The following is a 139818-nucleotide window of genomic DNA, read 5'->3' as shown; positions in this document are numbered from 1 at the left end:
CTTATGAGACACCGATTTCTGAAGGTTGGCGCACACCTGCTCTGAACGTTTGATGCAACACAGGGCAGAGCGGAGCTAACGCACCTGCTCGTCTGACCCCGGCACTGAGGCCACTGCTACGAAGCCTGGGATTCCCAGCAGGAAACGGGGGCCCAGGAGTGGAAACGGCTGCCCGCGGTTACAGAGTCGCTGTGGCCAAGACCAGGCAGCCAGGCCTTCGGTGAGAGAGACGGAAAACCCAACCAACAAAGGCTGCCCGACTCCGCGTCCAGGCGTGAGCCCTGGGGCGGCTTGTGGGAGACACCAGGGACTGGGCCCAGAGGCCTCGCTGTGCAGCTGGCAAGCACCCCTAATGTCTCTGGGCCTTGATTTACCCACCTGCAAAATGGGGCAAGAAAAAAATAAGAATGCTGCTTCTCACCTCTGTCTTTGAGAAGGTGGTCAAGGAGCAAAGGGCTAAAAACCTCAGGAGGGCAGGTCCCACCTCGGTCCTGGACAGCCCTGACGGGCCTGGGACCCCAGGACAGACCCCCAGGTGTCACGCCCTCTGCACTGAAAACACGAGAAGGACTGGCCCCTTCCCCCTCCTCTCTGGGCCCGTGTTCACGGACTGGGTGAGCGGCCGGCAGACCCAGGCCTGGGGCCCTCCTGGCCAGCTGGGGACAGGCCCCTGGGCTCAGTGGACTGTCACCGCCGCCCTGGCTTCCCTCCCTGCTCCCTTTGAAGTTCAAAGAATGGGCCTCGCCCCTCCGAAGCAGGCAGTAAATCAGGCAGGAGAAAGGAAACTGTCCACCCCAGCTGAGTTATGGCGGCCACAGCGAGACAGCCCTCACCCTCTGGGCCGGCCGGCCCCACCCTTGCGTGCCCCTCCGGTCCTGCCTGCCCCCTTCATGCCCCAGCCGGCCCCTCCATCGCCCTGGAGCCTGCCACCCGGCCCCTCTGCCTCCAAGCGTCTCTGGGCTGAGGCCCTTCCTCCCCTTCTCCACTGAGGGGGCGTCCACCCTGCTTGCAAACCTCCTGTGATGGGGAGCCCACTCGCACACAGCCAGCTCGACCCAGACGGTCCCTGCCACAGGCTTGGGGCGGGCTCACCCGTCTCTGCTGCTGTGGGCCGGCCCCCGCTCGGGGTCACAGGCTGCCTGCTCCCTGCAGAGACAGATCCACAGAGTCCCCGAGGGAGGCTCTCATGGGCTCAGAGCCATTGGTGGCAGGGGTGGGGGGGGTCAAGGGAGACCTACAGGTTTGCAGGCATGAACTCAGGCACAAGGGTACTCGTGGAGATTTGGACTCGGGGCTGCGGACTTGTGGGTGGGTGCGTGGGTGGGCGGCACGCAGAGGAAAGCGTGGTGTGTGTGACCCTGAGTGGCCCTCGGCACGTGAGCGTGTGGGTCTGAGGGAGAGTGTGCAGCTAGGCAGGTGTGTGTGTGTGTGTGTGTGTGTGTGTGTGTGTGTGCCCTGCGGCTGGCAGGGCAGGACCCTGAGCATAGGGTGTGTCAAGGGGGAAGCACAGGTGTGGGAGGCTGTGTGCTCCTACGGTATGTGTGACAAGGTGAGTGTGATAGCATGTGAGAGTAATGAGTGTGTGAGTGTGCGGTGTGACAGGGAGGGGCAGGGGGCATCTGGGCACTTCCCAGGGGGCTCTGCTGATAAGGAACCCACCTGCCAGTGCAGGAGGTGAAGGAGATGCAGGTTCGATCCCTGGGTTGGGAAGATCCCCTGGAGGAGGGCACAGCAACCCACTCGTGTCCTTGCCTGGAGAACCCCATGGACAGAGGAGCCTGGCAGGCCACAGTCCACAGGGTTGCAGAGTCAGACACGACTGAGCGGCTGAGCATGCACACAGGGGCGTCCGAGGGCTGCAGTCCTCAGCCCCTGGGACAGCCCCGGGCCGGGCGACGTCACCAGGCAGGAATAGCCCTGAGCTCATCTCCTGGACGCAGAGCCCAGAAGCCCCCTCAGGAGGTGGAGTCGGGGCTGCGGGAGCCGGTGGGCTGGTCAGTGTGCTTGGCTCAGCCCAGAGGCCTCCAGGGCCTTGAGGGCAGAGGGAAGGGCCTGGCTCCTGAGCTCTGGGGTCCCGGGGCTCTCAGGCTCACAGGAGCGAGCACAGGGGTGGCGGTCATGACTCAGACCCTGAGCCTGACCGCACAGCCCCAAGTGGGCCTCAGCGCCTGTGTGCCCTGGAGGTGGGCTGCTCACCCTCCGCCCCAGGCACAGTGAGGCCTCGCTGCCTGGCCACTTCAGTCTGGCTCAGCAGACGCTCTCCCTGCGGAAGATGGACGTGGCCGGCCAGCCAAGGAGGCAGTGCAGGCGAGGCTCCCTCTAGGACCCTCACCTGTTCGTCTGTGACTCAACCCGGGACCCTGGCCAGCACCTGTCCTGCCCACCTCCCCTGGCCCCACAGCCGACCGCCGCCGAGCCCTCTGGGATGGTCTGTCTGCGATCCAGCCCCAGCTCTCAGTTGCCACGGCAACCATTGCCCTTCAAACCACCTGGACCACACCGCTGCCCCCTTCTTGGTCTCCTGCCCCCACCCTGCCCCCATGATACATGCTCCCCTAGGTGATGCGATGCCCAGTCTGCGGCAGAAGGTTGTGGGTGCTGCTGGTGCCAAGCCCGGGTCCCCCTGGACGGGGGGCACCCATCCGCTGACCACTGTGTGAGCCCCCCAGCTCACAGCCATGCCTCTACTGAGATAGCACCCCAAGGCTAGAAAGTAAGTGCCAGGAACGTGTTTGCTCATCCCCCACACCCCCCAGGAGCGATGATGGACCGGGGTCATTGACTCTCCAGGAGCGCCAGCGGACACCAAGTCAAAGGGCATTCAGTGACAACAGGGAGGAAACTCAGGGGACAGCCACCAACTCCCCGAAGAAATCCCACAGCCAGCCGGTCCCCAGGACGAGGCAGCCGTCTCTGGACTGGGGCGCTGCGGAGGACACGTGACCAAGGAGTCAGCCTTTCAGCCTCTCCTGCCCTCCCTCTTCCATCTGCCCCCCTTTCCAGACCATGTCTCTCAGCCCCTCCACCTGCCACATCCTGACAACACCAGATCTGATGCACACAGAGCAGCAGAAAAGTCTGGGGACCCTGAGGGAGGAAACGAGGACAAAGAACTCCAGAAGAGCCCAGAAGAGACAGGCGCTGAGTCAGAAGGGTTAAAAGCTTCTGGGAAGATGGAGACAAGAGGGGGAGGGACCTGGGTATGGGGGAGGGCAGGGCTCTCGTTTGGGGCGGGCAGCGTCCACTCTCCCCTAATGCCCCCAGACGTCCTCCGGAGCCTCCCCTTTCCCATTCTGGGGGTCCTCCTGGCAGAAGGGAACGCCCACCTCTCACCACCAGCTGCCCCCTCTCTTGTCCAGGGAAGCCCCACCGGCTGACAAAGTCTGAGCAAAGCCGAGCTGGCAGGCACGTGGTCAGGAAGTGACCACAGGGTCACTCTCTGCCAGCTCTCCAGAGAGTCCTCTGGATCCTCCCCCTTTTATAAACACTGTCCTCCTGTTTTACACAAATGTATCATTATAAGTATCCTTTCTGTATAGGTTTCTCAGGTGCAACATTGTATTTATCCACGTTGACATTTGTCCTTCAAGTTCATTTATTTTAACAGCTATGTGATTATTCCAAAGTTGGAAAACATCAGAATTGCCCAGGTGAGCCAGAGACTCAAGAACAACAGCTCAAGCTTATGTTTGCAGCAGCTGGGTTTGCAGTTGTTTTGTCACACAGCAACAGCTGACTGATACAATTTCACCACGGGTGGCAGAGCAGAACCAGTGTCTCACAATGCCAAGAAACGCAAGCCAGAAGTTCCCTCGGAGGGGGTGTCGCTTGGGGAGCCGAGTCTGTGCAACATCAACATTGCTACACGTTCTGGCCCACATTCCAAACCAGGTCATCCTGACTCCAGTGGTTCTGTGAGCCCCGCTAGCCCTTCCATTTAAACTCCCTTCTCTCAAGCCACCCAGCGTGGGGCTTGGTCTAGAGGGGAAGCAACCAGCTCACACAGGACAGCAAGAATAAATGGCTGTGGATTCAAGTTGCCAACTTCTGGGGTGGTTTCTTACATGGCGATCACTGACCCAGAGGCTCACCTCAGTGCGGCTCCCAACTAAAAAGCATCCATCCGGCCCCTTAGGTGCAAGTTCTCCAAGACGCAGAGAAGAAGCCCACACTTCCACAGCAGCCTCAAAGACAACCAGAGCATTCTCACACAAGCAAAGAGTGCCGTCAGGGCTCTTCACGTGACAGCTCTAAACTGGGGCTCAGCAGAACTGCTACGTGGCCCCAGCCCCGCTTCAGGATCACCGCGAGAAGTTGGGCAAGTCCCTTTCCATCTCTGAATTTCAGTGTCCCTGTCTGTAAAACAGGGCTGTGCTGTGCTAAGACACTCAGCCGTGTCCGAGTCTTTACAACCCCATGGACCGTAGCCCACCAGGCTCCTCTCTCCCTGGGATTCTCCAGGCAAGAATACTGGAGTGGGTTGCCGTGCCCTCCTCCAGGGGATCTTCCCGTCCCAGCGATCAAACTCTCAGTCTCCTATGTCTCCTGCACTGGCAGGCGGTTTTTACCTCTAGCGCCACCCAGGAAGGGCACCAACCCCTAACTCACAGACGTGTTACGAGAAGGAAGTGTAAGAACAGGACACGGCACAGCTTCTGTCTTCCAGGTCCACTGACCTGATACACTGAGTAGCCTGGGACCAGCGCCTGTCACTTTCCAGATCTTTCCACATGTAGTTTGGGGTTAATCATTACTACCTCAGGAGAATTGGTGGGGTGCATGACAAGGGATGTCAGAAGGGGCATCAGGAAGAATGCTTTCGGTGGCAAGTAACTGAAAACCCAATTTTGACTAGTCATGTACAGATGTGAGAGTTGGACCATAAAGCTGAGAGCCAAAGAATTGATGCTTTTCAACTGTGGTGCTGGAGGAGACTCTTGAGAGTCCCTTGGACTACAGGGAGATCCAACCAGTCCATCCTAAAGGAGATCCAACCCGTCCATCCTAAAGGAGATCAGCCCTGAATAGTCTTTGGAAGGACTGATGCTGAAGCTTCAATACTTAGGCCACCTGATGCGATGAGCCAATTGACTGAAAAACACCCTGATGCTGGGAAAGATTGAGGGCAGGAGGAGAAGGAGGCAACAGAGGATGAGATGGTTGGATGGTACCATTGACTCAGTGGACATGAGTGTGAGCAAACTCTGGGAGATAGTGAAGGACAAGGAAGCCTGGTGTGCTGCAGTGCACGGGGCTGCAAAGAGTCAGACGTAGCTTAGTGACTGGACAGTGACGACCTGCAAGGGGATTTACTAGGTCACATAATGGAAATTCCGAAAAGCGATGGATTCAGGCATGGTTTGATCAAGGCCCCGCCTTTGTTTCTCTGTGACTCTTTCTTCTGGACAGTCCTCCGGATGTTGACTTTGTCCTCAAGGTGACTTGTCCCCAGGCACTGGTTGGTCTAGGCACTCATTATTGGTTCATCGCTATGAGAAAAGCAGTGGGATTGTGCCTACTGGCTTGGAGTGTCCATGGCAGAGCTAAGGTGGAGACAGTGACTCCTCACTCCTCATGACCACAGTTTCGTGGGAAAAAGAAGGGATGGGTGCTGAGGAGGCTGCAGTGAGGGGCCTGGCAAGTGCCCAGCCCCATGGCAGACCTTGGGTAAGTGACCACCTCCTCTATCACTGACATACCTGTCTCTGGGCCTCGGTTTCCCTTGCAAGAATATGAGGGGCTGCCTGGATGGCATCTCTAGACCCCCACCCAGTGCTCAGAGCTCAGGTTCTGATGAACCATGCAGTGTCTTAGGTGGGAGCCTGGAGCCCATCGCCTGCCACTTGTGGGATGGACCAGACTCCAGAGGCAAATGCTCTGAGCAGAACAAATTTAGGCCTTGCTTCTCCTTGTAAATGATTTCCAGAGCTCATTAGGGCGGGTGAATGATTTCCTCACCCTGCCACCCCTTTTCAAAATTAATTGCATCTCTAGGGACAGCACCTAGCCCCTAGTGGGGGCCAGGATGTGGCTAACTCCAGCTCACACGTGGTGAGGCCATCTGTCTGTCTGCGGCCGTCTGAAGCAGTGCTGAAGGTCCAGGCCTGGCTGCAGCACCACGTGGCCATTCAAGCTCTCGGGAGCCGCGTGGCTTGTGGCTACCACAATGGCCCATACAGACGTGTAACGGCTCCATTCCTGCAGACAGCCCCTCAGCCAGCCAATTTCCAGCGGGAACTCGATGCGAGACCTCAGGCCAGCCCCTCCTCCCCTCTGACCCTCAACGCCTACCTGTCCTTCCCAACTTCCTCTTCTGTAAACTGGGGGTAATAGGGCTTAGAGAGATAGATACACGAGATAGAGCCCAGGAAATACCGACTCCAGGGGCAGGAGTCACTGGAACATGATCTGGAGTTCAGGCTCTCACCAACTCCCAGTGTGTGGGGTGGGGATGGGGGGAAGACAGGTGACGGGGAGGGGGCATCTACACTCGACTTCACGTGGCAGATTTGGTTGGCTGTCCCACCCTGCCGTCATTCCTTCTCTCTGTTTACTAACAAGACTCTCATTTTGGCTAAAATGCATTGACCCAGAGAACAAAGGATGATTGCTCCACGCTAATCATGACATTCTCATCATTATTTGCCTGTGACTGCTCAAGGAGCGGACATGAGACATCAGGAGAGGTCTGCTGGGGGCTTCTGGGGAACATTCCCTTCATGATAAGAGACTAGCACATGGAGAGAAAATATCTTGGTACCCTGATCGCTGCCTGCTTTGGATCTATTTTGTGTGGCTGGTGCTGTGGCAGCCATTTTGGGGCTGGGAGTCACAACCCTGCAGGGAAAGTGAACATGCAGAGGCATCCACGTAGGGGGGTGGAGAAAACTAGAACTCTGATGTCTGTGTCGAGCCCTTGAACACACACTGCCTCCCTCCCCTCCAGACTCTCGTAAGGTAAAAATCAGTGTCCTCGAAGGGCAGCTTTCCTGCAGTCAGAATCACCCTGAGTGACTCTCATTCACAAGTGAGTCAGAGCTTTCTGGGTCACCTGGATGCACAAGTACATTCCGAGCAGAAAGGACAGGATGTGTGTGGGCGCGGAGGTGTGGGAAAGGAAGCTGCCTCCTGGGAACTGGGAGAGTCCCCTGGGGCAGGGGTGCCCAGAGCTGATACTAGAGCTGGCAAGGCTCAGGTTGGCACCCAGGGCCACCTGCTGGAGTTTTGTCCCACCTTTGGGAAGGTCGAGGGAGGAAGCGGGAGGCAGAACATGGGAGCATTTTTTTAAGGAACAGTTGGTTTTGAGTTACAGGGTGAACTGTGGGTAGGGACGGGCTGGTGGGGAGAGGCTGGAGGCAGGGAGGCCAGGGAGGAGGCTGGACGGCAGCTGAGAGTGTGAGCCCTAGGGAGGGCCAGGGTGGCAGGAGGTGAGAGGGTGAGGAGGGAGGCAGGAAGGAGAAGACAGTAAGGACTGAGGAGACATGAGGGGAAGGAGCCGGGGCAGAGCAGAACGAAGGACAGAGCCCCTGGACTCTACCATGTGAGACGGGAAGGAAACCAGCCCAGAGGGAAGAGCAAGAGGTCAGAGGAAACGCAGGAGGTAAATGCAAAGAGGGTTGCAGGAGGAGGGTGGGCACCTGACGAAGGCTGAGTGAGGTCACACCCACCCCTGTGCCACACCGCCAAGGCTCACAGCACCTTTGAGGCTCCAAAGACCCCAGCCCGTTCCGTCTCCAGCTTCGTCTTCAACTACTCTCTCCTGAGCTTCAGCCACGCTAACTCTGTGCTGCTTCTCGAACAAGCCAAATATATTTCTACCTCCAGGCCTTTGCACTTGTGGTGCTCACTAAGGCAACAGGTTTCCTGGAGATTTCCCTGCCCTTCTTGGGTGAGGTCTTCCCTGGCTACCTTATATTATATAATCCGGCCCCTCCCGCAGCACTGCACACGCTCAGCCTGGCTGTCAGCCGTCTCTGCGGGGCTGTGAGCAGACACAGGCGTGGACTTGAGGGGCTGGTGCGCCCACCGGCTCAGTGCAGGGCGGGAAGTAGAGTCTGCTCCCTGCTCTGCAGTTGCTCCTGCGCTGCAGTGAGTGGCCAGTGAAAATCTGTTGAATGAATAAGTGAGGGTCAAGTGTGAGAGGACTGCTAAGGTCCTGAGTTTGGCCAGTAACCTAGAAAAGTCAGGGTGGAGATGGGGGCATAGAGGACTCCTGCAGGAAATACTGGGAAAGGGAGAGAAGAGACAAGCTGCCAGGGAAGGAGGTGGGTGAGGAGAGACCAGGGGTTCAAGACACAAGAGAGGGGTGACTCACAGATGCTGCCAGGGGACCATGGGGATCACATCAGCGTCAGTGCTCCCTCCTTTACTTGGCTGTTAGGAAGCTCACAGCCAGATTCTAAGGTCAGCCTCTAAAACTGCATAGAGCTCTGTGTTCCGTGCAGCCGCATTCTTACTTTCTTCCCAGACTTGATCTCATTAAGGTTTCCATTTTGCCTGAAAGTTCTTGGTCATCGCTGCTTTACTTTGTGGGGCTGTGTTTGATAGAAAATCTAAATATAACTGTGGCTTAAAACATGATGCTGATTTGTTTTTCTCTCTTATTACTAAAACTCAGGAGGTATACAGACCAGGCCCACACTATCCTCTACCTTCCTTCAGGTATGCCCTTTGTCCTCATGCTCACAAGGTAGCTGTAGAGTTCCAGCCATCACATCCAAATCCAAAGCAGATAGGAAAAGAGTTGCCAGAGGATGAGTGGCCAAATGAGTTTCCCAGAAGCCCCTCCCAACACCGCCTGCTTAGAACCCACTGGCTAGGACTGTTTCCTAGGACCACTCCTAGCTGCACGGGAAGCCCAGAAAGGAAGAGCTTTGCATTGGCCTAGTGCAGCTCTGAACAAAATCAGGTGGCGCTAGTGGTAAAGAACCCGCCTGCCGATGCAGGAGACATGAAGAGACGCAAGTTCCATCCCCGGGTCGGGAAGATCCCCTGGAGGAGGAAATGGCAACCCAATCCAGTATTCTTACCTGGAGAATCCCATGGACAGAGGAGCCTGTCGGGCTGCAGTCCATGGGGTCACAAAGAGTCAGACACGACTGAGTGACCGAACACACACACAGTCCATCTCTGAACAAAATCACAGTCCTTTTATTGAGAAAAGGGGGATATGGATATTGGTTAGGGACACAGCAGTTATCTGTCATGGTTATCCATATTTCTCTCTTTTATCCTTTATAGATTAAAAAGCATACAGAGGTTGGAATGGAGCATAAAAGCCTGCAGTTTTCAGGGTAGCGATAAGCTCTGTGTCTGTAGCTCTGTCTTCAGTCCCCTGAGGACAAACCAATGCCTCTTGCACCCAGGTGGCATTATTCTCACTTTACAGGAGAGGAAGCAGCTCTTCTCCAGAACTCAGAAACATCAAATCAAACCACACAGTCATTGGGCTTAAAGTCATTAGTCCACGGAGGAAGAGACATGGCCCAGAGATGTTAAGTGACTTGCTCAAGATCAAACAGCAAATCCAGGGCAAAGGCTAGAGCCTGTATCTTTTCAAGATTACATTTCAGAGTGAACCTGGTCTGGACAGATCTCAGCCATGAAGTTTGTCCAAAGCAGGTTCTCTCGTTCCCTGAGACACTGATATTCCATTATCCACAGAAGCCTTATGCATGGGTCCCAGTGAGGTGGTGGTCTGGAGTCACCTCTGAGCCCTGCAGCTGCTATAAGGTCAGGGGAGTGGGGAAAATAATTGACCATAACTTTCAACCAAAATCAGGTGCAACTGGCAAACAATGAACTTAAGAGCTGAGGGAAAAAAAAGAAAAAAAAATGTTTTCCACCACAAGTCCCTTTCCTCGGGTCAAAAGCTTTTCAGCAGGATGGGTTTCCAGTAGACCATGAAGACCCGAACATGCCCAAAATATGTAATCTCTTAATAAGCCCTGGAGAAACCTACGCGGGCACCCTGACAAGCCGCCACCCGAATCACAATATGGTTTCGGCCCCCAGAGAGGAATCAAAGTCCCCGTTATTAAAATGTGTTATTTATGGCTTGCAGAAAGCCTTCCAGACCCCTGACAGCACAGGAAGGAGCTCAGAAATTAACTCAGAAATTGATATTATCAGGGTCAATTCATCTCTCTGAATTCTTTACCCTATGCTCTTTTTCTTTTTTTTTCTGAAAGGCACATACAGAAGAGGAATTTCATTCAAGGCACACAGGAGTGGCAAAGCCAGCTGGGGTGCTGCCTTTCTCTCCTTGCTGATCAACCCTCTGATTCATCTGTCCTTTCGGTAAAGACAAAATCACTTCCTGCCTCGCAGAAGGTGGCCGTGAGGATGGGAGAACCCAGGAGGCAGCCAGGGAAGCAAAGCACAAGGCTAGAGAGCTCCTAGAGACCACACGACCCCACAGAGCCACAGGGAGGGCGCGGAGCCTGGCAGGCATCACACAGCAAGCCTGGATCACAGGGCTGTGGGAGGAGGCAGGTTTCCACTGGGGCTGCCCTGCCCCCAAAAGTCCCTGGCAGGGTCCTGACTCTGCCTGGAGCCTGCGTTTCCACCTGTAAAATGCCTGTGGACATGGGTATTTATCCAAAAGACATGGAAACAGGATCTCAAAGAGATACTAGCAGTTCATGTTCATTGCAGCATTATTTAGGGCAGCCAAGAGATGCAAACAATGTCAGTGTCCATTGATGGATAAACAGATAAAGAAGGTGTGGTGTATGAATGAAGAGCCGACTCACTGGAAAAGACCCTGATGCCGGGAAAGGTTGAAGGCAGGAGGAGAAGGGGACGACAGAAGATAAGATGGTTGGATGGCATCACCAACTCGATGGACATGAGTCTGAGCAAGCTCCGGTAGTTGGTGATGGACAGGGAGGTCTGGTGTGCGGCAGCCCATGGGGTCACAACTGAGTGACTGAGCTGAACTAATAGACACATACACATATATACATACGGTGGAATATTAGCCACGATAGAGAAGGAAATCCTACTTTCTGCAACAACATGGACGGACCTTGAAGGTATTATACTAAGTGAAATAAACCAGACAGAGAAAGCCGAATACTGCACGATCTCTTTTATATGGGGAATCTTAAAAAAAAAAAAAAAAAGAAGCCAAACTCATAGAAACAGAAAGCAGACAAGTGGCCTGGGATGGGCATGGGGGAATTAGGGAGAGGGTGGTCCCAGGGCACAGACTTCCAGCCATAAGATGAATAAGGGTCTATCCGTGAGGCACGCGGTGCCTGCACAGACAGCACTGTGTTTTCTAAGTGAAACCTGCTAAGACAGAAGAACTTCAACGTTCTCAGCACACACAAGGAAAAGATGCACGCGTGAGGTGGCCGTGCGTGAATCAACCAGATGGGAGGAGCCATGTACACGCTCAGCAAGTCATCGTGTACACGTTCAGCAAATCATGTACACGCTCAGCAAGTCATCACATACACGTTCAGCAAGTCATCATGCACACGCTCAGCAAGTCATCATGTACACGCTCAGCAAGTCATCAGTTGTATTTGTCAATTATGCCTCAGTAGAGCTGGGAAAATAAATGAACACTGAGAAACGGAGACGTGGCGAATACTGCCGCACGCAAACGAAAAGCTCAGTGCTGGATTCGGACTCAGGCAGGGCTGGACACTTCCCCAAAGTGTCCTCCGGGCTGTCTCTTGGCCCCCAGCAGCACCATTTTAATGTGTGGCTTGTCCTCAGGCAGGTGTCCCCTGCGGTGGCAAGATGCTGGCCACCAGCCCCAAGTCCCGGGAAGACACCGCCTCGCCCAGGAGAACCTCTGGGCTAGCACTGATGGAGCTGCCGTGTGACCTCACGCGTCTAACGTCACGGCCCACCCCTGAGGCCCAGTCGGTGTGGTCAAGACCAGCTCTTCTCTGATTGGCCAGGCCTAAGTCTCAGGCTCAAGTCTGAAGCCTGGAGTGACAATCCACTCCCCCATCAATTCGCATTATCCCCCAAAGACAATAAATCTTCCCCAGAAGGCAATGTGGGTGCTGGGAAAGACCACACCCACAGAGGACCCTAGAGAGACGTGGGGTCCAGCTCAGGGAAGCACAAAACTCTGACTTCAAACTACAGCTCAGGCAGGTGCTCAACACTCAACGTGCGGGTCACTTTGGTGGAGGTAATCGGGAGGTCCAAGCCCCATCCACGCATCACCTTACCCCGCTGCGAGCATCACAGCGGGGATGTCCAGGGACCCATGCAGATTCCTAGAAGCAATGCTTCCATGGCCTCAGGGGCTCAGCCATGCAGTCTGTTCCACCAACAAGTCCTTCCCTGCACACAGACCCCGAGGTCATCCTGCCCCACCTCCCGTGTGACAGCTAATCCCCACTCCCCAGCAAACGGTCTCTCCACCCTCCTTCACACCTCCATGGTCAGAGCGCCCACTCTCCCGACACTGACCCCTCTCGATATTGCTACCTATTCAGTTTTTACTCCAGACTGTGAGCTTTGCAAGGGCAGAAAGGGAGCCTATTTCCACTGCTGTGACCCCAGCCTACTGCAAGGAGGGTGGATAAATATCAGATGGATGGATTGGTGAGTAGGTGGACAGATGAATGGTCAGACAGACAGAAGGATGGATGGATGTGTGGATAGATGGATGAATGGATGGGTGGTGGATGGACAGACAGATGGACAGATAGATGGATGGGTGGACAGATGGATGAAAGAATGGGTGGTGGATGGACAGATGGATGGCTGCCCCCCCGGACACTCCCAGCCTACACCTGTCCTCTTCTCAAGGATCTCAGCTGCAGCACTTAAGGAATTCTGTGAAGCACAGGCTGAAGGCAGTGACCACCTTCCGCCTTCCAGGCTCTCTGCCTTAGGTCCTACGAGCCGGGGCTCGTCTGCACTGCACAGGGACTGAGCCCCTGACCACCATGGACAGCGCCAAGCCAGCTCCTCCGATCCTAGCCACATGCCATTTGCTTTGGGGATGCAAGTGCTGGAACTGACATTCATTTCTAATTTAATTCACTCTGCCCCATCCATTCCTCCCAGCAGGACAAGACCATTCCGACCCCTGAGTCTGTCCATGGCTCTGGGCCATCTGTGGCTCAGCTACAGCCAGGGCATGGTGGCATTTTCCTTGGAGAAGCGGCACAGCCCACAGGGCGCTGGGGAGCAGGGGGCAGGGGGCAGGGCAGGGTCCTTGTGGCGAGGGGCTGAGCTGAACCCCACCCTCAACACCCCCTCAAGCATTTCCTTTTCCCTCCTCTGTTTCCCCTTGTCTCACACTCAGGGCTGCAGCTTCCTGCCCCCATCTCCCAGAAGCTTCCCGAAGTCTCAGCCCTACTCCTCACCCAAGAACCACTGACACATGTGGGCGGACGGGGACACTGAGGCCTCTGGAGAACACGCTCCTCGCCCAAGGTCTCGCAGAGCGTCAAGGGCCAGACCAGATGCCACCTCTGCGGGTGGCCCCACCGCCAGACATGCAGGGCTGCAGACGTGAAAACAAAAATAAATGGGACCTAACCAGACGTACAAGCTTTTTGCATGGGAAAGGAAACCACAAAAGATGCAAAAAATTCTACAGAACGGGAGAAAATACCTGTAAATGATATGACTGACAAGGGCCTGATTTCCAAAATATACACACAGCTCATACAACAACAAAAAAACAAAGAATCCAATCCAAAAAAAAAAAAAATGGGCGGAAGATCTAAACAGGCATGTCTCCCAAGAAGACATCCAAATGGCCAAAAGGCACGTGAAAAGATGCTCAACACCGCTAATTTTTAGAGAAACGCAAACCAGAATTACAATAAGGTACCATCTCTGCGGGGAGCGAGCTCCGTCCCTAGCAAAGGTCATGAGGAAGGAGGCTTGGCATACGCAAAGGCGGGATCAAGCCTCAGGAGTCTCCCTGGAAATTCTCGAGCATCTACCCCCAAAACCAGAGTCTGCCTACTTTCTGCTTTGTGCTCTCACCTACACCTCTGACTTTACGGGGGGCTGTCCCCCACTACCTCTCTCTGAAAAAAGAGTTAGTTTACAGTCCAGTTAATAATTCCTGGGTGAGACAGTGTTTCAACCTACAAACTCCTTTGGAAGTCCTCTAGCCTGCCTGAATAGGTTTTTCCGGCCACATGTGATTGTTCAGAGCCTCCCAACTGTGAGAAGCAGGAGATGTTCTAAACTGTCTAAACACAGATTCTTTTGAGTAGTTAAAAGATTGATTAGAAATTGTATTGGTGAAGGGTTTTTCATTTATTGGGCCAATGTTTGCTGCTAAGTCTCCATACTCCTTACCTACTGTGTCCTTGGCAGTGTATTGATTGATATAATGGGTGTATGGAAATGTAAGTAGTAGCCTCAATGTTTGTAACCTTGGACGCTTGAGTTAATTCTTTTTCTTGTTATAGCCCACCACACCTTTGCCCTGTAGGAATGAAACTTTATCTAATGCTTTTGGAGGGTGGCTCCTGACCAATCACCTTTAGAGAAAAATAAGTTTTCTGAAGAAAAGGTCTTAAAATGTTAACAGGCCTCCGGGCCAGAAGATGATGCAAATCACCTAAGCTTTTGCATATGATAAGTTTGCAGGAAGAAAGCCTGGCTTGCTGCCTGACTCTACCCCTTCCCCCATTATCCTCTATGCATAACTTAAGGTATAAAAACTACTTTGGAAAATAAAGTGCGGGCCTTGTTCACCAAAACTTGGTCTCACCATGTCGTTCTTTCTCTTACCTTCTGGCTGAATTATTCAGCCTCTTTTCTCCACTGAATTTCCTCACTGAGCTATCCTCATTCTATTACTCTTTATATCCTTAATTAACGTTTAATTAAGCAGTTGTTTCCTGATCTTCGCCTATGCCGTCTCTCCTTCGAATACCCTGGATCAGCCGGGGCTGGTCCCCGGCACATCTCACACCGGTCAGAATGGCCATGATTAAAAAGTCTGTAAATAACAAAAGCTGGAGAGGGCATGGAGGAAAGGGAGCCTCCTTCGCTGCTGCCGGGGATGTAAACTGGTCCAGCCACCACGGACAGCACACGGGGGTTTCCGCAAAGCACTAAGTAGAATTACCATAAGGTTTATTCAAGGCAATCCCACTCCTGGGCGTATATCCAGACAAAACAATAACTCAAGAAGATCCACGCATCCCTCTGTGCATAGCGACACCGTTCACGATCGCCAAGACGAGAAAGCAACCTAAAGGCCTGTCAGCAGATGAGCGGCTCTTAAATACAACGGAGTACGGCTCAGGTGTGAAGAAGAACGGAATGACGCCACTGGCAGCAACACAGATGCAACGAGACATTATCATACTGAGCGGAGCAGGTCAGAAAGAGAAAGACAAATACCACATCACTTATCATAGAATCTAAAGCAAGACACGAAAGAACCTATCTATGAAACGGAAACAGAGCCATGGACACAGAGACCAGAGTTGTGGTCACCAAGGGGAAACAGGCTGGGGGGATGGAACGGGAGGCTGGGGTCTGCAGATGTAAGCTTTTACACACAGAATGAATAAACAACAAGGCCCTACTGTATAGCACGGGAACATGTTCAGTATCTTTTGATAAACCACAATGGAAAAGAATATTTAAAAAGAATGAATGTATTAACATATGTATAACTGAATTTCTTTGCCGTACAGCAGAAATTCACACATTGCAAATCAACTATATGTCAACAAAAATTTTAAATAAAATATAAATAAAAGTAAAACAATGAATAAAATGAAAGTAAAAAACAGAACAGGCAGGGCTGTGTAGTGGGCAGACAAAGGGGCTGCTTCCCACAGTGGGATACCAGCTCCAGCCTCTGTGACCTTGGCCAGTGATCTCTCTGGGCTCAGTCTACCTGGCTGTAAAATGGGGATATTTGTTACAGGACTAACCGCGTACTACACAGGTGTTCTGAGGATGAAATGAGGTATCCCATAGCAGGTGCAGAGAACAGCACCCCAGACGTGGAAACGGCCAAGAGCCCTGCATGTTTCCACCCCTGAGGGCCAGACCCGGCACCAGGCATGTGACATACGTTGCCTCCCCTCTTCCTCATGAAACCAGTAGTTAGAAGGACTCTCCCCATCTTACAGCGGGGGAAACAGACTCGGGAAAAGAGCCAGGCTTGCAGCCCTCCGCGTCCCTCAAACTGCCCGGGGTGTCCTGTTGAACAACAGGCCAGAGTGTCCACTCTCTGGGCACTGCCCACCTGCCTCCCGTCTCGTGGTCATCCTCATTCTCACTTCCAGGCACTGGGCTCTTGGGAGACCCCAGGGAAGGGCACGAGGGAGGCCCTGCTCTGTCTGTCTTGGGGAGACCTGGGCTGACCTCCAGCCACTGCTACCTTCCTTTACTGCCCCCTGTGCAAGGAAAAAGACTACCTAACAAAGTCGAGAAGCGAACACGCTATGATGAGGAAAAACAGGATAATAAAGAGGTGAGGGCGGGCACGTATTTATTAGTTAGGACAGCCAAGGAAGACCTCGCAGAAAATACAATCCGAGTTGTTGAGGAGGAGATGGATCATGGCTGTCTGAGGAAAGGAATCCAGAAAGAAAAAAAAAAGCAGGTGCAAAGGCCCTGAGGCGGGCATGTGCTTGGAGGAACATCAAGGCAGCCAGTCCAGCTAGAAGGGGCCAGAAGGGGCAGAGAGTGTGAGGCCCGGAGGATCCCCGGAATGAAGTCTGCCTCCCGGGCAGCGTCAATCCTCCCAGAGCAGGGGAGATCGTGTTTGAAGGAGGAGACGAAAGGAACGCAGTTGCTTTTGATCCCAGGACATTGTGGGGTAAGAGAGAACACGCAGCTGCTGGGAATATGAACTGGTATCAAGATTCAAACATTAATAATGCACATCTTCTGACCAGGCAATTTTAGCTGCAAGAGTGATCAGACACATTTAACTACAGCCGGGGCAGAGGGGAAGGGGTCTGGTAAACACTCTATGTCCGTGGATGGGTTGGCTGTGTGGATCACGACACGGGATCAAGGCTTTGTGAAATGATGCTTCGGAGAAATGGTTCCCAACACAGAAAGACAGGCACTCTATTTCATTAAAAGGAAAAACGGAGGGTGGGGAGTCCCTTTTTTCTAAATACAGATACACACAGGCACAGCAGAAGAGACTGGAAACGCCATCGGCCATCTCTGGGGGAGGAAACTGCAGGCAAGTTTTCCTGCCTTCCTTTTGTTTATCTGGGGTTTTCCCCCTGGGGGTTCCTTCAATTCCCCTGAGTAAGAATGGGAGCTGCAAAGAGTAGCAGAGCTTTGTGGTTCTACACCCGGTGGGAGCTGGAAGACGCAACCGACATGGTGGTCACCTCCACAGCCGAGTCCACCATCCACAGCCCTGGCCGGTGACCCCCAGGTGAGTTCCCAAACAGGACCCTCTTGGGGAGCCCCCAGCAGACCCGAGGGGAGGGGAGGGGTGCAGGCAGGGCGGGGCCTGCCGGGCAGCCAGGACATCAGTGGTCAGCACCCACGGGGCGGTGCCCTAGGTCAGAGCTCACCCCACACAGCCTTCCCCTGTGTCCCCAGCAACCCAATCTGGGGGATACTGTGGTCCTGACCTTACAGATGAGGAAACTGGAGTTCTGAGAAAGGCACCAACCTAGCCTGGGTCTCACAGCTGAGCAGCACCAAAGCCAGGATGCAAATTCAAGCTGCGAGAACATGTGACAGGCCGAGAGGGTCAGTTTACAGCGAGGTGTCCATTCAACGCCCCTCAGCTCTTCCACGGCCTCCTGATGGGGCTCGAGGCACAGAGACGTTAAGCAACTCCTCAGAGACCACACAGCCCGGAGGAGGCAGGGCCGGGGGCTCCAACCCCCAGGCACACTCCAGCTTCCAGCACAGGAACAGGCCAGAGGGCACTAGGATGACAGTCACCTCGTGCCCCGAGGACTGTGTACAAGTGGAGGCAGCCGTGGGTGGGTGCTGGGAGCCGCCGATCACCCGCTTCTGGGCACCCCGGCCTCCCTGCCTGACCCTGCAGAGCCTGGGGATCTCGAGTGGGAACTGGTCAAACTGTCCACGGGAGGTGCTTGCAGAGCCCTGGGTCCCAGCAGGAAGCCCAGAGAGGGCGGCTGACTAGTCACACAGCACGGCAGCAAGGCAGGGTCCCCGGGCCGGCCCTCTCCGGCGGCGCCGCAGGCTGGAGTCCGGGGCTTGTCAAGGAGAAGGAAGGAGCGGGCCTGCGTCTTCCAGGCAGAGAGAGCTCCCTCACGTCCGGCGATCACGTCATCGGCGGGGACGCCGGCCCGGAGTCACCGTGCTGTCCTGCATGACCTCATCGCTTGGCTCAGCCCCAGCGCAGTGCTGGTGCCTGGAATCAACGCCTCTTGGCAGGGCCCGAGGCCCTGTGTCTTCCTGTCGGCCCCTCCCGGACGGCCCTCCCCAGGAGCACACGGACCCACCACCCGCCTCACGCTCCCAGGCAGGGAGTCAGGGTCGGAGCCGGGCTGCAGGTGACCCGAGACCCTCAAGGGGCTCAGACTGGTTCTCCTGCCCAGCGCCCCCCAGGACTGCACTCTCTGCTGGTGGGAGGAGGCGGTCTCTGTGCAAATCCAGACCCCGCCCCCATCTCCTGCCCACTGGGCAGCACACACGGCCGCCTTAGGGCTCAGGGTCCCTGGATGTCAATGCGGGTGATGGGTCCAGCTTGCAGAGTGGCCATGGGGTTCCCCCGCCGAACACGGCACCTGGCAAACAGCAGCGCTCAATAAACGCTCCCTTCGGCCTGTGGTCGTTCAGTCACTAAGTCCGACTCCCTACAATTTCGTGGACTACAGCCCACCAGGTCGCCCTGTCCTCCACTATCTCCTGGAGTTTGGTCAAACTCACGTCCATTGAGTCAGCCTGGAATTTAATGAAGCAAGTTCAAGGACATTGTCCGTTATCACTGAGCAGCAACAATGTGAAGGAGTGGTGTGGGGACCAAGGACTTCACTCTACAGACGGGACCATGGAGGTTCAGGGAGGGATATATGCAGAGCTCAAGACTGCATTTCAGGGCCCGGGCTGGAGACCCTCTGAACGAACATGTCACCTGCCCTCTCTTGTTCATGGGTGGGGAAACCCCCCAAAGGCCCAGCAAGGTCAAGGGAACGCCGAAGGTCACACGGCAAGTCAGACTGGAGCCTGGATGCTCTGCTGTGAACGGGGGAAGCAGCTAAGGCAACCTTCCCATCCTGGGTCCTGTGCCTTTTGTTCGGGGTACACCCCTTGCCATGTACCTCACTCACACCAGCCCAGACTCCCCTGAGAACCACAGCTGGCGGTGGGCAGGGGCCACACGTTGGCCTTGAGAGGACACGGTCATCAGCAGGCAAATCATGCTTCCTATCCCGAGATGTCCACATCCCAACCCTGGAGCCCCCATACGTGTTACCGCATGCAGCAAAAGAGACTGCAAACACGGTTACGTTACGGATGGTGAGAGGGGGAGGTGATCCAGGTTATCCAAGTGGGCACAGCATAATCACAGGGGTCCTTTAAACAGGTAGAAGGAGGAGGAGGACCAGTGTGGATGGGACTTGCCTCAACAACTGACCCAGGTCCCAGAGGACAACTAGAGCAAGGCATCCTCCTGCCCAGGGAATCAGCACAGAAGTGGCCCAATCCCTGCTGAGGCCAGAACCTCTGACGACTCTGCTAGAGATCCCACCTGTGAGGCCTGGAGCCTCTGCAGCCACTTTGCCATCGTGAGGGGGGTGCCACACGAAGGCAGCAGGAGCAAGAGAATCACAGTGAGAGAAGCTGAGGCCTGAGCTGGAACAGTGGCTGCGGAGAAGGCAGAGGGCCCAGGAGGAGGAAGACTCAGGAGACGACAGGATGGGAAAACGGAGCTCAGTGCTGTGGGGGGAGTGGGCACAGCCTGCAGAAAACCTGCCGCCAGCACCTCAGCGACATGCTCCCCACGGCAGCAGGGGGCGCCCCATGAAGACCTAGATCACATAGTGACCCTCCCCTGCTCAGACCTCCCATGGCTCCTGCCTCATGTCCAGCAAGAGCCAAAGTCCTTATCTTGGCTCCCAGGGCCCCCTGACCTGGCTCCTGCCTCAGGGCCTTTGGTCAGGCTGTGCCTTCTGACCCGCAAGCTTCTGGGTGCTTGCTGGGCTCACTCCCTCCTCCATTTCAGGTCTTTGCAAAAGTGCCGCCCTCCCACCTTCCCTGACCGCCTAGACCCAAACCTGCAGTCCCTACGGTCACCAACCCTCCCCCTCCCTGTTCCTCGGTTGGTTTGGCTCCCATTTATTCATTGTATGTTTTGTCAAGTGACTGCAGCTCCTCCCTGGGGCAGGCAGCTTCTCTGCCGAGTGCCGGTGCTTAAGACAGAACCTTACTTGGAGCAGCTGCAAAGCACACCCGAGTCAGCCCCGCTCTGACCCCACCCCCGCTCCACCGGCGCCTGGAGCTTGCTCTCGGGCGCCCCCCAGCGCCGGAGCCCGCCACGGCGCCAGATCGACGAAGTCTGCCCGGACAGCTCGGCCTTCAAAAGAGCAAGCATTCCTGGGCGCCCCCCTCCCGCCGCCCCTGCCCCGGGCCTCCGGCGCGCACGAGGCGCGTGTGCAGACAGGCCGGCACGAGTGGATTCCAGGAGCCGAGGGAGCAGCCTGCTGGGCGCAGAGAGGCTGCCCACCGTGGGGCACCTCCAGCCCCGGCCCCAAGCGTCCAAATCTGTTACCTGAGCCCTGCTCCTGGGCACCTGGGCGGCACGCCCGGACACACACACACATACACACACACAGGCGCTCCATTTGGAAATGCCAGAGTCTCAAAATTCTAAAAACTTATTATAAGTCCATGTCCTTTTCTTGGAAGTCCGAGACATGGCAGATTGCACATTTCCAGACCCACAGACCCCTCCAGAGTCAAAGCAGGAAGGCTACACCACATCACCTTATGGCAGAATCAGCTGGTGGCCCCCAGCACCAGCCTCCCCTGCTCTCTCTGATTTTCAGCGGGGTTCCCAAAACAAAGATTCCATTCCCAGCCTCTGCACATCTAGGCTCCGACCTGTGGAATATAAGAGTGTCTAGCATCAACTCCCAGGAGCCTTTCTTAAAAGATAACTGACACCCACACTGGGCCTCCTTTTCCTCTTTCCTCCTTCTTCCTACTTAGAAGTCAGGTGTGATGGCTGGAATTCTGGCAGCCCTCTTGGGCCCTAAGGACCAGATTTCTGCCTTGGTTTGGTGCATCCCGGAGCTAGAAGTAGGCTGGCTCCTGTATCACATACTCCGAGGCTTAAATATGAAAGAGAGAAACTTCTCTTATTTAAGCCATTGCTCTTTGGGATTTTCATTTACAGTCCAACCCTCTCATTGCCTAGATGGGGCGAGTGGACTAGAGTCAGGCATGGACCTGTGCAAGGCCAGGTGATGAGTCAGGGCAGGGCCTGAACTGAAGCCCTGGCCTTGTCTTCCTATGAGCCCCAAGCCAGCTCTTCTGGTTTCTGCTCTAATGGGTCCCAAGAGCTTTTCCCTCAAGGTTGCCCAGGCCAGCCTCCCGCCTCACTCTCACCCACGGTGAGCCCAAGGTCCCTAGAGGCAGCCCTGGGTGGAGGCACAGGGCACCCGGGGCTCTGCCAGGGCACCTATGTGAACCTGGGCAAGGCCGCCCGTGTGCTTGGTCAGTCCTGGCCGCTACCCTCCACGCCTCCTTTCTTTAGTCTCCCTGAGGACCCAGGGTTCCTGGGCTCTGGTTTGCCTTGAAATCTGAAGACCAGAGGATCTGCTGAAGATCAGGGGACCTCCAGCCCAAGCCCTGTTGCTCCCTGGCCGCCCCGGCAGATGGTCACTCGGGTCCTGCTGGGACACCCCAGGTGATAGAGAGAACATTCCTCCCCGATAGCCCAGCTCAGGCCAGCCCTGCTGAGCTCCAACTGGGCCACGCGGGTGACCTTCTGGGCTCACCTGGGCACAGGGACCAGGACTCTCTGAGGCTGCTCCTTTCCGAGCTCCTGAGCGTCTGCTTCCCGAAGGACAGTGGAGGAAGGCAAAGCCAGCTCAACGGGGCTTCTCAAGGACAGGGTGCTACCTCCGTGGGCAAGGGAGCTGCAGGAGCGGCCCCAGGCCTCCCGCAACACAAGGAGAGACCCGGCCCACGTGAGAGGGCTGCTTCGTCACTGTCCTCGAAGGCACCCGAGTACTAACCCCGTTTCACAGGTAAGGAAGGGCTTCCCAGGTGGCACTAGAGGTAAAGAACCCGCCTGCCAGTGCAGGAGACGTAAGAGATGAGGGCTTGATCCCTGGGTCAGGAAGATCCCCTGGAGGAGGGCATGGAAACCCACTCCAGTGTTCTTGCCTGGAGAATCCCATGGACAGAGGAGCCTGGCAGGCTATAGTCCATGGGGTCACAAAGAGTTGGACATGACGGAAGCGACTTAACGCAGATAGGGAAGCTGACGCTCGGAGGAACCTGTCCACAGTCACTCCCCCGACAAATCCAGCTGCAACCCGGGGGTCCTGCCCCTTGCGCTGGAGCAGGCCCCAGTGGGGGGCAGGGGGAGAGGGCCTGAGCGCTGGCCCACAGCCTCCCAGGGCCCCTCCCTCAGCCCGCGTCGGGACAAGACTCTGACTTGCAGGAGAAATTATGAATAAGGGGAAGAAAGTTGTCCTGGCCCTGTGCATGCCTTAAGTGTTTAAATTCTTTTTCATAATTATCTCAAACAGTAATTACTGCAGGAGCAGATGCGCTTATCACAGACAAGAAACCACCCGCCTTCCCATTTTTGTCAAAAGTGGAAACACTGACATTATTTTCCCGATTCGCTTCAATAGCTGTTTTCACTGTAAATACCACCTTAACCACAAGAAAAATACCCTGGGAGACGCTGCAGGTATTCGAGGTTTCAGAGGAATTACTCTGCGAGGGCTGCGGTGGTTCACGAGGAGGTGGAGAGAAGGGGGCTCGGAAGACCTCTCCCCACCTCTGCACCACGGGGAAAGGTGTGCCCCCCGGGAGGAGGGTTTACCCCACGGGGGTCCACACGGTGCTCCCACATCCCCTCCTGTGCTTGCCCAACTCCCACCCCTACCTCCAGCTGCCCCCTCTCTGATGGCCCAGCCTCCGGAAACACCTCGTTCACCCCAAATGACATCAAAATCAAGGAGCGGCCCCCCACAAGCTCCATGAGAAATGAAGGGCCCCACCCCTAAGAGGAAGCTCGAAGAATTCCCAGGCTGGAAGGGCCCGGGTTTCCAAGAATGTGGCATTCCAAGATTTCCCGGTCTCTAGGCCCCCACAGTCTGGCACAGGGGAAGCTGGGGAGACCAGGAATCCAGGGGTCACAGCCTGAAAGGTGCCCCCTCCCCCACCAGCTCCTCCCTGGAGTTCTACAGTGGCCCCCGCACCGGCTGCCAGGGCGGGCGGTGAGCTCCCCGGGTGCGCAAGCAGGGTCGGACGGGCACCGTGGGAAGCAGTGTCCAGGGCTGAGCCAGAGGCTGGGGACAGGGACCTTGTGGGCGGAGGCTCCCGGACAGAGCGGGACAAACTGAGGCCACAAAGCAGGCGGCCCAGGTTCCAGTCCTGGGTCGGCCCAGGATGGTCTGGACAGGCTGATGGGCAGTCCTAGGGGTTCTCGGCCTCGCTCCTGGTGCGTTAAGTCGGGTAAACCCTTCTTGACAAGCTCCAGCTTCTGATCTAAACAGACGGTCTCTGGGGTCTTCTCCACCCCACCCCCACCCCGCCCCCAGTCATGAATGCCCTGGTCATGACGGACTATCACCATGGAGCATGTTTACTGAGAGCCGGGCTGAGTAGAGTCCCCGGGGTGCGTGACGCATTTTGTCAGTTTCCCTGCGCAAGATTCCTACACCAGAGGCCATCATCCCCATTTCACAGAAGGGGAAACAGGCTCAAAGAGGGTAAGCGGGTTGCCCAAGGCCACCCAGCTCATCGCCCGCGGCACATGTGACGCCAAACACATCGTCACTGCGACCGCCGCGCCGCTGTAGGTGGGACTCTGTTCCCGTCTCAGAGATGCGGGTTCCAGGCTCCAGGGGGACCCCCTGCCCCGCACCGGAAGTGCTGAAGCCCAGCTGTAGCACGTGTCCTGCAGGTCAGAAGTGGGGAGCGTGGGAAGAGATTAGCAGGATGGGAGCACAGAAGTGGGTTGGGGTGGGCGGCTGTCCAGGATCCGGCCCTGGTTCCCAAAGCGGGTTCCGAGAGCCCGCAGGGCGCTCAGCGGCAGCCCAGCCGCCCGGGTCTTTCCCAGTGGTGTTCTCTGCTGCCCTCGTGTGGCCGAAGGAGTCAACGCAGCCTCCTGGAGGCAGTTTCGGGGTCCCAGAGCCCGCCGGGGCGTGGAAGGGGTGGGGCTGGGCAGACGACAAGCGGACCCAGGGGCGTCGGGCACAGCCCTTCTCTGGAGCCTCACCCACCCCCGCCCAGCCACACCAGCACGTTCGTACTCCCCGGCTTTCGCCCTCGTGGGGGCCTCTGCCTGAGACCCTTCCGGCCTTTCACAGGGCAGCACCTTCTCACCCTCTAGGCGTCTGGCCCTGTGAATCCTGCGCCGGGTAACCCAGGCCCCCGCGTTCTCTCTGCCCCAACTCCACTCTGCGGCTCACCTTCATCCTTGTCACCACCCACATCACATCCTGGTTATCTGCCGACTGTGCGTTCCTCCAGCAAATTCACGTCAGCGCCAGAGCCTGGCACAGAGTAGGTGCTCAATAATGGCTTTTGAACCAACATGCTCACCCCGATTACGGGGCAGCGGTGACTAACATCGGGGCACTCCCTCACCGCTTTGGGCCCTATCTTCCCAAGGGCCCCAGCCCAAGGGTGTGGCAAAGTTAGGGCAGGCAGCCACCCACATTTACTGATGCCCTCCTGCGGGCCACACCGCACCCCGGACGCACCTCCTCCACCCCACACAAGAGCTGTCTGCACCCCATTTACCGGCACGGAGATGGGCTCGGGGTTCCTCAAAGGTGCCCACAGCACCCAGCTGGCCGGCGTCTTGCATGCCATGGTCTGGGTCCCACACAGACTTCACCCTCTCTGTCTCCACCTGCTGGGGCCTCTCACTGCCCTTTTCTTCCCAGAAAGGGAAAAGTCTGGGCCAAACGTCTCGTGGGCAGCCCCCGCTGTCAGCGTTCACACATCTCTGTCTCAACTCCCCGAGTCTCTGCACCTCCAGTTGTGTCTCTGGGTTTCTGAGCCCATGAGTCAAGCACGCTGTAATGAGTGACAGTAACCCTGCTCGACAGAGGTGGGGAAACTGAGGCACCAAGAAGTTAAGGGCTTGCCCATCATCACTGGGTATCTGTTAGCCACTCAGTCTCGTCCGGCTCTTTAAGGCGACCCCATGGACTCCTCTGTCCATGGAATTCTCCAGGCCAGAATCCTGGAGTGAGTAGCCTTTCCGTTCTCCAGGGGCTCTTCCCAACCCAGGGATCGTACCTGTGTCCCTTACGTCTCCTGCATTGGCAAGCGGGTTCTCTTTACCCTCCTCCAGGGGATTTTCCCGACCCAGGAATCGAGCCAGGGTCGCCTGCATTGCAGGCAGGTTCTTTACCAGCTTAGCCAGCAGGGAAGCCCTTAAGAGATTTCCTTTGTGGGGTGTTCTTCACACCTCAGCCTTCAGCTCTCTGGGACAACGTCGGCGCCCAGAGACCTCAGTTAAGGGCACACGTGCCCTTCAGAGAAGCCCACGACGCCATGAGGTCCCTCCCAGCCCCGGGGCTACTTCCTCTGAAGGCGCCCCTTCACTAGGGCGGGAGCCGAGGTCGTGCTGGCTTCTGAGCCGCCGGCCGGTCCCTCCCCGCGGGCAGCGACGAGCGGCCAGACCCTGGGGTGAGAGCGCCCCCTGGCGGCGTCTGGCCTATCGGCTCCGACCTTCCTTCAGTACAGGGTCGGGGGGAGGGGAGAGGCCAGGGGGAACCGGGGTGCCAGGCAGCAGGGAGCCCCGAGGGCAGAGCAGGGATGGGGCTCCAGGCAACAGTGGGAGGGGATGACTCCGAGTGCCGGCTCCGCCAGCTGCAGGGGGACCCCTTCCGGGGGGCCCAGGCTTCCCGTCCCCCCAGACCGGGCAGCGGCAGGACCGGAAGACCTTCAATCACACCCCACACTAGCCCCGGAGGGTCAGGGACCTTCTGGCCATGCGTGCTCGGCCAGGAGGCAGGACCGGGTTTCCTGAGGGCTCAGGGTGCATCGTCACCTAAGTGCAGCCAGCTGATGGAAATGCCCGAGCTGGGGGTGCAGAGAAAGGCAGGGGACTTGCCTAAACACACGGGTGGGTCCAAATGCCTTGGGCCCCCGCGCCCCCCACCCTCCACCCACCCGGGGACGGCTGCCTTTTCATCAGGTGTCACCACCTGGTGGAGCGAGCGACTGGCAGGAGGGTCGGTCAGGAGGGTGGCCGGCCTGGCCCTCAACAAGCACAGACCTCAGGCGGCATTCTTCCCCGAAACCAGGCAGTGGGCCGCCCCCAGAAGTCAGCCCGCTCCGCGTCTAACAAAGGGCGGTGGAGGCTCCCTCCCGCTGGAGCCTCAGCCTCTGTTTCCATGGCAACCCTTCTTCCAGGACAAAGCGGAGACTCAGAATTACCCACAGCCACCCCCTGGCAGCCGGCGCCACCAGAGGGAGGGCCCAGGCCATCGGGCGCAGAGGGGAAACTGAGGCCTGGAGAGGGCCCGCACCCTGCTCCGTGTCCCCCCGACTCACCCACGCGTGGCCCCCCACACAGCACTCATCACTCCATAGGGTCTGCAGGCGTGGACCTCGGACGGTGACCACACAACTAAATCTGTAGGATAGCATGAGTGGAAGTGGTTTGATGAAAATATAAAAGGCTGGGAGGAGGAGTAATGCCAGCTGGGGGGTCGGGGGCCGGGGCCAGGACTCCGAGGGTCTTAGAGGCCACAGTTAAGGAACTGCCGTTTGTCCTGGGAGTGATGGCAAACCCACGGGGGGAGGTAGGGACGGAAGGAACACAGAACAGGCATGTTATTTAGAGTGAGGAGAAGGTGCTGGGCAGACGGGCGGGGCAGGGCTCAGGAGGAGGAGGCAGGCGAGAGGGGCCGCAGAAGAGGAGGAGGTGGGGTTCTGGAATGTTCCGAGGGTTCGCAGGCAGGACTCTGACAGCGCGGATGCCGGGGCTCACAGAGAAGTCCGGCTACTCCGGATTCCTAACTCGACACCCGGGGGACTGGGGACACCACTGCCCGTGTACCCCGTGATCCACCTCCGGCTCACTGGGCCCTTCCCTCCGTCCGCTGTGACTTCTGCAGCCAGCAGCCCCCCACCAAACCCCCTCCCCTTCTTGAACACCTGATCCACCGTCAGTGTCTGAGGACCCCTGCTGACAAAGTTTCCGCATCAGCTCCCCTCGTCTGGAGGGATGGACACGAAGGTGGTCAGTGAAGACCCCTGGAGGAATACGGGGTAGGGGGGAAGGGGCTCCCCAGGCAGACACAGACAGCTGGCGCCCCCGCAATGGCCAGTGGACACGTACTGTCCGAGGGGGCTGAGGAGTGCCTACGGAGACTCACGCCCAGTCACGGTTGAGGAAACAGGCCCAGGGAGGCAGGATGCCCCGGCCAAGGTCTCAGCTGGCCCAGGCTGGGCCGGCCACTGCCGGGACGGGGACACTGCATCTACTCTGGGCCCAGCATGCCGGGCGCCTGGGGTCTCAGAACCCCTCTGCTGCTGCTGCGTCCTCCGGGCCAAGTCCCGGCGCCCAGGCCTGACCAGGCTCTCTGCAGGGATGGCCCAGGGTTGGCCCAGTGGAGTCAACCCGCTGCCCAGCTCTCAGGCATAAATCCTCATGCGGCTGACAGTGTCCTGGGGCCGGTGCAGAGACCCGCTGTCCCCTTCCTGCCCCCGCCCTTCCTGCCAAGTTCCCCAGGGTCAGGGCGGCTGGGTGCGGAGGACAAGCACATAACCTTGGGCGCAGCTGGACCGGACCAGCCTTGAGCTTCCGATCTGATAAATGGACCGAGGAGCGGATGAGGTGGGGCGTGGCGCTGACCTTTTAGGGCTGACACGGAGAAAACCGCTGAGGTCCAAGCCCTTGGGGGACCCTCAGGGGGAACCCCCTCTCAAGATCAGGCTGATGGGAACCTGGAGCTGATGTTTCAGGTTCTAGGGGGGCCGTGAAGCTCGCAGATGGACCCCAGCCTGGGACCCCGCCCCAACGGTCCCTGCTCCTCCTGCAGCTCTGACTCAGCCTGGACAGTTGGGCAAACTCTGATCACCACCCGAACAGACGGAAAGGACCCCGCCTTTCTTTCCTGGGTGGGTGGGTGGGGGCGCGCAAAGATGTTTGTTTCTTCACTCAGCAAACATTTTTTAGAGCCTGCTTTGTGCCTGCCTGCTGCTGAGAGCTAGGGAAACGGAGATGGTGTCTGTGTGGGTTTCTCCTGAGAGGGGCTGTGCGGAGGCCATGGGGTACAGAGCAGGACGCACCCCTCTGTGTGCCGTGGAGCGGGTCCACCGGGCACTCCCGGCACAGGGGACAGAGGGGCACACGCCTGGAGGTGTGGGGGCGCTTGAGGGAGCCAGGGAGGGCTGGGGCTGGGGTGGCGGGAGCACCAGGGTGGGCTGAGAGCGATGGCAGGCGTGGAGCTTGGACGTGAAGCCAGGGAGGCAAGGACGAGGAGTTGGGTGGGGGTGCGCACGGGACAGGGGTCGGTGCAGAGCGCCCCCTTCCAGCCCAGCCTCACACCCCCCCTCTCCTGAAGTGACAGGCAGGGATTCGGAGGCTCAGAAAGACCCGCCCCTCGTCCGTGGCTGCACTTTCTGTGTGGCCTGTGCAAAAATACTCAACCTCCCTGGACCTCAGTTTCCACATCTGTAAAATGGGGATGATCATGGAGGGGCTTCCCTCATAGCTCAGTTGGTAAAGAATCTGCCTGCAATGCAGGAGACCTGGGTTCTATTCCTGGGTTGTGAAGATCCGCTGGAGAAGGGATAGGCTACCCACTGTAGTACTCTTGCCTGGAAAATCCCATGGACAGAGGAGCCTGGCGGGCTACAGTCCATGGGGTCGCAAGAGTTGGACACAACTGAGCGACTTTCACTGTCACGGGAGGAAGGATGAGCTTGGTGATGCAAGAAGCTGACACACCCAGTCCATCCGTGTCTCTCAGAGGAGGCGGGGCAGAGCCCCTCCCAATTCCACATGGAGACGGCCGGGCAGGGCAATGAGAACGGCTGCAGGTGAGGCGGCTGCCGGAGCCCAGGCATCAGAACAGACCCCCTACACACACACACACAGACACACACAGACACACATATGCACAGACACACACAACACACACAGACACACAGACACACACAAAGACAGACACAGAAACACACACACACACAGACACCCACATACACACAGAGACACAGACACACACACAAACACACACAGACACACACAGAGACACACACACACACAGACACACACACAGACACCCACATATACAGAGACACCGACACACACACACATATGTACACACACAGACAGACACACAGACACACATGTACACACAGACACACACACAGAGACACACAGACACACGCACAGACACACACAGAGACACGCATAGACACACATGTACACACACAGACACAGAGACACACAGACGCACACACACACACAGATAAAGCACATGCACACACACACACAGACACAGACACATACACACACACACGCACACAGACATACACAGACACAGATACACACACAGACACACACAAAGACACACAGAGACACACACACATACACACACACACACACACACACACTGCACCCACCCTCACATGCTCGCTGCTGCTTCCACCCTCAGGCTCAATCACCTAGAGACGCAACCACTGACGCCCCTTAAGGCCTCCATGCGAGGGGGAGGCCGTGCACCCACCCCCTGCTCCGTTTCCCTGGAGAGTGCAGATCCGGACGATCATTACACAGCCAGTGCCTCGCACGGAGGTGTCGTTCTTCCTCCTGGGAAGCGGGTCTCAAACGCTGTGTGTGCGTGTCTGCGTGTGCACGTGTGTTTGTGTGTGCATATTTGTGTGTGCACGTGTGTCCCAGAGACACCTCTGGCAGCCTGGAGGAGCCTGTCGGTTTTTAAAACGCTAATTTAGATTGAAATTATAGTTCTCAAAACACTAAAAAGAAGTCTGTAATACGGCACAACGTGGGCCTGCTTCCTAGCGCCGTGACTAACACGATCGGCGGCAGGTGGTGATTTGCAAAGCACTGATGAGCCCCGGTGCTCTTCTGAGACACCTGAGAGAGACGGGAACACAGCTAACGCAACTGAGCGTTCCTGCCTGCGCTCGTACCGACAGCAAACGCTCCACTTCCACTCGAGGTTAGTGACAAACAAACCATGTCATCTTTGCACGTCTGTATTCGCAGATGCCCCTGATTCCTGCTCCACGACCGCGCCGGGTGCTCTGCCCAGGCCTGCCCGCCCAGGTAGGCACAGGCTGTCCGCGGTCTGCGCCTGCGCGGCCTCCCGCAATTTCCTGAGCCGCCGCCAGGTGTCGCCGCGCACACGTCTTGGCTCAGAGAAGCCCGAGCGAACCCAGAGACCTCACCTCCAGGCTGGGGGCGCCTCCTGAGACTCAACTCCGCACACGCTATGCACCCCCAAACTTCCGCTGTGCCCACAACACCTCGCACCCTCGTGCCTTCCTGCGTGCTGCTTCCTCCGTCCCTAAGGCCGGCCCTGCCATTCCAGCTGGGCTGTCGAAGCTCACTGGCCACTTCCTCCAGGAAGCCTTCCATGATGCTGCCTGCCATTCCAGCTGGGCTGTCGAAGCTCACTGGCCACTTCCTCCAGGAAGCCTTCCATGATGCTGGTGTAACAGCTCCGCTGAGTATTCACAGCCCCCTCGCCCCCTGCGGCTTCCTCAGCACTGCAGTGACTGTAGGAATGGTCGTACCTATTTCTGTGTCCAATTCCCACCAGACTGGGAGCTTCCAGGAGCTGGTTAGGGTAATGCGGTGGTTTTTTTTTTTTTTTAATAGACTACTTTTTCATAAGTTTTAGGTTCACGGCAACATTGTCTGGGAAATGCAGCGTGCCCACATCCACCCTCCCTCCACACAGGTGCAGTCTCCCCAGCCATCAGCATGCCCCACCACCGAGGTGTGTTGTAACCGCCGATGAGCCCATTTCACTGCACTGTTAGTAACTACAGTCCAGTTTATACTTAGTGGTGCACGTCCTCTGGGATTAGAAAAATGTACAATTACACGTGTCCACCGTTATAATACCATAAAGAATAGCTTCACTCCCTTAAACATCCTCCAGAATGCACCGGTTCGCCCCTCCCTCCCTGCTAACTCTTAGCAACTCCTCGTCTTTTCACCGTCTTCACAGTTCTGCTTTTTCCAGAATGTCACAGAGTGGGAATCACACTCTGCAGCCTTTTCAGATTGGCTTTTTCACTGAGTCATAAGCACTGAAGGTTCCTCCCTGCCTGTCTTTTCATGACTTGATAGCTCATTTCTTTACACTGCTGAACAATCTCCCATTGCCTGGGGGCACCAGCTTATTTATGCACTCACCTGCGGGAGGACATCTTGGTTGCTTCCTAGTTTTGCAGTATGAATAAAGCTGCTATAAATATCCATCTTTGCATTTTATATGTGCACACAAGCTTTCAGCTCAGCTGGGTAAATCAAGGATGGTGACAGCTGACTAAAGAGTATTTTTAATTTTATAAGAAACTGCCTGGTATCTTGAGGAGTAGCTGTACAATTTTGTGTTCTCACAAGCAGTGAATGAGAAAGCCTGCTCATCCACAAGCTCACCAGAATGGGGCGTCACCCGCATTCAATATCTTAGCCATTCTAACAGGTGTGTGATGATACTTCCTCGTTTTAATCTGTAATTCCCTGACAACATACAATGCGGGGAATTTTTGCACCTGCTTCCTTGCCATCTGCAGGTCTTCTCTGGTGAAGTGTGTGTTCAAACCTTTCGCCCATTTTTAAGTTAGGTTATTCATTTTCTTACTGTTGATTTCTGAGTTCTCTGTATTTTTAGAGAACTGTCCTTCTTTTGCGTATGTCTTTTGCCAGTGTTTGGTCCCTTGTCTTCTAGTTCTATTGAGCCATGAGCTTTTGCAGTCAGGCACACCTGGGCCGGAATCTATGACCTTCAGCCAGTCCCACGCTCTCTCTGAGCCTCAGTCTTCGCTTCTGTGGAATGGGAACAGCAGCCCTCACTCACAGGTCACAGCGGGATGAAAAGCAATCTTAGCAACGCAGAGCCCCAAGCACAGAGCTGAACCCCTGCGGTGCCTCCAGGCAGATGCTGGTGGAGCCCAGGCATGTCAGTTCTCGGGGCTGGGGGGGCACCCTTTGCCCCCAGTTCCACCATTAACGCACCCGGCTGTCAACAGCGGTCCCATCCATGGCAGGGCAGGGCAGGGCAGCAAATCCGTCTGCCAGGAAGATTCCTGTGGGGGGGAATTCTCGGTCCCACAGATACAGTAGAGGAGCAGACCCCAGGAGACCTCAGCGTTGGGCCTGGGGACACACTGCTGTTGAAGCAACGGGTGATCACTTTGCTGGGCATCACCCAGGCCCACGTCCCTCGAGGACCACCCCTCACTCTGCATCCGGTGCCCCCCCACCTGACCTCCCCCAGACCTCCAGCCTCCAATGCCACTACACACTCCCCTCCAGCCACACAGGCCCGTGGTCAGGGTCTCTCGTGTGTCCCCATGAGCCAGCATGGACCCCCCTGCCACCAGAAACACCTTCCCCCACCCCACCTGTCCAAATCCATCTCTCTCCACAGGTTGTGGGCAGAGCTGCCGGGCTGGGCTGCAACCACGAGGGGGCACCATTGCCCAGCTCACGTGCCTGGGATGTCGGGCCTGCTGGAAGGAGCCGCCTCCATCCCACTGGCTTGCAGAGCAGCAGGACGGAGAACACTTGCCTCACAAAATCCTGGAACGTCCAGGGCCCCATCCCATGCCCAGCGGACCTTCTGGGCCCAACCTGCACATCTCCTGTGACGGGGAGCTTACCACCTCCAGCCAGGCTGTCACGGCCTTGCTGTGGCCTGCTCTGCAGGAGCTATGAGGTTATATGAGGTTAGATGAGGAGCCATCACTTCATGGCAAGTAGATGGGGAACCAATGCAAACAGTGAGAGACTTTGTTCTCTTGGGCTCCAAAGCACTGCCAGTGGTGACTGCAGCCATGAAATTAACAGACACTTGCTCCTTGGAGGAAAAGCTATGACCAGCCTAGACAGCATATTAAAAAGCAGAGACATTACTTTGCCAACAAAGGTCCATCTAGTCAAAGCTATGGTTTTTCCAGTGGTCATGTATGGATGTGAGAGTTGGACCATAAAGAAAGCTGAGCGCCAAAGAGTTGATGCTTTTGAACTGCTGTGTTGGAGAAGGTTCTTGAGAGTCCCTTGGACTGCAAAGAAATCCAACCAGTCCATCCTAAAGGAGATCAGTCCTGAATGTTCATTGGAAGGACTGATGCTGAAGCTGAAACTCCAATACTTTGGCCACCGGATGCGAAGAAGTGACTCACTGGAAAAGAGCCTAACGCTGGCAAAGATTGAAGGCAGGAGGAGAACGGGATGACAGAGGATGAGATGGCTGGATGGCATCACCGACTCAATGGACATGAGTTTGAGTAAGCTCCAGGAGTTGGTGATGGATAGGGAGGCCTGGCGTGCTGCAGTCCATGGGTCACAGAGTCGGACAGGGCTGAGAGACTGAAATGAATTGAATGAGGTCATAAGGGGCCACTGCTAAGTCGCTTCAGTCGTGTCCGACTCTGTTCGACCCCAGAGATGGCAGCCCACCAGGCTCCCCCGTCCCTGGGATTCTCCAGGCAAGAACACTGGAGTGGGTTGCCATTTCCTTCTCCAATGCACGAAAGTGAAAAGTCAAAGTGAAGTCGCTCAGTCGTGTCCGACTCTTAGCGACCTCATGGACTGCAGTCTACCAGGTTCCTCCGTCCACAGGATTTTCCAGGCAAGAGTACTGGAGTGGGGTGCCATTGCCTTGCCACAGGGGTTACCAAATCAGCATTTTAGAACAGCTTTACCTTGGGAAATTACGAGGAGGAGGAAGCCTGGGGTTTCCAAAAAAGCTGAAAACCTACAAGTTCGGGTAAAAACTCAACATTTACATGTTGCTGCAAAGCTTTTCTAAAGATGGTGTCAGTCGTGCCACGGAGCACGTGGGCCCTTGGCTCGCCGGGAGGGGCCCCAGTGTGGGGGGAGCTGAGTGAGGAAGCAAGCCTGGGCCACCCACGCGGGGCGCTCAGACACACCGCCTGCACAGCCCAACGGCCCTGGACCCTGGACACTCAAGCTTCCCCGCTGGGCGACACTCCCGCATCGAGGCTGGGAGGAGGTTATCACACACCTGGGACTTCACGGGGAAGGCGTGACCAGAACCTGTGTGCAGACGCCCCCGCGCCCTGCCCTGCGTGTCTCCTTCCTCGGCTGACTTTCGCTTGTGTCCTCTCGCTATCATCTGTTCCGTGGATTCTGCCAGCACGCATGTGCGTGCGCTTGGCCAGTTGTGTGCAGCTCTTTGCGACCCCCTGGACTGTAGCCCGCCAGGCTCCTCTGTCCATGGGATTTCCCAGGTAAGAACACTGGAGTGGGGTGCCGTTGCCTTCTCCAATGCATGAAAGTGAAAAGTGAAAGTGAAGTCGCTCAGTCGTGTCCAACTCCTAGCGACCCCATGGACTGCAGCCCACCGGGCTCCTCAGTCCATGGGATTTTCCAGGCAACAGTACTGGAGTGGGGTGCCACTGCCTTCTCCAGGGGATCTTCTCAGGGACTCAGGGATCGAACTCACACCTATGCGTCTCCTGCACTGCAGGCGGATGCTTTACCACTGAGCCATCGGACACATCCCTTTGCTGTGAACAAAGCTGTAAAGCCCAGCGCGTTTCTGAGTTCCGTGGGTCATTACAGCGAATTACGGAGCCGGAAGGGAACACAGATTGAGCTGGCAGCTGCTCTGAAGTGAGTGTGGTCCTTGGATATCGTAGCTGGCGTCTGAGGATGTGATGGCTACTTTATGTAGCAACCTGACTGGATATTTGGCTAAACATTTTTTTTCCCAAGTGTAAATGGGAGGGAGTTTCTGGAGGAAATGAGCATTTGAACAGGAAGGTGCAGGAAAGTCGCCTGCCCTCCTCACTGTGGATGGGCTTCGTGCAGTCCGTTGAGGGTCTGAGCAGAACAATACGGCAGAGGAAGGGAGAAGCCCGCGCCCCCTGCCGGACTGTCTGAGCTGAGACGCCGACCTTCTGCCCCTCACATGCTGGGCCCTCAGGCCTTCCACTCACACCGCACCACCCACCAGCTTTCCTGGGCCGCTAGCGTGCAGGCGGCAGGTCATAGGACTTGTTGGCTTCCCTAACTGTGCGAGCAATTCCTTATTTTATCTATACACACACATGTGCACACACACACACATATACATAAGTTCTATTTCTCTAGACAACTCTGACCGGCACACAAGGGCAGTTGTGAGGGGATTACTTCCTCACTGTGCCATGTGCCAGACGTGGATTTGGGACCAGAAGCTCTCCACTTGAGAGATGATTACCGGCTGGATACTTTGAGACACTCAGTTGGCCCCATGTTGGGCCAAACGCTGACTCACGGGTGGTGGCCAGTGGCCTGCCGTAAGTCGGGCAGAGGGCAATGGACACCCGGTCTACAATGCTGTCCAGTCGCTCAGCCCTGTCCAACTCTGTGACCCCATGGACTGCAGCACGCCAGGATCCCTGTCCATCACCATCTCTCGAAGTTTACTCACACTCATGTCCATTGAGTCGGTGATGCCATCCAACCGTCTCATCCTCTGCCGTCCCCTTCTCCTCCTGCCTTCAATCTTTCCCAGCATCAGGGTCTTTTCAAATGAGTCAGCTCTTCGCATCAGGTGGCCAGAGTATTGGAATTTCAGCTTCAGCATCAGTCCTTCTGATGAATATTCAGGATTGATTTCCTTTAGGACTGACTGGATTGATCTCCTTGCAGTCAAAGGGACTCTCAAGAGTCTTCTCCAGCACCACAGTTCAAAAGCATCAATTCTTTGGTGCTCAGCTTTCTTTATGGTCCAACTCTCACATCCATACATGACCCCTGGAAAAACCAGAGCTTTGACTAAGCGGCCCTTTGCCGGCAAAGTAACGCCTCCTACTCTCGAGACGGCCATACGGGCACCTATGAAAGTCACTATGAGGACTGGAGACTGCGTGCTCAGTCGCTCTGTCGTGACTCTTTGTGACCTCCTGGACTGCAGCCTGCCAGGCTCCCCTGTCCCCGGGATTTCCCAGACGAGAGTACTGGAGTGGGTTGCCATTTCCTTCTCCAGGGGATCTTCCCGACCCAGGGATCAAACCCGTGTGTCCTGCACCGCAGGCAGCTTCTTTACCACTGGACCTGGGAAGCCCCACGAGGGGTGCCTAACACTTGTTGCTGTTCAGTCACTAAGTCCTGTCCGACTCTCTGTGACCCCATGGACTACAGCACGCCATGCTTCCCTGGCCTTCACCATTTGCCAGTTTGCTCAAACTCGTGGCCATTGAGTCGATTCAGCCCAGTGGTGGACACAAATGTTCAAGAACCTGTAAGAGCCTGGGCACAGGAGACAGTGTGCCAACTTGAACCAGCCAATCACGTTTCTTCAGACCAAGGATCACACATCACAGCCATAGTGCCAATGACAGGCAGAGACCTTCTCCTTGGAATGCTGCTTAGACAGAGTTAGACTGGCATCCGAAATGCTGGCTGTCTAACATGGCGTGGGGAGATAAAGCCATGACGTGCCGGCTTTCAAGGTTTCCTGGGTATTCGTTCAACACCAGGGGGACGAGGGAGGTCCCTGCTAGACGGATTCCTCGGTGTTTCTAGGTGGTCTGCAGTGACAGAGGGAGAGGCAGGGAATGCTATTACGAATACGCAATTCTTCCCACGGCGGGAGGACACTGCCATACTGTTATCTCAACCTTCTTTTTCTGTATCTAACGCCAGGAACAAGGCTGCAACAGTGGCCTGATTCCTAAACAAGAAACTAAGACCTTAAAACCCCGGTGGCAGAATTCCAAAGGGCCTTGCCCTCAACCCCTCTGGCAAGACCAAGGCGGATGGTGGCTGCAGCCGTGTCGCCCGCTGGTAGGGATGAGCCCTGGCTCTGTGTCTGCAACCCTACCCGGGGGGCAGAGTGGACTGGGGGAAGCACTTGCTGGACGGGCACTGCTGCCTTTGGTCTAGACCAGCACCACGGCCAAATGCGATGTCCACTGTAGAGGTGAAGAATCAGGGTACAAACAGAAAGGGAGTCGCAGCCAAGGGGAAAGGAAGAATCGTTATACGAGAGGGAAAGGCGGTATTACGTTTGCCCAGCACCACATGACCATCTCGGGACTTGGAGAAAGAGACGACGTCATCTCTCAGCTCCATCACGCCAGACGTCTGAGAGCTCACGCCTGCCTCTGGAGTCTGACAAGGTGGAATGGAGGCTGGGGACCCCGGCGGACACGTGGTCACACGAGAGACGATGCAGTGGACGAATCGCTAATGACAGCTGGGACCCCAGCCTCAGTCTCATTCTGCAGGCGACTCCTGCCATGTGTCCACATAGCCCTGGCGCCGCCGGTGAGGCTATAAAGCCAGTGATAACAGCCAGATACGTGCGGACACTGAGCTACAGCTTCTGAAGGATGGAAGACACCAATGGAAAGTGGCTGGCCCGAGAGAGAAACTGGACTTGCCTAATCATTAGCTAATTTCTCTGCTCAACAGTCCCACACACATTCATTGTAAGGTGCGAACAGTGGCAGGTTGAGAGGTCAAACAGGTAACACGTCCATGCGTGCATGGACGCGAAGTCATGCCCAACTCTGGGCGACCCCATGGACTGCAGCCTGCCAGGCTCCTCTGTCCATGGCATTCTCCAGGCAAAAATACTGGAGTGGGCTGCCATGCCCTCCTCCAGGGGATCTTCCTGAACCAGGGGTCAAACCCACATCTCTTACATCTCCTGCACAGGCAGGCAGGCTCTTTACCACCATCACCACCGGGGAAGTCCCAATACTATACACAGATGTCCGGTTCCTGGGTGATGTCCAAGGTGACAAGCCAGGTGAGGGCCACACTGGGAGAAGGAAAGGGGGGACCAGGCAACGGGGCAGGAAGAGAAGCAGAGGCAGGAGTGGGCGTGTTCCCGCTGCCATCCTTCCAACGAGAGGCGAGGGCAGGCTGGGGACCGCAGACACTGGGGAACACCATCCCAAGCACTTCACAAAAGGAAGCAGGTTTTCTTTTTTCACTTTTTTACTTTATAACCTTTTGGAACTATTTGAATATATATATATTTGCAATATACATGTGCTACTTTTATAATTAAACAAAAACACAAAAATGATCTTAAAAAAAAAGTAAAGAGCTAATCACAGTGTAACATGAAACAGAGTATCATCGTTGAGTCCAAAGCTCCGACTGGTCGCTCTTTCCGGTCTTGGTCGCCATGTCCAGCCTCCGATCCTCCGACCCCTTCCACGGGGCACCAGCGATGGCCTGTAACTGCCCTCACAGCTCCGTCCCCGGCCCAGGAGAGGCCAGAACGCGAGGAAGGAAGTCAGCAAAATTAAGTTAATTTACAGGGTCGGAGGAAACCGGCCACAGCGCCAGTCCCCCACGCGGCCGGCGGGAGCGTGGAGGCGGGTGCGCGGCCAGGGCGCCGGACCAGCGGGGGAACCCGGGCTCCACGCGCTGTCCACGGTGGGCGCCGCCTCACAGGGCAAAGGCGGTGAAGAAAATGTGCATCTTGGCCAGGAAGGTGGTGACGGAGCCCTGCCGCCAGAGCTTCATCTCCACGTCCAGCGCGAAGTCGCGCGGCTCGCGCACGGCGCGCTGCAGGAAGACCACGCCCGTGTAGGCGTTCAGGCGGCGCGTGCCGAAGTAGCCCTCCTCGTTGCCCCTGGTGATGGTCAGCGCGATGGTGTCGCCGGCGAAGGCGGGCACCGGGCTGATGCGGAAGATGTGCGCGGGCACCAGCAGCCCGGTCTGGAAGTTGAGCCGGTAGTGCGTGATGCGCGCGGGCGCGTTCTGGCACTCCAGGAAGTCGTGGCACAGGGCGCGCTCGCATTTCCTGCGGGGCGCACGCGGGGGCGTCAACCGAGGGAGGCTCCTGCTCGCAGCTCCCACCCAGCCTCCACCCGCAGCTCCGCCCTCGGCAGCCCCCAGCAGCCTGAGCTGGGTCACCTGACCCCCGTCGGACCTCAGCTTTCCCGTCTGCAGGATGGGTTAACAGCCACACGGTGTCATTGGTGAAGTTATAACCCAGGCAGCGCGCGGCACAGTGCCCACAGCGTCTGGTCCCCGCGCTCCTTCCTGTCTGCCTTCATTCTTACCTCCCTACCCCTAGTTTTTTTCCTTCCCACACTATTTGCATGGATTCCCTGGCCATGGTGTTTCTATTACTCTAATCGTTTCTCAGATTCCCTTTTCTCCCGTAATTGACTCTCCTTCTGAGCCGTTTCCCCCACTGATGGCCTGCCCTTGTCCCTCTCCGAGTATCAGAGAGCTCTGAGTCACGCCTGCCCCAGAGGAGGCCGGGGAGCCCAGCCACACTACAGGGTGACCACCAAACCCCATGGGACCCCTGACTCGATTTCCAAGCTCAGCAATAATCTGGTCTCTTCCTGGCGCAATGAGACTCTATCTCCTCCATCACTAAACCCCCGTCTTGAAGCTCAGTGCTTCCACCAGGGGCACCAGGGCTCCGCAGTTCTAGAGGATGCTCTGAGCAGAGTTCCCAAACGGGGAGATCACAGCAGGCAGGACCAGGCCACGTCACGCCCTGTGTAAACTCATGACCTGTTCTCGCTCATCACGTGTTCTCACCCTCCCTGGGGTTGGCGCTACCATCACCCGTGTGGCAGGCAGAGCAGCTGAGACCCAGGGAAGGGAGGCCACTGGCCACTCGACACACTCATGTAAACACCCCACCACACTTGCACACTGAGCCGCCCAGCACTGTGTATTAGAGAGCACGGCACAGGGTCAGTAGGGCAGCCAGGAGTAAACCGCGCACTGCGGGCGCGTACGTGCCAGGAAGGGCCGCCCGAGGTGGGCCGTGCGCGCAGAGGCAAAAGAGGCTGCAAAGCAGAGAAAGCAAGCTCGGAACACCCGAGCACGTCCGCGTGGCAGCACCGTGCAGAGGACGGATGCCGGACACTCTGGCAAGCACTTATGGAAACGTGTGTTTAGTAAAAAAAGTGAAAGTGAAGTCGCTTAGTCATGTCCAACTCTTTGTGACCCCATGGGTTGTAACCTATCAGGCTCCTCTGACCATGGGATTCTCCAGGCAAGAATGCTGGAGTGGGTGGCCATTTCCTTCTCCAGGGGATCTTCCTGACCCAGGGATCGAACCTGGGTCTCCTGCATTGCAGGCAGACGCTTTACCATCTGAGCCACCAAGGAAGCCCTGTCTTCTTTAGTAAGAAGACAGGAAAAACGGCAAAATGCCAAGAAGCATCACGAGAGAATGTGGTCACCAGCCTGTGAGACAGCCCCCACGCCCCTTCCCGCAGTCACAGAGTGTGGGTCACCTCCCAGGTGACCCCTGCCCACCCTCACCACAGCGCTGGACTGTGCGGCCAGTGGTAGAAGTGACGATACGGCGGTTTTAAGAGTAGCCTGGGTCACAAAGGACCGTCTGCTCCGAGACCCAGGCCCCCAGGGCGGGCTGGGGGGGCTCGGACGAGGGTCTCCATCACTGTGACCCATCACTGAGGTCACTGCCTTCTCAGTGACCCGGGCTGGGGAGCTCCGGCCCCACCGAGAGGCCGAGGTGGTGAGGCGCTGGGGCCTCCCTCCCAGAGCCATGAGTGGGCAGCGGGATCCTGAAGCCCAGGCAAGCCTTCAGTGGACGTGGCCCCACGGGGCCCGGAGCAGAACCACCCAGCTCAGCTGCTCCTTGGTCATGACCCTCCAAACACCGGGGAGGACGGTAACTACTTGTCATATTTGTTAAGATGCTACGTGTTGGGAAAAACTCGTTACACAACAGAAAATGAGCGTGTGCATGTTTGAGAGAGAGATGGAGGTTTTTTTTTATGTGTGTGTGAGAGTCTTCTTTCTTTCATTCTCTCTGCTCCAAACTTCCTGCAAGGTGCTTTTTTTTGCACCATTTATGGTCAGTCAGACCACACCCCGGACAGGGGGCCCGGGAAGACCAGGAGGTGGCGAAGGCAGGCGCACTGGCCACCTGGCCTCTGCCCTGGGCAGCGCGGGACTGGTGCAGGGTGCCCGGGCCCAAGGCTGGGGCAGGGGGACGACTCACGTTTCAGAGACTCGGACGTAGTTCGGAGGGCAGTCGAAGCGCAGGCAGCGGAAGCCACCCTGGATGTTATGGCAGGTCTCAGCCTCGGAGCAGTTGTGGGTGCCCAGCGCGCACTCGTCCAGGTCTGTGGGGAACAGAGGGTGATGGACGGGTTTACGGGGGCCCCGGTCTGGACACCCTCGTCCCAGCACCCCCAGCCCGCCCTGGGGGCCTGGGTCTCGGAGCAGCTGGTCCTGTGGGTGCACAGCTCACACGTCCCCACCTCATCCACTCTGGACAGCAGTCAGGGCCCGGAGCCTCTGCTGTGGGGCTGGCACCGGGGAGGAAGGCTCAGGGGGAGACAATCTGAACGGACACAGGTGTCCAGCCTAAAGCACCTTCAAGAGCCAAAGTCACTGCAGCGTCTGAGCTTTGAGACGCCCCTCTGGGTTCCGCCATCAGGCAGACACGGCCTCAGCCTCCAGAGTGAAACCACGCTCTAGGCACATGAAGTCATCATTCCCACCTGGCTGTTTAGAGCGGGTGGGATCCTCGCCTTTTACAGAATCTAGACTGGTTATTTTTTTTTAATTAAAATTAGTAATAAACTGTGGAAAATTCTGAAAGAGATGGGAATACCAGACCACCTGACCTGCCTCTTGAGAAACCTGTATGCAGGTCAGGAAGCAACAGTTAGAACTGGACATGGAACAACAGACTGGTTCCAAATAGGAAAAGGAGTATGTCAAGGCTGTATATTGTCACCCTGCTTATTTAACTTCTATGCAGAGTACATCATGAGAAACGCTGGGCTGGAAGAGGCACAAGCTGGAATCAAGGTTGCTGGGAGAAATATCAATAACCTCAGATACAGAGATGACCCCACCCTTATGGCAGAAAGTGAAGAAGAACTAAAGAGACTCTTGATGAAAGTGAAAAAGGAGAGTGAAAAAGCTGGCTTAAAGATCAACATGCAGAAAACTAACATCATGGCATCTGGTCCCATCACTTCATGGCAAATAGATGGGAAAACAGTGGAAACAGTGGCTGACTTTTTTTGCGGGGGCAGGGGGGGGGCTCCAAAAATCACTGCAGATGGTGATTGCAGCCATGAAATTAAAAGACGCTTACTCTTTGGAAGGAAAGTTATGACCAACCTAGACAGCATATTGAAAAGAGACATTACTTTGTCAGCAAAGGTCCGTCTAGTCAAGGCTATGGTTTTTCCAGTGGTCACATATGAATGTGAGATTTGGACTCTAAAGAAAGCTGAGCGCTAAAGCATTGATGGTTTTGAACTGTGGTGTTGGAAAAGACTCTTGAGAGTCCCTTGGACTGCAAGGAGATCCAACCAGTCCATCCTAAAGGAGATCAGTCCTAGGGGTTCATTGGAAGGACTGATGTTGAAACTGAAACTCCAGTACTTTGGCCACCTGATGCGAAGAGCTGACTCATTGGAAAAGACCCTGATGCTGGGGAAGATTGCGGGCAGGAAGAGAAGGGGATGACAGAGGACGAGATGGTTGGATGGCATCACCAACTCGATGGAAATGGGTTTGGGTGGACTTTAGGAGTTGGTGATGGTCAGGGAGGCCTGGCATGTTGCGGTTCATGGGGTCACAAAGAGTCAGACACGACTGAGCGACTGAACTGAACTGAATATTAAAACAGTAGTATCAGTAAGAACTCTGCAGCCAGGAAGCCCTGGCCAGCCCTGGGGTTCCTCTTCTGTGGGATCCTCTCTGGGGAGGTCTCCCACCTTCGGGACCGCTCCCCAGGATCCCTGTCCCACTCACAGGACAGGGCCCAGAGTGGAGTCCAAGCCTCCAAGACTCTAAGCTGGGTCAAGCAGCAGAAAAACCGCCACGTTCCTCATCCCAGGCGTGGGTCCCCGGTGAACCTGGCCACCAGCGGCATTGGCCGTTCTGGGCTCACGTGCTCGGTGTCATGGCTCCGGGCACACGGCAGGCTGTGAAAGGCTTCCTGCGCCTGCTCGGGGGCTGCCCAAGGCCCCGCCGGCGCGGACTCCGCACTCACCCTTGCAGGACCTGCCGTTGGCCGTCATGGTGTAGCCGCGCTCCGGGCACGTGCACTGGTAGCTCCCCGGCACATTGATGCAGCGGAAGGTACAGAGGATGCTAGCACCCTGGGCGCACTCGTCAATGTCTGCCAGAGAGAGGGTCAGCCCTCAGGAACCCCCGGTCACCCCGTCCCTGCCCCGGCCAGGGAGCCTGGGGGCCCTTCTCACAGATGAGGACAACGGGACTGAGAGAGGACAGAGCCGCCCGTGGCCACACCGGGCCCACATGCCCGGGCCGCTCCGGGCTTGCTGCGGCCGGCTGAGGGCCCATCAGGTACCAGACGTGGCCTGGATGAGGCACAGCTGACCCCTGACGACACGGGTTTGGACTGCGTGCATCCACATGCATAGGGACCTTTTTCAATAATTACTGTGGGATCCACCCTCGGGCCAGTAACACATGTGGAACCACGGATACAGAGGGCGAGCTGTAAAGTTACACGTGACTCCAGGGGCGGGGAGGCCCTGAGCCCTGCAGGGTTCAAGGTCAACTATGTAACTTAAACCTTCACCCCGCTGAGGTCACGACCATCATCTCTGCTTTGCAGGGAAGGCGCCTGAAGTCAGACTTGGGGAGCCCCTGTCCAGGTGCCAGGAATCCGCACGGCAGGGATGGGACCGCCGCTCCGACGCTGAGGCCTCTGTGTGTCCGGAGCATCCCCTCACCGCGGCGGGGGCTCTCGAGCCTGGCACACGGGGCAGTGCCTCCGGGTGGGGGCCCCGGGCGGGCCAGGGGAGATAGGTACCTGTGCAGGTGTGCCCGTCCTCGGCCAGCTGGTAGCCCTGCCGGCAGTAGCACTGGTAGGAGCCGTAGATGTTGGCGCACTCCTGGCTGCAGCGCTGGGCCTCACACTCGTTCACATCTGCGCACAGACCGGCCGAAGGTCACGGAGGAGCCCGCCCAGACCAGAGCCGGGACCGAGGTCTCGCTCATGTGGAGCCTTCTCTCGAGAGACCATCGGGTCCAGCCTCCGCCTGGGGCTGATGGGGAACCCGAGGTCCAGAAAAAGGCAAGGGGTCAGCCGGGGACATGTGGCGAGGCAGAGGCGGGAGTGGTGGAATGCTGGCCTGCTGCCTGGAGGAGGCACCACAGTGGTGCGTAGATCCCCCGTGGGGAACTAGATGCTGGTCCAATGCAGGTCCATGGCAGCTTGGGCAGGTGGCTCTGAGAATGTCACCTGAGGTGCTGACAGGGACCTGCCCTCAACCCCCTTCACGGGGCTGGGGGAGAAGCAAGAGCCGGTCTGCGGCGGACGGGGAGGGAGCGAGTGGAGGACAGTGAGGGGAGCACTGGCTGGACCCCGAGCTCTGTGCAGGAAGGGACTTGTCTCTCGTTCATCCAGCCGAGACCTGCTGAGCTCTGACAAGCGCCGGGTCTGTGCCCAGCTTGTAGACACGGCCCCAAACAAGACAGACAAACACCCCCACCCTCTGGAGCTGATGAGGTACAGAGCAGCTGAGGGTGGCCCTGTGCATGAGCATGGGGTGCTGGGGTATGAGCAGGGTGAGCCGCCGTGGGGTGGGGCTGACATCGCACACGCCCTTGGGGCCGCCGCCTGACCCGTGACGCTCACGGCCTCTCCGCACACACCGCTTTCACACGGAATGACTAAAGGCACTAACGAATGCATAAGTGCCTGGTCTCCTCTACCAGGCTCCGAGGCCACGCTGGTTCCTACCTCGCGTCTACCGTGCAGCCCGAGAAGTGGGCGAGGTAGGGACGAGGGGTGGGTGAAGGCAGAATGGCCCGGCCCCAGAGCTCTGTGCCCACCTGGCCCGGCGGAGGGGCTCAATGGTGACGGGAGCACCAGTGACTGAACGGCAGCCACAGGGTCTGTCTGGGGAGCCCATCCGAGTGCCGTGCGACGGAGCCAAGCCTGGCGACGCTCCGCTGCCCCTGGGCTGGACTTGTCCCAGGGAGGCCGGCTCTTTAGCCAGGCCAGGCAATCAGACGGAGGGGCCTGGCCTGCCTGCGGGTCTCAGCAAACTCACCTCCCCAGTAGGGAAGGAAGGAGGACACCTCTGGGGAAGGTGCCGGGAGAGACGGCGCCAGCTAGGGGAGGCTGGAGACCCCACAACCCCTTCACCCCCTCGACCCCTCCCCCTGCACTGAGCAGCCTGGGACCTCCGCCTCCCCTACCCCAGTCCCAGCAGACCTGGGACAGCCCCTCACAGGTCCTCTCTGTCAGCCCCGGGGCACCCCGTAGCGTGTTCTTTTAAGTTTAAACCTACCAGGAACATGTAAAACCCAGCAGGATTTATGCGTGATAAATATCTGGGATGCTGGGATCTGGAAAACCGTGACTGGTCCGCTTGCACAGCACATGGCCGGGTGGCATCAGTGGGGTGCTGCGGGGCCGCGGGCCTGTCTCCTGTCTCGCTCACTTGGCTCCCTCCCCAGACCCCAGGGCACCGCAGTGGTGACCGGGACCAGAGCCTACCAAGGGGCAGAAGCTGGGCTGCCAGCCCTGCACACGGGGAAACTCCCACCTCTGGGCGTGCAGACAGCACAGCCGGCCCCCGCTCTGAGACGGGGGTTCCTGCAGGAAGCGGCGGGCAGCCGAGGGTGGGTGGGGGGCCGCCATACCTTCACAGTGCTTGCCGTCGGCCGCCAGCAGGAAGCCGGAGGCGCAGGAACAGCGGTAGGAGCCCAGCGTGTTCTCGCACGTGTGCTGGCAGAGACGTGTGGGTGACGTCCAGCACTCGTTCACATCTGCAGGCGGCAGGTGCGGGGGCTCAGGAGGGCAGAGGGGCCTGGATGCCAGCCCCCACCCCAACCCCGGGCAGAGGAGGGACCCAGGGACCCAAAGGAGCGAGGGGGAGGAAGGATCAGAGCAGGAAGCAGCCGGGGCACTGTAGGGAGACGGAGGGACGCACGGACAGACACAGCCGAAAAGCAAGAAACGAGGGCAACAGGAACCGTGAGGGGAGCCTCAGCTGGGCAGACACGCCCAGAGAGGGCCAGGCAGGTGGTCAGAGCAAGGCTGGCTGGGGCCTGGGGCAGGCGGGCACTGCTGGGGGCACGTCCCAGCCACCAGCCCCACCTACCAATGCAGGTGCGGCCGAAGGCGTCCCGCTGGAAGCCAGGCTTGCAGTCGCAGCGGTAGGAGCCGGGGAGGTTGTGGCACACCTGGCCCTCGCCGCAGCGGTGCACACCCGTCTCACACTCGTTCACGTCTGCAGGGGGAGGCCAGCAGGGCACGCTGAGGCCCGAGCTCTACCCCCTGCAGAAGCTGCCACGCCCAGGGCCCCCAGGAGGGCGGAGGCTGTGGGGGGAGCGGCAGGCCTCACCCACACACTTGGTCCCGTCCTGGCTGGCGTGGTAGCCGCGCCCACAGATCACCGGATTCCGCTGGCACGTGTAGGAGCCCACCGTGTTGATGCAGCTGAAGCCGGGCCGACACGGCTCGGAGAGAGATGTGCACTCATTGATGTCTGTGGAGGGGGTGCAGGTGACAGGGAGCCGGGTGCAGCCCCTCCTGGGGCCCCAGGCCAGCCCAGGTCAGGGCCGGAAGGTCAGACCCCCCCAGTGCCTGTGTCCCAGGACCCAAGGGTGTTCCCTCCCAGAAGCTGGGCACTGTTGACCAGGTCAAAACAGATGTGATGCACCTTCATCCAGCCCAGTCCCACAGATGGGGGAAACAGACTAGAGAAGAAGCAACTCAGCCATGATCAGACAGCTCAGGGTAATGGGAGCTTCTGTCTGCAAAGGCCTCCGGGGCCCAGGCACTGACATTGACAGGGAACACGGAGGCTGGGGGAGGGAAGGGCAGCCACCCAGGCCGCCCCGATCTCTAAAGCCCTCAGAGCCCATTCCCCCAAGCACCCTCCCTGAAGACCACACCCCCCCCACCCCGGGCCACAGACACAGCCGGGCAGACCCCGCTCACCCACGCAGTTGCCCTCGGGGTCCTGCAGGAAGCCTTCCAGGCAGCGCTGCCGAGCCTGGCAGTAAAAGGAGCCCTTGGTGTTGTGGCACACGGCGCCCGCCTGGCAGTTGTGCGTGCCCAGCTCACACTCGTCCACATCTGCCACAGAGACAGGGCCGGGGGTCAGCGGCTGGCGGGCACGCACCCGCACACCCCTGCCACAACCTTGATGTTACAAAGGTCTCCTGCATTGTGGGGCACCGCCGTGGCCCGTGCAGCAGTGATGGTGATGTCACCCCTCTCACTGCCGCGCACTCTGAGATGTACGTCTTTACTCAGTGCGCGTGGGAACCCAGGGCCGGGGCCAAGACGAGCCCCCTCCCGCATGGGGGAAGCTGAGGCACAGGCACAGTTCAGCGCTGCTCCTGGGCCACTGGGCTTGGAGCTTCCAAGGATGGAGCCGCCAGACCTGCGTGTCTCCACTGTCCCCACCTGCCATGCGGCCCCAGCGGGTCACGGCCCACCCCCGCCCCGCCCCATCCCGCCCCCGCTGCCAGACCCACAGTTTACAAAGTGCCGGCCTGTGTCCCCCCAACCCCGCAACAGGCACGTCGGGCTCTTTCCCCAGATGAGGAAGCCGAGGACAGAGTCAAAAGGCGACACGCGGGGCTCGTGGGACGGCCGAGACTTCATCAGCCTCCTGACGGCCAGGCCCACCTCGTGTGTCTGTCTGTTGTCCATCCGTCCACCCCCTCTGGTTTCCACAGCAGTCCTGTCTCTAGGGGGCCCATGCTGGGTTCGAGGACCCCCTCCAACGACCCCCAGAAGCCTGAGGACACAGCCTCTGCCTGGCCACTCTGGTCTAAGGAGGATGCCCTGGGAGCAGACGGCCAGGGGTGCTGGGTGTCCAGGGAGCCAGGACCGCTCCCCAGGGGTCAGGGTTCTCTAAAGGGGGCTCGCCATTGGTGTGCGTGTGCCCTGGGCGTGCGTGGGTGTACACAGGTGTGCAATAAGGGGTCTGGGCTCCTCTCCTCTCAGCTCATTTCACCCCTGCTCTGAGCCCAGCTCAGGGCCTGGCACAGAGTGTGTTCAGCCACTTCCCTGAGCTGATGCCCAACCTCAGAGTTGGTTCCCATCAAAATTTTCTGAGCTTGCAACAATGGAGCACTGCTCTGGGTCTCACCTCCTGGGTGACATTCTTCTGGACATTTAAATAAACTGTCACCGATCATGCGTGAAACAGACTCCCAAGCCCTTGCCTGCCTGGGCCTGCCAACCCAGCAGCCTCCTTGCACTGGCAGTGTGCCGCCAGCCAAGACTGCCCTCTGCTCCTTGCACCAAGGCCCCCTCCTCCCCTCTCCCCTAAGGGCTGGCACCCTTCCCAGGGGCTCTACATTCTGTAGGTCCCTGCCTCGGCATCACCCCCACAGGGGGCTGGCCTCTTTGAACCCCCAACTAAAGCAAAACCCAGCCTTAGCCCTGCCATCCTGGTGTGCCTGTGAGCCCCTGCCTCCCTGGTCAACAGACCAGACAGAGAAACACGCCCCCGCAGCACCCCCACCACCCAGAACCCTGCCGGGCCCATAAACGAAGCCGGGGAAGCAGCTGTTGAAATGGCTCAGCAGAACTTCTCTCTTCTGAGGTTAGAATCTTCTGGTTAAAAAGGACAGAAACGACCCTTCTGTGGGAACGGAGGCATGAAAAGACTAACATGACCCAGACACGTTTACCTCGCCCCTCCCCCCCGCCACCAGTTTGGAGGCCACCTCTGCCCCCAAACACCATCGTCTGTGGGGTCTCTTAACGGGCCAGAAACCCTGGAGCTTGGAACTTTCTTGAGGGAGCAAGCTCTGAGCGGCCCGTGGGGGAGCCGGGGGGGGGGGGGGCGGCGAGAAGGGTGAGGGGGTGGAGCGGAGCTTGGCGAGGGGCTGGGCGGAGCAGGGTGAGGGGGCGGGGGCAGGGTGAGGGGTGGGGCAGAGCAGGGTAAGGGGTGAGGGCAGGGTGAGGGGGCGGGGCGCGAGGCGAAGGGGCGGGACAGGGTGAAGGGTGGGGCGGAGCATGGTGAGGGGCGGGGCAGAGCAGGGTAAGGGGCGGGGCAGAGCAAGCTAAGGGGTTGGGGCAGGGCAGGGTAAGTGGGCGGGGCTGGACGTGTGAGGGGCGGGGTGAGGGGAGGGGCGGGGCAGGGTGAGGGGGCGGGGCGGCGGGGCAGGGTGAGGGGCGGGGCAGGGCCTGCAGCCAGCCCTCCTCACCTGTACACTCGCCATCCTCGAGCCTGTAGCCCGGCTCGCAGGTCAGAGCCTTGTAGCAGTGGAAGGAGCCCACCGTGTTCACGCAGTGCTCGCGGCGGCTGCACGTGTGCAGGTCTGTCACGCACTCGTTGATGTCTGCGGGGAGGGCCAGGCCGTCAGGGGCTGCGGGGTGGTCCTGGGGACGGCAGCAGCCAACCAGTCCCGCCCTCAAGGTGCTCGCCTGCCAGACAGCAGCAGGCTCTGTGCCACCACCCATTCAACAAAGATTTATGGAGCACTTGCCTGGTGCCAGCAGCACTGTGCTTGGCCCCAGGGCACCGGTGAACTAGACAGACAGGAGCCCTGCCATGGGGCACACTCAGAAGAGGATGCCCCACAGACAGACCTAAGAGGGAGGGTGGTCTGGAGTCTTATGGAAGAAACAGTGGGATGGAGGAGACCAGGAGTATGGGGCACGAAGGGTCATCAGGGCAGAGGGCACTTGAGCAATCATCTGAAGAGACCCAGGACGAGCCAAACACACATCCCAGGCAGAGGGGGCAGGTTCAGGGTAGGGTCCAGATGGTGTGGTGTGGGAAGAGGTGATCAGGAGACGCGGGGGGAGGCGGGAGCCATCGAGGGTTCCAGCAGAGGAGGAGAGTGGACTGACTTGTTTGTAACAGGGGCCCCTGGTGGAGAGTGAACACTCCAGGAATGAGAGGTTCATAGAATAGGAGATGAAGGGGCTGAGGCTGCCATCCACGGAGGTGAGGAGACGCAGTCACGTTCTGAAAACAATGTGAAAGTCAAAGCAACAGATCTATGATGAATGAGATGAAGGAGAGAAGAAAAAAGAAGCCAAGGGGTCTTGCCAAAGCTTCTTGGCCAAGCAGCTGGGCAGCTGAGGATGGGGCCAGCTGAGGGGAGCAGGCTCACAGAGGAAGGCTGGGAGCCCTGGAGGTGACACTGAGTTTGAGGGTCAAGGGCCAGCCGGGGTCCTGCCTTGGAGTTCACAGAACGGGTCTTAGTGAAGCTGGGACTGGTGGATGCTAAGGTCAGCTCGGGGACAGGACAGGCACAGAAGAGGCCTAGGACGGACGCCTGGTGGGAGCAGGCAGTGGGGAGACGCCCGTAAAGGAGGGAGAAGCAGCCCCGGGGGGGGCGGCCGAGGGGACTCAGAGCGGTGATCAACGCAGACGTCCCACAGGCGGGAGCTAAGCACGCGCGGAGGACAGCGCCTGCCGACCCCACCCGGCCGCGGAGACGCAGCAGTCCTTGCTGATTCCTTCATTCCCTGGACACACCTCAACCAGCACCTATTCTGTGCTGAGCCCAGGTGGCCTAGCCGCGTGGGGGCCCCCCGAGCTGGCAGGGGAGAGGGGACAGGCGGGTGGAGACACTGGGGAGGAAGGCGGCACGGTCTCAGAAGCACCACCTGCTCGGGGGCTGGAATGTCAGGGTTGCTCTGGGGGACACTGAGATCAGAGCTGATCCTACAAGCAGGACGGGGACAAGGTGGAGAGGAGGGGTACCGGGCTGTGGGGCATGTGTGTGTTAGTCACTCGGCCGTGTCTGACTCTGCGACCCCATAGACTGTAGCCCACCAGGCTCCTCGGTCCATGGGATTGTCCAGGCCAGAATACTGCAGTGGGTAGCCTTTCCCGTCTCCAGGGGATCTTCCTGACTCAGGGATCGAAACCATGTCTCCTGCATCGCCGGTGGATTCTTTATTTTCTGAGCCACCAGAAAAAAAATGCTCCCAAAGTCCCAGGTGAGCCGACTGGTGTATAAGCCGAGCCAAGCCTGGTTGGTGGGGATGAGGGAGAAGAAAAGGGGATTCTGGACCCACAGTTTCCAAGAAAGGCTTGGCTCTGCGAGATAGAGACTTCTGATTTACAGGCTGGACTGACACTTTCTCAGGACCCCAGAAATGTCGTGGGTCAGGAGCTCCCCCGTCCCAAGTCCCCACCCTGCTCCGGAGCCTGGGAGGAAGCATGCTGAGGGACGACAGCAGACGCCACTGACTGCACGGCTCACTAGGGATCCGGTGATTTAGAGAAGGGGCCCCCAACCACACTGGTCTGCGGGCTGTTAGAAGCCAGGCCACGCAGCAGAAGGTGCGCCATAGGCAAGCGGGCACCACTCCGCTGCCGTTCCCCATCACTCGCGTTACCGCCCGAGCCGTCCCCCTCCTCCCCGTGGAAACCCTGTCTCCACAAAGCCAGTCCCTGGTGCGGAAAAGGGTGCAGACCGCTGGCTTAGAGGAAATGCCCTTCCATGACCCTGAACACTCCTTCCCAGCTAAGGAAGTAGGTCTCACTGAGGGGATGTGACCGGACCAAAGTCCCACGGCCTGCACGTGGCAACAAGAACAGAGCCTGGAGTGCCCAGCCCTCTCCTCACCCCCGCAGAGTGGGCCGCAGAGCCAAGACTCCCATCTTCCCAAAGCCCGGCCCACCTGGAACACTCTTCCCCAGGGCCCGCGCCAGTCCTCAAAGGACAGGGCACAACAGGCCAACAGAAAAGCACAGGGGTGCCCCCACAGAGGTCACCAGCCTGTCTAAAGTCCTCTGGACTCGGCACCACTCAGTCCTGTCCCACTCTGGCTTACATACCTCCAGTGATGGGGAGCTCACTACCTATACAGGCTGCCTCAGTATAACACATTTGTTGAATCATTAGTATGACATCAAACTCTAGCAAGTTGTTTACACAGACTCATCTAAGCAGCACAGTGACCCTTGGAGGTGGATGCTGTTTCTCTTTTCACAGGTGAAGAAACTTGAGTCTTAGAGAGATTAAACGACTGGTCCTGGATCCTACAAGTAGAAAGTGGCAGAGCCAGGGCTTGAACCCTGGCCGTCTGGCCGCAGAGACCACACTCCTCACCCAGGCACCCATCTCCCGTCTCACCAGCCGAGGTTAACAGAACACGCCTGGAGCTTACAAACGCACCACAGAAGACACGTTTGTGGACAGACAAGTGATGCAAAGAATGAGTGAGTGCTCATGGACGAGATGAACATGTGCGTGGAACAAGGATGAAGAGGAGACCGGGGTCCAGGCAGGATGACATGGAGGGAAAGACTGAACGAACGACCATAAACCTTGCTGAATGGAGGCACCTCTGTTCTTTAATCCCAAAACCCGTTTTCCAGCCCCCCGGCAACCCCTTTGAGAACAAAGTCATCTGTCCAGACCACCAGGAAAACGTGCATACCACATCCTGGGAGGGCGCTGGCAGGCCCCGCGGACCATCCTCCCAGACACACACACAGACACGACCCAGACGGGAGGAGCTGCCGACAAGCAGGCTCCGCAGGGCTCATGTTGTGCCCACGACCGGGGACCGGGGGGCAAACATGTCTGCAGTGGCCACACAGCTGCCCAGCGGTGGTGGGTGAGGCAAAGGACATGCCCAAGGTGGGCATGGTCCTCAAGCACAGAGACAACAGGCGGGGGCGTCTGGGCGCAAGCCGTTCCCACCTCCATGTGCTTCCTGCCGCGGCTCTTCCTCCCCGCGTGCCCTCCTCATCTCCGGCGTCCCTGCCGTCCCTGGAGACCCGTGCCAATGCCGCCTTCTCCAGGGAGGGTGTCCAGACGCCGCCGGCTGGAACGGCCTCCCCCTCGGCCTGTGCCCCTGCCATAGCATTTCCCAGTCTGCCCCATGCCCCGCTACCCTGGGTCCCTCTCTGGTCAGGTCCATGATGTTTCCTCCGAGAAAACCTCAGATGCCCCCCTCCAGCCATGGAAGACCAGCTGCCCAGGCAGCCATGGCTCAGGGTCACACAGCAAATGAACACCCAGCTGGGGTATACAACCCTGGACCATCCGGACCCCAGCTCCATCCATTTGCCTTGGAAGGGACTTTGGCCCCACTGAAGTACAACCTCAGCAGCTGAGGTCACATGCTCACTGTGCCTGGCATTCTGGGTATGCCACGCACATGTCACATAATCACCAAAGGGGGAGCAGTGCTCTGAGCACCCCCTTCTCACAGATGAAACAGAGGCCCAAGAGGAAGCTCAAGACCTGGCGGTCCTGCTCTGAAGCCCGGCCTCCCTGCCCCCAAGCCCCACACATCCTGTCCTGCTGCCCACGCGTCTCAATGCCCCCTCTTCAGTGAGCAGCCAGGTCACGCCTCGGTTCCAGCTCTGACTCAGGCCCATCCCTGGGGAGAGCGGCTTCCCCGGGGGTCAGTGGAGAAGCAGGGCAGGACATGGAGCGTGGTGGCCGTGCTGAGGGCTCACATGCAAAGGTCGGGCCCTTTGGCACGTGGCTGCGGCAGCGTGGAGCAGAGCGGGGGGCGTGGCGGTGGGCGGGGCTCAGGCTTACCCACGCATTTCCTGTGCATGTTGAGGATAAAGCCCTCAGCACAGAGCACTGTGTGGTTGACACAGTAGAAGGATCCCAAGGTGTTCACACAGAACTGTCGCCGGTTACAATCGTGAGTGCCAAGCAGGCACTCGTCTTGGTCTAGTGATAAGTCGCAGGAGGAGAAACAGAAGGGCCGTTAGAGAGGTGTGGCCTCCAGTGACAGATGGGAAACTGAGGCCCAGAGGGGCAGGGAGCTGCCCGGGGCCTCTCGGCCCATCCATCAGCGGTCCCTCTGGGCTTTGGGCCCAAGTCTGAGTTTGTGCGGTCAAAAGATGAGGGAGCAGAAGCTCTGGTAAGGACAGGTGGCCAGGTGAAGCTCAGAGAGGGCAGACAGCCTGCCTGGGGTAACACAGCGGGCGGGACGAGAGGCTGTCCCCCACCCATGCTCCGGAGACACTCCAGCTCCACAGGCGGCCAGGGGAGGCACAGATGCTGGGGGCTGTAAATCTGAGCGCGTAGGGGGCCAGGCTGGGGACACCCACAGGAGCAGGGGCCAAGGGGGCTCCGTGGGCACTGCTGAGCCTGTGCTCTGTCCAAAGGGGAAGCGGGGCTGCAGGCTCGGATATTATAACGATCCGAGAAAAACCTGAAATCTGGACACTTGAAAATGATTCTTGAGCCGTCACTGTTGGTCACCTGGTGGATGATTTTAAACAGGATGGAGCCCAGCAGGACTCCCCTGCAGGGCAGACTGCACCCACGGAACACCCTCGCATGCACCCCCTGACCTGGACACCACAGCCTTCACCGCTGGGGGCCCTGCAGAGAGAAGCGGGGGCCTGGAGGAGCAGGGACATGGGCCCAGGAAAGACACAGGTCCCGGAAGACGGGGAGCAGAGCCAGTTTGGTCCCCACCATCTGAGAGAAAGGCTTTCCAGGCACCGCCGTGCTGTGCACCCTGGGCAAGTCTCCTGCCCTTGCTGAGCATAAGGATGGTTTCCGCCTACACCAGAACGGTCTCGGGCAAGCGGCCGGAGGCAGGTTTTGGCTGCTGACAGGGATGGGGGTCTTTCCCAGACAGACGTAACCCCCCAGGACCCCCACCAGCGTCATGGCTCCTGAACGTGAACTAAAGCATCTCCGACACCATTGGCTCGCTCTGCGCCCACACCACCTCCAGACACGGAGGGGCTCCAGGTGATGCTCGCTGTGGGCACCATGCCCTGATGACCCCGCCTCACAGAGGGCGGGCCCGGCCCGCAGGGCAGACCCCTCCCCTGGGACGAGACCCAGACTGAGCGGGCTCACAGGTGAGAAAGGGACGCGCTTCCAGACCCTTTCCAGCCCCTTTGTGAAGGCAGCGTCACCGACACCCACACCCCTCCGTGGTTTCTGAGAGCAGGCCCCCAACCTGGGCCACCCCCGCCCCGGCCTGGCTCCCCAAGGCAGCCAGCGGAGGGCACTGCCTGCTGTCCTGGCTTCACCCATGGCTGGAACAGGGGCTGTGAGCGAGAGGAGGCGTGTTAGGCGCTCAGTCGTGTCCAACTCTTTGCGACCCCAGGGACTGTAGCCGGCCAGGCGCCTCTGCCCATGGGGATTCTCCAGGCAAGAATACTGGAGTGGGTTGCCGTGCTTTCTACAGGGGATCTTTCCGACCCAGCGATCAAACCCAAGTCTCTTGCGTTGCAGGCAGTTTCTTTACCGTCTGAGCCACCAGCAGGGCTAACAGAAAGGTCCCACCGAGATACGAACTCGGATTGCTGGATTCAGAGTCTGGAGTGCTCACCATTACAGGGCAAGGCGGTCACAAGCCAAGACAGGCCACTCACGCGGGGTGACCCTCAGGGACAGAGGCGGTCAGAGCGGGGCCCAGGGGGGCCTCGGGCCCCTCCCCACACCTACTGGGTCGGATCTCTGGGGCCAGGTGGCAATCATAGGATCGGCGTGTTCCCAGGCCCCCAGGGCACCGGCTGCACACTCAGGTTTGGGAAGGCCCGCTCCAGGGGGTGCCGGGGCTACACGCACCCCTGGCATGTGGTGAGGCAGCGGTCTCAGCCGCTCCCCGTGCCACCAGCGGTCGCGGCAGCCGCGCCTGCTCCCCGCTCTCTGCACAGCGGGGCCCAGCCCTGGACCGCCTCCCCCGTGCCGGCCCGCTCAGGTAGGCGGCGGGGACTCACCTTCACATGAGACGCCGTCCGCCATGATGGCGTAGCCGGGGAAGCAGGAGCACATGGCCGTGTCCCCGACGACCCTACAGACTTGCTTGCAGGGCCCGTTGTCTGCCAGGAGAGTGGGCGCGTTAGCCGCTCAGTCGGGTCTGACTCTTCGCGACCCCACGGACTGCGGCCCCACCAGGCTCCTCTGTCCCTGGGATTCTCCAGGCAAGGCTACCGGAGTGCGTTGCCGTGCCCTCCTCCAGGGGATCTTCCCGACCCAGGGACTGAGCCCGGCTCTCCTGTGCTGCAGAGACTCCTTACTGTCTTCCAGGAGACCAGCCGGCCCAGCACCCCCGGCTCCAGCCTACATGCGGAGGGGCCGGGAGCCGGGGAACCCCAGTCCCGACCCTTTCCACAAGGTCTCCCTCCCTGCTCAATCCCTGCTGGGGTCTGGGCTCTGCCACCATCACCCACCCCTCCCTCAAGTACCAGGGATGCCGGGGAGAAGGAGATGGGGAGGGAGGAGGGGAGGATGCAGAGAACTTCCCGTGTGTCGCTGAATCCAGGCTGTACGGTGCCTGGGCAGGCGGGGATTCTACACCCTCGGTTTTACAGAAACTGAGCCTAAAGGCAGCTGACGGGCCGTCCAGGGGCCACACACGCTCGTCCCAGGCCACGTCCCCCAGCTCACCTCTCACAGCGCAGACAGAGAGTTCAGCCAACCTCCCCGAGCAGAAGCACCCCTTGGCAGGGCCACCTTGCTCATGCCCAGCCCCGGAGGGCTCCCCGCCTGCCCGCGCCCGGGTTTACCTTGGCAGGTGTTGGGCTGCGGCACGGGCAGCGCGATGGTGTTGGGGGCCACCTGGGCAGACTCGGGCCTCTGTGCAGACTCTTCGGCGGCCTCTGGCTTGGGGGGGGCGCCTTCTGTCACAGACAGGGCAGACAAGCGAGGGGGTCTCAGTCTGCAGTCAACCTCAGGCCCTTACAGGTGTCACTCGGGGCACTCAAGTGGGGATGGGTCATTTCACACACACCCCCTGCACCCCCAATCCCAAGGCAGAGGAAACGGAGGCTCAGGGAGGAACACATTTCAGGCAAGATCCATCTCGCAGCTAATCAGAGTTGGGGGCAGGGAGGGGAAAGGGTCTCTAGACTCAGATGACTCTACCCTGGAAGCTGGCAGGGAGAAAGTCCTCCTGGACAGGGTGCTGGGGCCTGACCTCCACGGGCCCAGGGCTGGGGACATAGTTTGGGGACATGGAGGCCTCCTCTATGGACCAGGTCCTGGCCCTGAGCTTGAATCCAGCTCGGGGTGCTGGGGCTCCCCTGTAGATGGAGCTCCAGGAGGGAGCCATCTGCCTGGGCTCACAAACCGATCGCTCGGGACCCCTGGCAACTGTGGGTTCCTACCTGTGCATGGCGGAAGGGGCAGGACTAACCCCCATCCCAGGACCACCACGCCCTGCTGGCAGGGCCAGCCCCGCCCCCACCACCGGCCTCACCTGGGCGGCAGGTGCGGCCGTCATCCTGCAGCGAGAAGCCGGGGAAGCAGGCGCAGCGGTAGGAGCCCACGGTGTTGATGCACAGGTGCTGGCACAGCTCCCCCGGCAGGAGCAGGCACTCGTCCTGGTCGTCGCCCGGCAGGCTGTTGGGCAGCTCAGTCTCCGTGCCCAGCGACAGGGCCTCCCGGCTCGCTAACTCTGCCTCTGAAACTGGGGCGGGGGTCCATGCTCGTGATGAGAGCCAGGCTGGCCCCAACGAGTGGCTGAGACCACACCACAGGCCCTCAGGAAATCTGATCAGGTCCTCCCCAGAACATTCAATGTGCTCAGCTGAGACAGCATGATGTAGGATGGAGGGGCGGGTGGACGGAGGGGTGGATGGATGGAGGGGTGGGTGGACGGATGGATGGATGAATGGATGGAGGGGTGGGTGGGTGGATGTGATGGATGGAGGGGTGGGTGGGTGGGCAGATGGATGGGTAGGTGGATGAGCAGGTAGATGAACAGGCTGATGGCGAGGTCAGTGTTTGGCTCAGTGGATGGATGGAGGGGTGGGTGGATGAGAGGATGAGGGAATGAGTGGTAGAAAGATGGACCAGGATTGGCGGGGGCTGGTTGAAACGGATGAGTGGATGGGGAGGAAGAAGTATGGATGTATAGGTGAAAAAGCAAATTGGAGGGTGGGTGGGCAGAGAGCAGAGGGAGATGAGTGGTTCGCAGTTGTGCAGAATGGATGGTTACATAGAAAAGCAAATGAGACCACCATCTTGAAAATAATAGGAGTCTATCATCGGAAGCCGCAGAACTCTGTCCAGACCGGACCTTGGGAAGGTGACCAAGGTCCCCACAGAAGGCCAGAGGGCACCAGCCCTGTCTAGAAGCCACAGCAGCTGTCCCCTGTCACCCACTAGCCCCCACGCCTGGCTTGGGGAGCAGCACCCACCTCTCCGTGGTACGGCCTCAGGCTCTGGAGGCCGGCGGACCTCAGGCACAATGAGGGGGTCTTCGCCCTCACAGCAGGAGAGCATGACGTGGTTGCAGGGGTAGCCAAGGTTGGGGTTGGACTCGCACGACTGGCCCTCAGCCCGCACGCGGAGCCCCAGGCCGCAGCAGTCACAGCATTGCTGGAGAGAAACGGATGGTCGCTGCCCAGCCCACAGGCCTTCCCCACCTGCCTTCCACACGGCCTGAGGGCCCATGGGGCTCACTCCAGGCCCCCAGGCTCAGAGGAGGGGCTGATTTCACCCTTCTCTTGTTTCTTCTGCCCAGGACGTGCTATCCAGGGACAGACGTGCCACCTGTCCCCACGTCCTGTGTCTGGCTCAGCTAGTGCAAGTGTTTTTGAATAATTCATAAATGACTTCTTATGAAAAGAACTACAAGTTAACCCCTGTCCACGCCCATTAACTGCCCCCATATTTGCCAGAAGACTCCAATTCTATTCTGGCTGCCTGAAAGACAGCACTTCCCGTGGCCCCTTGAAGTTAGAGATAGGAGTCGCTGGGTAAAGCTTTCAGGAGAGCTCCTAACTGGGGTTAACTCAACTTGAAAACACATCTTTTTACATTCCTACTTCCTCCTTTCTGGAACAGATGTGATGGCTGGAGCTCTAGCAGCTATCCTGTGTCATGAGGTGACCTTAAAGTTGGAAACTACAAGCTAAAAAAGATCAAGCAGAAATACAGAAGCTTAGGTGCTCAAAGATATTTTTAGATTCACTGTGCCAGCCTGCCTGCCTCCAAAATCAAAGCCTTTAATTTGTTTAAACTACTGTGGCAGACGGATTGCAATAAAAGCCCCGGTTGTTCACTCTTCACTGTCTCCTGTCTTCGCAGTGTGATAGTGCTGATTCTCCATTGAAAGAGAGGGTTCGTTTCCCAGTCTCTTGATTGTGCCTCATGACTCGCTTCAGCCAACAGGAGGAGACAGAATTGATGGGGTGGTCTTCTGGCCACAAAAGGCCTCGCACACCTCTGCTTCCTGTGTTGGAGACCTGCCCAGCCACTACCTGAACAAGCCCAAGCTAGCCCGCTGGACAGTGGGACCACACAGAGCAGAGAAACATTGTCCCAAGTGACGGCCATCCTAGATCTAGCCAGCAAAGCCACTGGCTTAGAGCAGCCACACACGGACCAGAGAAGAAAAAGAAAGCCCTGTGAGGGCAGGGGGTCTCGTGTGAGCCATTTCTGTGTTGTTAACACACGACACAGGGCCCGACACACACTGGTGTTCCGTCCATATTCCCGAATGAATGGGTCCAAGTGTAACTGGCGTGTCTCCTATGTAGGTGCAGGGCCGCCCCCAGGAGTGAGCCCCACAGCCTGCCCGCTCCCTCTGCCCTCAAGGACTTGCAGGCTCGGGCCGCGCGCCCCCGGGCAGCTTGCCTTGTACAGGGAGACGCCGCAGGTGTCGCTGTCCTCGTCCCCGCAGGCCTCGCCCTCCTTGGCGCCCAACACGCCGGCCATGCAGCTCTTCTCCTTCAAGTAGGACACACAGCACTGCTTCTGGGCCGTCCTGCAACAGAGCCGCGCCTCAGCCCCACCGAGCACCCCGTCCTCCAGGGACCCCGCTTTCCCAGCGGAGGACGCTCGGCTCAGGGAAGGAAAGCCCCGCCGAGCTCCACCGCGGGCGGGGTCCCTGCTGGCACCGGGGCAGCAGCCAGACGGCACGTCCCCACCGAGCGAGATGAGCTCTGTTCTCAGCCTAACCAGGATGACTCAGGCCTGGGCCCCACAGGGCTCCGGGCTCGGCGTCCCTGACCAGTGGGGGTCAGGGTCCCTGGTCCTGCCTCTAGTAACCATAGGCGTGAGAGAGCCGACAGACCAGAACCCAAGACGGGGGGGTGAAAAGTCAGGCTTCAGCCTCACTAGAGGAAGGCCGTGTCCCAGCAAGGGCCACCCGGTGACAGAAATGGCTACCTATGAAGTAGTGAGGTTCCCATCACAGGAGGGATACAAGCAAGCACTAGACTGCTAGGTTCACGACTCATGAATACTGCACGCCCTAACTCCTAGGCAGCCCGAAAGCCAAGGGATGAGGCTAGAATTTGCATATTTCTAACAGAGGGCTTTCCAGGTGGCTCAGTGGTTAAAGTACCCGCCTGCCAATGCAAGAGAGGTAAGAGACCCGGGTTCGACCCCTGGGTCGGGGAAATCCCCTGGAGGAGGGCATGGCAACCCACTCCAGTATTCTTGCCTGGAGAATCCCATGGACAGAGAAGCGAGATGGGCTACTATAGTCCGTGGGGTCACACACAGTGGGACACGACTGAGCGGCTCAGCACGCAGCAGAGGCATGGTGGGTGGACAGCAGGGAAGTGCGTGTGTTAGAAGAGTAGGCAGATTCTTTACCATCTGAGCCACTGGGACAGTAGGAAGCACGGGATCTAACACAGCCCAATGTCCAACGAGCTGTGTGGCTTGGGGTGAACCATACGCCCTCTCTGAACCTTATGTAGAAAGAGGAGCAGGCTGGATGAGATGGTGCGTCCCAGGAATAGAGGGGGTGTATGTCTGAGAGGACGTCCCCTGGGCCTGGCACAGGGAGGGCGTGGGTAAAAAGCTTCCTTTGCTGAGAACAGCGTCAGAAGGAGCGATCAAGGCTCAGAGCCGAGCAGGGCCCAGAGCAGCACCTGGTCAGAGAAGCAGCCAGCTGTTCCCGGCTGCCGGCGCGTCCGTCACCCGCTCCCAGCTGCCCACTTCTGACTGGTCAGCCGCTTAGTCTGCACGCTGGGCTGGCTGTCAGGGCCAGTCGGGAGCTCCCATACCTGGAGAGCACCCGCGGGCACCTGACGTGTGCATCGGGCTCCCGGGGCAGCGCAGGGTCCGGGGCTGGGGACACGGGGTGGGCACCTGACGTGTGCAGCGGGCTCCCGGGGCAGCGCGGGGTCCGGGGCTGGGGACACGGGACGCGGAGCCGGCTCCGCCTACCTGCATGCGTCACCCTCGGCGCCGCTCTCGGGGATGTCCAGACACTCGTCGCTGTCGATGGCCCACTGCTGCCCGGCCGCGCAGCACGTCTCGATCAGGTCCTTCGTGGACACTGTGGGCAGCAACGCAGGCAGAGTCAGTGCCTGGAGGGGGTCCGCGGTGCCCAGGCGTGCAGGCCCGGCAGGTACGGAGGCTGCCGGCGCCTGGCCAGATCCCCGTCCATCGCTGGGCAGCGGCCTCGCCCACCTGCTGCCGACCACGCGGGCTGCTAGCCCGCAGCTCGCAGGCACGACCGTCTCTGCAGAGCTGCCTGGGCGGGCAAGTCCAGCCGGGGGGAGCCAGCCAGGCGGGGTTCACGGACCCACTCCATCTCCAAGGGGACAGCCCAGTGGGACCGGAGTATCATCAGCTCCTTCCCCGGTCCCCTCCCTGGGCAGTTTCACCGAACGAACCACAAAGTGCCCAAGAACCTCCGACCCAGACTCTGCCTCTGAGGGACCAGATAAGACACCAACACATGAGCAGTGGCATCATCATCGGGGAAAGTTCTTGGGAAGGACGGGTGTGATGACTGGAGGGCGGGAGGAGCTGGGGCTTGGGAGAAGGTCTTAAAGGCACGGACCACAGGTTAAAACATGGATGCCTTTTCCTACCTCAGAATTAACATTCTCTGAATAACCAAGAACTCCGTGGACAAATACAGCAGACTGTTGACAGGTTAGGAGGTGTTTTTGGAGCATCTATACTGACAAAGAGTTGTTACTGAGAAATACAGTAACCTCCTAGAAATAAACATGAAAAAAATCAACCCCCAAAATAGAGTATCTGTGAAACCAGAAAAATGGGAAACAGTGATGAATGCCAGGCACAGGCGGGAGCCCTGGTGCCCTGGGCGCGGGAGAGGTGACCGCAGCAGCCAGTCCGGGTGGAGACCTGGCCCCTCGGACACAGGCGCATTGGCGTCCCGGGCCCAGCGGTCCTGCTCCCGGTGTCTACGGCAGGACAGTCATCATCGCACGGACCCACATTCCAGCAGCTCAAGGACGTTCACTTCAGTGAGGCTTATGCCAGTGGTGAGGAGGCAGCCGGAGTGCTCATCACTGCGGGAGTCGTGGACGGAACGTGGGGACGTCCTCCACGGAGGGCCCCACGGCCGTCAGAAGCAGCAGGCGAGATGTCTGCACAACACTGAACCTGGACACAAACACGCACGGCAACCAGCAGCAGCAGGGATCAGAGCACTGGGTGGGAACGGCACTGAGAAGGCTGCGTGCAAATCACAAGTGTACACGTGCAGGAACCCAGAAAAGCAAAAAAGCAATCCAGACAGACTGAGGAAAACCACTGCCTAGGCTGAGACGGAGGGAGAGGTGGCCCTGGGGAAAGAGGATCAGTTCAGTTCAGGCGCTCAGTCGTGTCCAACGCTTTGCGACCCCGTGGACTGCAGCACGCCAGGCCTCCCTGTCCATCCCCAACTCCCAGAGCTTGCTCAAACTCATCTTCATCGAGTCGGTAATAAACAGGAATAAATAAATAAAACGAGAGAGTCCTGCTAAGATGATAAGGAACCAGGAAATGAGGGAGGTAATTGATGCAACCATTTGCCTCCGCAGTCTGAAAACAAATGACATTCAAAGACGAAGCCTAACTTGGACGCCTATGTACGTGCTGAGGGGCAGCAAAGCTTCACAGAATAACGTCGTACCTGGGTCCACAACTCGGGGCTGCCGTGCACAGTCATCTCTCTTCCCTGAAGACTCAGAGCCCTGCTCTGTTATGCAGACCCACAGCTGCACAGCTGCCAAAGCCTATGAGGACCTCTAAATGTCCTTGAGCAGTTCACAGAACCCAGCAGCGCTGAGGAAGAAAGGCATCAGGACACATCAGCAGCCTGCAAGGTTCTGGCAACGGAGAGCTCACCAAGAACCATCTGCGTCATTGGCGTAGTGTGCATTTCAAGTCACCGAGCTTTCCTGAGTTTCAATTTCCCTTCTGAAAGCAGGGGCAGTAGGCTTTGACATCAACCTGAAGGCTGTTCTGAGGCACCAGGAGGCGTGCAAAACATTCCTGAAAATCAGTGTCTACCAAAACGAGTAACAAACATCACGCCCAGTGGTGAAACAGCAGACAGTGCCCCACTGCAGGCAGAAAAGTATCCACTCATCCTCCTGTTTAACGCTGTCTGAGAGATGCCAGCAGACACAATAAAGCAAGAAAAAGAAAAGAGGCGGCAGAAACATTAGAAAAGAAGACATGACTGTCGTTCCCTGCAGATGTTATGGTTTCATTTCTCTACAAAGTCCAAAGGAATCAATGTTGACACAGTACGAAAACGAATGCTAATTATTATTATTTGGTAGAAAAATTCAACACATACAAAGTAGTGGCTTTACCATACACCAGCAACAATTAAATAGAAAAGGTAAAAGAAAAGAAGTTCCATACTAAAAAGAAACCTGGAAATAAATCTATGGTAAATACACTAAATCTATGTGAAGAAAAAAATCGGCTAATAGGTAAGAGCCAGCTCATTGGAAAAGACCTTGATTGAAGGCCAAAGGAGAAGGGGGGCAGCAGAGGATGAGACGGCTGGATAGCATCACCAACTCAACGGACATGAATTTGAGAAAATTCCAGGAGACAGTGGGGGACAGAGGAGCCTGGCGTGCTATAGTCCAGGGGGTCGCAAAGAGTCGGACACGACTTAGTGACTGAACAACCACCATAGATATAACCATACACTTTGTTAGAAATGTACAATATGTATTTAGATGAGAAGGTTAAATACCTTAAAGATGTCCATTTTCCTTTACTTAATCTACAGCTTCAGTGGAATCCCCGAGGTCCAAAACAGCTCGTCATGAAATTTATCAAGTTGATTCTAAAATTCACCGCAAAGAGGATATGTCTTAAGAATACCCAAGAAAATCCATGAAAAGAAATAAAGAGGAGCACACCTTAAAGTTTTAATAATTAAAAAGACAAAGAGATGAATGCAACAAAATAAAATTCAGAAACAGAACTACGTGTACGTGGGTATTTAGTATACGATAAAGGTGGCATTCATACCCAGTGGGGAAAGGACTGAATATCTGGTGTTGGTATCTACCCCACATCACACACAAAAATAAATTCCACATCTATAAGGGCAGTATTAGAAGAAAACCTAAGGAAATAACTTTAGGATAAAGAGAGGCTTCTTCAGAAATAAAATCCACTGAATTAAACTGGACTCTCACCTCACACCATATACCAAAATCAACTCAAAACGATTTACTCAAACCATACAACTCCTAGAAGAAACCACAGAGGGAAAAGATCCTTAACAGTGGTCTTCGCAACAAATTTTTGGTAATGATGCCTGAAGTGCAGGCAACAGCAGCAAACGTCAACAGACGGTACTACGTCAAACTGAAAAGACTCTTTGCAGCCAAAGAAGCAGTCAAGAAAATGAAGACAATCTATGAAGTGGGAGAACACAGCTGAAAACCAGGTATGTGATAAGAGGGTTAACAAGAATATATAAGGAACCCATACAAGTCAACAGCAAACCAAAAATTATTTTCACGGTAGGCAAAGGACTAAAAGAGACGTTTTTCTAGAGACATGTGAGTGGCCAGAGGTGTGACAAGGCGCTAACATCACTCGTCATCAGAGAAACGGAGTCAAACCACGACGCGCTACCGCCTCACAACGGGCAGGACGGCTGTCACGTCACCCAGACGACAAGAGACAGCAGGTGTTGCTGAAGCTGCGGAGAAAAGGGAGAACCCTCCTACGCTGCTGGTGCGGATGCAAGCTGGGGCAGCCACTGTGGGCAGTGTGGGGGCTCCTCAGAACATTAAGGGCAGAACTCGCATCTACCCCACTTCTGGGCATTTATCTGAAGGAAACAAGAGCACAAACTCAAAAACATGCGTGCGTCCCTATGTGCACAGCAGCACTGTTTATAGAAGCCAAGACGCAGCAGCAACCTGAGTGTCCATCGACAGTGAATAAAGCACCACACACATGCCACACACACACACACACACACACGAGTATTACTCAGCCATAAACAAGAAGGGAATCCTACCATCTGCAACAACGGGGTGCACCTTGAGAGCATTACGCTAAGTGAAATACGTCCGATGGAGAAAGAGAAATACTGTAATATTACTTACATATGGAATCTAAAAGAGCCAAGCTCACAGAAAGAGTAGAATGGTCGCCGAGAACTGGGGTGGGTGGCGAGGCGAGGTGAGCAGTTAGAGGAACGGAGAGGTGTTGGTCAAAGGACGCAAGCTTCCGGTTACACGACGAGTAGGTCCCAGGACCTAATGCGGAGCACGGTGCCTACAGTTACCTGCGCTGTGCTACGCACTTGAACACCCCATGAGAGATCTGAAACGTTCTCAGCACAAACAAGAACAAAAACGAGACCTATACGAGCCGACGGATGTGTTAACCAACCTAGCTGTAATCATCACTTCACTGTTTATGTGTATATCAAAGCATCATATCGTACACCTTAAATCTACACAATATTATACAGCAGTTATATCTCAATAATCAAACCAGTCAATCCTAAAGGAAGTCAATCCTGAATATTCACTGGAAGGACTAACGCTGAAGCTCCAATACTTTGGCCACCTGATGCAAAGGGCCGACTCACTTGAAAAGACCCTGATGCTGGGAAAGATTGGAGGCAGGGGGAGAAGGGGATGACAGAGGATGAGATGGCTGGATGGCATCACCGACTCAATGGACATGGGTTTGGGTGAACTCAGGGAGATAGTGAAGGACAGGGAAGCCTGGCATGCTGCGGTTCGTGTGGTCACAAAGAGTTGGACACGACTCACAGACTGAACAACAGTTAAACATCTCAATAGAGCTAGGGGAGAAAAGAAAATACAATTCACAAGCAAAAAGGAAAACCTTAATCCAAGCAACTGGATAAAAGCTGAAAACACCCGATGGTAAAACACGGCCCCAATCTTATCACGTCACTCACTTTCCAGTCTCCGCACAGCGCGTATCACTATGTGAGACCCTCCTGTTATTTATGAGCTTACTTTTTCACTTGTCTGTTTCGTCCCCTCAGGGTAGGGGCCTGAGTCTCTGTGGCCCCTGAGAGTGACGCCACCACCCACACTTAATCCTCTCCCATCCCACTCCAGGCACGTGGGAGTCTCGCCTTGCTTGAACACCTCTGGTGGTGGGGAGCTCACTCTATCCAGGCAGCTTGTCCCTTTCCGCTCAGCTCAGCACACAACGTCCTTTCTTTCACTGGACTGAATTCTTTCTTCCTAAGCCTTCTCCAAGACGGCCTTAAAGATTAGCAGATTGCAACAGACCCCTGGGGCTCAGCCAGATGGCAGGAGATGGGTGCCGTATCAGGGTAACACCATCGGCTGGAATGCGCTGAGTGCCGGCCAGGAGCCAGGTGGGAGCCAGGCGCTTTGATCTCCACAGGCATTTATGAGGGGTGGGAACCGCTGTCAGGCCCACTCGAGATCAGGCGGGGAGCTGGACGTCCCACACCTCAACTTCCCATCTCCAGCCTCAGCTTCTCCACTTGGGCGCCGGGGCGGCTTGATGCAGCCGATCCTGGAGGCCCTGTCTGAGAATCTCAGCGCCAGCCCGGGAGGAGGCTCTCTGCCCTGTGGACGGAGCAGGCTCCCTTCCTGCCCCCGCCCCCCCAGCAGACGCCAGGTCCCAGCCTGCACTTGGCAGCCTTCCCACCATTCTGTCCTAGTCTTCCCCACGCTGGCTTCCCCCCTTTCTCAGACAAAGGAACTCAGGGGCATGACCCCTGAGCCTGGGAGGGCCACCCACTTGGAGCGGGTGGGGAATCAGCTCAGGACCAAGCCTAGCACTGCCCGGTACCGTCCGCAGCGCGGGAGCGGGAGGCAGGGCCAGCAAAGACCAGCAGGTGTGGACCCCGGCTCCTTGTCCAGACCCAGCACCCCCAGGACCCCCGCCCCACCCATCACCCCCTCTGTGGTCGCAAGCTTCACCTCTCGGGCTCTTTTTAAGCTCCTGGGCACCAAGCCCACAGAGTTCTGGCCCCAGGGCTCTTCCGTGCGTCCACACCCTGGTTGGCAGAGCTTGTCTGGGCTTGCTCCTGCACATGTGTTTGAGTGACCAGCCCGGGGCACCCTCTGGCGCTCCCACGGCCAAGGTCTGTCCAGTAACTGACTTTCCCCAGACCACGTCTCCCCGGGTCGTCCCTGCGCTAACCTCAGGACCCTCCTGGACTCCCCAGCCCCTGCCCCCTACCCTCAGTGACCTCTGTTCTGCTTCCTGTCTCTGAATTTGTGGCCAAGAGAAAGTGGACACGCGGGCAGGTCCATGTGGTGCAAAGGGGCACACGGCACACCATGCCCCACGAAGACACGGCAAACCGCAGAGACACAGCCTTGAGGGAGCAGCCGTCATGGCCAGACACTGAGCTTCCTCTCAGGGGAAGCTCCAACCCACAGAAGGGCAGAGCGCCTTCTGAGGCGATGATGCTGTCACGAACACGAGGCGCTCATGCCTGCAGAAGTGAGGATGGTGGTGACCGGGCAGGCGGCCGCAGCCTCTGCCCCCACGGCTGGTGCTGTGGTAGGTGGTACCCACCTCGAGCCCTTCCGCCACCGTCCAGCAAGTGCCCCATGCTCCTCTACTCACAAATACCCCATAACAAAGGCATTACTGGAAAAGATCATCTGGCTAGAAAATTCTCAGACTGAAGATGCAAAGAGTCCTGAACAACTTTGTCCCTAAAAGTGCCACAAGCAAGACACCAAAGGCCAAGTGTGATAGGATTCTACTTACAGAGGATTCTACTTACAGAGGATTCTACTTACAGAGGATTCTACTTACAGAGGATTCTACTTACAGAGGATTCTACTTACAGAGGATTCTAGTGACAGAGAGAGAAAGCAGAGGAGAGGTTACTGAGGGCAGCGGGCAGGGACGGGGGGCTTAGTGTTTCACGGGGACAGAGGTTCCGTTTGGGAAGAAGAGAATACGCTCGGGAGCTGGACGGTGGGGAGGGCGGTGATGGTTACATAACAGGGTGGGCGTACCTAGCGCCACGGATGTGTACGTTTAAAACCAGTTACAACTCCGAGTGCTACGCTACGTGCTGTTAACCACAACAGGGAGAAAATAACGCACACAGCGCAGAAACAGAGGGGTGATGTAGCGCCTCCCCTCTGAGAAATCTAACAGCTCACAGGTCACAGCGGGCACTCACATGCAAGTCCTGGATACCAGCTGCCCCGGAACGTGAGACAGCGAAGATGCAGGCCCAGCCAGCCCCGCCGACAGGGCAGCGATGAAACAGCTGGTGTCATGACCGCCGCATTGCACACGAGTGTCAAAAAGGACGCGCTCGGTGTGAGATCTTCATGCAACTCCGTGCAACAATTTCCCAACAGACGACAAAGAGCAAAGAAGACAGGCTTCACGCTGAGCAGCGTCTAGTAAGCCACTGCCGACCTCTTCAAACCTGGAGGAGGAAATAGCACCCTACTCCAACATTCCTGCCTGTCAAAATCCCATGGACAGAGGAGCCTGGTGGGCTACAGTCCGTGGGGTCGCCGAGAGTCAGGCACGACTCAGCAGGACCTTTCCAAAGGGACACAGGCACATACACGGAGGGTTTCAGGAGGGGGTAGCAGTGCGTGCCCAGCGAGGGCCCGGCCCTGGCGGGGAGGCAGCACCCCGTCATTCACTGTTGGCCTCCTTTGTACTTTTTATGTCTTTTCCTTATCGCAGGCAGGTATCGCCTATTGAAGAAAAGTACTGTTATAAAAAAGACCCTGAGCTTCTGGGGACTCTAACCTCCTTTGATCACAGGAAACGGGGGGGCCCAGAACAATCCAGCCCGGAGGCCGTGACCCCTCCAGAGGGTGCCCTCTCCCAGACATCAGAGCCCTAGAGAATGGCGGCTTTGGAAATGCTGCAGAAAAATGTCCACCTGCAGGGTGATGGGCGGCCACCGCCACCAGCGCCCTGTTTGGACAGGATGTTTGCGGGGCCTGAGCAAACAGCCCGGGGAACGCTGAGGCGCCAGTGCTCCGTGCTCTTGGGGGGAGGGGTCACCTGCAGGCCCTGGCTGTGCCTGGACGCCTTTCACAGTGACTGGAAGATGGGCAGACAAGCGAGACTCTGAGCGCTGTCTTCCCGCCCCAGGATCCCGGACACGATGGCTGAGCCCAGCTGCCAGGCCCAGGCCATCCAGCCCCTCAGAGAGGCCTCCATCCCTCCCCCAGGGCAGGAGGCCCCCAGCACCGCCGCCCCTCACAGCCCCTCTCACCGCCTAGCTTCCCTGTGGGGGGTGCCCACTGACTCCCTCCCCCGACCTGAGTCAGCACCCCGCTCACCTGCCGACTACCCCAGCATGACCTGGGAGGTGCCTGGCCACCCTGGCTCACTGGCTAGATCGCCGCCTACCCCAGCCTGACCTGGGAGGTGCCCGGCCACCCTGGCTCACTGGTAGATCTCTGGCCTGGTGGGCGCCAGCTTGCAGCCACAGCACCGTCCCTCCAGGTACAGGACAAGGTCCCATCCCCAGCCCCGTTTTAGAGGTGAGCAGACAGCAGCCCCAACCACACGCCCAGCCAGGGGTAGTCAGGCAGCCAGACGGCAAAAGTTCCCAAGGGACTCCAGTAACTCAGGGCAGTGTGCAAAGACAGCCTGACCATGGAACAGAAAAGAGAGATCAGAAAAAACCTACTCACACGCACCAGATCCTGACTAAGGAGACTGCAGTGGGTAGGGTTGGGGGCTGGCGGGGAGACGGGCTTCTCAACACCTAGACTGGGGGCAACTGAATATCCATTTGAATCAAGACAGTATGGTACTGGCACAAAACCAGAGATACACACAAGATAGAAAGCCCAGAGATAAGCCCACACACCTGCGGGCACCTTATCTTTGACAAAGGAACCAAGAAGAGACAATGAGGGAATAGCCTCTTCAGTCAGTTGGTGCCGGGAAACTGGGCAGCTACGTGTAAGAGAATGAAATGAGAACGCTCCAACACCACACACAAAGATAAACTCAAAATGGATTAAAGACCTAAATGTAAGACCAGAAACTATAAAACTCTTAGCGGAAAACATAGGCAGAACACTCTGACGTAAATCACAGCAGGATCCTGTGTGACCCACCTCCTAGAGTAATGGAAATAAAAACAAAAATAAACAAGTGGGACCTGATTAAACCTAAAAGCTTTTGTACAGAAAAAGGAAGGAATTTTGACTCCTACTCACTTCACCCAGAGAAACAAACGAGATCTGATGTGGAAGGTGAAATAAGTTAAAAGACCTAGAATGTCACAAAGGAAAATATTTTCATGACTCCAGGGTAGACAAAGATTTCTTGAAAAGGGCAAAAAATACATTACCATAAAAATAAAGGTCAATAAAGTGCATTTCACGAAACTGAGAAGTCTTCATTCCTCAGAAGACAGCGTCTGCAATGTGCCGATCAGAAAAAGTCATCATGAGAGTGGAAAGAAAAGTCAGAGAATGAGATGAGGCATTTGTGACCCAGCTGAAGATGTATCCCCAGAACATCTCAAGAATTCCTAGGCCCTGGCAAGACAAAGAAACCTAATTTAGAAACGGGCAAAGAACAACAAACTGTTCAACAGTAATATGAAAATGTGCTCAACGTCATCAGATGCGAGGGAATGCAAATTAAAGCCACCGTGAGATCCGGCTACACGGCCACCAGGTTGGCGATGATGAAACAGACAGACCACATCCAGTGTCGGCAGAGACGGGGACAGCTGGAGTCTTGCTCACGGCTGGTGGGGACAGAAATCGGTGACACTCTGGAAGACTGGCAGGGCTGGCCACAGCTCCGATGCAGCAATTCCTCTGCTGGGTGGACGCCCTTCGGAAACACACAGAATGTCCACAGCCATGGCATTCACTCACCAGAAACAGCCTGAACCTCCATCCACACCACGACAGATCAATGAACTATGATTTATCCCTACGACAGAGCAATAAAGAGCAGCATTTTAAAATGAATTACTGCTACACGCAGCAGTCTGGATGACTCTCAAACACATGGTCCTGAACTCAAGAAGTTAAACGCAAGCGAAACCGTATCATATGGTTCCCATTACACAGAATAAATTCAAGAATAGGCAGGAGTCATTGATAGCGATAAGTCAGCCTTGTGGCTCCATGGTGGGGGTGGGGCGGGGGGAGGGAGAGCAGAACCGGCCGAGAAAGGGACACCAGGAAGAGTCTGGCCCACTCGAGATGTTCTGTGTCTTGATCCGGGTGGAGATGCCTGGAACCTACTAAGCTTTTTTTATGAAGATCCCTGTGCTTTACAGACATGATACTTTATAGAACTATATAGTAAGACATAAGAAAGTTTTAACGGAGTACTATTAAATTAATCTAGATGAAAAGATGCTCCAGAGCCTCCATGGTATTCTTTAATAAAAGCTTTCAGAAAGAAGGAAATTCAAGAAATAAAACAACACGAACCAGAAAAGAGCTCATCGTCCCTGATTAGATACTCCTTTACAAAAGCGACTGGAGGCAGCTCTCTGGGGACTGGCGGAGAAGTATGCACGCAGCAGGAGGGCGCTGCGACTGTTAGGTGGAGGACCACAGCATGTAGCAATGTACCCAGAGATGTCTTTATTTCTGTTGCAACATACTGTGCCAGACTCAACCGGGTCCATCACACACGCATGTGCACGCGGTAACTGAAACCAGAGAGAAAGAACAAGCCATGGACGGTTACGGGTCTGAGATTTCTTTCCCGAGCCCAAGCCGCTTAGAGGGTCTGTCCCAACCTGGTGGGGGCTGGCATAGCAGGTGGTACTTGAGATGCTGGTTGCTGTGGCTGGCAGAGCCGCAGTTACTTGCAGGCTCTACGGTGGGCTTTGTTGATGTGGACGGGCTGTGCCAGGCTTCCAGCCAGTCCTGGGAAGCTCTGGAAGGCGGTAGGGGGTGGTCGCATGACCAGCACAAGTCCTACCCTCCCGGCCTCCCAGGGAGTAGGGGTGTGGGTCTGTCGTGGGCATTTGAAAGAGCTAGGGCTGTTGGTACCCTATCAATGAGAAGCCAACACCACAGGAAAAGAGAAAAGCCGCTTGTAGGAAAGCAGGCTGCCCTGATCAGGGCCATGCAGAGACTCCTGACAGGCTCTGCTCTGTTCAAGAGGTGTGTGGGGCCCGGGCACCGTGGTTAGCGGATGCCACCCCAGAAAGAGCCACTGGGCACATGGAACCTGCAGGCAAACGCTGACAAACTGAACGGGACCAGCCTTGTTCTCTGAGAAGATAACTTTCCCAGAAACAAGGAAGGAACAACGAGACCCAAGCACTTGGATGTTGCAGTGGACAGCTCACGCCCTAAGAATGAACGAGTCACTGGGAGAGGAGTCTAGAAGCAGACCACTGCAAGCATCTTCCTGACGCAGGGCACGTGACCGAGGCTGGACGCCCATGAGAGTGGCCTTCGTCTGGAAGGAGACCTGTCCCTCCCTCCACCCAGGCTCACCTCGGCCACCGGCCAGCCCAGCCCCTGCCGAAGCTCCTGGTGGCCCCAGATGTGGGGGCACTCCCTTGCTGTGCTTCTAGAGGCTTCTGCAGACCCCCGTACCCCAGCACAGGCTTGCAGTGTAACTCACACTGCAGAAAAACCAAGACATCTGACATGGATTCTGTTCTCCTTAGAAAGAACTATGAACTCGCTCTTGTTCATTATGAGCTTCAGAAACGGCTGCTACCCCAGACGATGCTTTGGCTCAAACTAGAGTCTGATGGCATTCCAGTTCTTGGGATAGCTTTTCGTTTTATAGACGAATCTTGTAAACGACATCATTCTATTTTCCTGTTCTTTCCAGATAGTTTAATTACCAGTTCATTGTACATGCACACAGTTTAATAAGAGAAGATGTTTATCTGTAAGGCAATTTGGGTTTTCCAGAGCCAGTATTTACTCTAAGAGAAATGTAAATATAACTTCAATTTCCATCTTAATAAAACTGACTCATCAAAAACATTGTTCGATGCACGATGCTGGATGCTTGGGGCTGGTGCACTGGGACGGCCCAGAGGGATGGTATGGGGAGGGAGGAGGGAGGAGGGTTCGGGATGGGGAACACATGTATACCTGTGGCGGATTCATTTTGATATTTGGCAAAACTAATACAATTATGTAAAGTTTAAAAATAAAATAAAATTAGAAAAAAAAAAAAGAAAAAAAAATCACATAAAAAAACTGGACAAGTTTTTTTTCTGTTCTGAGATGAGACGCAAACAGGAAGCAGAGCATCAGCAGAGGGGACATGAAGAATCCTGGCTGGGGAAGGGGCAGCGGGCACCCTGGAGTCCGTCATCAGATGAGGCAGTGGGGTGGGGTGGTGGGGGGGTGCATACTGGGCAAGGGTCAGGGGTTGCAAGGTTTCCAGTGTTCCCAAGTGGGAGGCCACTGGGCCAGGCTGGGGTCCTTCTGGAACCAAATTCCCAGCGACCCCGCCCAGCGACTTTCCGTTTCTCATAACCCACACACGTGGCCTACCCAACCTAGATCTTGGCCAGATCTCTTCCCCACCCCACCCGCAAATATCTCCATCCTTTGTCCCCATCCCCCGCAGTCTGCAGTGTCTGGAGAATATTCAAAGTGAAGGGACCGTGAAGAGATGGGTAACACACCCAGCCCCACTGAGGACCCTAAACTGGATGTCACTGGGAGCAGAGCCCTGTTCTGCCTCCCCCGGGCTGGGCCACCACAGACAATACCCTCAGCCTCTCTGTTCCGGGATCCAGGATTTGGGGGCCAGGTGGTGATGGGCGAGGAATCACGAGACCTTCCCTGAGCGACCAGCCCCCACCCCCGAGGCCACCCACCTGACCAGGTGGGGCCAACTTGGCGGGAAAGAAACAGGCTGGCCTCTCCCCTCTCTGAGCAGGTCTCCATGGCCCAGCCTCCACTCTGACTCCCACAGCTCCTCCACCCGGCAGTCGGCGTCTGCCCCTCATGCCTCCCTCCAGCATGGGCCCGCGAGCCACCCTGGCGCACTGAGCTGGGGCCGCCTGTCTCAGGAAGCACACGCCGCTCCCCGGCTGCAAGGTGGCGTCCAGCTGACCCTGATCCACCGCCTGGCCTGCTCACCGTGGACGGAGCTGGGTCCCCGCTTGGGCACAGCTGCCTAGGCCTAAGGTCACAGCCCCCCTCCAGGCCGGGGGTGACCGCCCCCATTGCAGTGCGCTCATTCTGCAGCCCCCTCGGTCACCCTCTCCAGGAGCCTAGAGTCTATTTTCTGGACTTGGATTCCGCTGGGCCAGGAGTTGGAGCTTTGGAGACCCCACCCTCTGAGCTCGCTGTGAAGTCTGCCAGCCCCCCCATCGGCCTCTGTGTCCCAGACGTATAATTAGGGGCAGTTGGCGCTCTGTGAGTCTAAACCATGGCAGCAAGCTGGTGCCCACTGCACACTTTGCTGGGGCCTTGATATACATTTACAGATCTGCAGACTTGATTCAAAATTCCAGATCCGAGGCATCTTTTGGAAAATCTAAAGTGACAGGTCATGCCGCCTCGTCCCCTCTCATTCTGCAGTGATGCTGGAGCTGGGCACCTGGAGCCTCGATTTTCTGACCACAGGGAAAACCAGCCCCTCCCCGGGCCAGGCAGCTGGACGAACCCCAGGAGGTGCCACTGGCGGTCGGTCGGCAAACATCTGCTTCACCGCCCTCAGTGACCCTGCACGTGGACATCACCTCTCTGTCCCTCAGGCACCTCGGCCGTGAGGTGGGGATGACGGACCCCCACGCTATGGGTGTCCCGGGCGGTAACACCCCAACCGATACGTGTCCAGGGAGGACCACAGCGCCTGCCACGGGATGCGTACGCAGCCCGACCGAGGCTGAAGGAGGAGACACTCCCCATTTCTGGGATGTCAGCCCATGGCCAGGCTGTGCCGCCCAAGGCGGGACCCCCCAGGATGGGGGCTGAGTCCGTGGGCAGGTGCCAGAATGAAGGTGCAGGGCAGGGGCCAGCCTGGCGGGGAGTGGGGGGAAATCTCTACACATCTGGGGGTGCTGGAGGAGCAGGCAGGGGTGGGGGCAGGCAGTAAGCTGCTGAACGCCCCCAGCCAACCCTACGAGGCCCGGCCCCTTTGCCTCTTCACCAGAGGGACAACTCTTGGCCCCAGAAAAGGCCACATCTGTTTACTTAAGCAGAAACAAACCCGCAGCCCACCACCCAGAGTCCTGGGCCCCGGGGCAGGGATAGAATGGAGCTCAGGCCACAGCAGCTGCTCTGAGCAGGCGGTCGTCCCCTCTCCGCTGGTCAGTAATCCTTGGCGGGGAGAGCTTACCCTTCCATCTCACCAATGCTGACACTGAGGCTCAGAGAGGGTGCGTTCATCGCCTGACGTCACACAGCCAGAGACTCAGAGGCAGGGCTCTCGCCCAGGGACTCACCCTCGGAGGACCAAGCTGGCTCATGACCAGTACAACTCAGTCCCACGCCCAACTTCCCTGCATGGAGATCCCGGAGCAGGCAGGGAGGGCCCGGTAGACACCCGGTCCATGCACAGCTGACCTCGGCCGGACAGAAGCTCCTCCTGGAGGCCCCAGACGCTGGACGACCAAGGGCCCGAGGCTGTACAACCCCGGCCCCGCCTGCAGGAGGCGCTGGAGGACGATGGGGCTGACACTCCCCCGGGGGAGCCCACTGCCCCCACCTCTGAGCTGCAGGTCACGAGGCACCCAGGCTCTGGAAGGTTCACAGCGCAGGAGGTCCAGGGGGCTTGGCTGGGCCTCAGGAGAGCCAGTTGGGGGATGAATGGGAAGCAGCCTGGAGCTCAGAGGGGCTGCCCTCCAGTGGAGCGCCCGGGACACCAGCGTGAGGGCAACCTTGCTACGCGGCAGACCCCAGCACGTGGCGCCAGCTTCCTGCCAGCTGAGAACGCACCCTAGCAGGGAGCCCTCAGGAAGCCCACTGTACAGACGAGAAAACCGAGGCCCGGGGCAGTGAAGCGATGTGCCTGAGGTCACACAGCCAGCGTGGGGAAGGGCAGCTTCAGCCTTGGGGACCAGGCCAGGGACCCCCAAGGGTCAGAAGGACCTGGATCCGCAGCTGGCCTACCACTGCTCGCTGCTGGGCCACGGGCTGTGTCCCCTGGTGGGAGGGGACTCACTGGAAGGCTGTTTGGGGGCTGAGATGAGGTTCCCAGAGCACCGGCCTGGGGTAGATTCACTGCAATGACCACCCAGTGTGCTTCCTTTCTTTCCCAAACCCTCTGTAGCGTCCATCAAGAGGGACCCTCGACCCCAGGCCGGCGTCCTGCCCGGCGGGCAGCAGACGTGGAGAAAGCAGTGGCTGAGGCGGTTCCGAGCCCGGTCCGAGAGTCCCCATGTGCATCTCACCTTTCCCTGGGAGCCCTGTTTCCACGATGGAAACAAGCGTGTGGGGCGGAGGCAGCTGCCCTGGTGGGGGCCATCCTGAAACAACCACTCCCAAAGCAGCCCCTCCCAGTGGCCACTCCCAGCCTGGGGCAGTGAGCCTGGCCGCCCCGTGGTCTTGGAATCGGGAAGAAATGCATACAGTGCACCACAGAGGTTCCGCGGCCGCAGCAGACCTCGCGTTCATTCATGCCGTGACTGAGGCGTGTGCCCCGCAGGAAGGACTGTCACCGGTTTGGCGAGACGGCAGAGAGATCACCCCGCACCCCACACAGGGCTGGCAGACCTCCCGGGGGGCCCTCGGCCAAAGCAGGGGAGAGAGGAGTGCATGCCAACACCAACAGTCCTGGGGGACACGTCCCTCCGGCCGAGGTGCGAGCATCTCGCAGCCATGCTCAGCGCTCTCCTTGGTCTCTTCAGCATCTGAAACAGATCTGACGTGTTCTCACGGCTGGCTGTGGGCACCCCCTCCCACAGGGTGGAAGGCCCGTGAGGGGTGCCAACTTCATTCAGTTTTGATCTCAGCTGTCTCTCTGGCACCTAGAATCGTGCAGGAGGCTCTCATAAATATTTGCTGACTCAGTAACCTAGGGAAACAGGCATTCCTGTACACGGCAGGTGTGAGTACTGTCTGGTACCATCAGTGCAGGGGAGCTGGCAGGCACCGGTTAGAAGGACACACCCCGTGGTCGCCAGCAGAGCCCATGGCAGCCGGCTGGCGCCTCCCTGGAGAAAAGCGTGTAGGCAGTCATCAAAACATGGAGTGGCGTGAGCACAGCAGCCCTCCTCCAAAGGGTCCAAACTGGAAAAAAGCCCACAGCCCTTCAGGAGAAGGAACCACCAACCAGGGTCTGTCCTCACCATGGACCAGCTCTCAACCACAAAAAGGACCCACCACGGCACCCACAACATGTGGACATGAAGTGCTGTGCTGAGCGCAAGTCGCCACCCCAGAGAGCAGGCTGCTGCTGCTGCTGCTGCTAAGGACTACACGGCCCCGTTCACAAAACGCCCAGAGCTGTTTGCGGTCAGGGCAGCATCTGGGGATGGGCACAGACGAGGGGAGCCTGCTCATCTCGGGATGCTGCCTCATGATCTGGGTGCTGGGCACACGGGCGTTCACTTCTGAGATGTCTCACTGAGCTGCAAGCTTCTGAGGCTGCCCAGGGGGCGCGGTGGGAAGAACATGCCTGCCAAGGCAGGGGACACAGGGACACAGGGGACAGAGTTTCAATCCCTGGGTCAGGAGGATGCCCTGGAGCAGCGGTGGCAGAGTGGGGCACAGCTGGTGACTGGGAGCGCGCACACACGCACGCTTCTGAGAGGGCCTCCTGATCATATCGGCTAAACGTCTCACCAAGAGAAAAGAGAGAAACCCAGGTGGACACGGACCCGACAACTTCCTGCCATGACGGGAAGACGCTCACTGAGGCAATGGAGACAACCGAGCGTCCGCCAGCAGGGACAGTGAGCGACTGCGGGGGCGTGCAGGGAGCAGAGCTCCTCCCCACGTGCCGACAGGGAGAGCCCCAGGGTGGGCTGTGCACAGAGGAACGCAGAGGACAGAAAGGTGCACGCACGACGCTGGATCTGTGAAAGCGAGTGCACACCCCCAACACACGTGGGAACCTGTGGTTCCCGGGCGTGCTCCCACGTCCTGCGGTCCCTGAGACTGAGCCAGGGACCCACGGGGTCAAGGTACTTTCCAAACAACACTGGCGGCCCCCTTCCTGCCTGCCCCTTCTCCTACAAGTAGGCGGTGGAACCTTCTAGAAACCACGTGTCGGTGATGATGGCACCGCTCTGATGGCTAACGGAACGCGGATGTGCGTATTCAGGGCTGTCTAAACTTGAGAAAAGGAGCTCAGCGTCACTAGCCTTGAGGGAACCGCCAGTGAAACCCGCAGTGAGGTATCACCTAACACTTCAACACATCACATTCAAAAAGGCAGACAGGGACTGCCTGCCTGGTGGTCCAGTGGTTAAGACTCTGGGCTCCCAACGCAGGGGGCTGGGGTTCAATTCCCGGTTGGGGAACCAGGTCCCATAGGCTACAACTAAAACCCAGCAGAGCCAAAAACTGAAAAACTAAATACACATTTTTAAAAAAATACAAACAATAACAAGTGCTGGTGAAGATAGTGGGGCAGCCGCTGTGGGTTAACAGTTCGGTGTTTCATCTGACAGTTACAAAGAGTTACCAGACGACCCAGCAATACTACGTTCCTGGGTACGTTCCCCAAAGATAGGAATACACGTCCACTCAAAGATAGGTAGTGAACGCAAGAGCAGTGGCACTCACAGTAGCTGAAAGGTGCCAACTTCATCACCTGGCACATGAACAAACAAAGACGTGGCCCATCCACACGCGGGAATGCCCGCCACGAGAAGGAATGCAGCCCCGATTCATGCTGCAACACAAGGAAACTCCACAGTCACTCTGAGTAACTAACCGGGGACGTGGCCCATCCACGCGCTGGAATGCCCGCCACGAGAAGGAATGCAGCCCTGATTCATGCTGCAACAGAAGGAAACTCCACAGAGTCACGCTGAGTAACTAACCAGGGATAGTCCCCAAAGGCCACGTACTCTGTGATTGCACGTCCAGGAACGTCCAGCACATGCAATCCATGCGGATGGCGACTAAACCCGAGCCTGCTGGGGGCTGGGAAGAGGAAGCCGGAGGTGGCTGCTACTGACATGGGGCTTCTTTCTGGGGTGATCAGAGTGTTCTAGAATTCGATTCTGATGATGTTTTCATGACCCTGACAAAACCTACTGAATTGTACGCTTTAAATGGGAGGATTTACTGGTGCACGAACAATGTCTCATAAAGCTGTCTAGGAAGGAAGGGAGGGAGGGAGGCAGGAAGGAAGGAAACTGTTTTTCTAAAGCCAAGAAACCCCCCTCAGGCCAGACCTTCACTATGGGGAGCGGCTGTGAAATGCGCCCTTTTCCTCCAAGTGCCATAGGCTCTGCGGGCAGCCAAAGCCGGGGACCCCTTCCTGCCCTGGTGCCCCATGGGAGCTGTGAGCCCACCCCGCGCCTGGAAGACGAGGGCCCCCTGCTCAGCTCTACTACGACCTCTAGAAAAGCACTGCCATCCCCTCCACTCTCAGAATCCCAGTTCCTCTTCCATGGAATAGAAGGACCACACAGACCCTCCCAAGGTCACCACACAGGACATCTCAGTGCCCTGACAGGCACCCCCTGCAGAGGACCCATCCACCACCCAGCTGCCAACTGGGGCCGAGCCAGTGACGAAAGCAAGGGGAACCAGCCCAGGACAGTCCAGCTGCCCCCCTGCACCCCGACGGGCAGGCAGCCCCTCCTCAGGTCCCCCGGCAGCTGCCCCAGGACTCATGCGCCTGGCAGGCCCACAGCTGCCGATTTCACAAAAGCCAGGAAGCTCGTGTTCACGTTACGTCTTCTAAACGTTGCAGCAAAACTCGAGGGCTTACGAAGGTGCTTTCCAGAAAGACACTAACCCGTGACACGGGCGTGCACCCTCAGCCCAACAGCAGACAGAGCGTGAGACAGCTGGCGGTGTCGTCGACTCGACAGACAGGAGTTTGAGCAAACTCCGGGAGGTGGTGAAGGACAGGGAAGCCTGGCGTGCTGCAGTCCAAGGGATCACAAAGGGTCGGACACGACCGAGTGACTGAACAAAACAAGACAGAGCAGGGCCGGCCCAGCTGTGCGGGGTCAGTGAGGAGCCTGGGGCTCAGAAAGGTGGCATCCCAGGCCTCAGGTCACACGAGGAGCGAGGCCGAGCTTTGCCCGAGGACTCAGCGTGGACGGGCAGGGGCCGGGGGAGGCCTGGGTCCCTGGTCTGCTCCCAGCAGCCGTGGGCTGGGGCAGGGCTACCTGGCCTGCCTGTGAGCTCGGCGTGGGGGGCGGGGGGACACCCCCTCTCCAGGCCACTCCAGGAGCCAGGCGCTCTCGCACAGGACGTGGGCTCAGCTGTCCGGGTTTCCAGCCCGGCTCCCTCGGGTCCCCTGGCCGTGCTCGGGGACCTCTCAGACCCGGCGCGAGTTTAAATCTCCCACATGCCTGGACTGGAGAGGACAGCAGAGAGGACGGTCTGCGGCAATCGTCCAGGGACCAGGCAGAGGTTGGGCGGGTCTCTCTGCTGCCTGGACCCACAACCCGGGGACTCTGGGGGACCCTGGAGAACCCCAGACGCTGAAGGCCCCACGTTCTGCCCCCTGCACCCGGAGGAAGCATTCCATGACCCAAGTAAGACTGTACCAGCTCCTGCCTCACACCAGCAGGGGCGCCCCCTGCCCCTGGGGAAAGGCCCCAGTCTTCGTGCTGAGGGTAACGCTGCTGCCCTGGGCCCAGTTCCTGCCCCTCCCAGGCCTCTTCTCACCCCAGCCACACAGCCTCATTCCAACCCAACCTCCTCTCCACCTGCAGGGCCTCTGTACCTGCTGTGGCCTCTGCCAGACGCACTCTCTGATCCCCACTGCCACCCGGTCAAAAGCTCCTCCTGCTCAAACAGCCCTTCCTCCAGGGAGCCCTCCCTCCAGGGAGCCCTCCCTGATCTCCAGGGATGTCAGCTCCCCTGGACAGGCCCGCAGAGCACATCCGCTGCACTCCCACGACGCAGGGGTTTTCTCTTCTGCTGAACTATACGGTCCCGGCGACAAGGCCACACTGGGTGTGGGGGACATCTGGCATGCATCACAGCCCTCAGGCAGGCTGGGCACCGGAAGTGATTGTTGGGGTGAAGACGTGGAGAAATGGGGGGTGAGGTGGGCTCACCACTTCCTGCACGTGTGTCTGTGGGGAAGCAGCCCCAATTCCTCCACCGTGTACCGAGGGGGCGGCTGTGACGATTGAAAGGGCCTCTGATCTCAGAGAGCTTACGACGGTGCAAAAATAGGCCTCGAGCGTGATACGGGGTCTGCAGTTTGCATCCAGCTATCTCAACGTCAAAGCTTCTCTATTAACTGGACGTCGAGCCACTCAAACACCCCTGCCCAGCAGAATCCAGGGATGTAAAGTCCCGACGGGGGCGGGGGTGCTCCTCCTCCCACAGGGTCCCGGGGCCTGCAGGTTTCACTGGGGTCCTTTTCTGGGGAGGGGGCTGCCTCTAGCTGGGCCACCCTGACCCCAGGTTCCCGCCCTTGTGCTCAGGGGGGCGGGGTGGGGTGGTCCCCGGGTCCCTCCATCCTGCCAGCCCAGCGGTAGAAGCCCCCGAGTGACAGGAGACGTCAGAGCCCCTCTCCCCGCGGGGGAGTCAGGCATGTGACTTCCGTCAGGTTCCATCTGGACACGCCCAGAGGCAGCCGGGAACCCTGGCAAGACTCGGAACCCTGCCCGAGTGGGGCCTGGGGCGATGGCTGGCAACCACCTTCTCCAGGCCCGGGCTGCCACGGCAGCGTGGCCAAGGGGCATTTCCGCCCTGTGACCCACCTCTCAGCAGGTCCCATGGGCAAGCAGGACCAAGCTACCAGCTCCCCAGTTTCACCCAAGGGCCCTCCTTCCCTCGGGATCCCCCAGCCACCCCCTGCAAAAGCAGCCAGAGGGCACCGAGGCCCTGGCTGCCCCAGCGACGCGCCATCAGACCCCTGACCCCCACCCACCAGGCCTCCCCCACCGCCCCCCACGCCAGAGGGCACCGAGGCCCTGGCTGCCCCAGCGACGCGCCATCAGACCCCTGACCCCCACCCACCAGGCCTCCCCCACCGCCCCCCACGCTGTGTGCATGGTGGCGACCACAAATAATTCCGTGTGCCCATCCACGCATGCCCTCTGCCCCCACCAGACCACGAAGGGCAGAGGCTGTGCCCACTCAGTTTCACCAGCACGACCCCCGGTGCAGAGAGGCTGTTCTGTACTTGTCTGTTGTAGAAACTGAGTGGGCAGACCAAGTAACAGAGGGTGAATAATCAAAGCGAGCGTTTTTAGTTACTCAGCAGTGCTGAGCCCCTCCCCGAGCTTGAATGAGTTAGTTCATTTAATGCTCAGAACCCTCCCCGCCCCCGACGCAGGGCCTTCCCTGCGCTTATAGATGGAGAGAGTGAGGCACAAAGTGGTGCCCGCCTGAGTTACAGGTGGAGAGCTGGTAGGGGTCAGGGGTCAGGGAGAGGGGTCAGGGTGAGGAGGAGGCGGCGGCGAGATGATGGGGTGATGGGCGGCCATCAGTCCTTGTTCAGGCGGCCAGGGCCAAACTCCTGGGTCCCACTGACCCTCACCCCACCCGCCCCCCACCATCCACACCTCCCTCCCCAGAGGAGCACCGAGAAACCCAGCCCGTCCTGTCTGCGCCCTCCGCTGGGCCCCTGCCAGGACAACCCTCGGATGGGATGAGGGGCACTGAGTCAGGGGCCCCTACTCCCCGGCCAACTGCAGCGGCAGCCACACCCCAAAGACCATCTGAGAAAGCCCAGGCAGAGGAAAAAACCTGGGGCGCCCGAGAACAAAGCAAGCCTCCAGGATTCCAAGGCCCACAGCCACAGAGGCCTCTGGCAGCAAGCAGAGGGGGCGGGGGGCCGTGTCTGTTTTGGAAACCCCGGAGGCTGCAGGCACAGACTCGGGAGGCAGGCCTGCGAGCCCGCCCGCTCGGGCACACGTGGCCTTCATTACGCTCCCCGCCTCCTGCAGGCCCAGGGGCCTGGGTGAGGAGGAGCCCCCGGAAGCCCGCTGCCCTGGTGGCAGCCCGCCACCTCCCGCCATGCGACCCGCTTCCACGAACCACGCCTTTCCACTCTCGACCTGGTGAGCTGAAAATCAGGAGCCCAGCTTGTGGGGGTCGAGCCACAGGTGGGGCAGGCACTCGGTGAGGGCGAGTTCTGTGCCGCCCACTGGGAGCAGGATGCAGGGAAGGAGCCGCCGGGCCAGGGGCCTGCAGTCTCAGTCTCAGCACACTGTGGACACCCGCCAAGGGCCACAGCTCTGGACAGACGGGCCCCCCGTCCCCAGGAAACCCTCCTGGACCCCGCCCAGGGGTGGCCCGCTCATAGCCCATGGACCAGGGCCAGCCGGGCCCACGCTGCCTCCCTAGGGTCCTGCAGGGCCTGCCCACAGCTGATGCCCATTGAAGGTTTTCAGAGCGAACGACCCAGGACTGGACAGGACGTGGACTCCCTGCCGTGGAGAGAGGTCTCCAGACAACAGGTTCCCAGGGCTCCCTCAGAGGGGTGGGGCTCGGCCACAGACCCCCCAACCCCCCTCCAGCTGAGCACAGACCTGGGCCAGCACCAAGACCCAAGGACGCCCTCCACTGGTCGAGCATCCCGGGAGGAACCAGGGAAGAGTCTTACCTTCGAGGCCAGCTCTCGGGACAGAGTGCACGGAGTTGGGGTCCTCCTCCTCCTCCAGCCGGGACCGGGGCCCAGCCGGCTGCTGGGGCACCTCCTGGGTAGGCGGAGCACGGGCCGTCTCCTGCTGAAGTGTGGTCAGGGCGGCATGGGCACTGGGCTCGGTGGGGGCCTCGGGGGGGCCCTGCGTGGTCTCAGTCAGGAGGATGTTGGGCATGCTGAACGTGGGAGGGGGCCCAGCGCTGCGGTGCGTGGCCTGCACGTCAGGGATGAGGTTCTCTTCCACCCCAGCCCTGGCCTCGGCCCCCTCCTCCCGGACAGGGTGGGCCGGCATCGGGCCTGCCGTGGGCCGTCCGTCCAGCCCCTGGGGGCCGCCTGCGGCCAGCTGCTCCTGGACGGCTGGCACCTCCCTGTCTTCCTGACCATCGTCCGTCACTCTCCTGGCTTTGGCCTGCACAGGGGCCGGGGGACCCAGGGCGGCGGCTGCCGTGGGCCTGGGGAGGGCTGCCGGCCAGAGAGTGGCCTGGAGGGCCGAAGGTGGCTGACCCCCGCCTCCCAGAGCGGCTGGGCCCCCAGCGCCCGCCTGGAGCTCGCCCGCCAGGGCCTCCGCTTCGGCCACCTCCTGGTCGTAGCTGTAGGGGTCCTCATAGTGCCGCTCGGGGTCCCCATCCTCGGCATCCGAGGTGTTCCCGGGGGCGGCGTCTCCGTGGCAGTCGGGCAGCGGGTAGCAGATGAGCTCACCGCCTGCGTCCGGGCAATGGCAGGCCCGGCAGGGCGCCAGGCGGACGGTGTGGCCGGCGGCATACTTGCGGCCGGAGTGGACGCAGCCCACCTGGCCGCACTGTGGGCAGCTGTCGGCCGCCACCACGGCCTCGATGCAGTTGGGTGGCAGCTCTGGGCAGGGCATGAACTGGCAGCTGATCTTGCCGCCGCCCGGCGGGCAGGAGCACTCGGTGCTGCCGAAGTCCACGAAGTAGGACTGGCCGGCGGGCACGCGGCCGCGCACGAAGCCGCCCTGCAGGCAGTCGTAGTACTGGTAGCCCTCGCAGGCACAGCCCCGCTGCACGCACGTGGCGCAGCAGGCCCCCGGCTCCAGCGCGTCCTCGATGCAGTTCTCCAGCGGCGGGCACTCAACGCCCGTGCAGTCCTGCCCCGGGGCTGCCGCACCGCCGGGACTCAGGGCCAGGGCCAGGGCCAGGGCCAGCCAGGCTCCCATGGGCTCCCCGAGCCGTGCCATGCCCCGCAGCCGGTCACGTGCAGCCTCCAGACGGACCGTCCTCGCCCGCAAAGCCCTGGGGGAATCGGAAAGGACAGGGGTCAGCACTGCATGGTGGGGGTGGGGGGACTCGCGTGCACGCCCGGCACACATGCCAGCACATGGGGGCACGTCTGGACAGCCTCACCGTCTCCGTTCACACACGGAACTCGCCCCACATCCCCGCACACACACTCCCACCTGCTCGGACGCTGCACAGACAGGTCACCTCGACTCTCACCTGGGTGATGTACAGGGTCGCCAGCACCCAGCTCAGGGCCACGGCCCCCGCCCTCACCCGCCTCCTGACACGTCCCCGAGTGGGACCCTCTGCCCCTAGTCCCGCAGGCACACACACACACACACACACACGTCACACGCGTTCACTGGGCACACGGCCACAGGCACGCGGGTGACGGCCAGGCAGAGGCCCCACCACAGTCCTCCAGGCAGTTATAAGCACCGTGTCACCAAGCCTCACCCGTGTGCCGGGACACGACGGGTGGTCTTGCACACAGGGTCCCAGGCACGTGCACACGGCAGCACCCAGTTTATCTCCCCCCTCGAAATCCAGGTTGAGCCCCAGTCACGCGCCCACAGGCCCGGGGCGGCCAGCCGAAGGACACGGCCAGGTAGGTGGACGCGGGGCAGGAACCAGGCCCTCCCAGGTCTCACGCAGCAAACAAGCCCCCCACCACTGCGGCCCTCAGGTCCCAGGGCTCAGGAACAACCCCCAACAGACCCCCCACGACTGCAAGCTTAGCTGCAGGGCAGCCTTCTGCCAACCTCCTCAGCAAACGTTACTGTCGTTTGCAGAATCAGCCTTGCACGTTCACTGTCCTGCACACACGCACACACACGTGCGCACACATGTACACACGCCAACGCCATGCATTCATGGGGCCCTGTGAAGAGCTCCCCGCCTCTGCCCGCCCCCTCCACCCACCTCTGCCCACCCCCTGCATCCACCCTGCCCGCCCCCCTCCATCCACTCGCCTCTGCCCGCCCCCCTCCATCCACCCTGCCCGCCCCCCTCCACCCACCCCTGCCCAACCCCTCCATCTAGCCGCACACTCCCCTCCCCCTACCAGTAGCCTGGAAGCCGCCTGCCGCCTCCCTCCCCCGATCCCTTTCTCTGCAAAGCCAGTGTGCTCTGAGAGCAGCTGACCCCACAGCTTCCCGGCCAGCAAGGAGCAGCCTGGATTCCCTGTGGGAGCTGCCCCGACCTGCCCTCCAGGGCCCTCACGTGACCCCCGCAGCCCCTCCTCAGCCTCCTCTACATGCTCCTCGAATGTCACCTTCTCACAGGGCCTCACTCGTCCCCTCACCTCCATCCTCACAAAGGTCACTGGTCCCACGGCCCTGGGACCTGCCGTGACTCGGGGACAGGCCTGCCCTGCCCGGGGCCGCATGCTCCTGGTCAGAGACAAGGGGTCCCCCTCCACCCGCTCCCCGCCCCAGAGCTGTGCTGTCAGTCACTGCTAAAGTTCTCTGACCTAGAAACGAACACATTGAAGCCACATCGCTAGTACTTTAAGTTTGTAAATTTCACACCCAAGAAATATAAGGATAGGGACTTCACTTTACTACGTTTATAACAGAGATAAAGAGGTAACAGCCTTTAAGCTGCCCACCTCCTGGCTGAGCTGGGGAGAACACAATGAAAGAATGTGGGAGAACATGAAAGAACACAGGAGAACACGATGAGAACACGGGAGAAACGATGAGAGAACACGGAAGAAACGAGAGAACATGGGAGAACACCATGAAAGAACACAGGAGAAACGATGAGAGAACACGGGAGAACACCATGAGAGAACACAAAAGGACACAGGAGAACACGGGAGAACAACATGAGAGAACACGATGAGCGAACATGGGAGAAACGATGGGAGAAGAAGGGAGAAACGATGGGAGAACACCATGAGAGAACATGAAAGGACACAGAAGAACGCCATGAGAGAACACGGGAGACACGATGAGAGAACACTATGAGAGAAACGATGAGAGAACACGAGAGAACACGATGAAGAACACTGTGAGAGAACACGAAAGGACACAGGAGAACACCATGAGAGAACACGAGAGAACACAGGAGAACACCATGAGAGAACACGGGAGACACGATGAGCGAACACTGGAGAAACGATGAGAGAACACGGGAGAACACCGTGAGAGAACACGAGAGAACATCATGAGAACATAAGAGAACACAGGAGAACACCATGAGAGAACACGGAAGAACACAGGAGAACACCATGAGAGAACACGAGAGAACACAGGAGAACACCATGAGAGAACAGGAGAGAACATCATGAGAACATAAGAGAACACAGGAGAACACCATGAGAGAACACGAGAGAACACAGGAGAACATCATGAGAGAACACGGGAGACACGATGAGAGAACACTATGAGAGAAACGATGAGAGAACACGAGAGAACACTATGAAGAACACCGTGAGAGAACACGAAAGGACACAGGAGAACACCATGAGAGAACACGAGAGAACACAGGAGAACACCATGAGAGAACACGTGAGACACGATGAGCAAACACTGGAGAAACGATGAGAGAACACGGGAGAACACCGTGAGAGAACACAGGAGAACATCATGAGAACATAAGAGAACACAGGAGAACACCATAAGAGAGCACGAGAGAACATGGGAGAAACGATGTGAGAACACGGGAGACATGATGAGAGAACATGGGAGAACACCATGAGAGAACACAAGAGAACAACATGAGAGAACACGATGAGTGAACACGGGAGAAACAATGAGCGAACACGGGAGAAACAATGAGAGAACACGGGAGAACACCGTGAGAGAACACGAAAAAACACAGGAAAACACCATGAGAGAACACAAGAGAACACCATGAGAGAACACGGGAGACACGATGAGAGAACATGGGAGAACACCGTGAGAGAACATGAGAGAACATCACGAGAGAACACGGGAGAAACGATGAGTGAACACGGGAAAAATGATGAGAGAACACGGGAGGACACCATGAGAGAACACGAGATAACACAGGAGAACACCATGAGAGAACATGATGAGTGAACACGGGAGAAACAATGAACGAACATGGGAGAAATGATGAGAGAACATGGGAGAACACCCTGAGAGAACACGAAAAAACACACACCACCATGAGAGAACACGGGAGAACACAAGAGAACACCGTGAGCGAACACGGGAGACACGATGAGCGAACATGGGAGACATGATGAGAGAACATGGGAGAACACTGTGAGAGAACATGAGAGAACATCATGAGAGGACACGGGAGAAACGATGAGTGAACACAGGAGAAATGATGAGAGAACATGGGAGAACACAGGAGGACACCAAGATAGAACACGGGAGAACGCCATGAGAGAACACGATGAGCGAACAGGGGAGAAACAATGAACGAACATGGGAGAAATGATGAGAGAACATGGGAGAACACCGTGAGAGAACACGAAAAAACACAGGACGCCATGAGAGAACACGAGATAACACAGGAGAACACCATGAGAGAACACGGGAGAACACAGGAGAACACCATGAGAGAACACGGGAGAAACGATGAGTGAACACGGGAAAAATGATGAGAGAACACGGGAGGACACCAAGATAGAACACGAGATAACACAGGAGAACACCAGGAGAGAACACGGGAGAAACGTGAGAGAACACGATGAGAGAACACGGGAGAACACGATGAGAGAACACGAGAGAACACGATGAGAGAACACGATGAGAGAACACGGGAGAAGCGTGGGACAATGCGGGAGGACACGACGGTGGCACAAGGGCCTGGCCGGCAGGGCGGTGATGGCGCGGCGGCCACAGAGCAGCAGGAGCAGCCAGCACCCGCAGCCCATCAGCCAGGGGCTGAGGGCACAGCCCCCCAAGCCGGCGCCCTGCAGAACGCGGCTTGTTCCGCCAACGCTGTGGCCCCAGTGTGGGGAGGCGGGTGCCAGCCCACAGGGACTCCGGAGATTACTGAACGCCAGGCGGCCGTGAGGACAATGGAGACGTAAATGAATGAAAGCCAGGAAATGGGACAGGAAGAGGCCGGGGCAGGGGAGAGGCTGTGTCAGCCAGGGGAGTCGGGCAAGGCTTCTCTGAGGAAGCGACATGTGAGCGGAGGCCTGAGCCCCGGCCCTCTCGGGAGGCAAAGCACAGCAGACGCAGAGACGGCGAGTGCAAGGGGCCGGAGGCAGGACCGGGGAAGGGGAGAGGGGCTCCCCACCACCCGCAGGGTCTACCCACCATGGTGGAGCCCAGCGAGCAAGGGCCAGGGTGCTAATGGCCAATGAGCCCCAGAGCCTGGAACGATCCGACAGGATCCTCGACTTAAAGGGCTTCTCTGCTGCCGTGTTGAGAGCAGGAAGCTGGGCAAATGATGGGTGGTGGGAGAGGATGGGGGGTAAGGAGTCCAGGAGAAGCGGAGGTCTGGGCCCGAAAGTCGAAGGATGGATGGAGCTGGGGCTTCCATGGAGGAGGGTCACGACGTGCTGGGGAGACTGGGCCAGGCTGAGTTTGAGAAGCCCGGGGACGGTCCAGGTGAGGACGGTAAGGATGCAGGTGAGGACAGGAGCAAGTGCGCAGTGGGGCCAGAAGCCAGGGCGTCCCTGGGCGAGGGCTGACCCCCACGGCCCACCTCAGGCGGGTAGAAGACCCCCCAGCAAGGAGGCCCAAGATCCACATGACAAACCACAGAGATGGGGGAACAAAGGCAGCCCCTCTGGGTCAGAGACAGACCAGGCTGCAGGGAGCAGAGGGAGCTCCCCGCCCCCGGAGACAAGCAAGCCGACTGGGAACCTGCACTCGAGACAGGACTGGGAGGGCACGATCTCTACACGGCTGGTTCTCGGATCCAAACACCCTGTTCCAGGGGGTGCCCACTGCTGTTCTCCCAGGGCCCCTGCCGGACAGAGCCCCCCAAATGTTTCTTCTATAGGCTTCTACAGAGGGCCCCCCCTTCCGATCTAAAAAGAGGAATCACGAGGGGAGGGGCTGAGAAAGGGTTCTTGACCTCCTGCAGCCAGAGAGTTGGGGGACACACGGAGACCCTGTGGCGGACTGCCCAGGGCCTGTGGCTGGGCCTAGGTTGGGGGGTGCCGGGCCCGAGGTAGGGGCTCATTGGGGACCACGGAGATGCAGAGGCTCCCCCAGGCTCTCCCGACACCCACAGATGAGCCAAGCTGGGTAAGGAAGGCATGCACGCTGATGATAATAAGACTACGACTGTCACAGTGCCAGCAGCCTACGTGAGCCCTGGAGCGGACACCGAGAAAGGGGCATTCGTGCGTGCAGGGCGGGCGCCAGGCTCTCCTGATCCACGGGGTCCTCCCAAGGGATCTGCAGCCCGCGGCGATGGCCAGTGATGGGCATCCTCTCGGGGCCTCATGCTCCATCACCAAGAGGCAAAAACAAGAGGCCTTTAGACAGGAAGGAAGATGGGAGATGCCTTCGGCTGGGGGCGTCCCGCCCTGTGGACCCAGGGCAGGCTCGGGGCAGCAGTGGAGAGGTGGGTTGGCCTGGGCTGACCACAGCTCTGCCAGGGAGGGGTTCTGATGCAGCCCCGGGGCCAGGGTCTCACAAGTGGGGTGTGGGCAGGGCAGGGCCGGGGCTCGCTCAGCAAGGCTGTCTTCCGAGGGTGCCCAGGGAGACATGCCTACTGTCCCACAGCCCCACATCCACAGGGCACCCAGGGAACGGGGGGCTGATGACGCTGACCACACCTCCACTGCCCTCCCTGCCCGGCTGCGAGCTCCCCCCCAAACACAGACACATGTTCCTCCATTCAGATGACCCCCACCCCCATAAACGGACTACAGCACACCCGTCCACAGAAGCCCCGGGTTCATACTCTCTGAGCTGGCAAAGCCACCCTGGTGCCCCCCACATGGGGCACCGACTCATCGCCACTACCAAGCCTCCACTCCTGAGCGTGGGGTCTGGCCTCATGTGACAGACAGAAACTCACAAGATAAGGGAATTCTTCCTTTCTCCAGCTCGCTGAGCCTTCTGATTCTGACAAGAACAGGCTTGCCAGAGCTGGCCAATAAAAATACAAGACAGGCAGTTACAGAGGAATTTCAGATAAACAAGGCATGATTGTTTGGTACTAAGTCAGTCCTGTGCGATATTTGGGAGATACTTATTCCATCCTTTCTCTGAAATTCCAACGTAACTGGGCATCCTACATCTTTACTGGGCAACCCCAGACGAGAACAAAGTCTCAGGTTGACGCTGGTGTGGCTTCAAAACTTTAAAAATATCTGTGAGGCATCTTTCTTTTAAACCCAAGGCAGACACAGCCAAACGCTGAGGCTCTCAAGCAGCTGGGGATGACAGAAGGGAAATAAACACTCAGGACCCTTGTAGACACACCAGTTACAAGCACGCGAGCAATCGGGACCACCTGGCCTGCTGGCCGCCACCTCACAGAGCAGCGCTGGCCCCAGCATCTCCCAGAAGCCTGTCCAGACCGCTGCCCGCTGCCCCCAAGTCCAAGCAGAGGGTGAGTGCCGACCAGCCACCCCACCGTCTGTCCAAGGGGTGTGTTTAGAACCCACACGGTGCTTCTGAAATTAGTTGCTGTTATTAACGTTGCACTGTTACTAATTTATAGAATCGATTTAATGTTATGACACAGAAAATCAGAACATTTTACAGTCAACCTGGATTTCCAATTTCTCTAGGAAAATCTGAAGCTGGGCCTGACGGCAGGGCCTCAGTGGTCCACGGCGGGGCCACGCTCGCTGTCCATCGGCATCACGGGGCTCCCCCCGGCACCCCGTTTCTGTCTCCTGGAACCCTCCCAGGCCTCTCCTGTCTAAACACAGGCGAGAGAGTCCCGGGGGGCGGGCGGGGGGCGGGGGGGGGGGGCGGTCCCTGCTTCTTCCCGCCTAGAGTTCTGAACCACCTAGTGTTCTGGGCTAGGAACTGTCTCTTCTCTAAGTGGAAGCTGGGGAATCGTGCCCACTCCAAGAAGTCCACTCCAAGGAGCCTCGAAACCTAGAGAACATATTAAAAACCAGAGATGTCACTTTGCCAACAAAGGTCTGTATAGTCAAAGTTGTGGTTTTTCCAGCAGTCAGGTACAGACGTGAGAGGTGGACCACAAAGAAGGCTGAGTGCTGAAGAAATGATGCTTTCAAACTGTGGTGTTGGAGGAGACTCTTGAGAGTCCCTTGGACTGCAAGGAGATCCAACCAGTCATTCCCAAAGGAAATTAACCATGAATATACATTGGAATTCCAGGACTGATGCTGAAGCTGAAGCTCTAATACTTTGGCCACCTGATGCAAAGAGCGACTCACTGAAAGAGACCCTGATGCTGGGAAAGATTGAGGGCATGAGGAGAAGGGGCAACAGAGGATGAGATGGCTGGATGGCATCACCGACTCGAGGGACATGAGTTTGAGCAAGCTCCAGGAGACAGTGAAGGACAGGGAAGCCTGGCGTGCTGCAGTCCATGCGGTTGCAAAGAGTCAGACACCACTGAGAGACTGAACAACAACCAAGGAGCCCGCTCCTACCCGGGCGGCCTGGAAGGTCAACGGTTTGAGAATCCGACATCATCCGCGCAGCCACACGAGACACACAAGCAAGGGAGGGAAAGCGGGAGTGGCACGCTGGTGCCTCCCAGAAGCAGAGCCTGAGATGGGTTCTGAGCACGCTGGTGCCTCCCAGAAGCAGAGCCTGAGATGGGTTCTGAGCACGGGAAGAAGGGTGGTTCTCCCTGGAAGAACCCTTGGGAGAAGAGAAAAGGGGACACGACGGCAACGGTGCCGTCTCGGCCGAAGTCTGACACCTGCCTGACCCCACGGGGAGCGCCCAGGGCTCACCCCCATCAGGCACGTCTGAGGGCCACCTGCTGACGATGGCGGAGGGACGCCAGCGGGAGATCACCTCCTGGGCCTGAGGCGGGGGCGGGGCGGGGTGGGGAGCAACACCGGTTGGCCAAGGGTGAGTGTCTGGAGAGGGTGCCGGCGTGAGCCAGGAGGAGCAGCAGCCTGGGCGCCAGCGGGGACCACAGGCTCTGCCACACACAGACGCACACACGTGTGCGTGTGCACAGGAGCAGGTCAGGGAGCCTAATCCAAGAAACTCCCCCAAACCCAGCTTTACTTTCTATATAATTTGGGCTGGGATCACCCCAGGCTCAGAAAGGTAAGAAGTAATGTCCTAAAATGTCGACTCAACGGACATGAGTTTGAACAAACCCCGAAAGATGGTGAAGGACAGAGAAGCCTGGTGTGCTGCAGTCCATGGCGTCAGAAAGAGTCGGGCACGACTGAGCGACTGAACCACCACAACACGTGTCCTGAAAATAGTCTTTGCACACAGATGTTCACAACAGCATCATTCACGCCAGCCAAAAGGGAAAAGTAACCCAGGCGTCCATCAACAGACAGATGGATCAACATTATACGGTTCCCTACACACAACGGAATATTATCCAGCCGTAAAAGGGAAGTGCTGACACTCGTGACCACATGGATGAACCTGGAGAACACAGCCCGGTGAAAGAGGTCAGATACACGAGCGAGGACTGAACGACCCACTTACGCGCGGTCCTTGGAGAAGTCAGCTCCACGGAGACGGAGAGCACGATGGTGCGTGCGGTGGGTGGGAGGGGCGCGGGTCTAACGGAGAGCAAGATGGTGCGTGCGGTGGGTGGGAGGGGCGCGGGTCTAATGGGGAAGAGGGTCGGCTTGGGAAGAGGAAGGTTTTGGAGAGGATGGTGGGGACCTTTACACAACAGTGGGAATGGACTTAGCGGTACTGAGGTGTCCATTCAAAAATGGCTCAGCGGGTCAGTTTTATATGTATCTTCTACAGCCAAAAGTAATAAAATGTGTGCTATGAGCCTAAAGTCAACAGTCAAGGAGCAGAGGGCAGAAGTGCTGTGCTGAAGACCTAACAGGAAGCCAGGGCCGCCCCCGAGACCTCCCCGTTGTAGGAAGCTTCCTGGCAGCCAAGGCTAAAAGGGAAATTGGAGGATGACCCAGTGCTCCTTGTCTGATCAGAGGAAGTCATCTAATTCTCTGGGAAAAATAAACGTGCTCTTGGCACAAAGAGTCAGGAGGGATTTTAGCTGTTGATCAGGTTCGTATTAACCTTTGCTTCCTCAGCACCGACAGAACGCCCAGCACCGGCCTGAGAACTTCCAGCGTGTTGATTTTATTTAACCACGCTCGACAGATAAGGAAACGCAGGCCCACACAGGCCCACAGTGACACCAACGGTAAAAGGTGGTTCAGATATCGGAAGGCAGATCCGCCAGGCCAGGGAGCACAGCCTGGGTCCTCCACGTTGCAGACATTCATTGCCCACGTGCTACTTGCCAGTCTCCACGACAGGTATTGGGATGCGGCCACGAACAAGACCCCTGGTGGCCAAGACCTCGTGTGGCCAACATCCTGGTGGATGGAAGAGACAAATACCACATAAGAAGGGAACAAGGAGCTTCTGAGGGATTACCCTGGCAAGATGGGGCCGCACAGGCCTCCCCAAGAAGGCGACACTTGGGCTGAGAGTCTCCTGGCACAAGTGCAGTGGCCGCGCTAAGATGTGGGAGAAGCCAGCCAGGAGGCGGTAACAGCACGTGCAAAGGCCCTGTGGCATGAACCGGCTACACTCCCTGTGGCCGGCACGCAGGGAGACAAAGAACAAAGGGAGAAGAGCTGACGGGGACAGCAAGATGGAAAAGAGGCGGGGGTGTGAAAATTAAGGAAGAAGAGAAGGTCAGAAGGAGACCAGTCAGTCACCCATGCCCAGGGCCCCAGGGAACGTGGCAAAGTGTCTTGGTGGACACTATTCCAACAGGGTGGCGGGAGGCATCACCGGGTCCCAGCACGTTAGGAAGTCGTCAGGAAGCCGGAGGAAGATTCCAGCCACGGGAAGCAGGGAGCCGGCTCAAACTCTGTCATCGTCAAAGAGGGAGAGCAGGCACAGGGGGCAGGGCTGGACAGCCACGCCACTGAGCTGGTGGGTACCTGGGTGCGGTGGGGGCGGGGATGGGCGAAGGACCATGGAAGGAAGGGGCGTCCTCCGGGGTCAGAGGCCGTGGTGGTCACAGGGGCGTCTCTTCATTGGTATGCTGACTTTCATGGACTTTCGGGTATGTTTTGGTATGTGTGTTTTTTCACAAGGGAAGAGAGTTTTAAAAGAAAAGAGCCTATTATAATAGTCCAGAAAAAGGAAACAAGAGAGCTGTTGGCAGAAAAAATGGACAGGAGTGGACAGATATGAAAAATCGTCACAGACCACCCAAAGAAAAGTGATTAGGCCTGGCTTCCACCTTCAAAGGCCGATATTCCTTCCCTTTCTCATGGAAAGACATCTCAGTAATCGATGCCGTCATCTGCAAAAAGACAGGGCTGGCCAGGGGACAGTGGGCACGGCTGAGGGCACAGGGGACTAGCCTGGGACCCCCAAGGCAGACGGGGACTGGAGGGAGAGTGCAGGGGACCCCGGGTCTCGGGCCAACCTGAGGTGCAAAGTACTGACCGCAGTGGGGCCCAGGTGGAAGGCACAGAGGGTGTTGGGGCCCATGTGCTCACACTCATGGCCCTGGAGACCCTCCACGGGCGAGCTTGTGAAAACCGGGAAGACCATCCTTCCAGTTTAACAGCCAGACTTCTTCCCCTCCCTTCCCTCTCTTTGCTCATAAAGAGAAACAAACAAACAAAAAAAAGTAAGTAAAATGATTAAAATCTCCTTAAATCCAGAGTGAGAGTTGAGCCTTCATATATAATCACTAATCTCATTACCAACATAAGCAGGTGAAAAATTACAAAGATGAACACCCAAGACTCACAGTCAACCCTCGAGAAAAGAAAATGCTGCTTCTGGCACAGGACGGAGCTGATATTTTCCTTCCCCAGGAGTCAAGACTCTGGAGAGAGGAAACACACTGGGCGGAGCGGTGAGCAATGGCCCTACCCGGGCCAAGGCTGAGCTCATCACCCTCCCCACCTGCGTCCCCACACCCTCCACCCGGTCCCAGGCAGACAGACAGGCATCCAGCTTGCCCGCGGTCCTACCCGCCGAGGACCTCTCGCCCGACTGCCTCCCAGTTGCTAGAAATTCTGATGGTTCTCTACCACCCGCAATCTCTCGGTTAATGCACCCATCTCCACCACAGAAGGAAAATGTGAGCGTTCCCTGGACATGGCACGGCTTCTCATTCGCCCATCGCACACTCACCCTCCTTCCAAGAAGGGCCCCTGCATTTCATTCTGGGGTCCACACCACTCAATCGCCATGCCATCCGTGCTTCTCATTCCTCTCGCAACAGTGCCTAGCCCAGCGATGGACACCAGGCCGACCTGAGCCCGTGAGGCCCAATTCAGGGCCTGTTGCCCTGTTTGCCCTGGGCAAACAGCCTCTCTTCTTCCCACTGTATTAGATGTGAGCTGATTTAACAATGAGGGTCCCTGAAGCCATCGTGTTGTCAGGTGGAGACTGTCTGAGGCTGGAGTCAACTCAAAAACAAACAAAAAAACAAAGGCAAAGCCAAGATATAGGAAAAGTGCAATGGAGTCACAGCGACAGCTGTCGAGTACCTGGATCCAGCCAGACCTGAAGCTAACAGATAAGCTAAGCTCTGCCAGTCATGAACCCATCTTGCTTATGCTTTCCATCACTTGCAACCCAAAGTCTTAACAGATATATGGGCTTATATAAAAAAAAACTGATGCCTATCATTTTAGGGGTCTCAGAGACTCTCTGGGATTCATGGAACCAGGGTTGAATACCCCTGGCCCAAGGATAAAGTGAAAACTCCTAGGGTTAGCTTTCAAAGTCCTTCACCATCCAACTCCCACCTATCTTTCCTACTCCATTTCTCTGAGTTGCCCTCCACATACGTAATTCCTGCTAAATTCTAAGGCTCTGGTTTACAGCCGCTCATTTTGGCTAATATCGTTATCCCAAACAAGAGTGCCCTCCCTCCTGATTCTCTGCACACCCAAATCTAAGGCCAAGACCCAAGGGCCGGTGGACGGATGAATGGATGGGTGGATCAAGGCACAGATGAAAGCATGAATCAGTGGACGGATGAGTGGGTGGGCACCAGAGGGAAGGTGGATGAGAAGGTGGACTAGCAGATGGGTACATGAATTGGCACGTGGATGGACAATGATGAAGAGATGGATGGGTGTCTGACGGATGGCGGTCCGATCAGGGATGATGGGTGAATGAATGGCAGATGGAAGACAGATGGATGTGAAGATGGATTGGTGAATGGAGGAGTAACCAGCCCGTGGATAAATGTCTGGTGGATGGGCAGGCGGGTGGGTGGAAAGATGGGTGAGGAGATGCAGGCAGCGTGGACGGGAGGGTGGGTTAGCAGCGGGGGCAGAAGCACGGGGCTGAAGGGCTGAAGGACAACGGGCTGGCTGGGCAGGAAGTGGGTCAGCAGACAAGCGGATGCTCGGATGGCGGGTGGGCCAGCAGACCGTGAGCAAGTGAGGGGAGCTCTCGCTCCACCAGTGCTCCTCCCAGCCTCCCTGGAAAACCCAGAACAAGGCCCGCAGCTCCCCCACAGGCCAGCGTCTCAGGGGAGTCCTGCATTGCGGTGAACAGCGTGCAAAGCGCGGGGCGGGTGTCAGACTGGCTCACGTTCACAGCCCAGCGGAGCCCCCTCCTGCCGTCTGAGAGGCTCCACCTCTGAGCTTCCTTTTCCCCATCTCCATCCAGCGAGGAGAACACGCTGCCCTCGCAGGGCGCCGTGGGATGAAATCGAAACGTAGCTGCAGCGGCCAGCCCGAGACCTGGTCCAATCGAGCTGACGATAGTTCCCACTCTATTAAAAATTGTTCCAGCGCCTAGAATAAGAACGGGGCCTCCTCCTCCCGTTTTACGAGACTAGGGAAAGTCCTGATACCAAAAGCAGACGTGGACACGACAAGAGTGAGGTACCAGCCGGCCTCACTTATGAATCGAGCTGCCAAGCCCTAAGTAAAATATCAGAAAGTTGAATCGAGCAGCACATTACAGGGGTAATAATACATCGTGTCCAAACAGGGCTTACCTCAGGAATGCAAGCGCCGTACAACACTGAAAAATCAAGGCAATTCCCTAAAAGACAAATTCGATGTGAGCCTTTCAATAGATGCTACTCAGTAAGCTTCAACATTTTGTGATTAAAAGCCCTGAGAGAAGTCAGTTGCTCCTGGTACAGTGGATCATCCACTCGGTCCTTATTGGAGGGGCTCCCTCCCTGACAGACATAGAGAATGGGTTCACCCATCACCCACCCCCCCACCACCACACATAGGCAGAATAAACTGGCCTTTACAGGGATTTAATTCCTCTCCTGCGTGTGTGCATGCTGTTATATGTGACTCTATGTGACCGCATGGACTGTAGCCCTCCAGGCTCCTCCATCCATGGGATTCTCCAGGCAAGAATACTGGAGGGGGTCACCATGCCCTCCTCCAGGGGATCTTCCCAACCCAGGGACTGAACCCACGTCTCCTGTGTCTCCTGCATTGCAGGTGGGCTCTTTAGCCACTGAGCCACCTGGGAAGCCCAACGTCTCTCCCCTGAAAGGGACACAAAGGTAGGACATCACCTCTGGGGTCCACCGTTCCTTCAGAGCCTCCCAAACCAGGCACGTGCCCTTCTCCAGCCCCTGGACTCCAGGGGTCCATGCACACCGAGAAACTGCTGGAGGAGGAGAGGGCAGTCCCCGAGCGGGGCCGGGACCTGGTTCTCTCCCTACCTCTCTACCTACCACGCAGACCGCCTCTGGCTTCCTGTTTTCCTTCTCCATCGGAAGCAACATGCGTTTTCAAGGGAAGCTGAAAGACCAAGGGTCCCTCCACAAGAGACGCATGTCCATTACCTGCGGGTCCGTGTGAGCAGGAGTGCTGGGGCAGAGGGGGGTGAGGTCAGTGCATCTGTGTGCACGTGAAGTCTAAGTGAGTATGCATGTGGGCAGGTGTGTGCCCCGAGGCACGTTTAAGCATGTAGGAGTACGTGTGCGTGAGTGTGAGCCTGTGCACGCCTGCCCCACTGGGTTCCCAGCTGCGCTGATGTGACCAGGTGTCAGCGCCCATCACACCCCGCGTCCTGTCCGAGCTCAGCGCGGGCAGCTCTGCCCACATCCCTGCGCTCCGGGCTCCTGTGGTGCCCTGGGCAGGCTGGTTCTGCTACCACCTCCCCTCTGCCAGACAGGCCAGATGCCCACGGGGCCAAGGCGGGCAGGTCGCCTCCCCGTGCTGGGAGCTGACATCTGGCGCACATGGGCTGGAGGCGAGGACCCAGCTCTCCTGCTCAGCCCTGATGCTTCTGGTGGGTGGGAGAGTGGGGATGGGTGGCTGGATTCACTCGCCTGGCCCCAGCACAAGACCGGCACAGGATACAAGATGCGTCCTCAACGTGACTGTCGGCTGCGCTCATCCCAGAAGGGCCTTCAGCAATGGGGAAAAACTCACGTGACGTCACCCGGCAAGTCGCTGGCCAAGCTGGAGGTGGTGGTCCCACCGTAACCACCGCTGGCGTGTGTCCACCCTTCATACAGAAGCCCCGTCTCCTGGGTCCTCCTTTGAGCCTCACGGAGGCCAGGGAGGGACTCTGGGATCGGGGATGGGGGCAGGGAGACAGACAGAGACATGGAGACACAGAGGGAAGCAGCAGCAGGCAGACAGACAAACAGACAGACAGATAAGGATGGGCAGGAGGTGTGATGAAGCGGATGGGCAGGGGGCTGGTCCCGCAGACCAGGGCTCCTGGACCACCCTCCGAAGCATCAGCGTCCGGAAGGCGGTGCAGCCAGGGAGGCTCTGTGACCATCTGGGGCCTCTGCCAGGCCAGCACCCCCATTTATTTGCATGGCCCTGAAATTTAGAAACTTCTTACGGCTGTCCCCAAAGGGCCCCCAAGGCCGTCAGTCAACTCTGCTGGAGCAGAGATGGGCAACAAGTGGGATCAAGCCCTGGACCCTGGAGGTCAGGGTTCAAATGTGAGCCCAGCTACCCCCAGGCTGTGGGCGGCTCAGAGGATGTGACCCCAGAGCAGACCCGCTCCTGTCTGCTCGTGAGCCCAATCACAACAGCCTCCGGGCGACACGGGCAGACTCCAGAGGAGATGTAAAGACCGCAGCACGGCACCAGGCAAACCAGGCATTCAATAAAGGACCTGCCTCAGCTCCTCTCAATCTCACGGCCCCTCAGGTCTGCCCAGTGCCCTGGGCCCTCTGCCAGGCACACCCATGGCCTGAGCAAACTCCTATTCATCCCTAAAGACCCAGCTCAGTATGCCCCCTGCCAGTCAATCTTTCCTGGGCGTTCACAGCTGCCTTTTTTGCCCTCCCTGTGCCCTGTGTGTGGAGTCCCAACCATTTGGAGTAAGGAAGGCCGGGCTGGAGGTCAGGACTCCACAGCCTCACTCTGAATCTCCAACTCCCCATTTTCCAGGCCCAGGCAGGTGCACGGGCGCCCTGGCCTGGCGGGGTCCTCACCCCACCATCACCCAGCACCCTGGACCCCTCTTCTCACACTTCAGGCCATTCCTGGGCTCCAAGTGACAGCAGAGCCAGGAGGGCTGGCCCCAGTTTGCAGATGAGGAAGAAACTGAGGCCCTAGGAGGTGAGATGGCCTGAGGCCAGCAGAGTCTGCTCGAAGGCAAAAGCCTCCAGGGCCGCAGGAGGTCGCCCACTCCTGGGCACACGGGGGCTGGTGGCCCCACCCTCTTGGCCACACAGAGGCTCTTGATGCTCCCCGCCAACTACGCCCCCCTGGCAGACAGGCACAGCACTTCCTCACCGCCGCTGACCCAGGCAGGGCTGCCCTGGCCGCCCATATTACAGCACACGTACCCCCCACCGAAAAGCCAGGCTCCCCACCCTGGAGGAAGGAAATGACCTTTCTCCAAACCAGCACTTTCTTTGCTATAATCTCCATATATGAGAAGACGGGCATTTTTGCAATGCTTCCAGATTCCAACAACCCTGAGGACAATGGTGCGAAATGACGAACGACTTGACCCACAGGGGCCCCGGGAAGGGACCAGCCCGAAGGGAAGGGAGTAGTGGCTCCTGCGTGCCACGGTACCCCGAACCCAGGGCAGGACCCGAGGTGGACAGACCTGGCCCCCGCGCAGCCCTGGTCCTCACATGCTGTGTGACTGCAGCCAGCCTCCCACCTACGCTGAGCCTGGTTCCCTGCCCTGTCACCTGCCCAGGCCTCCCGCTGGCCGGCGGACCCTCGCCCCTCCGCTCAGAAACGCCCGAGGCTGCCCACCCGCTACCCTCTGAGCAGGACTTAAGGTCCTCCCTGTCTGGTCCAGGACGTGAGGCCAGCCTCACAGCCCGCCTCCCCTCCCACTCACCCGAGAGGAACCAGTGTTCTGCTCACCCCTCAACGTTCACATTACAGAGAAAGTATCGCCCCCCCCAGGAAGCCCTCCCTGACCACGCCCAAACTCCCAGAGGCTCCGTGCTCTCCCCCAGAACCACTCTGACAGAAGCATTTCAGAACTGCCTAAATGGGTCCCTGGGGCCCTCAGGATGGCTACTGGAGGGACCCTGGGTTGGCCCACACCAGAGGCTGTCCTGAGTGCTGGGTGTGAGGGGGGGACTCAAGGTCCCTCACACGGAAGGAACCCCAAGGCCAGCCAGCCTCTCCCGGCTGCTCCCACACAATCCCCACCCTGGATTCCCAACCTTCCCGGAGGCAGGCTGTAACCCCACTCCCAGAAGCCAGGGGTCCCTGAAAATCCCAATCAGATCGGCCTGCGCTCATCTGATTTCTCATCACACCCAGGGTAAAACTGCAAGTCCCCCTGTATCCCCAGATCTGACCACCCCCTTGCTCACGGGGGTCCTTCCTCCAGCTGTTCTGGGTTATAGTCCCTGCTGTGCCCCCTTCCCCGAACTCCACTGGCCTCCGCTGACGTCCCCCCTACAGCAGCCCCACCCCCACCCCGGTTCCCGGCCAGCTTCACCTGCTCTGCAGCCCAGGTGCACCCGGCCGCCTCGGGACTTCACAGTGAGCATCCGTCTGTCTCCCTGAGACAGCGAGCTCTCTGGGGGGCAGAGGAGCTGGTCCTGGCACTGCTTTCCCCAAGGACAGCGACCAGCACCCACTGGGCATCACTCCCTTCCTCCTTCCAACAACCCTAAGAGATGGGTTGTGACGCCATTTGACAGAGGGGGTCCTGTCCCAAAGAAAGCATGGCCTGCGACCAGCAGAGGTGGGATCTGAGCCTTGAGGGTCGCCAAGGCGGGGACTTCCTTGCGCCCAGCAGGCCCCCGTGGTCTGGACCTGTCGCTAAGCTCTAGCCCACTGGCAGGCGGACTGCGGAGGCAGGCTGAGGATGGGCGCCAGTGCCATGGTGCCCACCCCAGGAAGAGCCAGCAGTCAAACTTGGAGAAGGAAACTCCCACAGGAAAAGGGGCAGAGAAAAGGGCAGCATTTTTTCTTTCGTCCAGTTGCCAAACTTTGCAAAACGTGACTTTGCTCGCATCTAATTTTCATCACAGTGGAAACCTTTGTATACCGTGCCAGGAAGAAGTCAGTCTGTTCGGTAGAGCAAGGAACTTAGAAACCGTCCTTAAACACTGCACTTAAAACTCACAAATGAATACTCACCCACCAACCGCTCAGCTGCGTCTGACTCTAATGTAATGCTTAAACAGCGAACACAGTGGTGTGGCTCAAAATCCAAAAATATAAGGCTGGCAGTGGCAGTGCCACCTGATCTCACACCCTGGCCCCCACCTGCACCCACCCTCCAGGCAAAGCACAGGTAACCACTGCAACTCACCCCAGGGCTTCCTCCCAGCGCTTGCCTACGAGCATATAAGCAAATGCGGGTTCACAGCTCTCACTTGGCACGAGACACACTGTATTTTACACACCGTTCAGCACCTTCTTCTCTTCTCTCGACGGACCTCGAGGATCAGCGCCTCCTTTCTACAGCTGCATAGTACTCCGTTGGAGGTTGCACCAACGCCTATTTCTCTAGCATGCATCACCCTGGATCTCAAAGGTCTGTTGATGGCCCTGTCTCCTCACCTCCCCTGTAGGTTCTCAAGGGGGATACCTGCCCTCGGGCCCAGGCCCAGAGAGGGCCTCCCTACTCCTGCCAGCACCCTCTTGGTGGGGGCACACAGCCCTCAGGTTGCACCGCCAGGGAGGCTGTCTTAAAATGGCAATTAGAGCTCGTGGCTCCCTGGATAAACACTTCTCCGCAGCTTTCCAACTCCCTGCCCTGCCCCTCCTCCCCTCCCCTACCAGCTCCAGCCTCCTCCCTTTCAGTCCCTCATCCCTCGAACACGCCAAGGCTCACACACAGCACGCCAGGGTCCCACCAAAAGCCATTTGCACCAGCTGCGCCCTCAGCCAGCACGCTCCCATAGCAGCTCAGAGATCCCCTCCTCCGAGGACCCTGTCCTCCCAGCTGGGTTGGGCTGCCCTGTTGGCTTCAGTGCCTTTACAGCAACTACACCTGCCTGAAGTCAACCTAATTCAATTCTCTGTTGCTTCAGTCACCCTACCTGGCAGGCTGGAACTACATCCCAGGACCAGGCCTTCAGTTTAGGGGGGGCAGGTGGTGAGAGGTGGGACATCAGGGTTCAAGAAGCCAGAGGGGAGAGATAGCCAGACACTTCCTGGGCAGCGGGCCCCAGGCTCCCCTCCTCAACACCCCATTTCAGGACCGTGAGCCCTGGAAAGCCATCAGACAGAACCCACTTTACAGAAGAGAAGACACAGGGTCACGGAAGGGCGGAACAGGCCCTTGGCACCCTCTTCCATAGCAGGAACGAAAGCCTCAGGAGGTACAGGGACGAGGCCAGGGGCTGAGTCCACCCCCCAAGTCCCGCGTGCCGCCCACAGGGCCAGTCCTCAGTCAGTCAGTCAGCAAACTTCCAGGGAGCCACCCACCACAGGCACAGTCAGCTGGCATGAGTTCGGCCACATCCATGCGGCAGAAAGAGAGCAGAGAGTCACAGCAACCAGGCCTTAAGGCAGCCACCGCCCCGCCCCACGCCACCCAGCGAGAGGCCGCCAAGAAGTGGGAGCTGGGAGCCTGTCCCCCGGCCTGAGCCCCGCCCTGCAGAGAGCACCTCCTCCTCCAAGGCCGGCCAGGGGTGGGGAAGGGAAGTGCTCCCTGCTCCCCCCCACGGCAGACACAGAATTCTGATGCCCAACAGGACAACCAAGGTCCTCCGGAGGCCCTGCAGCCTTGGGGAACTCGGAGTCTGCAGCCTGGTGGTCCTGGAGTCAGAGTGACTGCAAGGCCATGGCAGGAAGAGTGTCCACCAGCCCAGGCCCACTTGGGGTGGCCGCTGCTGCTGCAAGAACATCCCAGTTTATACAGCAGGTCTGGAGGGAGCCGCAAATGTGAAAGCGGCCAGCTGGGGACTACAGCCAAGTGGGCCCCGGCCCCGACCCCAGGGGCGGCAGGCAAGCCAAACTACTCAAGGGCACCAACCCCCGGCGACATGGGTCCCAAGCCGCCAGAACCCTGCGATTTCTCACAAGACAGAAATCCGGACTTTTCTGTGAAGCTCACCGATCTGTAAATGCTGACAGCTAATTAAATTTTTAAAAAGAATACTAACTTGCTGAGAGCCAAACCAAACAGGCAGGGCCAGGCTCGGTGGGGGCTGGCAAGTCCGCGCCTCCCAAGTAAGAGCCTCTGACTCCATCCACGCCCTGCCCACTGCCCTTCCCAAGGCTCTGGATCTGGTCGGGGGTCGGGGCGGTGGGCAGTCGATCCAGCAGTAGTTCCCAGGTCCTCCCTTCCTCCTGGGGGGGGCGGCGGGGAGGGGGATCTTCAGCCCTGTTTGCACGTGGGGATGGGGACACTCAGAGTCCCAACCACTCAGCCACAGACTCAGGCCAGGCCCAGGCACCAGGTGACCCCAGAAGGGCCCTGCAGCCGCACCGTGATCCGAGGGGCTCGGGGTGATGGCCAGCACCCAAACGTTCTTTCCATTTTTCCATTTCTGGCCGGTCACGGTGACACCTGCTGGCTCAGGCCAGCTTTGGACCAGCCCAAGTGGTGGGCACACACTGAGGTGGGAATGAGACCCTGTGACCGCAAAGGGCAAGAGGGCACCCCTGCCTGGAGAGTGGGCAGGAGAGGATACAGGGAGGGGGTGTGTGGGGGTGGGAGTGAAGGGGGGGGGTTGGCAGGGCCAGTCACCCCGGCCTGTGCTCCCAGGAGCCACCCAGGCTCCCCAACAAGGGACAAAGCCTCTGGGGGCTTGCCTGGGCCCCCACCGGGGTCAGGAGGGCATGAAGCGGGGTGCCCACTGGGGTGGGGGGCCGGGGTCCCCCAAAGAGGAAGCTATTGGCCTCTGCAGGCATTCATGGTGTGTGTGTGGGAGGGGGGTCTGCTCACCACCGCAGGTATGCGTGTGACACACGGGAGAGGCGTGTGGGACAGACACGTGTGTGGCACACCCGCGTGCACGGCGGCGAGGCACACGCGCTTCACAGGCAGCGGGGTGGAGGCTGGCGTGCGTGTCTGGGGCCGCCCGTGTGCAAGGCACGTGTGGGTGAAACCTGTGCGCGCACAAGAGACGTGAGAGAGCGGAGTGTGAGGGGCCGGGCGTGCGCAGGGGGTCCGGGGTGGGCGTGCGCGGGAGCAGGAGAACTTGGGCCGCCCGCGGTAGGGGGACGCGCGGGGGAGGAGAGCGGTACCAACCGACCAGGGCCCGGTTCCCTCCGGGGCCGGGGGCCGGGGGCCGGACTAGGCGGGGGAGCGCCGCAGAGGGGGAGCCGGGGGGCCCGGGGGCGCGGGCCGGGGTCCGCGTGCACTCACCGCGCTGCGCTCCGTTCGCCCGGCCGCCGGCGCGTCCACCCGTCCGTCCGTCCAGCCGTCGGCGCGTCGAGAGCTCGGGGAGCCCGGCGGCGGCGCGGGGCGGGCCGGGGGGCGGGCCGGGGGCGGGCCGAGCGGGCGCCGGGCCCCCGGGCCGCCCTGCCCCCTCCGCCTCCGGGGCGGGGTCTCGGCCGCGGCCGGGGAGGGGGCCGAGCGCGCGCCGCCGCTCCCCGCCCCGCCGCGCCCCCGGGGCCGGACGTGGCCGCGCCGCGCGTGCGCCTCGAGCCCCGAGCGCCCTGGGCGCGCCCCTTCGCCGACCCGTTTTGGCGCAGAGTCCTCGCCCTGGCCCTGCCGCCCACAGGGGCTTTGGCCCGGCCGCCTCGGCCAGCTGGGCCTCAGTGTCCCCGCCGGGAAGATGGGCGGGCCTCCCCGAGCATGTTGAGAGGGCCCGAGGGGCCTGGCCGCCTCTCACCCGCTCGCTCCCCGTCTGGGGGTCTCCCACACCACCCCGGCCTGCTGGCACCAGGTCCCAGCCCCCAGCCTCGGCTTGTCCTTTTCCCCAGCCCACACAGCTGCCTGTGGCCACTGTGTGACCTCAGCCAAGGCCCTTGACCTCTCTGAGCCCAGGCTCCTCATCTCTTGAGCAGCCATATCCTGGGCTGTTGGTGGGGAGCCATGGAGAACCCCGTATTATGCCCTCCTGGCTAGGTGCGACAGGCAGTGAACACCCCAAGCTGTCAGCTCAGAAGGTTGAGTGCCCTGACGCCGACCCCCACAGCCGGGGCGGGGGGCCTCGTCCGGCCCCCACTCACTGGGTTTGGCAGCCTTGGAGCTGGCGACAGGACCTACAGGGACAGGCTGCCTTCCCCAGACCTCCCAGGCCCTGTCTCCTGGCCAAGGGCTCAGAACCCGTCCCAAAGCCCACATAAGCAAAACCGGCCACTGCCAGACCGGGGCAGCCCGGTGAAAGGGGGACTGGCCCCCAGACCCCTGGGCCCTGGAGGCCTGGACTCTGCACAGGGACCCAGCCCCGGTCCCTTCCCCACCACCGCTTAGGGCCCCAGAGAGTCAGGATCCCAGAAGTCTGTCCTTCCATCGCTGTCTCTCTTTTTGCTGTAAAATTTACACAGCGTGAAATTCATCACGGCAAGTACCATTCAGTGGCGTCCGGACAGTCAGCTTTCTCTGCTAGCGTCTCCGTCCCCATCTCTCTGCTGCTGCGGGTCAACGTCTCCCTGTGTCTCTGGGTGTCTCCTTCAGATGGCCCGTGTCTCCCAGGCTCTCTGGGGGCGTCTCCCCCTCCCCACCGACCCTGTCTCTCCGTCTCTGCGTCTCCGCCTGTGTCTCTCTCTCTTCCTCTATTCTTCTCGGTCCCCGCATCTCCCTCTGACTCTGTCCTCCGTCTCTGTGTGTGTCTCAGCCCAGCGACCTCTGGGAGCACCTTCCATCCCTGCCAGGAGACATGTGGTAGCAGTCGCTGCCTCACATCTGAGCAGCAGCCATGGGCCCTGCCCCCACCCTAGGGGCCTCCAGAGCCCAGACTGGGATGAGGCAGCCAAGGGCAAAGGCAGAGAGAAGGGAAGCCGCCTGCCCAGGGTCACCCATCTGGGAGGAGGTGAAGCCAGAGAGTGCCGAGGGGCTCAGACTGGCTGCAGACGAGCCAGAACCGGATGGAGGGGCCAGCTCTGTACTGAAAGCCTGGGGCCAGGCCAGCGGCTTCCCCATAACCCCGCCAGGCCCTTTCTCTGCGGGCCCTTTTCCCCTGGAGCTTGTTCTTGCCTGGGGCCTCTGCACTAGCCGTTCCCTCCGCCTGGAATGCCCTTCCCCCAGATCCCCATACAGTGGGATGTCATTCCCCACCCCACCCCCAGGGAGCCCTCCCTGAGACCCCAGCAGAGATAGCAACTGCCCCTCCCTCCATCCCTCTCTACCCGCTTTGTTCCTGAGAGTTCTTGTCCCTAGATGCCTTTTTAAAGTCCATTTATAAGTAACTCTAAGTAAGCTATGATGACAGCTATGTTTATCAGATATGCAGAGTTTATCAGATATGCAGATGACACCACCCTTATGGCAGAAAGTGAAGAGGAACTAAAAAGCCTCTTGATGAAAGTGAAAGTGGAGAGTGAAAAAGTTGGCTTAAAGCTCAACATTCAGAAAACGAAGATCATGGCATCCGGTCCCATCACTTCATGGGAAATAGATGGGGAAACAGTGGAAACAGTGTCAGACTTTATTTTTTTGAGCTCCAAAATCACTGCAGATGGTGACTGCAGCCATAAAATTAAAAGACGCTTACTCCTTGGAAGGAAAGTTATGACCAACCTAGACAGCATATTCAAAAGCAGAGACATTACTTTGTCAACAAAGGTCCGTCTAGTCAAGGCTATGGTTTTTCCAGTGGTCATGTATGGATGTGAGAGTTGGACTGTGAAGAAAGCTGAGCGCCGAAGAATTGATGCTTTTGAACTGTGGTGTTAGAGAAGACTCTTGAGAGTGCCTTGGACTGCAAGGAGATCCAACCAGTCCATTCTGAAGGAGATCAGTCCTGGGATTTCTTTGGAAGGAATGATGCTAAAGCTGAAACTCCAGTACTTTGGCCACCTCATGCAAAGAGTTGACTCATTGGAAAAGACTCTGATGCTGGGAGGGATTGGGGGCAGGAGGAGAAGGGGACGACAGAGGGTGAGATGGCTGGATGGCATCACTGACTCGATGGATGTGAGTCTGAGTGAACTCCGGGAGTTGGTGATGGACAGAGAGGCCTGGCGTGCTGCAATTCATGGGGTCACAAAGAGCCGGACACGACTGAGCGACTGAACTGAACTGAAGTAAGCTAACCTGGTAAGGACTCCACCACCCACCAGCTGTGTGACCTTGGGCGAGTTGCTTGACCTCCCTGGGCCTTGATTGTCTCAACTGTCAAATGAGCCGAATAACATCAGGGCCAATCCCGTGGGATTTGTGGGGAGGATTAAATGAGTTGAAGTCCCAGAGCACTTTGAACAGGGCTTGGCCCCGGGAGCGAGCTCAGTAAATATCTGGTGATGCTGTGGGCAGCTGTGGAAGGCTCTGGGCAGCCCTCCGCTCTCAGATGCACTCCCTTTCCGCCCCAGGTGTCCAGGCCGGGAGGGGCGGCAGTGAGGTTGGGCCTCACCTTCCAACCCGCCCCCAAGGCCTGGCCAGCTTTCCAGAAGATAAAGCGGAGATACCTCCCTGTTATCTGAGCTGGAGATGAGCCAAGGCAGCCGGCCCCTCAGAGTCCTGCCAGGGCCGTTATCGCAAGCAGCGTGCACATCACCCACCAGGAATTTGGGGCCCGGGGCCCAGCCAAGACACGATTGGAGGAAGTTCCGGGCCGATAAGGCTGAGACAGAACGCTCAGAGTGGGCAGAGGGGTTACATCGGTGACGATCTCCCAGGCATCGAGGCGCCGGGGCTGGCGGGTGTGGGGGCTCACCTGAATCCCTCTGCCAGCACCGGTGGGGCAGAGAAGGCCTACTGAGCTGGCTGGGACTATATCCTTGCTGCGTAGGCAGGAGGAGGTCCCGTGCCTCTCCTGGTGCGTGAGAGACGAGAGTGACCCCAGACAGTGATAACCCCAGACAACAATCATGTAGGTTTGGACGCACGGGCTCTGCAGCCAAAGGGTTGGTTTAAAGCCACATCTGCCTGCGTGACGTTCGTGGGGGGCTTTAGCCCTCTGCCCTCAGTGGACTTGTCTGGAAAATAGTTCCTGCCCCGTGGGATTGTTTTGAAGATGCTTACGGCGAGTCTGGCACGTGATGAGCCTTCAATTAAATGTCCGCTGTCGCTAGCTCCACGCAGCCGGCACCAGCTTGAGCCGGCCGCCTTCTCCCTGCAGCCCTGTGTGCCGGCAGTGTGGGGGCTGCTCACTCCCCCAGGATCCGCCTGCTGCTGCCTCTGGGGGTCACGGGGAACCCCCTCCTTTTCCCAAGACTGAGCTCTGCGCTGGGCCAGCTTTCCCATCGCTCTGACCTCACATTCACAGAAACTGGGGGGCACAGAAAGTGAAGCGTCCGGGCCCAGCCAGAATGTCTCCCACATACGGGAAAGACATTCAGAGAGGATGGACAGTGACTTTCAGACAGGCCCTCCTCCCCAGAGCAGCGCTGCCTGCCAGGCTTCTGTCCGACAGACCCGGGGTTGCCCCGCCCCTGGGAACTCAGCTCTAGGACAAAGCTGCTGTCTAGAATCACCCTACTCCAGAACGATTAAATCTGAGTCTCTGGAGGGTGCAGCCAGGTGTTGGAATTTTTTTTTTTTTAAGTCCCAGTTGCCTGGAGGTGCTGCCAAGTGGGGAAAACTCAGGCTCCCTGTAGCCTTCTGGCAGAGCTGTGTCCCTGCTGCCTGGAGCCCACCATGCCTCACGCCAGGCCCTGGAATCCCCTGCTCAAACGGCCCCCGAGTCCCACGATCTGCCCCTAGGAGTGGCCGCAGTGGACACACGCCAGTCCCAAGGGGTGGCCGAGGGCAGCTGCTGGCAGGTAGCATGGAGGGAGCTCAGATCCGGGCACAGAGTCAGGCCTGGAGCCCCGCGCAAGCCCCTCTGCTCTGGACTCCACCCGTCCCTGCAGCCCCTTTGCCCGTCTGCACTCCTTTCTGATCCCCAGCATCCTACTTGTCAACCTGATGAAAGCTGATTGTACCCAGTCTCTGCGTGGCCCCACTCTCTGGCTGCAGGAGGTCAAGAACCCTTTCCCCTTCCTGCTGGCTAAAGTGAGGGCCTGGGGTGGGCACAGAGCTGGAGCAGCCCCCTGTCTACCAGGGGGAAGTCAGGCTGGGGTGGAACCATCCCTGAGGCTCGTGGAGTCACTGAACCTGGCCTGGCCATTCACCTGCAAGAGAAATGAGCCGTCAGGTGTGCTGAGCCCTGGGTCTGTAGGCCTGAAGCCAGCCCACCCCCCTGTTCCAGGGCGTACTAAATTCCCTTTGGGGCTTCAGCCAATCTGAACTGGGGTTTTATCACTTGCACCCAAGAGCTTCAGCTGATAGCCTGAGTTTCACTGTGGCGACGTTACCTCCCGGCAGTTCCCAGGCCCACTTAGGACACCAGGTTAGTTAGCCATCAGGAATCTGTTTTTCATGATCTCCAAGGATGCTCTGCCTTAAATAAAGGTGACACTGATTGGAATGAAAAATAAACTCATATCTGTTAATCATATACTTTAATAGTTCAAACTGTGGTGCTGGCGAAGACTCTTGAGAGTCTCTTGGACTGCAAGGAGATCCAACCAGTCCATCCTAAAGGAAATCAACCCTGAATATTCACTGGAAGGACTGATGCTGAAGTTCCAATACTTTGGCCACCTGATGTGAAGAGCTGACTCATTGGAAAAGACCCTGATGCTGGGAAAGACTGAAGGCGGGAGGAGAAGGGGACGGCAGAGGATGCGATGGTTGGATGGCATCACTGACTCAATGGACATGAGTCTGAGCAAACTCTGGGAGACAGGGAAGGACAGGGAAGCCTGGTGTGCTCCAGTCCATGGGGTCACAACGAGCCGGACGCAACTTAGTGACTGAACAACAACGACAGTACTTGAATGGGAACCCTACACTGATTAATTCATTTGATCTTAAAAGTAGTCTTTGAGAAACTAGGTATTATCACCCCCATCTCACAGACAAAGAAACCACAGCTTGTTGGCAAAGCTAAGGCCCCAGCCCAGAGCAGTCTGAGCGCAGAGTCCGCTCACTCTCCCTGCCCTCCCAGAGGCAGGAGGGGAGCACCCTGCAGCCAGGCAGGAGGTTCCCCATCCACGGGGCGTGAGCAGGGGCGGGGGACCCCTTGGCAGAGTGGTTGGAGTGGGCTGTGTGGAGAGAGGAGCTGGAGGAGCTGGAGGAAGCCTTCACAGTCTCTCACTCTAGGATTTCTCTCCACTTTCCCAAGCCATCTGCTGATTCCAGGAAAGCCTGACGCCTCCCAGCTGGGAATGGCCAGACCCTACCTCCTGTGGCCTAGCTCATTCGTGACTCACCACCGCCCATCCCTCTGCCTGGTGTGATGAAATTTCTGGCACTTCTGAAAAGTTCTGGTCACCCTAGACAAGACTTGGCCCAGTCTCACCACCAGGCCAGCTTTCCTGGGAGGGGGAAAGGTGGGGAGGGGGCTAGGGGCACTCTGCTCAGGGGGCCAGGACCTCCCTGGAGGGCTGGAAAACTAGGTCTCAGTGCCCCTTCCCTACTGGGGCAGCCCAGAGACAGGAGGCCTGATCCCAGCAAGTCTCTTGTCTGCTCTGAGCCTCAGTTTTCCCATCTGTGAAACGGGAGAGGCTGGTTCTGATTTTACTAAATAAGTTAGGAAATGCATAATAAAACACTCAACACTAGCAAATCTACCTTCACAAGAGAAACTCTCCCAGCCCCTTTTGTTTTATAAAAACGAGTAGTTGCGTGAATGAATGTATGTGCGTACACATACGTGCCTGCTAAGTCGCTTCAGTCGTGTCTGACTCTGTGACCCTGTGGACTGTAGCCCCCCAGGCTCCTCTGTCCCGGGGATTCTCCAGGCAAGAATACCGGAGTGGGGTGCCATTTCCTCCTCCAGGGGATCTTCCCTACCCAGGGATCGAACTCAAGTTTCCTGTGTCTCCTGCATTGGCAGGCAGCTTCTTTACCACTAGCGCCCTTGGAAGCCCTTCCGTGTGCATGCTCACAATCAAATTCTAACACACTTTCTGCTCCATTTTTATGTGATACACTGTGGCCATTTCCTACATCAACACGCGTGTCTACATAACTACAGTCGAGAGCTGCCCCGTGTTCCGCTGTCTGCTGTAACCGCGCTTGATCTGATCCTCCTTTCATCATTTCCAATGTTTTTATCATGAAAAATAATTTGAAGACTAACCTCCAACCTATATTTTTGGGGACTTGTCCACCATCCAGAAGTTGCAAGGGTGTGCAGGTGTGTAAATGCTTGTGATATATCCTGCCAAAGGACCCCGGAAAGTCACACAGATTTCCTCCCCACAGCTGTGTGAGGGCGCTTGCTTCTTACCCAGTCACCATGTCTGGGGACCACCTGTCTTCTGAGGTCTTAGTCCATCTGCCAGGCGAAGGCGTTCTCCCACCGCCTGAAGTTGATTGCCTTTGTAAATGATTATGTGTCTTCTGAGAACTCCATGAACCTGTTCTTCATTCGCTGTCACCATTGAGGAGTTCATCTGAAAAATTTTTGAGAGTTCTTTGTATAGTGGGAGCGCCGACCCTTTGTCTGCCAAGTACCTGCTGCAGACACCTTTGTTTTAAGATTATTTGTTTGTTTCCTTTTTTTTTTTTTTTAACATGTAGAGCTTGTAAAGTTTTTTTTTTTAACTTGTAAAGTTTGATGTAGAAAAACTGTCTAGCAGTTTCCTCTGTGCGTAGGATTTCTCCATTCTAAAACGGACTAGTAAGCGACCTGTGTTTTCTTCCAGCTCTTTTTCATTCATCCAGCCTTCATCCACTGTTACTCTCATATTTAAGCCCTAGGTCTCTGGCCACCCTAGCCCACACCCCTGGTGGCTGGGCCCTCAGCACCATGACTTGTTGAGGGACAGGAATTTCCAGTAATTCCTTGAAGCCTCCCCTTCTGGGAACGTGGGACGGAAAACACATCTCTATTTAAATCATGAAGTTTGGCCTCTGAGGCTCCAAATAACTTCCAGGTACCCGACAGGGCTCCACCCGACCAGTCCGCGGGTACCGAGGAGTTTCGGGTGCTGATGCTCTCAGTGGCCCTGGGAATGCCTCACTCAGACCTCCCGCTCCAAGGAGCCTGGTCGACCCCCACTCCCACCGTGTGAGCTGCCCCCCAGCCAGCAACTGAGCGCAGTGGCTGCTGATGCAGGATCACTCCAGCAGGACCCAGGGTTCCCCCAGAAGAAAGTGGCTGAGGGCTCCCTCGTCCTGGCTGAAGCTTTCGGGAATAATGGTAAAGATAGTAATTAAGATAGTCACGGGCTTCCCTGGTGGCTCAGCAATAAAGAATCCACCTACAAAGCAGGAGACGTGGATTCGATCCCTGGGTCAGGACGATTCCCTGGAGAAGGAAATGGCAACCCACGCCAGTATTCCTGCCTGGGAAATTTCACAGACAGAGGAGCCTGGTGGGCTACAGTCTACAGGGTTGCAAAGAGTCAAACATGTTGTTTGACTCTTTGTTTAGTGAGTAAACAACAAAACACATAATCCACAGCTTCATTTAGCTTATGAACCTCTGATACAACCACCTCTCTCGTGTCCTTCTCCACCACACAGCTGAGACTCAGACCTGAGCTTGGATGCAAACCCAGCCTGTCTCCTTCCCACCAGGAAGCTCACGTGAGCCCTGTGCCCACCCTACCCACACCCCGGAGTCCCACGTCCTTACGTCCAGGTGTCCCAGTCCAGAGACACACCCACCAGGCTCCAGGTTTCCTCTTCCAGCTCTGAGACCCCTGGACCCCAGCTGGTTATAGTGATGCTGGGGGAAAGGGCCCAGAATGCCCTTCCCTGAGTAGAGGAGCCCAGATCCTCCTGTCCCAGCTGAATCCGAAAGAAGGAGCCAGAAACTGGGCTGTTAGGTGTGAAGAGAAAAGTCTTCCTCACACAGGAAGGCGACTCCTTTTTGGGCTCTGGCCCTGCCCTCTGGTACCTGCAGACCTCTCTGCTACTCCTCAGTCAGAGCTCCAGGGTGCCGGTTTTCCAAGCTGACAGACCCCCAACTCCTCCAGTACCCTATGATGAACTAAGCCCATCCCTCTCCCAGGGCTGGGCCCGAGGCTGTCTACACCGTCCAAAGAGAATTTTCACCTTCCACATTCCAACCTTTAGACCTCATGTGATGTGACCCATGCTGGAGGTGGTTATTTAGGGTGGCCATATTGAAGCACCTGCACACTGACCGCAGTGCCCTTAGCTGCCCGGCTGCCCACACGAAGCTGAGGAGTCCTTCGAAGGGACGGTGGTGAGGAGAGGACTTGGCCAGGCCCGGTGGGCTGTCAGAAGAGTTTGGTGTTTATTCGGAGAGCTATGAGGAACTGCTAGAGGATTTTAAAGAGAGAGACTGAGAAGGCTGGGGCTTCCCTGGTGGCTCAGCAGTTACAAGAATCCTCTTGCAATTCAGGGGATGCAGGAGGCGTGGGCTTGATCCCTGGGTCGGGAAGATCCCCTGGAGGAGGGCATGGCAGCCCACTCCAGTATTCTTGCCTGGAGAATCCCATGGACAGAGGAGTCTGGGAGGCTGCAGTCCATGGGGTCCGCAGAGTCAGACATGACTGAGCGACTGAGCGGCACGCACACACTGAGAAGCTGGGTGCTAGAGTTCAGGTGAGAGATGACACAGTTCAGATGAGGGTCGTGGCGTGAGGATGTGGCAGGACTGGAGAGACACTGAGGAGCAAGACCACCCGGGCTAGTGTGACACTGGGAGCTGGGGAGAGGGAGGGGTGGGGCGACTCCCAGGCTTCTGGCTCCAGAGGTGTCACTGATGAGCTGGGAGGGGTGCTGGAGTGCACTTTCTGCTGCAAGTCACAGAACACTTGACTCACAGAGGCCTAGAGCCAAAAAAAAAGAGGGGTGGGGGAGGTAGTTAATTCCATAATGGAACAATATAGAGAGGAGGACTTCAGGCATAGCTGGATCCAGGTGCCCAAATGTCTCCAGGAACAAGTTTCTCCCCCTCGGCTTTCAGCTCTTCTCTCCTCTCTCCGCTTTCCACCCATAGCATCTCTCCTGGTGACCAAAATTCCCAAAAGTTCCAGCCCACAACCCTTCATGTCTAGACGAAATGAAGCAATACTCCACTGGCCTTAAGGTTCTCTCCTGATGGAGGGGCTTAAGTCAGATGCTCAGCCCTGGACCAATCACTGCAGCCAGAGGAACAGGCTGTGTTGATTGGCTTAGCCCCGATCGTACGCTCTCCCAAAAGCCTGGGTGTGGGAGTGAGCCTCTCAATGGAAACTGGGGGCTGTTGCCAGATCCTGGAGAGGAATCCGTGAATGACCCTCACAGGGTGACTGCATTTGCGTTCTTGGGTTTGAACTTGATTTCTTCTGCATTCGATTCAGATGCTGTCAGATAATAGCAAACATTTCTGAAGCGTGTTCTCTGTAAAATCCCCCACAACACACATTTCTGAAGTGTGTTCTCTGTAAAATCCCCAACAGACACTTAGGGGACTTCATCGAGCTCATCAGTGATTGGCTGTCAGCCAACGAAGCCCTGAGCCACCAGCCAATGAGAGCCCAGAGATTCCTGCATCTCACATGGTCGCTGACTGCGGCTGGACTGGGTACCAGGAACCCCGGCAGCACCGGGGAAGCAACGTGGGCCTGATAGGAATGCCGTCGCCTGCGGCTGGTGACTAATAACAAAACAAGCAGGCTACACCCATTGCAAAAATGTGAAGCCAGCAGGAGGGAATGTGACACGAGCCCAGTGGCTGATTCCCACTTTGTGAAAATACCAGAAGCGGGGGATTGTGGACGACGGGGTCTACCAGATCCAGAAAGCCTCTCCTAGGCCCCTCCCCAGTTGCAGCATCTCCCCTTAAAAGCAGTGGCCAGCTCTGGGTACATCCGTAAATCGTTATGTTGTTTGGGTTGGTTTTGAAGTGGACCTTAGCAGACCCCCTGTAAACGTTCCTCTCTGCATCAGTGAGCACGCGCACGTCGGTCTGGGTTTCCTTTCAGTGCTGCATAATATTCCACCAGGGTGAGCACAGCGGGTGAATCTGCTGTCTGGATGTTCCAGGCTGTGGTCTGGTTCCCCTGTTACGCGTGACACCGCTCTGGCTGCTCCAGTGACATGGGTTCTAGTCCTCCAGGGCCAGCGTCCGGCCGGGTCACGGCTGTGCACGTTTTCAAGTCCACCGGCTCAAGCCAAACTGCTCTTTCCAAGTGTTTGCACCCACACGGGCTCCCGCCAACTGCTGCTGGCGGCGGGGGGCCGCGCCTCCTCGCCAACCCTTGTTAACGTTGGCCTGTGCAGTAGGTGTGAAATGGTGTCTCGGCGTGGTTCTAATTTACATGTCCCTGGTCACTAATGGGGATGAGGATTCTGACATGTTTGCCAGGGGTCTGCAGCTGCTCTTCAGTGAAGTTTCCGCTCAGGCCTTTCGCGCCTGAAAATATTGTTTTCTTCTCGGCAATCACTGATTTGTAAAGCACAGTCTGCCCATGTGACTCCCTGCCTTTAAGCCCTTCCATGGCTCCCTGGGGGCCCTGGAGCAAAGCCCACGCCTGAGGCCAGGCCGGCAAGGCCCTCGAGTGGTTGGGCTCTGATCGGCATCTACCCTCAGTAGGAGCCGAGCGTTTCTCTCTCTCCTCTCACAGTCTCCCCTCCTCTCTGCGCCTGTGGGGCTGTATCCACTTACTTGTCCACACCCTGCTCTCTGCAACCTCCCAGCTCCTGCTTGTGCTGTGACACCTGCCAGAAACAGCCTCCCTCTCCCCACCAGCCCCACGTCCTTGCCTGCTCGCTCCGTTCTCAGCCTTTGCGTCTCAGCTGAAACATCACTTCCTCCAGGGAGCCCTCCTGGCTTCTGTCCACCCCTATCCAGACTGTGGGGCCACAGGGCCTGTCTCCAGGCTCTGTTCTGTGTGCCATAACTGTCAACCGGCTCATGAGCCTTTGCCACTAAACAGCAGACTCCCTGAGGGTCAAGAGCATGACTGTTTTGCTCCCAAGTATATGCCTCGTAAGTGGGAACATAGCTGCACAGAAGCAGATCAGCAAAACTCCGTGGAAGACACAGATGGACAGAGGCAGCTAGGGGATGTTTGAGAAAAGCGGCTGCACTGATGGAGACCCTGGGAGAGCCCCAGGGGCCACAGGGTGGAGGAGGGGCAGGCACTGGACTGGGAGCCCTGGAGGCGGGTTCCAGTCCTGCCAGACTGAGTTCTCAGGCACCTCTCGTGTCTTCTGAGTCTCCCCGTCTCGCAGAGGGGTATCCTGGCTCTCCTCTCATCACAGGTCATGCTGTGGGTGGCCAGCCCGAGGTCGGGCCCACAACTTCAGTCTCGGGGAGCAGACAGACCTGGGATCAAACAAAGAGGCCGTGTTCTGGGATCTTTCAGCAGCTTGGCTGCAGCTGAACAAAGCCACGTGCCAACACGTGGCGGGAGGGGCTGGGGGCGGGCAGCACCCCAGCCCCGTCTCGGCCTCCAGGCCCCGCTGCTGAGTCTCCCGTGGACCCAAGGGCGCTGGAGGAAGCGTGCTCGCCACCCTGGCTCTTGCAGGGCTCATGCCCATGGCCTGTTGAGCAGATGGGGAACTAGAGAGGCTTGGAGGTCGTGGTCAGAGGTCCTGGGACGCTGCTAGGAGGGGCAGAGACTGGACTGCACTCCGCTGCACTGCCCGGAGGCTCCTTGCTGGGGTCTCAGCAGCCAGGGCGGGCGAGTTGTCCACTCAACCTCCCCTGGTCCTGCCCTGGGAAGATGGGGCATGGTACCCTCCTGTTGGCTGATCAGAGGACGGGCAGGGGCAGCTGTCATCACCCGGCCAGCTGCATGGCTTCCAGGGGAGGAGCGGGCCTCAGTCCCGATCACCACCTCGCATCCGGAAATCTGCCGAGTATCCACCCACGTCCCCTCCACCCACGTCCCCTCCACTTGCCTCCTGCCAGCTGGCAGAAGGCCTCCCACAGAGAGCCTGGCTCAAGCCCCGGCCAGCTGCCCGCATGCTGTGTGACGTGGGGCCAGGGACTCCCTCTCTGGGCCTCTGTTCTGTCTCGTCTCTGAAGCGTGGAGGAGGCTGGCAGGGGTCAGAAGGGCGTGGTGCCTGTGGACAAGCCCCATGGCCGCTAGGTTTGTAGAAGGAAGAGGACGCAAGTCTGCAGTGTGGGCGGGAGGAGCCGCAGCTGGAATCCCTGTCCGCCGCGGGTGGGAGCTTCACGCCTTACGCTCATCTCAGAAACCATTTGGTAGAATTGGCTACAGCTGAGCACTTGAACTTGGATGACCCGAAACTCCCCTGCAGAGGAGGCGAGCGTGTGTCCGCCAGCGGCCGGGCAAGTCGGTCCTCACCAGCTCTGCCCTTAGTCCCCCAAACTGGAAGTCACTCGCATGCCCAACGCAGAGGGATGGATACGGGGGTCAGGGTGCGTCCACACAGCTGCAGCTGGCATCACGGTGAAAACAAACAGTTCCCAGCCACATGGGACAACCTGCACATCGCTCAGCAGCGCAGCCCAAGAAGTCAGGCGCAAACAGCAAGCAGAGGAAGTTCGGGAACACACAAAACTGATCTGTGCGGCCAGAAGTTGGGAGCAGGGACCCTCAGGGTAGTTAGAACTGGGAGGTGGCACGGAGGGGACTTTTGAAGGGTTCTTGGGTTGCGGTTATTTTTTTTTTGGTCACGTGCATGGCATGTGGGATCTTAGTTCCCCGACCAGGAATCGAACCCGTGTCCCTGTTGGAGGTGCAGAGTCACAGCCCCTGGACCGCCAGTGAAGTCCCTGGGTTCTGAATCTTAACCTGGGGGCCAGTTTCATGAGTCTGTGTGATTCATGAAGATCCAGTATGCACACCTGATGCTGGGGGCGTGAGAAGTTACCCCAAGACAGGATCACGTGGGAACTGGGATATCCCCCCAGCTCTGTTTATGTGAGTTTTGATGAGGTCTCAGGAGGGTAGCAGAGTGGCCCAAAGGCAGGCAACACCCTGCCTGCTGCCCTCAGCCCATGCAGGAGGTCACTGCAGCCCCCGTGGTCAGCCTTGCACACACGTGTGGCTTCTGGCTTCAGGGGCACAGCTGGCCCGTGTGTGTGTGCAGAGCCACCCCAGTGCTGTGGAGTTAACCTCAGCCAGCAAGGGGCAGGGTTGCTGGGCAAACACCCAGCTTCCTCGGCCCCCATGGGAGCAGTTCTCAAGCGTGCCCTGCGCAGTCCCTGCGGGGACCCTGGCTGGCTGCGCCCCAGTTACCCCAGGGCTGACGCAACCCCTGCTGGTGACTTTCCCCCTCGCCTCCCTCCCTCCCTCACTGAGCTTTCCGGGTTACCCCTTGTGCCTGAATCCTTGCTCCAAGTCACCTTTTGTGTCCTTAGATGTGGAACAAAAGGGCAGCCGGAGGGATTACCCCTATCTGGGAATCTGGAGGCAGGCGGCCGCCTCAGATCTAATCAGGAGACTGCGGGTGCCCGGCGCTGAGTCACCGACTTATCTGAGCCGCTCAGCATCTTGACGGCGGCTTTTGCTTTTGCAAAAACTAGTAACCAGGACCCAGAGCAAAGGACAAAGAAGCCCACCGAAGCCCACGTTCTGTGATAGACTCAGATTGTGAATTTCTTGCATATTTTTCTTTCTTTTTATACTGGCTGCGCTACTTGGCGTGTGGGGTCTTTGTTCCCCGACCGGGGATTGAACTCAAGCCCTCGGCTGAGTGAGCGCAGAATCCTAGCCACCAGACCCCCAGGGAAGTCCCAAACCCCACCTTCTAAAGACAGCCAGAGAGCCGCAGCTCCATCACCCCCACAGGAGCACCCACCACACACCTGAATCCGCAGTGGAGCGCGGGAGGATGTGGTGGCTGGGGGCTCAACAACCAGGGAGGGCTCTACACTGTTAGGACATGAGCCGCATTTCCCCTCCCCCAGAAGCCAAGGTAACCCCCAAACCCGCACCCCCCAAAGCCGGATCTCCAGACCGTGTGGATCTGCAAGGAGGCAGGCCTGTCGCTCCCGGTTGGATCCCAGCCGCCCTGAGTCCAGGGCCCAGGTGTGCAGGGGAGAGGAGGGCAGAGGGCAGTCACTGGTGCCCACCGATGGTCAGCGCTGGAGGGGGCCAGGCTTGGGCTGTCAGGTCAGCTCTTCACGCTAGAGGGACGCCTGGCCTGGAGCACCCTGCTGGGGCAGCATCAGAGCGGATAGGGAAGGTGCTCCGGGGTCAGCGCGCTCCCTAACAGTGCTTCTGGAAGATTCTCACATGCCCACGAATGCGATGGTGGGGATGGAGGCCACCCCAGGGACCCTGATAGCCACAAAGGGCAGCCCAGGGGGCTGGGAGACGGCAGTGAGAGGGCAGCAGAGGCGAGGGGGCAGCAGAGGCGAGGGGGCAGCGGAGGCGGGGGTCAGCGGAGGCGGGGGTCAGCGGAGGCGGGGGGCAGCGGAGGCGGGGGTCAGCGGAGGCGGGGGGCAGCGGAGACGGGGGTCAGCGGAGGCGGGGGTCAGCGGAGGCGGGGGTCAGCGGAGACGGGGGTCAGCGGAGGCGGGGGGCAGCCGAGGCGGGGGGCAGCCGAGGCGGGGGGCAGCGGAGGCGGGGGGCAGCGGAGGCGGGGGGCAGCAGAGGCGGGCGCCGCCTCCTCCCTGCAACCTCCGGCCTCTGCGGCTGGACGCAGAGGCGGGTGGGGGCAGGGGGTGGGGTGCGCAGCCACACCCGCTGCACCCGCCCCACCCTGCCCCAGGCCACAGGCCACGTCCCACCTGGGAGGGGCACAGCGGAGGAGGTTCGCAGTATCCTGAACCCGCCTTCCCTGGCTGACCCCTCTGGGTTCTGCCGGAGGTGGGGATCAGGGAACAGCCCGCCCGCAGAGCTAGGATGGAAGGAAAAGAGCTTTCTGCCTTGTCTGCCCAGGAGTGCAGGCTGCTCGTCGAGCCAGTGGCGGTGAAACAGGAAGCTGGGCCTCGTGAAGGAAGAGACCGGGGCTTCGTGGGGCGCCAGGCTGTGGCCCAGCTGCAGGAGCCCCCCCATTAAACCCCCATATGCCAGGCAGACTGAGGAGGCCTCTGCCCGCTTGGTGACACTGCCAGCGGGCACCATCCTCAGAAAACAGGACCACCGCCCCAGGACCCCCAGGCTACATAGAGGGGCTCAGGCTCCCCAGACCCCGGGAGCAGCACCCCAGCGATGGCCTGCACCTCGGTCCTGGAGCCCCCATGAGCTTAGACGGCTGAGCTGTGAGAGCATGGCCGGGGCCGGGGCAGGGGAGAGGGCTGAGAAATGGAAGACCCCCCAGCTAGGAGGAAGGACAGGCACAGGCCAGTCTCATCCAGAGACATGGGCGCGAAGGACCCCAACGAAGGCGAACAAAGCAAATCCGGCTGCCTCCGCAGAGAGAAGCGTCGTGTGTGAGCGTGGCCCACCCAGGACGGCGAGCCTGGAGGGCAGGACGACCGGTCACTGCGGCAAAAGAGACGCGGGAGGCCACGCCGTCGCCTCAGTGGGCACAGAGAACAGTGCTCGATGCAGTCAATGGCTTTGCGCAGACTGGCCTGGACAGTAACCCTACAAAGGGCAGGGATGTATCGATTCCACTGCGGCAGGTTAAAGGCAGGGCTGGTGGACAAGCCCACGCCAGCGTCCAGTGTCACCCCATCCCCGATCGCCCTCCCAGACAGCAGCTCACTGGGCACCTCCCGGCCGGGTCCATCACCATACTGACCTCCCAGAGCAGCGCTGGGTCCCCGGCCGGCGGGCCAGGTGTGCAGAGCCCGTGTCCCGCTGCAGCGCTGGGTGTGCCCCGGGGCTTTGGGAGCAGGCAGCACTGGCTCCGGTGCCTCCACGCCGGCCTCCCCAGCCCGCCTCTCCCCTCCCCACGGGAACTTCATGGCCACTGCCCATAAATTGTAGTCATTTTACACGTAACACATAATTGTAGTAAAATACACATAACAAAAGTCCGTGTAGTCAAAGCTATGGTTTTTCCAGGAGTCATGTGTGGATGTGATTGTTGGACTATAAAGGAAGCTGAGTGCTGAAGAATTGATGCTTTTGAACTGTGGTGTTGGAGAATACTCTTGAGAGTCCCTTGGACTGCAAGGAGATCCAGCCAGTCCATCCTAAAGAAGATCAGTCCTGAATAGTCATTGACAGGACTGATGTTGAAGCTGAAATTCCAATACTTTGGCCACTGGATGCGAAGAGCTGACTCTTTTGAAAAGATCCTGATGCTGGGAAAGATTGAGGGCAGGAGGAGAAGGGGACGACAGAGGATGAGATGGTTGGATGGCATCACCGACTCCGTGGACATGGGTTTGGGTGAACTCCGGGAGCTGGTGATGGACAGGGAGGCCTGGCGTGCTGCGGTTCATGGGGTCGCAGAGAGTTGGACCCGACTGAGCGACTGCACTGCCCTGAGCTGACACAGGGCCCAGCGTTACCGTCTGGACTGTTGCCAGGCGCACAGCGTGGCGGCGTCAAGTCCGCTCATGGTGTTGTGCAAACGCCCCCACCATCATCTCCGGAACAAAGTGAAGCCCTGCGCCCTTTAAACTCTAACTCCCCGGCCCCTTTCCCCAGCCCTTGGCAACACCCTCCCCCGCATAATCCTACTTCCTGTGTCTAAGGATTCAACTGTTCCAGGGACCTCATATATGTGGAATCATAAGAGTGGGGGACAACAGAGGATGAGACGGTTGGATGGCATCACCAACTCAATGGACGTGAGTTGGAGCAAATTCCGTGATGGACGGGGAGGCCTGGTGTGCTGCATTCTCTGGGTTCACAAAGAGCCGGACACGCCTGAGGGCCTGAAAACACGCTCTGAAGAATATCGCTGTGGACACGGGTGTGCAGATATCTGTTGCACACCTCACTTTTAATCACGAAATGAAAATATTTTATGTCTGAACAAAAATGTGCACCCACCAAGTGCATGCATTTCTCTCAGAATTTGCATCTTTCATCAAAAGATTTGAGATCTTAAATCCAGATAAAAGCTGCATGCGGTCACGTAGAATAGAAGTGAGTCAGCTTCTCTCTCTCCCAGCTCTATAATCACAGTGCAGGAACTGATTATTTCCAATCTACCGATCAAGCACAGGAGTAGGTGGCACGGCGGACAGCAGAGACCCCAAATGCACCTTATGTGGCCTGAGGGCGCTGAGCCGTCACCAACTTAACCCTCCAAACATGTGCTTGGAGCTGAGTCCTCAGGTGCCAGGGCAGCCGGATCGCAGGGAGTTGAATTCAATTCCATGGATGACGTGGTGCTTATGAAAAGGTGAGTCTCTAAAACACGCACATCTGAAGCACCCGTCTGTGTCACAAAAGCGACCGTGTCCACGGCGATGGCTTAACACAGGCAAGCACTTTATCCAGAACTCATTTTAGAATTTCTGGAGCATGGTGATCATAAAAAGCAGACTGTCCTTATGACTGATTCAACTCATGCACAGGCAAGGCCCCCATGTTGGCTGTGCCAGGGCGGGGGTGGGGGCTGCTGTTCCTACCAGCCCGCCGGGTTCTGCATGGCCCTGTCAAGTCACTAGCTCTGGAAAGAGTCCTGCTCGCCAGGCCTCGGCCCAGGACCACCGCTCAGGCCCTGCGGCTATAGGCTTTCTCTGGGTTTGCTGGGCCCCCCTGGTGGGCCACCAGTCAGCAGGGTCTTCAGCTTCTGTCCCACCTGGGGCAACTGCCGGGCCCCCACTCCGAGTGGTGTCATTGTAGGGCTGGATCGAGGTGGACCCTTGGAGGGGGAGCCTTTTCTGGCTCTGCCCTGCACCCCAGAAAGATGCTTGTCAGGCTCTCTCTGTCTCTCTCTGACTTCCCCAGCCCCGATGGCCTCGAGCACACTGCTGAAGAGACGTGACCCGGCAGACAAGCCCCCGCGCCAGCCGGGATGCTGTGCCCAGCAGGCAGCCTGGACCAACCCGGGCCTGCTCTGCCAGACCAATGACTCCAATCCTGCATGCAGACAGGCCGGCCAGAAACCCTCCCGCACATAAAAGGCCTTTGTTTAGCTGCCTTCACCACGGCCCCCTGTCTCGGCCTTCCCCACGGCCAGGGAGGAAGCAGGCTGCCTGCCCAGCGTCTGTCGACCCCTGCCAGGCCCTGTGCCGTCCGGCCCTTGTGCTAAGCTGCGGAAAATGCTGGAGAGGTCACGAACGTGGGCTTTGGTGTCACACCCATGGGGGGCTGCTGCTCACGACCACACACCAGCTGCACAAGCCTGGGTTTGCTCCTGACCACTCTGAGCCGCCCCGCCCCCACCCCCCGCTGTGGCTCAGACGGTAAAGAACGTACTCGTGATGCGGGAGACCCGGGTTCCATCCCTGGGTCGGGAAGATCCCCTGGAGGAGGAAACGGCAACCCACTCCAGTGTTCTTGCCTGGGAAATCCCACGGAGAGAGGAGCCTGGGGACATACAGTCCATGGGGTCGTAGAGTCGGACACAACTGAGCGACTAACACTCTCTGAACGTTAACTCTCTCTAACTCTCTCTGTCTGTCTTATGGACAAAGAGATGTTCTGTCCCCAGGACAGGTCTGGCGCGGAGGGGCCCCTTATCCCCACGTGCCTCTGCTATGTCTCCCATCCCCAGCCTGTCTGGATCCTGGGCCCTGGTGCTCGCGGATTCTCTGAGCCCCGTGTCACCATGTCCCTGGGCACGCGAGCCAGCAGTGCTCTCCCCAGCTCTCTGCATCCTTACCTGGAGGGACGCTGACAGGCACATCACCCGGCGGGCCTCACTTTGCTTTCAGGACCCTTGACGAGGGTCGCCAGGTTTAGTATAGGTGGAAAGCAGAGCACGGTGACTGCGCACACGTGCCCACCACGAGGTTCCCTGCGTTCCCGACCCCAGGAAGAGTCTGTCCTCGCCTGAGACCCCCAAGCCCAGGACCCCACATCAGGAAGAGGCGCTGGCACCAGGACCGCAGGGGGATCGCCCTGTTGGACGGCTGCCCAGGTATCCCTGGCTGACCTGGGTTCCATGGTGTTATCTCCGGGATGATGCCCTCCCTATGGAGCCTGCTGGGCAGGAAGCTGTCCTCGGCGGGCGGGGAGTGCCTCCCTGAGGTGGGCACAGCCCTGTCCCTACCTGGGCAGCTGACCACGTTTCCTCCGGCTTCAGCTTTCCCCGCCCCCTACCTTGGACCCCCCTCCATCCAGCTGGGAATGGCCTGGCCGGAGCGCGAGTTGGGGAAACAGGCGCAGAAGAGTGGAGGGCTCTCCCCACATCTGTGATGCTCGGGCTGCAAAGTGGGGGGCTCTTCAGAGACCCCGGGGTGCCATGGAGGGAGGGGCACCCCGTCTCAGCCTGGCGCTGCCGGGTGGAGGAGGGGAGCTGGGGCATCAGGGGGCCAGGCTTCCCCAGCACCCCGGGGAGTGGAAGGAGGCTGCAGGAGGCAGGCCACCCTGGCCTGAGCCCACGGGTGTCTGTGGGGGCAGCCAGAGGTCCCTTTGGTCGTCCATGGGGACCCTGCCCGATCTCACTCCAGGGGACACTCCCCTCGGGTGGCGCCTTCATCTACACACAAGATCCTAAACCATCCAGCCCTGGGGCTGCAGAGCCAGCACTCTGGGTGTTGGAGAAAGGTTGGAGTCATCGGTGAGGGCGGAGGGGCTCAAGGTCAAGTTCGAGGGCCGTGCTGGGAGCCAGCCTCCCCCCAAGGGGGCTGCCCGTCTGGACCCCGAGGAGGCATCAGCTCTGAGGACGGCCAGGGCTGCTGCGTCTACAAGGGCACAGGGGGCATGCCCCCCACCAATCCTGAGCCTGCCTGCTGTGTCTGCGCAGGGTCCCCCCTTTCCCAGCGGGCGTCTCGGAGGGCTCTGAGGGGCTGCAGGCTGGCCCTTAGAGCCATGGCCCCAGCCCCGGACACCTCACCCTGGCCCCCTGGCTCTGCACCTGACTGCCAAGCCCAGCTGGACGCCCTCTCCTCACTCCCAGCTGGTGCCTCCCTCCCTCCCGGTCCACACGTCCAGCCGCCACAGGGAGCTCCCGATTCAGCTCAGTTCCAGGCGTCTTTTGGGGAGACATTTGCTCACAGCCTGCAGGCTGCCCTGGCTCCCCTTTCCAGCCCCCAGAGGGGGAGGACCACTGTCTGCTGTAGACCCTGGCCGGCAGCCGCTGGCACTGGATGGGCAGGCAGTGCCCACTGTCCGTCCTGGGTCAGAGAGAGCTTGGCAGAGCTCTGCCCTCCTGTTCCTGGGACAGACCCAAGTTCCCATGGGCAGAGCACCCGTCCCAGGACTGACCTGGCAGCTTCCAGGGTCTTGGGAGCTGGAGCCAGCGCAATCAGTGCCCACGACTGCATCCTCCAGCCCCCGGACAGAGCAGGAGGCCCAAGGTGGCCAGAGGCTCAGAGCCCTGCCTGCCTGCCTGCCTGCCGGCCACTGGAGTATGCCAGGGCCAAGTTGCACATGTTGGGGGCATTCCTCCTCGGCTTTGTGGACGAGGAGTGGGGAATCAGAGGGGAGAAGGGCCCTGCTCACGGTCACACAGCTGGGATGAGGTCCAGGCGGGACTGGAACCAGGGCCTGGTCTCTGCAACGCCGCTCAAGTTGGCCTCTCCCTGCCTGGGCCCTGCGCCTCCTTCCATTGGCAGGCAGGCCCTGCAGTGCCAGTGACCCCGGTGCCCCGGTGCCCACGCAGCTACCGTCTCCCTGCTGGGTTGTGTTTGTCATCAAGCCCTGGAACCGGGCTCCTGGAGGTGCCCCTGCCGCCCCCAGCGGGGTCCTCCCCGGGATCCAACTGGCCTAGGACAAGCTCCCCCAGCCGGTGTTAATGACTCTCCCCTCCCCTTTCTGAGGCCTCGTCCCTTTCTGGGGCGCGTGGTAATTCCACAGCCCAGCAGCTGCTTCTCAGCCTAGGCCCGGCCGGGTCAGGAGGGATGAGGGACAAGGCACATCTCACTAACAGATTGCACACCCACCTGAGCACCTTCTTCTCTAAAAGGGCCTCTCAAACGCCACTGGGAGTATAACGTCCCGAGTGCCCCCCGGCCCCCACCCGCACACCCCATCCTTATCTCCCAGGCCCGGAGCGGGGAGGGCACACGGAGACCGACTGCTCCATCCCCCTGATTTTCACGTGGAGGCCGGGGGAGAGCAGGCCTGCAGCACTGACCACCAGGGTCAGACTCAGTCAGCCAGGAGCTGTCCCAGGCCAAGAGCCGGGGGAGCCAAGGGGCAGGCAGGGAGGCCCGCCGGAGTGTGATGACCTGTGTCTCCTCCAAACAACAGCGAGGGACGGCGGCCAGGTGGGTGGGGACAGCTTGTTCTCACAGCCAGGCCCTGGGGACCTGAGTGGCCGCCCTCAGCCCCGCTGGACCTCACAGCTGCGGGGCTGCCCTGCCCCCAGCCCCGGCCTGGATGTCGAAATCCGCGCAGAGGCTGCTGGGACGTGGCAATATCCGTAGGCCCACCACATCTGCAGTGCGGGGGGCCGGCAGGTGACCTATCCTTTACACTTTGGGGGCAGCCGCCAGGCTAAAGGCAGGAAGAGGGGTCAGGGACCAGTGGGAGGCCGGGGGTGTCTGTGGGCTCACGGCTTCCCTACATACACAGCGGCTCGGAGACAGGTCCAACCTGCTTCACCACAGACGCGGCGTCAGCGTCAAGACGACAACCGCAGGAGCGATGCCTTATAACCGTAAGGATCACGGCAACAGACTTCTGGAGCCTTCGTCCAGGGCCAGGCGCTGTTCTAAGGCCTTTGCATGGGGCCCCCCAGCCAGGCTGAGATGTCGTCCCCATTTCATGGATGAAACGGGAGCCGAGGGCGGTTCGGTCACGCACCCGGGGTCAAAGGACAGTGCACAGCCGACCTGCGGTGTCCACTTCACTCCGTGGATGGAGTGGCTGAAACTCGGCTCCTCCCGCGCCCGCTGGCGGCTCACCGGAGCCCCCCGGCTTGGCTGCCAGCCGCCCCTTGGAAGCTCCAGGTGGAAAAACAATTGTGGTGTTGGCCCAGGGCTGCTGGCGGGGCCCAGGGCCCCCCCCTCCCTGCACCAGAGGTGCCAAGCAGCCTGCCGGGGAGCCCTGGGGAGGGCCTGGCGGGAGGGGGGGAGCGTGGGCGGGGCACTTGCTCAGAATTCAGGGGGGCAAGGGGGCCCCCTCCCGGATGTGGAGTGGGGAGGGGGTCTCTAGGCTGGCCCAGCAAAGACCGCTCCCAGCCAGTCTCCTGCAGCCCGTGGGCACAGACCAGAACACAAATGGGGTGCTTCTGAGGACCCACTTCCTGCCTGCAGGCCCTGTTCTGGGACTGACGCGGGGGGTACAGACCCCCACCTCCACCCCCACCCCCTTGCTGCCCGGCAGGGAAGCAGAAAGGGCCTGGTTGTTCCTTGCACCGTGAGAAGCCACCTCTTGACGGACGAGGAAACCCAGACTCCCAGAGGTGAAGCGACTTGCCATGGGCACCCGGGGACCCACGTCAGGGGCCCTGGGCCCTGTGCCTGCCAGCCACGCCCTGGGCCCCTCGCCCACCCACCAGACCCTTCCGAGGACCCCGCAGGTAGGTGTCAACTTTCCCACTCTTGGCTGCCGCAGCTCCAAATGGGCAGGGGCAGGGGCTTGTCTGGAGTCATCTCGCCGGGAAGGGCAACACCAAGACTGCCCCCTGGCGCCCTGATGGTCCGACGTCAGAGCCCACAGACTTGCGTGTTCAGTCGCTCAGTCGTGTCCGACTCTGCAAACTGCTGGACAGTAGCCCGCCAGGCTCCTCTGTTCATGGGATTTTTCAGGCCAGAATACTGGAGTGGGTTGCCATTTCCTCCTCCAGGGGATCTTCCCGACCCAGGGATGGAACCCATGTCTCCTGCATGGCAGATGGATTCTTCACCTGCTGAGCCATCAGGGAAGACCCACTGTCTCTCCCAAAACTTTTCCTGAAACTCCCCACATTTTGAGTCATAGGAGGGAGTCCGCATGAGCCAGGCAGAGTGGGGTTAGGCCCCGGCCAGCAGGCAGCCCCCTCCTGTGCCGGGGACAGCTGGGGGACTGGGCCTCGGCCAACAGCATCCTTTTACAATGATACATTATTTACCTAGCTCAAGCCACACACACATGCGCCCTCTGCGGATAATTTTGGTCTGTCCTTTTTAAGCAACAACACAGTTATACTTAACCATTCAAGAGGAAGTGAAGCCCACACAGTGTCTCCTCTGTGATCCTACAGAAAAACGACCAGGCCAGCCAGCCGTGCTCAGGCTACAGCACACCAGCACAGCAGAGCATCTGGCACCTGTGGAGAGAGCGGGGGTTACTCGCCTCTACACAGACAGCCCCAAACTGGCAGTCGGCTGGTGCTGTTCTTGTGTTTACTTCTAGCGGTTATTCTGTCTCCTCTCCTGTCGTTGGCCAGTCACTTCTAGAAGCACCCAGGCTCTGCTTGGAAAGCGGCTAACAAGCTCGATGCCTCTTGCCAGTGAATGGACCATCGATGACTACTGCGAGCAGAGCTTAACAAGGGGAATTCATGGTGAGAACAAGCGCCATCGAGTCCTCCTTGAGCTCCGGACGCTCTGGGGGCTCCAGGACAGAACTTGGGGATCTGACACCGCAAGGGTGCCAGCCTGGATGAAGTTCTGCGCCAAGCACAGCAAGGCTCCACTTCCTTGAGATGCTTTACCGCCACCTGCTGGAAAAGTATCCTGGCAAATACATCTCCCCTGATGCCCCTCTGAGCAGCACACATCAGAGCTGTGTAGTGCACAACTTGTCCAGCTGTCCATGGCAACCCCGTCTCAGCGCCGCCAGGCTTCCTTGTTTCCCCATCGTGTTTTATCCGTTTCTCTCTCCGTTTCATTCTCTAGTACCTTAGACAGGCTTTATCTTTGTGGCTGAAATCAGGCTGCTCTGTGACTTGTGAGACAAAGTCCCTTCCCCTCCCGCCCCCAAATATAAAAGTCTAGGTAAGGACTCTGGTCCATCACTGAGCCTTCTCCGTGGTCAGAGGCAGGGGACAGGTGTCAGGATGGGCAAGGTTGTGCCGTGCAACGCGCCACGTAGAACCTCAGCGGTGCTTTATTTCTCCCTCACTCTGAACATCCACCCCTGTCTGCCCAGGGGGCTCTGCTCACCTGGGGCTTTCAGGGACCCAGACTGACAGATGCCTCAGCTCAAAATGTGTTCCCGCCATTGCTGCAGCAAGAGCAAGGCACTTGGAGCATCACCCACTGGCTGGGAAAGTGTCCCCAGGGAGGAAAGCGTCCCCGGGGAGACACACAGGCACTGAGCTCACGGTTCATGAAGCAAGTCCGTGGGCATGTCCAAGCTCAGGGGTGGAGAGAAGCACCCTCCAGGAGGATCTGTCCTTGGATCACACTGCACTCTCGGGGCAGCAGGGGCTAGGCTGGGGGGCGGGCAGGGGACCATGATCGCTACAGCCTGGGCTGGAGGGGTGGGAGCTCCTCCAGGAAGGGGAGGAGGGTGCCAGCGACTCTGAACACGCCCGGGGTTGCGGCCAAGAGGGAGCTGGGCCAGGCAGGAGAGTGTGAGCAGGGGCAGTGGGCGGCCGCACGCGGCTCTGGGCACTGCAGCAGCAGGAGCCCCGAGGGCCCCCGGGACCAGCTCTCTGGGAATAAAGAGTCAGGCTCCAGCCCAGGCGAGACAGCAGGAGTGGTCTGGCCTGGACTCCACCGGGATGGGTTAGACGGGGACCCTCTCTATTTGCTTCCCCTCTGGTGCTGGGGTTGGCTGTGGGCAGGCTGGGGTGTTAGGAATGACTCATCCGTCAGAGTTGAAGCTTCCGCTAGACAGAGGCTACTGGCCCTCGGACTGGTCAAAGAACGGTCTCAGGTTCGAGGAGCTCTCGGGGAAGCCGCCACTGCTGGATAGGTGCCCACCACGTGCCAGGCTAGCGTGCCCCCCAGCCCCACCACCAGGAGTGCCCATCTCAGCTGTGCGGATGAGAGCCTGGGGTTCGGGAACGCATCACACAGCTGGCACCCCATGCCAGGCCTCGGACCCCCGCGGCATCGCAGGATTCCTGGGGAAGGAGCCACAGCCTTTGAAACGACAACGGGTCCTCACGTGACCGAAGACCTCGGGAACCAGATGGGCGTCCGCCGGCCTGTGTTTTCGGCACATTCCTGAGCTCCGAGAGGAGAAATAAAAGTGTTCCCTTGTCTGCAAGCTGAAGAGACAGCAATATTGTGGCGTAACTAGGACCAGATGGGCTCCAGGAATTTCCAAACGCCTCTCAGCGCATTAGACAAAATAGCCTCCCAGCCGCACACCATAACTCCGTCTGGCCGCCCGGGTATCGGTTACCGCGATGACTGGCGGGGTGTGAGTGCCGGCTCGGGGGTCCCAGCAGGGAAGGGGTCTCCGGTTGGGCCATCGCCCCCTCCTCCTGGCCCCTTGGGAGCACCCCTCATGTGTGAGCCCTCCTCAGAGCTCCAAGGCCAGGGTGCCCAATGGGAAATCTCAGAAAGGGGTGGGACGCCCCTCAGCCACGGAGCTGGATGCCTGAGGCCCCCTCGCTAGCACACCCCTTGGGAGGGGAGGTCACGGCCACGGGGCACCCAAGGGTGGGCACTTCCAGCACACGGGGTGCAGGCTCTGGGGGGCTGGGGGGTATGTCTGGAGACCCATCCTCTCTGCATCCGTCTTCCTCCGTGGACACAGCTGTGCTGAGAATGAAGCCAGTGAACACACGCCTGTGCACGACTCACGTCGTGAACCCAGAAGCTGCACGCAGAGGCCACAAGATGATTTCAGATGCCCCGGCCCCGAGAACATCCCATCCGGTGCCCTCCTGAAGGATGCCAATGTTAACTGAGAACATGCCGACACCAGGGCATCTTACAGGGGAGGAGATCAGGGCTCAGCATGGTGACCACAGCTCAAGGCCGCACAGCTGGCAAGAAAGTCCAGCTCCAAACACCATGTCCTCCACCTTCCGATGAGTCAGCTCCCACGTGCAATGAAGCCGTGTCTCTCTAGGTGTCCGTTTCCCGTCTGTGTAGCAAGAGACTGGAGAGCAGGCCAGGAGGGCACCCCACACTCTCCCGCCGGACCCTAAGTACGTCCTCAAGTGACTGGAGCGCATAGGCCAGGCCACTTCCGTCCCCTCACACAGGCCTGTGTGGAGGGAGGGCCAGCCTGCGGTCGGGGCTGCGCTTGCCCAGGGTCACTCCGAGGCCAGTGGCAAAGCAGGTTCAGACTGAGGCTGGCCGGCCACAAAGCCCACGTCCTTCCTGCAGAGACCGCGCCCCTGACGGCAGAGCCCAGGGCTCCCTCGTGCCCTGACAGCCGTGCCTTGACCCTGGTGCTGACAAGGCGTGCAGAGGAAAATGCCCAAGGGGGGGGCCGGGGCGACGCTCGGGACCCCCGACTCCCCATCGGAAAGCTGCCATGGGCGGGATCCAGGAGGCTGAGCTCTGGTCCCCAGCTGGCCACCAGGCTCCTTAACAGCCCTCCCTGGGCGTCAGTTTCCAGACTGACCACCAGCCCCGAGCTGGTATCCCAGCGGGCCCTCCACAAAGGACAGCTCCGCCTCTTCTGCCCCCTGGTCATTACAAACCTTTGCCAGACGGTCTGCCTTATGGGGTTGGGGGGCAAGGGCGCTCATTCTAGAGTCAGGCGGCCTCGGGTCCGTTCCCTGGCTTTTCTGTTGCCTGTGTGACCTTGGGCAAGTCACTTGACCTCTGTGAGTCTCAACCTCCTTGTCCCTAAGGCAGTGACGCAGCTGCTGATGGGTAACTGGTATGGAGTGTCTGTTCCAGGCTTGACACCACTATAAGCTCTCAACAAATATTGGCTCCTTGAGTTCTCGTGACAACTGCCCCCATGCAGAGTATCATTCCCACTTTGCAGATGAGTATACTGAGGCAGAGAGGGAAAAGCAGCCGGCTAGCCACAGGTGGAGGGTTGGGACTCAAGGTCTGGCCAGTGAGGGGTGGGCGCTCATGGCTTAACCGCTGTCCCCCTGCAGCCTGGCTGACAGTCCTGGGAAGGCACCACTCCCGACATGGCACCAAGCCTCCCCGCGGTGGCCCTCCGCTCGGGGCAGGGCGTCCCCAGCTGGGGATGGCTGGGCTAAATGAAACCGACACGAGGCCAGGGCAGCATTGTGTCTCCCTCAGATCTGCCCAGGAGTCCTGCAAAGCTGGGGGGCCCTGCCAGTGCCCCTGCCTGTGTTTATGCCCTGGGCGGCAGGCTGGGCATGTCCCTTCCTGCCTCTGCCTCCTCCAGCCTCAGGCATGGTGCCCTGGGCGGGCAGTGCTGCCTGAGAACGCGCACCAGCCCCAAGCCGAGACTGGGGCCGTGAACTCTCTCGAGATGACCTCCCAGGACTCGCAGGCCTCCAGTCGGGCCTGGCACTGGGGTCTTGGGGATGACGGGGGGGACGCGATCATGCACCAGCTTCGTGGGGTCAGGCTCTGAGCTGGCTCCAGCGTCGCCCTGGACACCCTGGCCAGCCTCGCAAGTTCAGGACACGAGCCACCAGGAGGGCTGAGGACGGAGGCTCGGAGAGGCCCCGGAGGGCTCCCTATGTGTTGGGCGTGGGGCCCAGGGGTCTGCCCACTCCCCAGCATGGGGCGTGGTAGGGGCGAGGGGTTCTCCTAGGTCAGATCTTCAGGACGCTCTGGAGCTGCCTGCTGCAGACATTCCACCACCGCCGGGCAGCATGCTGGCCCACGTGGGCTCCTTTTTGCAGGACCTTTTCCAAGCTTGCCAGGCCCCTGGGTTCTCCCCGAGCACGTGTCAGACCCCAGACCTCCCAGCCTGGCCCCATTCTTGCCCACCCGGTCAGCCAGGGCTTGGCACATTCCCCTTGGGGATTCATAACTTGGGGGATCACTTGCAAAGAGCACAGAGTGCACATCCTAAGAACAGAGCCCAAACACCTCATGGGAACCAGCCCGGACTCTCCTCCTGCTCTGCAGCAGTCACCATTGTGGTCACGAATGGTCCCAAACATCCTCCAGGTGTTCAGTCCTGGGCCCACGCTCCGGGTGAGTACCGCGTCCTTCGAGGCCCATCTCACGGAGGATGAAAGAGTTGCGGATTCCAGAGCCAAGGCCTTGGTGGGAAGCTTGCTCCTCCAGCCCCCAGTGTGCGCTCTGAGCAAGTAACCCCGCCCCCGCCAATCGCATGCCTCGGCATCTACAGCTGTAAACAGAGACGACGGCCTTGCCAGCCTTCACCCGCCTCGCACCTGGTGCAGGGCACACCTGGACCCCAACCACCACCCAATGTCTTCATCACTTGTCCTTGCCCCGGCACTGATCCTCGAGCAACACCCACTCCCCACCCAGGCTGTGCCCCTAATGCTGGGGGTGCCCTGGCCGCTCTGCCAGGCTAAGGACAAGGTCCCACTCCCCACCTGCCCCAACCCTTCTGCCCCTGCTCAGCCCATCCCAACATGTGCTCCCTGTCTGGCACCTTCCCATCCCCACCCTCCCCTGCCCCTGAAACCCTTCTGTCTGGAGAGCACCCTCTCTTCACCCCTGCTAAATCAGAGGCAGCTGCGAACATGCTGTGGGATCTGGCAGAGCTGCGGTCAAGCCTGGGGCAAACTCACTGAGCCTCAGTTGCCTCATCTGTAAAATGGGCACAGTGACCTTCCTTCTCCAGGGGACTCTGAGGACAGAATGAAACACTAGCATTCACCAGCCCGCTGCCCCAGGCCCCTTGCTGTGTGAACTTTCAGCCTTTATTTCCTGGGATACTTAGGAGGGACAGACTCCTCTGAAGAACACACGTCAGCCAGCTCGCATCGGGAAGGGCCTTTATGGTTCTCTGGAACAGAGGCTCCACGACACAAGCCCATCGCCGCCTGCCCCCTGGGGTCACAGGCCCGTGTTGGAGGAGAAGGGGTGTTAGGTGCAGAGACCGGGGGGTGGGGTGGCGGGGCAGGGCGTCCAAGGTTTGTGACACTTGGTCATCTTGGGACCCTCCCCACCCCCACAGCAGAGGGGGTGCGAGGGAGAAGGCAGGAGAATTCAGGGCACCCCCAGGTGGCGAGGAGCAGAGTCCCCAGGGGGGTTGATCGTGGACGGCCTGCCTTCCCTCCCCCAACTCTGATCTCCGAGAACACACCAGGCGTGGGGCACTGGACGCCTCGCCCAGTCCCAGCTTCCCAGTGGGTCCTGAGCATCCCCTTCAGAGCAGAGCCGGTGACAAGGTCAGGGCCCACCTGGGACGCAGGTGCAGGGCAGGCCTGGTGTTTTCAGGGAGGCTAGTGCAGGCTGTAGCCCTGCCCCCAACCCCTACCTGCTGCAGGCCAGGATGGAGACCCTCCGCTTGCCCCCAGCAACCCCAGCCTGGCCTCACCAGCACCACAGTCCCCAACTGGGCCTCAGGGCCTGCGGGACCCTGCTTGGCCACCTGCCCCTCCGTGGTCTCCTGGGCTGGGCCTCGGTTTCCTCCGCCCCTCTGGCCTCCAGAGCTCAGGCCTGTCCTGTCCCTGAGGTCAGAGCTCATTCCCCGCTTCCCCACCCCGAGCCTGCCCTTCCCTCTGGACAAGCAAGATGTTGCTGGAACAGGCTCCCCTCTCCACCCCACCACGAGTGGGGAGGGGCTCAGGGACAGCGGGTCCAGCCCTTCCTTTATTGATGGAGAAGTCAGACGGGAAAACCCACCTGCACTTGCACACCCTTCCCCGCAACCCCACATCAGGACCAGGGTTCCTGCCTGCTGCCTGGGAATCCCTGCCCTGAGAGACCGGCTCAGCCCCCTCTTGGACGCCCCACCCCTGGTGGGAGGGGGAGAGGGTGTGGAAGAGGCAGGAGGGAGGTCCTGCAAGCCTCCTCAGTCTGAAACGGCGGTGCTGTGCTGAAAACTGGAGCACCCCACCCTGAGGGGCGCCCCCTGCCCCAGAGCCTCACCTGCCTCCTCCCTCCTGGGAGAACCATCACCTCTGCAGGGTCTGGTCAGGCCGTGCCCCCATGGGTCCTGCCGGGACTCGGGCCCTGCCCTCTGCCCCGTCCGCAGAGGGGCCCAGAGCCCCCAACACCCGGGGAGGGGGGAGAGTGGAGCTGTGCAAGGCGCCCCCTGGTCCCTCGGCTGGAGGAGGAGACACGCTGGGAGGCTGGTGGGTGGGCGGATGGGCGGCAGGCGGGGAGCCTCCGAGACGGCGGCATGGTCAGGGAACCTCCGGGGGCAGCAGAGGTGTGTCTGAGTTCTGTGCTGAGACGCTGGCGGACTCGGGCCCGATGAGCCCCAGGCTGTACAGGTTAAGGATGGAGTCGGCGATGATGCGGGCCGTGCGCTTCTGGTAGCCGCCCGAGGTCACCATGAGGATGGGCAGCTGGCGGCCACGGACTATCCGGAACACCAGCTCGTCCCGCTTCACGACACCCTGGGTGGGTAGGGGGAGGACGGGGAAGATGGGCTCAGGCAGGCCCGGGCCCTCAGGGTGGCAGAGGTCCTGCTCTGAGTCTAACCCCGCTCTGAGCTGCTGCTGCTGCCCAGCCCCTCTGGCCTCAGGAGGAACGCCCGTGCCGCCCACATTCCCATCGCTGCTGAGTCCCCAGAGCAGAGCCCGCCCCTGCGCCCGCCCCGGGACGCACCTGCGGACTGATGGCCAGCCCGCCGAGGCGGTCCCCCTCGAGGATGTCCGTGCCCGCGTTGTACACCACGATGTCGGGGCGGTGCTCCTGCAGGGCTTTCTCCAGGTTCCTCTCCACCTTCTGCAGGTACTCGTCGTCCTCCGTGCCCCACTCCAGCTCCACCTTCCGCCTGATGGCCTCTGGCGGGGGAGACAGCGATGCCCCAGCGTGCAGGCGGGAAACGGGGCTGGGGGCACTACCTGCTTTCCCGTCTGACTCGAGTGCTGCTCAGCCACTCATCCACCCAAACTAAGCTAAAAGAGCACGAAGACCACGGATGGAGCACTGCCCTGGGGCTCAGGGACCCACGCCGGGCCCCGAGCTCGCTGCCCCGCAAGCACTCGCCAGAGACAGGGACACCCCACGCACCCTCGGGTCTGAAGCCAGGCCCCTCGAGACGAGACTCAGTTCAGAAACGGGTCCCTAGGACCACAGCATGGCTGGGTCACCCGCAGCAGGCCCGCAGGCGCTTCTTGCATAAACGTCCCCTCCCCACAAGGTGGGCAGGTCCCCCTGTCTTCAAAGCTTCATCGAAGAGTCTCTGCCTTTGGATCAATGAGTTTAACCCACTTGCATTAACATCTGTCAAGTCTGAACTGATTTCTGCCGTCTTATCTCGTATCTTCTGCTTCTACATTTTTCTGTTTCTTTCTTGTTCTTCCGTTTTTGACTGGACAGCTGCATACCTGGGAGAAAATCCTACTCTATTCTCCAGGTGGTCACCCCAGTAGAGGGATTCACGGTGTGTTTATTGGGGTGGGGGGGTGGTTACGTGGTCTTCGGTGGGTCAAGCGACCTCTTTGGGTCTCAGTTTCCTTGTCTGCGAAGTGGGGACGGCCTCCCCCTCCCTGGGATGCTGAAGATCAAGAAGTGAAGTGACGTCTGCAGGGCCCGGCACGTGGGAGCAGCCCGGCAGACAGAGCCCGGTTCAGGGGGGCGCGCTGGGGTGGGCGGCACTCACGCTTGGCGAAGCGGTCCCCGGGGTAGATGTGGCGGTTGTACACGTCCATGATGTACACGCGCTTGTCGCCCATGAAGTCGCGCTCGTGCCCGTTGCCCTGGTGGGGGACACAGAAGCTGCTCACAGCAGGCCAGTGCCCGGGCCAGGCCCGGACCCCCAGCACTCCCCAGAGAACGCCCCCTGTGCCCGGGTGGAGGGGCAGCAGAGGCCCAGCCTGGGGCTTGGGGGTGTTCTTGGGGGTAGGGAACCCCACCTCATGGGGCCATGTGTCAGAGGCCGCCTGGGGAGGGGAGGACCCCAGCCTCGCCGGGCACTCACCTGATGGGCGTCGAGGTCCACGATGGTGGCTTTGGAGATGCCCTCCACTCGGTCAAACAGGAACTGCCCAGGGCAAGAAAGGGGAGAGGTGAGGACCCCCTGGGCCAGAAGGTGCAGGCCCCCAGGGGCCCCAGTCAGCGACAGGGTGGACTGGGAGCACCTCCATGCTTGTGGGGGACCCCAGGCCAGCAGGAGGTCCATGTGGCTCAGAGGAGCCTGTGTGTGTCTGCAGCGGGGTCCCCCTCCCAGCTGTACCCGGAGCTCCATCTGGCCATCTCCGCCTTCTTACAGGGGCCCAGCCCTAAAGCCACCTCCTCGGGAAGCCCTTCCTTCCCCCGCCCTCCCCTCCCGCCAGGTCTCCTGGCATCTCACTCTCCAAACGGCCAGGGTCTGCCGCCCCCTCCTCCCAATCTGTTCCCATGCCGTGTGCAGACAGGAGCCGCGAGGACCACACGGACTCCCAGCCTGAGCCTGGACGCAGGTGCTGGGGGAGCGCTGGCTTCTGACAGCCGCGGAGGCCACGGCCAGCGCTTCCCCTTCAGGCTGTGCCCTCACCCCCTCCAGCCCCGTTCCCTGAGGGTGAAGGGGTGAGCCCCGCAGATGCCAGCCGCTGTCACCACCATCAAGATCTTGATCCCTGTCTCCTCCCTGCTCTCCTGAGCAAAGCCCTGTCTCCTGTTAATAATCTAGCGGCGTCCTGTAAGCTGCTCTCCTCCGGCCCCCGGCCCCTGGAGAAGCTGGTCACCTCTGGACCGTCACGGGCAGCGCCGACCAGCAGGTGTCACGTCTACATCTGAGTCTCAGCCCAGCTTAGGGACCCGGTGAGCTCTCTCCCATTCGGGACCTCGATCCCTTCACAACACGGGGTGAGAACACCAGACTGGGGTTCCAGGGAGGCTCCTGGAGGCGATCACCCTCCCCGCCGCCCGTCACGTGCGCTCGGACGCACCTTGATGGCAAGTGTGATGTCCGCGTAGGCGCAGAAGCCCCCGCCCCGGTCGCTGGAGCAGTGGTGGAAGCCGCCGCCTGCGAGGACAGTCATGCAGTGGGCAGGGCCGGGCAAGGGCACGCCCCAGGTGCCCCCCACCCCCGTCCTCCCAGGGACAGCTCTGGGCCTGCAGGCTGGTCGTGCAGTGGGCAGGGCCGGGCAAGGGCGCGCCTCAGGTGCCCCCCACCCCCGTCCTCCCAGGGACAGCTCTGGGCCTCCAGGCTGGTCATGCAGTGGGCAG

At 58.8% G+C, this 139818-nt stretch overlaps 3 protein-coding genes and 1 non-coding gene across 8 annotated transcripts in view; 1 reads left to right on the top strand and 3 right to left on the bottom strand.

The window, feature by feature from the left end:
• Positions 1 to 38272: 38272 nt before the first annotated feature.
• On the bottom strand, positions 38273 to 106203 carry FBLN2 (fibulin 2). 2 transcript variants are annotated; one of them, XM_027522767.1, is made up of 18 exons: positions 106110 to 106203; positions 84056 to 85344; positions 61364 to 61475; positions 59819 to 59948; positions 58378 to 58558; positions 57435 to 57644; positions 56743 to 56856; positions 55954 to 56055; positions 53795 to 53935; positions 49481 to 49615; positions 47253 to 47390; positions 46654 to 46797; positions 46411 to 46539; positions 45950 to 46075; positions 44109 to 44225; positions 43320 to 43448; positions 41304 to 41427; positions 38273 to 39107 (listed from the first exon to the last, which is right to left on the bottom strand). In XM_027522767.1, the coding sequence occupies exons 2-18, from the start codon at positions 85287 to 85289 to the stop codon at positions 38750 to 38752; spliced, it is 3624 nt and encodes a 1207-aa protein (XP_027378568.1). In that variant the 5' UTR covers positions 85290 to 85344; positions 106110 to 106203; the 3' UTR covers positions 38273 to 38749. The 2 variants fall into 2 exon arrangements, with proteins under 2 accessions (XP_027378568.1, XP_027378569.1); XM_027522768.1 differs by lacking the exon at positions 53795 to 53935.
• Positions 40370 to 40441, bottom strand: TRNAC-GCA. Its single transcript has one exon. It is a non-coding gene; the product is annotated as a tRNA-Cys (tRNA).
• Positions 106204 to 125170: 18967 nt separating the features above from the next.
• LOC113880824 lies at positions 125171 to 130761 on the top strand. Of its 4 annotated transcripts, none has more exons than XM_027523428.1 (4): positions 125737 to 128199; positions 128315 to 128399; positions 129068 to 129263; positions 130079 to 130761. In XM_027523428.1, exons 1-4 carry the CDS (start codon positions 128120 to 128122, stop codon positions 130120 to 130122), a joined length of 405 nt encoding a protein of 134 aa, XP_027379229.1. In that variant the 5' UTR covers positions 125737 to 128119; the 3' UTR covers positions 130123 to 130761. The 4 variants fall into 4 exon arrangements, 3 of the variants coding, with proteins under 3 accessions (XP_027379229.1, XP_027379228.1, XP_027379227.1); XM_027523427.1 differs by having other exon boundaries at positions 129927 to 130761; XM_027523426.1 differs by having other exon boundaries at positions 125752 to 128199; positions 130113 to 130761.
• Positions 130762 to 135471: 4710 nt separating this feature from the next.
• HDAC11 (histone deacetylase 11) overlaps positions 135472 to 139818 on the bottom strand; it is a 14400-nt gene continuing 10053 nt past the window's right edge. The window contains exons 6-10 of the mRNA XM_027522734.1: positions 139539 to 139615; positions 138590 to 138652; positions 138272 to 138368; positions 137272 to 137450; positions 135472 to 137060 (exon numbers count right to left, since the gene is read on the bottom strand). Of these exons, the coding sequence (XP_027378535.1) occupies positions 136845 to 137060; positions 137272 to 137450; positions 138272 to 138368; positions 138590 to 138652; positions 139539 to 139615 (632 nt within the window). The 3' untranslated portion in view covers positions 135472 to 136844. The remainder of the gene's footprint in view (positions 137061 to 137271; positions 137451 to 138271; positions 138369 to 138589; positions 138653 to 139538; positions 139616 to 139818) is intronic.

This window comes from Bos indicus x Bos taurus, chromosome 22, assembly GCF_003369695.1.
Source record: "Bos indicus x Bos taurus breed Angus x Brahman F1 hybrid chromosome 22, Bos_hybrid_MaternalHap_v2.0, whole genome shotgun sequence".
Classification (NCBI taxonomy): domain Eukaryota; kingdom Metazoa; phylum Chordata; class Mammalia; order Artiodactyla; family Bovidae; genus Bos; species Bos indicus x Bos taurus.
Note: the sequence above shows the minus strand (reverse complement) of the source record. Positions and strands in the feature narration are given on the sequence as shown.

What these genes read in the sequence shown, in the direction of transcription:
- FBLN2 (XM_027522767.1), bottom strand. Translation starts at nt 85,289, where the DNA reads ATGGCACGGCTCGGGGAGCCCATGGGAGCCTGGCTGGCCCTGGCCCTG. An exon ending in CGACGGCAAGCACTGTGAAG is followed by an intron (nt 44,226 to 45,949) that starts GTATGGCGGCCC and finishes GTCTGTGCGCAG; the next exon opens with ATGTGAACGAGTGTGAGGCC. An exon ending in TACGTCCGAGTCTCTGAAAC is followed by an intron (nt 39,108 to 41,303) that starts GTGAGTCGTCCC and finishes TGCGCCCCGCAG; the next exon opens with GAAATGCGAGCGCGCCCTGT.
- LOC113880824 (XM_027523426.1), top strand. Translation starts at nt 128,120, where the DNA reads ATGTCGAAATCCGCGCAGAGGCTGCTGGGACGTGGCAATATCCGTAGG. An exon ending in GCAGTGCGGGGGGCCGGCAG is followed by an intron (nt 128,200 to 128,314) that starts GTGACCTATCCT and finishes CTACATACACAG; the next exon opens with CGGCTCGGAGACAGGTCCAA. An exon ending in AGGAGCGATGCCTTATAACC is followed by an intron (nt 128,400 to 129,067) that starts GTAAGGATCACG and finishes GCTGCCCGGCAG; the next exon opens with GGAAGCAGAAAGGGCCTGGT.